The sequence below is a fragment of the Talpa occidentalis genome, unplaced genomic scaffold (genome assembly GCF_014898055.3).
Source record: "Talpa occidentalis isolate TD23 unplaced genomic scaffold, MPIMG_talOcc4v2.1 talOcc4.16, whole genome shotgun sequence".
Classification (NCBI taxonomy): domain Eukaryota; kingdom Metazoa; phylum Chordata; class Mammalia; order Eulipotyphla; family Talpidae; genus Talpa; species Talpa occidentalis.
The window spans coordinates 36,059,895-36,179,544 of NW_023601653.1; the positions used below are offsets into that span (position 1 = coordinate 36,059,895).

The 119,650-nt window shown below is 38.2% G+C and overlaps 3 protein-coding genes and 1 non-coding gene across 9 annotated transcripts; all 4 read right to left on the reverse strand.

Annotated features, from left to right (window-relative positions):
- Positions 1-4,685: 4,685 nt before the first annotated feature.
- Positions 4,686-27,378, reverse strand: MDM2 (MDM2 proto-oncogene). 3 transcript variants are annotated; one of them, XM_037514019.2, is made up of 12 exons: positions 27,050-27,378; positions 26,486-26,582; positions 26,267-26,351; positions 23,869-23,943; positions 21,859-21,992; positions 19,862-19,911; positions 19,016-19,083; positions 18,787-18,883; positions 16,586-16,746; positions 10,982-11,137; positions 10,391-10,465; positions 4,686-8,744 (listed from the first exon to the last, which is right to left on the reverse strand). In XM_037514019.2, exons 3-12 carry the CDS (start codon positions 26,345-26,347, stop codon positions 8,169-8,171), a joined length of 1,473 nt encoding a protein of 490 aa, XP_037369916.1. In that variant the 5' UTR covers positions 26,348-26,351; positions 26,486-26,582; positions 27,050-27,378; the 3' UTR covers positions 4,686-8,168. The 3 variants fall into 3 exon arrangements, with proteins under 3 accessions (XP_037369916.1, XP_037369915.1, XP_054552212.1); XM_037514018.2 differs by lacking the exon at positions 26,486-26,582; XM_054696237.1 differs by lacking the exon at positions 26,267-26,351 and having other exon boundaries at positions 27,050-27,096.
- Positions 27,379-36,265: 8,887 nt separating this feature from the next.
- Positions 36,266-36,366, reverse strand: LOC119248526 (small nucleolar RNA U13). Its single transcript, XR_005125956.1, has one exon. It is a non-coding gene; the product is annotated as a small nucleolar RNA U13 (small nucleolar RNA).
- Positions 36,367-55,085: 18,719 nt separating this feature from the next.
- SLC35E3 (solute carrier family 35 member E3) lies at positions 55,086-67,661 on the reverse strand. 2 transcript variants are annotated; one of them, XM_037514020.1, is made up of 5 exons: positions 67,013-67,661; positions 66,069-66,179; positions 62,331-62,489; positions 57,436-57,518; positions 55,086-55,336 (listed from the first exon to the last, which is right to left on the reverse strand). In XM_037514020.1, the coding sequence occupies exons 1-5, from the start codon at positions 67,412-67,414 to the stop codon at positions 55,150-55,152; spliced, it is 942 nt and encodes a 313-aa protein (XP_037369917.1). In that variant the 5' UTR covers positions 67,415-67,661; the 3' UTR covers positions 55,086-55,149. The 2 variants fall into 2 exon arrangements, with proteins under 2 accessions (XP_037369917.1, XP_054552213.1); XM_054696238.1 differs by lacking the exon at positions 55,086-55,336 and adding an exon at positions 55,343-56,630 and having other exon boundaries at positions 67,013-67,437.
- A 4,776-nt stretch (positions 67,662-72,437) lies between these two features.
- NUP107 (nucleoporin 107) lies at positions 72,438-105,489 on the reverse strand. 3 transcript variants are annotated; one of them, XM_037514022.2, is made up of 28 exons: positions 105,315-105,489; positions 103,442-103,533; positions 102,252-102,338; positions 101,202-101,317; positions 98,410-98,554; positions 96,804-96,907; positions 93,493-93,620; positions 92,067-92,115; positions 89,556-89,627; positions 89,067-89,155; positions 88,400-88,478; positions 86,099-86,212; positions 84,243-84,333; positions 84,026-84,102; positions 83,059-83,118; positions 82,296-82,441; positions 82,114-82,162; positions 80,362-80,431; positions 79,960-80,078; positions 79,273-79,311; positions 78,823-78,973; positions 78,400-78,512; positions 77,398-77,500; positions 76,766-76,926; positions 75,080-75,205; positions 74,664-74,777; positions 73,138-73,305; positions 72,438-72,777 (listed from the first exon to the last, which is right to left on the reverse strand). In XM_037514022.2, the coding sequence occupies exons 1-28, from the start codon at positions 105,320-105,322 to the stop codon at positions 72,670-72,672; spliced, it is 2,778 nt and encodes a 925-aa protein (XP_037369919.1). In that variant the 5' UTR covers positions 105,323-105,489; the 3' UTR covers positions 72,438-72,669. The 3 variants fall into 3 exon arrangements, with proteins under 3 accessions (XP_037369919.1, XP_037369920.1, XP_037369921.1); XM_037514023.2 differs by lacking the exon at positions 105,315-105,489 and adding an exon at positions 104,931-105,185; XM_037514024.2 differs by lacking the exons at positions 103,442-103,533; positions 105,315-105,489 and having other exon boundaries at positions 101,202-101,365; positions 102,245-102,323.
- Between the last annotated feature and the right edge of the window lie 14,161 nt (positions 105,490-119,650).

The following is a 119,650-nucleotide window of genomic DNA, read 5'->3' on the forward strand; positions in this document are numbered from 1 at the left end:
CTTTTCCTAGAGAACACACATACACACACACGCACATAGCATTCTGTCTCACTGCATTAGGGTAAGCTGCTTATTGAAAAAATTTGGGTTATTTTATACAGTGACAATATAGGTGATGGTTATTTTAAGAGATTCCTTATAACTTCCTCACAAAGGATTGTTGAAAACAAAAGAGCTCCCTAATAGAAATTGGGGAAGGATCTAACTTCATTGTGGACTTTGCATCTTATGACCAATAAGCAGATACTATATTGTATTGCTCACAAACCACCTTATGTCGTAGGATGTGTACTCCAAAGCCTTTTCATAGGGGTTTCATAGCTGACTTAACAAGTTTCCTCAATTTTCTTTTGTGCTATAATTAAGAGCTTAAAATGCACAAGTTTCTAAGACTGTAAAGTTAATTGGGTAGGGGCCATGACTACCTCTGATTTGAGTAAATTAAGAATATTTCTCATCCTCAATAAAGAATATTCATATAAACAATGAATGCTTTTTTTCTTTCCATTACATTACATCCTGAAAACTAACACTTCTGCAAGTGTAACAAAGGCCACATATTAGAATTGATTACCACCAAATAAAAGCTGGAAAGAAATAAATTTATGACCTTTCATGAGTCACTAATATTGCAACAACTCCTCAAAACTCAAAGTCCTTCCGGAAAAGTTTATTATCTGATATTTAGCCTTCTTAATATATTTCCAATTAATTTGTTCATCAAACAGATGGATGAACATGTGCCTGCTAGTTTGAAAGAACTTTGCATATTCACAATGCACATTGATTTTGTAAAGGGTCTGAGAAATCATATAGGAATGAAATGGATTTCCCAAACATACTTAGCCATGGAACCATTTTCTTAAATAATTGATCATTGGTACCATCCCTTTGAAAGTACATTTCTAGATTTTCAAACACATTTTGGAAAATAGAGGAAGTCTTTTGTCCTATTATTAATTTCAAACTGGTTTTGAAATAGCCTTTATCAGTGCAATCTCTAGTATCAAATTTCAAGTCAGAGAAGAGGCTGGGCTCCAATTCATGTGTGCCTTCTAAAACATGCTAACCAAATAGTACATAAGACATACAGACAAGGAAATGGATAATTTACAGACACCAATTTCTAAAAAGTGGTAAATATCAATTTAGAAAATAAATTTCCAACAATTTTTCTATTTTCAAAAGAATTCATTCTATTATGGAACCAGTTTGGCAAAATTACCTGATAAATTTCAGCTAGACTTCAATGTTGAAATGTGCACCTCCTTAGACACCCATTACTACCAACCCCTTATTATTCAATGAACATTTCCAGCATTTATACTAAAATAGCAATTAACTTATGTCAATTTTTCTTTTCCAGTTGACAGCAGTATTTGTCCTTCAACACAAGTGAATAGTTTTTATGGAATTTATCTTCATGCTTGAAAGATTGTGTAGGATTTCAAGATCAAAGTGAAAATAGAATGCCTATCATTTCTTTGCTTTCTAGTCCAGCAATCCATTTTTGGGAGTATTCTGTCCATACTGTTAAGAGATCTACCTTAAGTGGATACCTTCAGAGAACTCCCAATGTGATGCTTCTGCCTGGGGGATAAAAAAGTGCTTAGCTAAAAATATTGATCTCACATGTCTCAAACAAAATGAAATGTGAGAAGAGGTAAAAGAGTTTAATGCAGAGGAATTTTTTTAAAAAACTTTCCCGGGCCTCCCCGGTGGCGCAGCGGTTGAGCGCTGGGTTGCAAAGCTGCCCGCGGCCTCTGCAGCGCTGGTTCAATCCCCGGCTGCTCCCCGGCCACCGGAGGAGGGTCCCACATGGTGTGCAGACCTCTCCTGCCGCCCGCTGCTCCCCTCAGCAGTGTACTTCGGTCCTTCTGCCTGCTCTGCTCCCCGCTCTGGCTCTGGTGAATTCTCTCACCCTCCCGCGCTTCTAACTGTGCCCAGTGCATGTATAAACAAAACAAACAAACAAATAAATAAAAACATGCCTCTATTAAAAAAAAAAAAAATTAAAAAAAAAAAATAAAAAAATAAAAAACTTTCCCAATTCTGACACTGTAATTTTTAAAGACCACGATTTCCTTGTAGTTTCTACTTTGTCATTTAGGTAATTCATGGAACACAGAATACTTTTGAGGACTTTCTAAAAACTCCTTGTAAATTAGAGAAAATTGCATGGCTGCTTTTGTTAATCAACATCCTGTACTGAACCCCACTGTGCACAGAACAGGCACATGGAAGGATACCAAAGGATGCTACAGTCTGTTGTGGAGACAAGATACAAAGGAACATACAAGTATAAATGTGACAGAACACCTGAGTTGAGATAATGTAGGGGGAAAAAGATTAATTCAAGACTACCTCAGCTGAATTTTGGAAGTTATGGTGAATGTCTACAAGAATATTACTAAACTGTCACTTACTAGAAGCTCTCAATAAGTGACAAACCTCATCTGAGGCGCTATATATACATTTGTGTCTAATTCTAGGTGACTAGGCAAGTACCAGATTCAGTATTTGAATTTAGCCCTTCCTACTCCACTATGATGAAAACTAAGTCAAGGCAGTGTAAGGACGCAAATATAACTTTGTTACTGTCAACAGACATTGAAAAGAAAAGCACCTGTTTCACACAGAGTTCTGCAAGTCTAAAATGATCAGGCAGAACATTTGAGATAATATTCAACAAACATAATAAAGTTTAAAAAATATATTCAAATAAGGGAAGGAACATAATCTGTAAATAATCTATAATGAATCAAAAATGGGGAAAACCAGTCAGTGAAGCTGATTCAGGCAGATGTTACTATCATCTTGAAGGAAGTCCTAGTAATACAGGATGAGGTCTGAGAAGGTATAAACCAAAAGCAAACACACAAAAGTACTAAAATTTAACCAAGAAATAAACTGTAACAGGAAAAAGACGAAGTTGAAAATGTGGAAACGTGAAAAAAAATATTTTGATAAATTGACTTTAAGTTGTTGAGAGAATAGTCATTCTTCAGAAGGCAGACGAATGGAAGTGAAACAAGGATGAAGGGAGTATGTCTATAAATTTTTAAAATGTGAATTTTTAAAAGGGAGACCTTTAAAAGGGGGCAGTAAGAATTCAAGTATGGATACACAATGGAATGTTATTCAGCAATCAAAAAAGATAAACTCATGCCATTTGCAGCAATGTGAATGGAGCTAGAGGGAATTATACTCAGTGAAATAAGCCGGAAGGAAAAGAAAAATATCGGATGGTTTCACTTATAGCAAGAATATAGGGGAACCAAGTAAGACATCGGGTAAAAAATTAATAATGGTACAAAACACAAGCAAAAACAGACAATTATGAATCAGAGACATCCTGCAGGGGAGGAGGAGGAAGAAGAGCACAGGGGACTGAGGTGATGGTGCACTGGTGCATTGGTGAAGGAAACTCTAAGGGGACTACACCTGAGGGGGTGGGAGAAACCAAATATTGTTTAAAAATGAACAATGAAATAAAAAATTTTAAAATTAAAAAAAAAAAAAAACTCAAGTATGGGGCCTCCCTGGTGGTAACAGGGTTAAAGACACAGCACTATCAAGCTATCGCCAGCCACTGCCTCATGAGTTTGATCCCCGGCCAGGGAGCTGACCTACATGGCGCAGCAGACCTCTCCTGTCATGCCCGCTTCTCCCCTCAGCAGTGTATTTCAGTCTGCCTGTTCTATTCCCCACTGTCTCTGGTGAATCCTCTCACCCCCAGCAGTGGTCTGGCCTACACCCCAATTCTTGTATACATAAATAAATCTTTAAAAAAAAAATAAATCTTTAAAAAAGAAAAAGAATTCAAGTATGTTTTACAAGTATGGTTCCTAACTCAAAATGTTATTCTAACAATATTTATATACACCATTACAAATCCATTACTTATAATAAATTATTGAACACATGGGGACTCTCTCATATGCTTATCATTTCACACTGCTTTCTATTTTCTGTTGCTTTTCATTAGCTCCTGTTAGTAGTCCATTCTACAATTTGTAAAACTTCTGAGCATCTTCTACTAATGTGCTTTCAATCACTTACTTTTTCACAGCATTATTTGTAAATGTAAAAAATTCCCTATAAACAAATGAAGCAGACTATATGGTAGTTACACACACAGCCACAAACTTTATTATTTTTTTATTTATTTTTATTTTTTTAATAATAAATTTTATTTTTATATTCCCCATACAATTGCAGCCCCCCCCATTCTGACCCCAATCCCTCCCCTCCCGCCCCTGCCCCCCTAAAAGTGTCTCTGGTTCATAGTATTTTGTTGATTTTGATTTTCACTTTCTTATAGTTATTCATTTTCCTGGTCCCTTATTTAAGTTTTCTAGATTCCTGCTATGAGTGAGACCATCCGGTATTTTTCTTTTTCTTTTTGGCTTATTTCGCTGAGCATGATCCCTTCCAGCGCCATCCATGTTGCTGCAAATTGCATGTGTTTATCTTTTTTGAATGCTGAGTAATATTCCATGGTATATATGTACCACATCTTCTTGATCCAGTCATCTATTTTTGGGCATTTGGGTTGTTTCCAAAGCTTAGCTATTGTAAACAGTGCTGCTATAAACATAGGGGTGCAGGTGTTCTTTGGAATTGATGTTTCTGTGTCCTTTGGGTAAATACCTAGGAGTGGAATTGCTGGATCATATGGAAGCTCTATGTTTAGTAGGTCCAGAAATCTCCACACAGCTCTCCACAGTGGTTGGACCAGTTTGCACTCCCACCAACAGTGCAGAAGAGTTCCTTTTTCTCCACACCCTCGCCAACATTTGGTGTTGCTAGTTTTTTTAATATGTGCCATTCTCACTGGTGTAAGATGGTATCTCATGGTAGTTTTGATTTGCATTTCCCTGATTACAAGTGATGTTGCACATTTTTTCATATGCCTGTTGGCCATTTGCATTTCCTCTTCAGAGAAGTTTCTTTTTAGCTCTTCTGCCCATTTTTTGACTGGATTATTTTCTTTGTTGTTGTTGAGTCTCATCAGCTCTTTGCAGATTTTTGACAGCCACAAACTTTAAACAATTTTTCTTTTTTAAGCTGAGTTAAGTACTCTTTTGTAAGAACTAAATCAAAACCCAGCTCCGAGTCCAATGTGGGTTCCACATGCATAGATTCAACCATGAATCAAAAAACGCAATCCATGCCAGAAAGTGCAACTACAAATGCTTCACAACACAGTGCCATGACAACTTGCAGTTATCACCAGCCTTCAAACCTAAACACAAATCAATACCTTTAAAATGCCTGTTAAGGGCCTCCCCGGTGGCGCAGCGGTTGAGCACTGGGTTGCGAAGCTGCCCACGGCCTCTGTGGCGCCGGTTCGATCCCCGGCTGCTCCCCGGCCATCTGAGGGGGGTCCCACATGGCGCGCAGACCTCTCCTGCCGCCCGCTGCTCCCCTCAGCAGTGTACTTTGGTCCTTCTGCCTGCTCTGCTCCCCGCTCTGGCTCTGGTGAATCCTCTCACCCTCCCGCACTTCTGACTGTACCCAGTGCATGTATAAACAAAAACAAACAAATAAATAAATAAAAAAACATGCCTCTACATTAAAAAAAATAAAATAAATAAAATAAAATGCCTGTTAAAATAAAATCTAAGCGAAACCAGTGAATCCTTATCTGGCTTGGGGCACAGAGGTCTTTGCTTTAAAGAGAGCTTCAAGATTCAGTCCCAATGCTTTGATTCGTTCTATTGAGCTCCTATTTATGTGTATTACAATTAAGAGGTCCTCATAGAATTTAGCTTCACAGATAACAAAGAGAAATAAATAGGCAATTACAATAGGGTTCTTCATGCTGACAAGTGCCCTGGCTACATTCCTTCCAGACTTTTCACTATCACTTGCTGAGAACTACTCAAGTCATTCTGCTATATCCTAAACATAAATGAACAAGGTTAAGGAGAAACTAGCATTTCCCACCCCTACTAAAATGTAAAATTACTCTCTCAAGGCGGTGTTATTCAATGCTTTGAAGGCTCCCAATTGCATCAAGTTGCCCACTGATATGCGTACAGTCAAGCCGACAAGTCTGTGGGTTCCACAGGCATTGATTCAACCATGAATCAAAAAACCACTATATAGTTAGGCCTACTAATGTTGCAGGTATAGACTCTTTTGTGATTATTCCCTAAACAATACCACATGATAACTATTTACACAGCATTTACATTGCATCAAGTAGTATAAGCAATCTAGAGACGATTTAAAGTATATGAGAATGTATAAAGGCTTATATGAAAATATGATGTCATTTTTATATACAGGACTTGAACATCAAAGAATTTTGCTATGGGGTTGGGGGAGGTTTTCTGAAACCAAGCCCACCCCACCCCCATAGATAACTAGGGATGACTGGATAGGCATGGCCTTTCCAATAAAACACATTCAGACTTGCACCTTTGATTACCCAAAAAAGATGACATTCAAACATAATTTCTATTTAAAAAAAAAAAACAGAAACAAAAAAACCAAATACAATTTCTATTTTAACAAAACTCATTACATTATGGAAGAAGTGTAAGAGCTAATAACCACATTCTTAAAACAATTAGTCGCCCATTTAATAAATTGTTTATTTATCAATAAATAACATATATACTAATCCTAAAAATTCAGACAATAAGACTATATTAGTAATATATAGAGAGCACAGGGATGCTACATGTTATCTATTTGCATACATTTAACCTTTCCTTCTCACAAAGGACCAATTCTATTTAGTCCTAGTATTATAAATCCCAAATTAATAAAGCTTTAATGTTTTTGAGGATCATTTTGTAGCTAAGGTACTGATTCCTTCAGCCATTTGGGTAAATCAAGTATGTCTATGGTATTTGTTTTTTTAAAGTTTAACACAATGCACTGTTTGTAACCAGCACACACAAGTTTGTGCAAAATTATTCCAGTTTTACTACAAACTTAATAGATGAGCTTACTGTCCGCATCTCAATTTTAGTACATGTGCTGCCGAAGCGAGCAGTGTCTGCATCTCAGTATGTACATCTGTCATATAGGAGAAAAACACCAGGACCTCTAATCAAAGTGGTTCTTCTTAAGATTCATATTTATGTAATAAATCAAGATGTGAATCTATGCAGTCTGAGATATTTCAAAATCCTATGTCCTGATCTCTTCATTCTTGAAATGACATATAATTTCTGCCCAATTTAGAGAAGTTACAAATTTCCTGCTAGTTTAAAAATGAACAGTCCCTATTATTAAATTTCTGAATTAGTTTTTGTGAATTAAAGGATTTTTAAAACTGGCCTTAAACAAAGGTCTGATACTCATGTAAGTACCAAGAACCAGGTAACCAACCCAGTCCAAGAAGGTATGTCAAAGTGTCTGAGAATTGTTTTTTTACCTCTGCATTATGTATACTGAGGTAAACCAATATTACCTAAAAAAATAAAAATCGCTTTCCAAAAGAGGGAAAACAATAGATTTCACTAAATTAAGTGTGGAAAGCGCCTAATATACAGACTAGACCTCTAGAATAATTCCATATTCTTCTAGTGAGGCTCTTAAAAAGTATTGTCTTGCTGATAAATGAAGGTTATTCTCAAGACTTCTCATCTGACATCATGACCACCTAGCTCTTACTATACTGAGAAGAAATGGAGAATGAGAAGTGCATTTTTATTTACATGGTACCAAATTTAACAATTTCTTTTTAAGTGGAAATATTTTAAGAGGTTCTGAAAAAGATAAACTAGGAATTGGAAGTTAAAAGTATCTAAAATGTAAGTATTACATCTTCCATACAAATTTCTTCTCCTTTCACAAAAAGATACTAAGTTATGTTTCAATGCACCACTTTATTTTTTAAAAAGATCAGATACTCCCCATTTAAGAGGAAGTGGAAATGATTTAAAATGAGGGATGGAGTAAAGGATGAGATATATATCCAATTCTAATTAAATTAATTATAAAATATAAAGAAGAAATGTAGTTTTCCTAAACGTAACTAACTATTCCATTGTCCTCCCAAACTAGGTAAATTTTAATACAGAAAAGATATCTACATGGAGATACTGTCTCACTCAAATAGATGAAAAAATAAAAAATTTCATGTCTAAATTTTTAGGTTATATAGTTAGAAATATATAATTCAACTTTTATGGACAGCTCAACTACTAAGGAAAATAAGTTAGCACAATCATTTGAATTGGTTGTCTACATACAGGGCAGGGCTTATTTCTTTTCTTTAGCTTCTTGGCACATGTAAAGCACGCCATAAGATGTCCTGTTTTGCCATGGACAATGCAACCATTTTTAGGTCGACCCTGGCATATCACACAAGGTTCAATGGCATTAAGGGGAAAACTAGATTCCATACTTTCTTCTTTGTCTTGTGTTTCTTCCCTCTCTAATTCTTTGACCTCTTCTTGGCTGCTAAAAATAACGCTATTAGAAGTTGATGGCTGAGAATAGTCTTCACTTTCTTGCGATTGAGAGGCTTGTGTGATTTTATCATCATTTTCCTCAACACAGGATTCTTTGGAATCATTCACTGTAGGTTTTTTACAGTCAGGAACATCAAAGCCCTCTTCTAGTTGTGTTGAGTTTTCTAGTTTGGCTTTCTCAGGCATGCTCCCTTTTTCTTTTCCTTTATCTTCAGGAAGCCAATTCTCACGAAGGGCCCAACATCTATTGCAATGTGGTGGAAGGGGAGGATTCATTTCATTGCACGAAGTACACTTCCAGTAGTCCTTCAATGAAATAAGACAGTTTCCATAAATCTTTATTAACTAATTAGAGTAATGCTAGCCTAAGGTAAATGTATGTAAAATGTAAAGGTATGTAAAAAGTAAATTTATCATCACACAGCTCAATTTTCAGAATTTCATGCTTTACATAAAATATTCAACATGTCAGTCTTTCCTCAAATATGAGATTGTTAGTACTTTTTTTTTTTCCAGTCAAATCATATACAAACATGTATTCACAGATACAGTTTGTTCATTTAGCGGAAGCAAGTGCTATGGGATCTTTTATTCTGTACTTTACTTCCTTTTAAGGTTCACCCTTGTATATTGTAGCCAATGTCCACCCAATCAAGCTAGACAATACTGCTCAATCTACCACTAAGACTCCCTCGTCAGTACTCTAAAACCAGGGATGGATTCAGTGTTCCCTAAGCTCATCCACAAAGGAATGACAAAAACATTCTTAGCCATCAATGCCAATTAAAAATTACTGTCCCTGGGCCTCCCCGGTGGCGCAGCGGTTGAGCACTGGGTTGCGAAGCTGCCTGCAGCCTCTGCAGCCGGTTCGATCCCCGGCTGCTCCCCAGCCACCGGAGGAGGGTCCCACATGGTGCGCAGACCTCTCCTGCCGCCCGCTGCTCCCCTCAGCAGTGTCCTTCGGTCCTTCTGCCTGCTCTGCTCCCCGCTCTGACTCTGGTGAATTCTCTCACCCTCCCGCGCTTCTGACTGTACCCAGTGCGTGTATAAACCAAACAAACAAATAAATAATAAATAAATAAATAAGACATGCCTCTAGAAATTTAAAAAAAAAAAAAAAATTACTGTCCCTTTCACTATCTAAAACATATGTTCCTTAGTTGTTTATCCTTTCTTCTGCTCCCAAGATAAAGATCTTGTGATAGTGAGGACGGGTGGGGGGGGGGCGGTGTTTCAAAGAGTTCAATAAAGTGCAAGAGCTATGTCTGAAACATTTCTCGTAACCAAATGAGTCAACAGGATTATTTTCTAACAGAGCAAAAAAAAATTTTGACAATGTTACAATTTCACCTTCGGATTTGCGTTTAAATAACAGTTTCTAATTCAGACCAAAAAATGAGATTTCCTATTCAAATATAATAAAAGACAACATTCAGAACAAAAGTTAAAGCAACAATTAAAAAAAAAAAACCTAATACCTTGGAAACCCAGTAAAGCATGAAATGTAAAAGTTTAAGTACTTCTTTAATGGCAAATCTTACCACATTATCTAAAGATACCACAGATATATACACAGACTATTCTGTACTGTACATACTTCGAAGTTTTCCATAATAAAGTTCTTTTAAAGCTGAAATTCTAGGGGCCTCTCTGGTGGCACAGGAATTAAAGTCTCAGTGCTATCAAGCTATCGGCAGCTACTGCAGCATGAGTTCGATCACGGGCTAGCAGTGTATCAGTGGATCTGCCTGTTTTGTTCCCCACTCTGTCTCTGGTGAATCCTCTCACCCTCCCACACTCTGGTCTGTACCCCAGTTTTTGTATGCATAAATAAATAAATCTTAAAAAAAATTTAAAAATTATTTTAGCTTTATAAAATTACCTCATCTCATTTTTCTAATCTTGACCTCAAAGACATTTTCAATTTCTTAAAAATGTAAACGTATACTTACAGCTAATGAAATTTCAGGATCTTCAAATGAATCTGTATCACTCTCCCCTGTCTGATACACAGTAACACGATATACCTAATAAAATAAATCCATTAGCATCAATTCATGGAATGAATGTAAAGGGGAAGGAAAAAATGAAAACCTTATTCACTGTAACAATTCAACAGAAAAGTATTTAAAATGAATAAAGCCAAAAATTTAGCCCAAACATTTTTATTTTATAAATATGGAAATATCAAATAAAACTGAAACAAAGTGCTGAAGGTAGTAACCTCCAGGTAACACATTCGAGATATTATGTGTTAATTTCAAGTATATCTGACTTTTATGAAAAGTTAGTTAATATTAAAAGATGAAAATTTAATTAAGTATTTGTTGAGTAGACTAAGAATTCTCATTAAGGTCTACTGACTTCTTGGCATAAGCAGTTTTAAGATAAATAAGGAAAAGCCTCAAGTCCACAAAACATTATTCTAGTTTAAACAAATGAAGAAGCAAAGATTTCAAGTAAAGTCTGAATGCATTTCTATCTCACCAATCAATAATTTAGAAGGTATTTACCAACTTCAGAATTAAGGAAAAAAACACTACCTCATCATCTTCATCGGAGAGTTCTTGTCCTTCTTCATTAAGGCTATAATCTTCTGAATCCAAGGACTCAACTTCAAATTCTACACTGAATTGATCTGAGCCAGAATCTTGATCCAACCAATCGCCTGAATGTTCACTTACACCAGCATCAAGATCCTAAAATCAGAAGAAACAAAAATGCCACTTTAGGGCCTCCCTGGCGGCATAGGCAGTTGAACGCTGCACTGTGAAGCTGTCCGCAGCCTGCAGCGCAGGTTAGATCCTGGCTGGCCAGAGAGAAACCCACATGGCGCAGCAGACCTCTCCCTGTCGCACCCGCTGCTCCCCTCAGCTGTGTATTTCATCAGTCTGCCCATTCTGTTCCACGCTCTGTCTCTGGGGAATCCTCGCACCCTTCTGTACATCTGGCCTGTACCCCGGTTCTTGTATAAATAAATAAATCTTAAAAAAAAAAAAAAAAAAGCTACTTTGTATTGCCTGTTGGCCTCCATAATAGCTTCCTGACTCTCATCTGTGCTTGTACTTCCCTCCTCAGATCCACCCTGCACACAGATACTGGATTAAGATTCTTTTTTATTACATTATTTTCCCTGTTCAAAACTGTATTACATAAAGGAAAAATGCTGAAATGACCTTGGCATTCAAGTACATACAACTGAATTAACATTTTCATCTTATCTCCAACTAAATACTCACTCCCCTCCACTAAACATGAACAACCAGCCAAATCTAGACTGTTTCCTACACCAAACTTCACAGGTCAATTTCTACACCTTTCCACTCTACCTGGAATAACTTGACAGTTTTAAGTCCTGTGCAGCCCTTTTTTTTTTTTTTTTTTTTTTAAATATTAAATTTTATTTTTATATTCCCCCATACAATTGCAAACGCCCCATTCTGACCCCAATCCTTCCCCTCCCGCCCCCCACCCCCCAAAAAGTGTCTCTGGTTCATAGTTTTTTGTTGATTTTGATTTTCACTTTCTTATATTCATTTTCCTGGTCCCTTATTTAAGTTTTCTAGATTCCTGCTATGAGTGAGACCTGTGCAGCCCTTTTTGACAAGGCTTTTGCCCATATGGTAACTAAAAGAGCTTTTCCAACTTTAATTATCTTTCTGACACCACTGAGTATATATTTTCAACATAAATAATGCAAAACATAATTTTGAATGTACACTTTTTATCTGAATATACACAATTTAAGCATCAAGACCATATCATCTTTGTATCTTGAGACTGGTGGACTAATAGTAGCCACAATGAATACAATAATTATAAGATTTATGTTTTTCGAAGAACACTGAGAATAATTTCTTTGGACAACCTTTCAATTTTTTTTTCCTTTTACAATTCTGTGTCTGCTCATATAATTTCTCATTTTAGGGGCCTCCCTGGTGGCGCAAGTGGTTAAGACGCAGAACTATGAAGCTATCCCCAGCCCGGGAGGTGACCCACATGGTGCAGCAGACCTCTCCTGCCTCGCCCGCTGCTCCCCTCAGCAGTGTATTTCAGTACATCTGTCTGTTGTGCTCCCCACTCAGTCTCTAGTGAATCCTCTCATTCCCCACATCTCTGGCCTGTACCCCAGCTCTTATATGCATAAATAAATCCTTAAAAAAATTTTCTCATTTTAGGACTTCATTTGCTGTCGGTGGCTAAGGGTAGGGACATGTACAAAATTAGAAGTCTAGAACTAGAAAAAGCACTCTAGTTTAGAAGTCAACATACACATTCTTATTCTTGATTTGCCACTAAATGACTTTTTAACCTTGAATATTTAACTGGTGAAGGCCACAATGCTTCATAACTATGAAAGAAGTATAGATTAAATAATATCTAAAACTTCCATCATATGTAATAGTTTATATATAAAGATCGAAGCAGTAAACGTAACATTTATCAAATTAAAGCAATTCTAATTCCTACCAAGGACTCAATTTCTCAGGTTGAAATCACCAGTCAAACTAGAATAACATCTCTAAAAAAGTAAATAAAATGGATATCTCAATGAACTAACTCCTCATGCACAAATTTTGAATGAGGTAAATCACTAGAAAAATGAAGTCGCAGAAAAGCATCTTCTATGGTGCATTACACACTTATTTCGGTTCCACTGAACACATCCATGCCCAATTGTTAACCTGTCATGTATAGCTGCTTCTGCCTTACAGCAGTAGAGTTCAGTAATTACAACAGGAACCTTATGGCATGCATCGCCAAAATAGTTACTATCCAATCCTTCTCAGATACAGCTTGCCCACTAAGGGGACTATGAAGAAAGTTATTAAATTGTTTTTAAAAAATTAGTTAAAGTTCAAAAGAGAATGATGCAGAAACGTTTAAACGTATATATTTTAAAAGCACTTGACAGGTTTGGTCTGGAAAGATCTTAAATTCTGATGTTAAAAAAAAATAAAACCTTTTTTCCCCTGAATTCCCATTGTGACAATCATCAGTTTACCGGATCTTAAACTTACTTCAAACCCAAATCCTTGTTTTCCCATTTAGAAATCAAGTTCCCTCCTGCAAACACGTTTCCCACCTGAGATAAACTTCCTAGCATCAAGCCTAGAACTTAGTTCTCCAATTTATTAAAACTCAAAAGGAAGATGGACAGCAAGTACACTTCCCTTTAAATTATCTTCACAAACATTTGATGTGGACATCAAATGATAACCACAGCATTCTTATATGAGGCAAGCTAAAATGAAGGGGGAAAAAAATTGGCCCGACAGAAAGTTTTCACAACTAGGGACTTAGCCTGAAGAACAAAAGATTTTTTTTTAATTTATATACTTTTTACATCATCATTCATTCTCTTTTCAAGTGTGTAATCCTCATAAAATTACTACCACCGAGACACCCGTGAATCATCATCAGTCTCTTGAGCTCTCCCTTCCCAGGTTTTGATCCCTCGCCATCTCCTTCCCCCTCCCCAGCTGAATGGCTCCGATTTATAGTTTGCCTGCTATTTTCGTCTTTTGATCCCTTGTTTGAAGAACAACAGACTTTAATAGACAGGATTTTTAGAAGTATAGGACAAACAATAAGAAAAAAATGCCCTTAATGTTGCTTCCAAAAAGGTAGTGTCCCAGGTAGAAACCAAGAATGAAGAGTTTAAATATCTTTTAATATCTTGTTTCAGCTAGAATTCTGAAATAACTTTAACAAAAGACTAAGTTTAATGGGAAATTTTACTTAAACCATCTGTAAGCAATAAAATTATCCAAACATAAAATCTGAGTACACATCAAGTTTTAATTGGATTCAAATTTCAGATCATTTATATATTTTTATAGCATTAATTAAAATTTTAATTAATTGTTGATGATCTATCTCTCCATGAGGACTGGACTGTGCCTATCTTTATTACCACTATATCTCCAGTGCCAAATGGAACCTGGCAGACAATTGTCTACTGACTGAAGAATCTGCTCTAAGAGGAACTCACCAAGCCATCTAGTGGCTTACACAGGTAACAGCTGTATTAAATACTAACCCTAGTGGTAACATCTGTATCCATGAAATCACTGCTTTGCAAGAGAAAAATGTACTATCACAATCAGTTCAGCCCCACACACCTATATATATAAAGTGATCCCTAACATTCAGAATGACCCTGAGACACTGCTGTCATCACAAATAAGATTCCAAATTTAATAACATTTTATTTTTTTTTTTTTTTTTTTTTTTTTTTTAAAGAATAGCGGGTAGATTTCTCTCTCTCTCTCTTTTGATTTATTTTATTTATTTATACAAGCACTGGGTACAGTCAGAAGCGCAGGAGGGTGACAGGATTCACCAGAGCCAGAGCGGGGAGCAGAGCAGGCAGAAGGACCGAAGGACACTGCTGAGGGGAGCAGCGGGCGGCAGGAGAGGTCTGCGCGCCATGCGGGACCCTCCTCCGGTGGCCGGGGAGCAGCCGGGAATCGAACCGGTGCTGCAGAGGCTGCGGGAAGCTTCCCAGCCCAGCGCTCAACCGCTGCGCCACCGGGGAGGCCCCAAATTTTATAACATTTTAAAGAAAAGTGTTTAGTGACAAGAAAATACTCCATCTGTCAAGCATTCTTGTTAACAAAAAGTTTTACCAAACTTCTTTCAGTGACATCCCAACAATTTTACTTCTGGCTAACACTTTGGAATTTTGTATCAATAATCAAAAAATACTGACACTCTCTCATCATCTGTGCAATCAGTAAGCAGATCTTCCCTCATATCTACACCTATATTCAGTAAATCTGAAGCTGAGATTATGCTCACTTACTGATACCTATAATGAAAAAATGGTTTTTTCACTTTAAATATTCAAGATAAATTTGCCTTAGAAATCTAAGATACCTAACTTAACCAATTTTCATTTCTGTCCCTGCATTTTCTATTTATTTATTTATTTATTCATTCATTCATTCATTCATTCATTCATTCATTCATTCATTCATACAAACACTGGGTACAGTCAGAAGCGCAGGAGGGCGAGAGAACCCACCAGAGCCAGAGCAGGGAACAGAACAGGCAGACTGACGAAATACACTGCTGAGGGGAGCAGTGGGCGTGGCAGGAGAGGCCTGCGTGCCAGGTGGGACCCTCCCCAGCAGCCAGGGATTGAACTGGCGTGGCACACGCTGAGGGCAGCCTCACAGCCCAGCGCTCAAGTGCTGCACTACCAGGGGAGGCCCTGTTCCTGTATTTTCTTAAAAGTAAACTTTTATTTTATTTTTTAAAGATTTATTTATTTATGCATATAAGAGCTGGGGTATAGGCCAGAGATGCAGAGGGTGAGCGGATTCACCAGAGACAGAGTGGGGAACAGAACAGGCGGAATGACCAAGTACACTGCTGAGGGGAGAAGCAGGCGAGACAGGAGAGGTCTGCTGTGCCATGTGGGTTTCTCTCTGGCTGGCTGGGGATCGAACTCGTGCTGCAGAGGCTGCAGATTGCTTCACAGTGCAGATCTTAACCCCTTGCAACACCAGGGAGGCCCTTAAAAGTAAACTTTTAAATTTGAATTCTCAGACTACTGTAAACTCCAGTTTATTTTAATTTACTATTGGTGCAATGGCCCAAAGATTCTCCAATATGTAGTAGGGTGACATTACTATTAATAGTTAAAAATTTTTTCCAGGGCCTCCCTGGTGGCCCTAAGTCTCAGCGCTATCAAGCTATCACTAGCCACTGCAGCACGAGTTCTATGCCACACATGGTGCAGCAGACCTCTCTTCTCTTGCCTGCTGCTCCCCTAAACAGTATATTTCAGTAGATCAGTCTGCTCTGCTCCTCACTCTGTCTCTGGTGAATCCTCTCAACCCCCGCACCTCTGGCCTACACCCCAGTTCTTGTATGCATAAATAAATCTTTAAAAAAAAAAAAAACAACTTTTTTTCAATATACACCCCCCCCCAATTCCACTATTTTTTTTACCCTTCTCAAGCCTGAGATGGAGAGTAGGGAAGATCTATATAGTTTTATTTGAAAGAAAAATGGACCACTTGTGTATATTAGCAATCACGTATCTCATATGTGCATTCTACTTGAATGTTTATTAGAACTGCCAAAACCAGATCTTTAAAATAAGAGCACTGTTTCATTTAAAACAAGAAAATTACCGGATTTGATGGAGTCCCTGTCGATTCACTGCTGCTGCTTCTTTCACAACATATCTCCCTTATCACACACAAAGCAAGGCTTTCATCAAAAGAAAGGGAAATACTATCAGATTTGTGGCGTTTTCGTTGTCGTTCACCAGTTAATTCATCTGAATTTTCTTCTGGACATGTAAGGGAAAACAGAATAATTACATTGATTGCTATTTTGTGATTTATTTTAAAATTTAACTGTCGAGTTTCTATTTGTACTAAAATTTAATTTCAATGAAATTAAACAGAAAAATACTGAATTACTCATTTCAAAAGTTAGCAGTTTAAATAGATTTGTCCAACTGAATGGTAGAGCAGATCACTGTATTTCTTTAAGGTTTTTAAGCTTGTAGAACTTCATCTCCATTAAGTCACAATTTCCTCAGTACCCTGTATTTTCAACAGAAATCCAAACTGTTGAAAACAATCCACTTCATTTTACATTAAGTTATCTCTGACTTAAAGTTAGATTACCACATCTCTCAGGAAGATGAGAGTCCTATCTTGTATCAGACATCAAAATATATTCTAAATGGATTACAGAACACACACACAAAAAAGAACCATTCAAGCACTTTTAAAAGAATATTCTTATAATACCGGGTGATTAAGTATGATATGACACTGTGAAATCTTCAAGAAAAAAGACAATCACAATTAGACTATGTTAATTAAATTTACAAGAAAACAAAATACCATAAAACTTAAAAGGTAGGGCCTCCCCGGTGGCGCAGCGGTTGAGCGCTGGGTTGCGAGGCTGCCCGCGGCCTCTGCGGCGCCGGTTCGATCCCCGGCTGCTCCCCAGCCACCAGAGGAGGGTCCCACATGGCGCGCAGACCTCTCCTGCTGCCCGCTGCTCCCCTCAGCAGTGTACTTTGGTCCTTCTGCCTGCTCTGTTCCCCGCTCTGGCTCTGGTGAATTCTCTCACCCTCCCACGTTTCTGACTATACCCAGTGCATGTACAAACAAACAAACAAATAAATAAATAAAAAAAAATACATGCCTCTTAAAAAAAAAAAAAAACTTAAAAGGTAAATGTCAGACTAGGAGAAAATAACATATGTAGTAGAAGACGGTTAATATCTATTTTATACAAAGCCCTACCACAATCAAGTAAAAGACACACTTGAGTGGGAAAAAAGTCAAAGAATAAAAAGGTAATTCATATAATACAAATGATTAGAAGCATATGAAAAAAGTTTCATACCTCCTAGTGATTAAGTAATCCTATACATAATATCGATACATATCATCTTTGAGTTTCTGCTTAATATCCCTAGGACAGCTTCCTAGAAGTGGTGTTACTAGGATAATGGTAGAAATTCCAACTCTTTTATAATCCACAAAGATTTAACCATGTATCCCAATTAATATATTAAGTGCCAACAAACAGGTTAGCAAGAATGAGTAAAAAAATTTATCTTTGTTAATATGATAGACCAGAAAAAAATAACTTTTGGCCTATTTTAGTATCTGTAAAATCACTTCATATATGTTAGTTTGCACTTCCTATGAAAAACTTCTGAACTTTTTGTTCTATGTTATTTGGATTTTTAATATTCTGACTTACTGTCCAAGTATTTTTCAAATGTATTGAAATTACTTCATTACTTCCTTTGCAATTCATTTGGGCATAAGGTACAAATATAATGATCTTTTCCCCCAAATACCCATTTATACCAGTACCAGGTATTTAATAAGAGAACCCCTGCTCTTGCTGCCCTTATGTTCAAGTTCTAGTCTGGGTTTATCCATTCTACATCACTAATCTGATGAAGTCTCTCCTGAATCAGTTTAAAGTTATGACTTTTTCTCATCAGGCAACAGTATCGTCCTCCGTTATCTTTTGTCTGTAAAAGATGACTGCCAAGGTGACTAAAAATAATGATTAAAACAGTTTATATCCTTGTCCTCTATTGTCTTGAATAAAAAGAGAGCTCACTAATGATCAACTCCAACGAGGCACAGTAAACTGTGTCTATTGTAATCAACCACAAAAATGTTGCTAAAGAAAACAATTTTTAAGCCAAGTGTATTTTATAAAATAATGAAACTGAAATCCATTTAAACTAAAAAAAGCACAATTTTACTGATCCTCAATGAATTCATTTCATTAGAGAATGAACACTAAAAAAGTTATTTTAAAGTGCAAATTAAATATTCACATATACCTGTCTCGCTAATTGTTCTCCTTCTAGATGAGGTAGATGGTCTAGAAACCAAATCTGAAGACGAAGGTTTCTCTTCCTGTAGCTCTTGCACAAAGTCCTAAGCATTAAGGGGGAAAAACCCACAAACTTAACATCAGGGAAATTAAAAAAAAGAATCTTTGTTTGAAATACCCTTTCCAATTTTCAAGAAATCTAACAGAATGGGTTTGAGTTTATTTCAAAGTGATACCTTTTGATCACTTCCACCTTCAAGATGACACCGGTTTTCACTCACAGGTGTGCCTGAATCTGATGGTTCTAATAGGAAACAAAAAAGTGAAAATTCAGTAGGCTAATATGTGTAAAGTGCTTTAAAAAGTCTAGCATATTGGAGCCAACATCTAACAGTATTCACAAGCAGACTGTATATATCTCTTCCCAACTCCATGCTTGTAGCTTGGAAATGGCCATAGTAGGAGCTATTTATACAACTGACATTAACAACCACTACAAATAAGGGCTTTTCCCTGAGAGTGGCTGTTAAATATTTACCAGCTTATCACTGCATATTTATGTGTTTCTTTTTGGAAGAACTCAGTGCTTTTATCAGATTATCAAAGGGATATGCAACCCCAAAATACCCAGCTGAGAACCACACGTCTAGAGGTAGGGAAGTAAAATGTCACTTACTCACATATTATTAAACAAAGTTTTGTCCATTATCCATCCTTTCAAACAGTCCTACCTAACTCAAATGGAATTCACCTTAGTTCCTAAAGCCTTTCAGTACATATTTCAAGGTGTAATATGCAACACCTTTTAAATATCAACCTTTCAAAACAAATTCTAATTCTGATATACCAAGGCTTAAATTGATGGGTAACACAATATTTAATTACATTATCACAAATCTATATTACAACTTTAGTATCATGTTATTTTAGGTGATGCGTATTTCTTCCTCTTAAATTCGTCATTCTCGTTCACTAAAATTAAAGCAACTTTTAAAGAGACAATTTCAGAATGACAGCATATACACAAAATAGCTTTAAAATATTTTTACAGTATATATTTATGGTATTCAAAATTATCTTACCCTGCTGATTGACAACTACCAAGTTTCTGTAGATCATTGTATATATTTTCCTGGTAGGAAGGGGGAAAAAAACAAATGTACATTTTAAAAACATATTGAACTGGACTTTTAAACGCATATGATCTACTACACGTAAACTGAATTTTAAATTATTGCATTTAATTTACGTCACTGGCAAGTGTCTAGGACCTAAAAAGCACCAATCACAACAATTACATACAACAGTTTTTAATAAACACCAAGGGCTCTCTTAGCTGAAAAGATTTCACATCTCTATTTCCCAGAATGTGCCTTGTTTGTACTTTACAAAAACACTCCAGAGAGTGTGAGTGCAGGACACAGATTACTGTCAAGCAGAAATTTTCTAGCTCTGTGCTAGAAATCACTCATGTAGTGGATTCTCTTTCTTAATCTTAAACATTAGAAAGCTGTTTTCATCCATTAAATAAATACAGACTGAACAGTGCCAGGCACTGTTCTAGAACCTGGAGAAAAGAAAAAAATGAAGTAAATCTCTGCCCTCCTGGAGCTTATAACCTAACGGAAAGCCAATTCATTTATTGCAACAGTTATTGATATCATGGTACATTTTTCCTTCTTTTTAACAATTTCAGGAAATATTTACTGGTCACAAGACATCATTTTTAATGTTCCCACCAAAATATTAGAATTAAAGTTTTCAATATCAGGAACTACACATCTAAACATTACCAGAAAAGTCAATACTCAAATGCTACGAGATGACTAATATAGTTATTTCTTAAATTTACAAATGTAGAGCTTATATCTCAACGTCAGGTATAAAATCACATAAATACCAGATAGAAGTGGGGCCTATTTGGTGGCGCAGGGGTTAAAGTCTCATTATCAAGCTATCACCAGCCACTGCGGCATGAGTTTGCTCCCAGGCCAAGGAGCTGACTCACATCGTGCAGCAGACCTCTCCTGTCTCACCTGCTGCTCCCCTCAGCAGTGTATTTCAGTAGATCTACCCATTCTGCGCCCTACTCTGTCCCTGGTGAATGCTCTCACTCCCCAAACCTCTGGCCTACACCCCCAGTTTTTGCATGCATAAGTAAATCTTTAAAAAAATATAGATTAAAAAAAAATTAGACAAAAGTGGTTTGTCCATGGAAATATGCTTATAATATTAAATTAAGCAAGACAAAAATCAAATGTGGTATTTTCACACCTTGGTTAAAACAGGCACATGAAAAGGACTGGTAAACTACCTTTTGATGACAAATTAGTCATTTTTTTCCCTATTTTCCAAGCTTTCTGTCTTTTCCCAATATTCAGTAATGAATGTATAAAATAACGAAGCTGTTTTCAAGTTGTAAACATACCATTTTATTACCATCTTTTTTATAATCTTCTTGATCAATTACATACTAGTAGAACCTAGTTAACTGTTTCAAGTATAAGGTATTCACTCCATTTATTAAGATATACATGCATGATTCCACACTGTGCTAAACCAAATGGGACAAAGAATTCCAAATATAAGAATGACTGGAAAAAACATTCTTCAGTTACCAGTAGAAGAATTCTACAAATGTTATCTGGGTTAAATTCAACTGATTAAGCGCCATCATGGTATTTGAGAGCGGAAATTATCACTAACGTACCTAAGGCTCAAATTAAGCCTTTACCACATGGTGGTATAAAGACTGCTTTGAAAGTGGATGCAATAATATTATTTTTTAATACGCAGTAACTGTAGCTAACACATGAATGCTTTCTCAATGCCAAACACATGTTCTTCATACACTGTATCATCATAACCTCCAACCACATATTTATATTATTCCTAGTTTACAAACTGGGGAAACTAAGGTTTAGAGTGGGTAAATTAACTTATCTAGGTCACGCAACTAGTAAATGACTTAGGTAGGTCTCAAACTCAGGTTTGTAAGATTCCAGAGCTCAAATTCCCAAGCAATATGCTATACTGCTACCCAATGGCTTTTTACAATGGCCAAAACTGAAGAACTTACCTGTGTTCCTTCACAGAGAAGCTTGGTACTCCAAACAAATCTCCTAGAAGATCATTTGAACAATACACAATATGCTGTTGTTTCTCATCATATAATCTTTTAGCCATAATATACTGGCCAAGATAAAATAGAACCTGAAATAGAAATATGATTTCTGATGATTAATTAAAATTTATTGTTAGTTTCAAATACATTCAATGATGTCATTTATCTAAAGAGCACCTACATCCATGACCATCTAGGATAACCATTCAACACTCTTAAAAAAAGTTGCTTTTAAATATTTTCCTTTTAATTTGATTGAAGAAAAGACACTGCTTCTCCAACTTACTTGAATAAATTTTAAAATGTCTTTTTTCCTGAAGATTTAATGCTGCTAATATCGAGGTATTAGAGAGAAAAAGCAGCAAAATGCAAAACCAATGATAGCAATAAAAAGCAGCAGAATCAAAAACATAAATATCACAGTGACCTGAAGCCATTTAGTAAATAGTACAAACACCACACTACCTCAATAGCCTCAGAAGTCATTACAGATAAGACAGACAGGAAATTGACCAATTATATCCTTACAACAGTTTGGGAGATTTCAGTAAATGTGAAGTCAGTCCTCCAAGATATCAAAATAAAATCTGTGCAACAGTAACAAAAATAATGACCCTGAATATATAAACTATATTCTGTGTCCTCTATTAAGATAAAATAGGCAGCAATACATTTTAAGATATTGACATAGAAACCTATTGGCTACCACCTAAATATGTATGGTGTTTTACAGTTCATAATATACTTTTGCAAGTATTGTTTCATTCCTCTTTCATAGATTACAAACAAGGAAACTGACCCATTTTTTTCTTACTCCTAACGCCAGGTTCTTTTTACTGTCCCATATTAGCTTCCATTTCTCTCCTATAAACCCCAGAACAAAGATTCTACAACTGGATAATACAACATATACATTACTGTTATGATCTAGCATAAGCATTCTTATTCTTCATGATGGTCTTTTCTTATTGCTTATACCAAATACATATTTAGTTTCCTTACATCATTATATATTAAATATCAAACTCAAGTTAAGAATCCCAAAAACATCATTTAACTTAACACATTTCTGCAAGCAACTTTCTGTAGACTTCAACTGGCTATGCAGGCTTCAGATATAAAGAAATACTCCTACATAACTTCAGACTGGAAAGATGGTTGACAGGTAATGGGAAAGGGGAAAGAGAACCTAAACTTCTACCAAACATCCCTCAAGGAAGTTTATAAAAGTGTGGCTGAAAAGGAAAAGGGTCCGGAATCTCTTCTCACTATACTGATACAGGTAACATTTGTTGGTACTTCAAGCAATAGGAACTCCATAAACTCAGTGGGAGAGATGGGGAACAGGCACATTTCATTCATATTGAAATTTTGCCTAAGATGGCCCAATCTCTCACTGAAAATCATAGTTCTGTGCCCAAATTTAAAGCTAGAGAATTATACATTGAAATGTATTCATTAAACAGATCATATGTTCATGAATCAGCTCACCTCTATCCCAGAAAGATCAGTATACTGTACTCATGTACCTCTAATGCAGAAGCTCTTAACCTGGGATCCATGGATGCCCAAGAAGTCCTTGGATAGAATTTAGGGGGTCCATTAACTTGTATGGGAAAAGATTTTCTATCTTTATTTTCACTAACTTTTAACTGAAATTTAGCTTGTCCTCCAATTACAATTGTAGGCAGCAAATCACATTTTACCAGCAAGACCTGTTTTTGTCACCAAATATCACAAGTGTTTTCATATCATACTATGTTCAGTGTAAATATCTCAAATTTCTCCTAGCTGAGAAATGAAATTCAAGTATAATTAGAATTTCCAGCTTCAAATTATACTCTAAGTGATCATAATACTTAACACTGCTACTTACTGAAAATTCCTCTATATGGCCATTTTCTCCCACAACTATATATAACTCGTAAGACATCAGGTATCTCTTTAACCTCTAGTTCAGCTTACCTCCTTCATAGTGTAAGTGTCTTTTTGTGCACCAACAGACTTTAACAACTTCAGAAGCAATGGCTTTGGTCTAACCTAGAAAGAACAAAGAATTGGTATTACACATTAAAAATTATTCCAGAACTATAAGCCCAACAGCAAACATGCCCATAAAAAATTTCAATAAGGTAGAGACACAAAATTTAAAACCCCACAAGGTTAGACCTCAAGAAATAAGTCATAAAGGTTTTACTAAATGTAATACACTATATAAAATGATTATCACGAACTGTGAAGGAGGTCTGGGGGGAAATACTAAATCTAATTATCAAGCAAATAATAAGAATCCTCACATATCATCTGTTGCAATGAGAAACAGCACCCATACGAAGGCAGTGGGAATTTTTTCTCCAGCTATTTCCATCATCTGCCCACAACCTGCTAAACTCAAGCAGCCATAAATGGAATACTTCAATAAACTTACAGTTAGCTAAATTACAGACTCTAAGAGAAAAGAATAAATCTTTAGGTGGGTCCTTTTACCAGTCTTTTCTCTCTACAAGTTATTTTCCTGAAAGCTAGAAAACCTACCTAGCCCAAACTGACAAGATTAATTAAGGGACTTGAAACTTCAACTCCTTTCCCTCAACTATAATCCAGCATTTTCTTCCTACAATATCATGCTGCTTCTTGGCTGGTGTATTTCAGTATCTACCTAACATTTACCAAGCTTCTACCATGCACCAGACAGTGCTATATGTTGCGGAAAAAAAATTATCGACGCTCAAGTACATTTACAGTCCGACACCCCTAAATGGATTGGGACCTCTGCACCTCTTTTAATATACTCCAGTCCTTTGTTTCACTTTGAATTTGACAGCATCCAGTTTGGGATCTATCTCTCAAAACTAGATTTAAGAAAACTGCCTATTTCCAGCTAATCAACAGTTAATTTAATAACTGAAATTTTTTAAAATATACAATAAATGTAGCACTTAGTTATTGTTCTGATCATACTTTTCAACGTGGTTATTTTCAGGTTATTCAAAGTAGAAACCCTCAGAAAACATAAAAAATTACCTTTCTCCTAAAATTTTATATATGCTCTATTAATTTCAAACTACATAAAACAATTCAAATTAAAAACTTATAATGGAAAGCCATCAGCTTAGTAAAACTTAAAAGACATGCATTAGTAAGAAAACTTATAAAAGACAATACCATTCTTAACCTTACATCTAAAGTGAAAAAATCCTAGAGAAAATCTAGATGTAATAATAAAAAATACTAGAACACAGGATTATTTGAATAATCTTGGAATAGGAGATTTCTTTCAAAGTAAGATATAAAATTCAAAATCCAACAAGTGAACACATCTGACTTCATAAAAACTTTCTCATGGGGGAAAAGACGACATAAAGTTAAATATAACATTTGTAAATGACAAATTCACATCAAACAAAGGGAACTACTATAAATTAACAAACTACAATAAATGTAAGAGAAAAGTCAACAGGTAAGGAAAGGCGAATCCCAGAAGAAATAAACAATTTACAGTAGCTTTTACCCTCTTCCCACAAATGGCAAAAAAATAACAAAGACCAGCAATATTCAGTGCTGGCAGAGGTTACAATCTTCTGGTGAGCAAGTTATGAGTAATAATGAAATAAGCGTGTACAGTTGAACAGCTAGGAATTCTACTTCTGTAAAATTTTTCTTACATGAATATCCACATAACATTTGTGTAAGGATCATGTAAAAAGCAGCACTATATTTAATACCCAAAAACTAAAGGCATTTAAGAAATCAGTTAAAGGCACAAATTTTTTAAAACGTGTACTAATGCTATGGAACACTATGTAGCCATCAAAAAGAATTCTGGAAAAATAATAAAAAGAATTCTGTAGATTTATTGTCAAGGATGCTATTTACAGTATCTTAGTTTAACACTGCTTTTGTATAATAACATGCATGACAATAACACAGATTTAAATTCATATGTGCAAATATACATGGGGAGTGGCATGCACATAGAAAAAAGATTTAAAAGGAGACATGTCTGAAAGATATTTTCAGTTTTTACTTTGTACATTTCTAATATCTTTATAACAAGCATGAATTATTTCCGACTTTCAGAAACTCCTTAAAAAATTAAATACCAACAGGTCAAAATAGGGGGGACAAATATCAATCATATACTAAACAAAGCTTTATTATCCATGTTTAAGAACGCAATGAAACTCACTTTTATATTCAGTGTGTGAAAGGACTAAGAAAACACTGATTCTTACAGCTAACCTTTACCCCATGCCTGAATGGCAGAACTGAAACTTGACACATAAAATTTCATTTCAAGAACCATTTCGTTCCAATGGGAATACTTTATTTTCAAACAGTATTTTCAGACAAAAATACCAACCAGGGTCTCTTGTTCCGAAGCTGGAATCTGTGAGGTGCTTACAGCACCATCGGTAGAAACAGACATGTTGGTATTGCACATTTGCCTACAAGGAGAGGGGGGGGAAAAAAAACACATGACAACAACTTGAAACATCTGTGAAAAAGGCAAACTCGGGTAGAAAGGACATCAATAATGCCTCTACTGAAAAGCAAAACCAATAAACAAGGGGCTCCTTACCTGGATCGGGAGGGAGAGCTGCACGTCTGTGCTCGAGGCACGAATCTCCAAGGCCAGTGTGTACAGCCAGCAAGAGGCGCCGTTTAAATAGCCCCAGCTGGAGACAAGTCGGGGCTTAGCTCCTTCTACGGCGGATTCGGAACGTGTCCGAACTTGACCAGCGCAACAAAGCTGAGTCAACCTTCCCACCGAACCAGCCCACTCACGCCCGGGCTCGGCGCGGAGCTCCGCCTGGCTACACCCCACGCACCTGTCTCGGTTGGGACCCCAGCCTGAGGCGGCCGGCGCCCCGCGGCGCCACCGCCCCCGTGACCTTTACCCCGAGCGGAGCCCCCCCCCGACCCCCAGCTCCGGAACGCCGGCCCCCAAACCCCGCCCTCCTCCCGGGCGGCGACGGGCTCGCCGCTCACAACAAAGCCTCCGCGAGCCCGCGCGCCCGGGCCCCCCACCACGACCCGCACAAAGGCTGCGCGCGGGCCGGAGGCGGGGGGGCCAGCGCGAGCTGGAACACCCACGTCGCACGGCAGCCCCAGAGCCACCACGCGCCCCCTGGCCGATACTTACTTCTCACCAAGCGGAGTTTTCCGCGTCAGGAGTTGGGGGGGGTCTCCGAGGCTCCCCAGTTCCTTTCACGGGGCGCGCGGAAGCCCGACGCCGTGAACCCTGGCGACCATTTCACTCGCGGGGCCCAGGCCAACAGGGCGCTCGAACGCACTAGGTCCTGAGAAGGAGGTTCCTGCAGCGAAAGCGGCAGGACCTCGGTCAGAGGGGTTAGGGGTACCCCTCAGACTCGGCTTCTAGCCCCATCTTCCTTCTAGCCACCCGGGCCACACAGGCCCCGGAAAGAGCCGACTTCGCCGACCCGCGCCCCCTATCGCCCGCGAGGAGCGCGCCGGAAGCCGCGGCCCATCCAGGCCTTTGTGCGCGCGCGCCAGGCCCCGTCGCCGCGGCCAATTGGGGTGGGAGCTTGGCCCCGCCCCTCCGCTAAGGGGTAGGTCGGGAGCTGCGCGCGCGCGTCACGGCTCCGCGGCCTGCGCCGCTGGGAGGAGGCGCATGCGCGCGCCGCTGGCCCCGGCTGCGGCGAGCGCCTGGTGTGGGGCTCGGCCCTGCCCACCGCCTTCTTGAGCGCGGGACGCTTGGGGCTTCCTTTCGTGGAAGTCCCATAAGTTCTCTTGTGATTTTTTAAAATTTTATGTGTTTACGCCTCCCGACCGCGATGGAAACGTCGGGCAAATGCTAAGACCCGCTACCAAAAAAGAAACCAAAATGAGCAGCGGTGTGATAGATGAAGCCCACACCGCCAGCCGCTGGCGTTTCATATAAATGAGTTAACTCAAAACACGTTGCATTAAAGTGAGATTAAAATAGCGAAACGTTGGCTTGTGTATGGTGGCAAACAAATGTTGCAGTTGGAGAAATTAAGCGTTTGATGGTTACAGTTGGGGATTTAAGGAAACGGTTACTTTTCCACTCTATGCTTTTTTGAATATTTGGGTTTGTATAATGTATCCCTGTTCGTATATATTTTCTGTATTAGTCACTCAAAACTGAAAAAACTCGTCTACGGGCCCCTGTCAACACAAAGACAAAAGGGAAGGGGTGTGAAGAGAGGTAAATGTGGTAAAAGGGATCAATCGTATATTGATGATAGACTTTACAGGTAAACTTACGCAGCGTATGCAGGTGTGGATGTTTAACTATGCGCACCTGAACCATGTTATAATGCAATGTTAAAATTTTGAGTTACAAATTTTTCCATTTATTCAACTTTTGTAGGTAAATTTGTTATCAGGCTAGGCTAGTCTAATTAAAGTTTTTTAAAATAAAATGCTTACCAAAATTTCTTTAATTAAATTATACAAGTTGGCATTTGTTAATGCCAAATGAACACGATATATGTTGTAAGCGTTGGAAGACAGGATTACTCAGTGACTATCCTGGCAGTTCACAAAAGCCTCAAAGAGAATCAGACATATTTTGTGCCTTGAAGTGTTATAGAGCAACCCCGATATTAAACGGGTTCCTGGCTGTGGGTCCTCACCCGTGCGCTTTAAAGGGACTTATGAAAACTCTACTACAGACACACGCAAAGGGGTTAATAAAAGGTTTATTGACAAGAGAAAAAGAAATAAGGAAAATACACAACTCAGGGAGAAAATAGGGAAATAAAGTCTTTAATGCGTCCTACCCGATCCGACGACCTGGAAACCCAAAGTCACTCGCAGAGCTGGCCGGACTCTGCTAGCTGGCGGAGAGCCAAAAATGGAGAGCCCCCCCAAAGCCCACGTGTCTGCCTTTTGTATCCACCTGGCTGCTTAACCCCACCCTCAGGTCCCAGTCACCTTCCCTTGGGTGGTGATGGGATTTGGAGTTCCCAGTGTCTTTGGCTTTGACCTGGGGTGGGGGTGGAGTCCACAAAGCCTATATGGAATTTGCTTTAGGACATCCTTTTCCCCCTAACAGAAGGATGATAACAATTAACTCTTCCCTGATAGAGCCCTAAAAGAAAGGCAGATGACAAGAAAAAAAAAAAAAAGATAGGATTTAGAGTGTTAGGGAAAGAGGTGGACCAAAGAAGTGTTAGGGGGAAAAGGATGTCCCAAAGCAAATTCCATACAGGCTTTGTGGACTCCACCCCCACCCCAGGTCAAAGCCAAAGACACTGGGAACTCCAAATCCCATCACCACCCAAGGGAAGGTGGCTGGGACCTGAGGGTGGGGTTAAGCAGCCAGGTGGATACAAAAGGCAGACACGTGGGCTTTGGGGAGCCCCCATTTTGGCTCTCCATCAGCTCGCAGCGTCTGGCCAGCTCTGCGAGTGACTTTGGGTTTCCAGGTCATCGGATCGGGTAGGACGCATTAAAAACTTTATTTCCCTATTTTCTCCCTGAGTTGTACATTTTCCTTATTTCCTTTTCTCTTGTAAATAAACCTTTTATTAACCCTTTTGTGTGTGTCGGTAGTAGAGTATTCATAAGTCCCTTTAAAGCACGCGGGTGAGGACCCACAGCCAGGAACCGAGTTAATATCGGGGTTGCTCTATAACAGAAGGATTCTGTCTTTAATGACTTGGAAGGAAAAACTTAACCATGTGTAACTACTACCTGAGGCTCCAAGAGGTACAAAAGATGGTTATGAATCTGCTGTCATAGGACCCTAGCAGGAGGACTCTAATTTCCATTCAGGGGCCTCGCTTGTGGTGCAGGGGTTAAAGACAGTGGTGTCAAGTTGGCGCCAGCCGTGGCAGCACAAGTTGTGTTACAGGACAGGGAGGGGGCAGCCCAAGCCCCGCAAACCTGCCTATCCTCAATGGGTTCTGCCATCCGCCGCATCAACACAAAACATATGAGACTTTAATGGGAAGGATCTTTAATAAAACTAGGAAACAATACAGGTAAGGCAAAGAGTCTAGTTTCTAAAGGAAGCACCCAAAGTTACCCGTCCCCTCGTGGGTAAAAGTCCATCCATATGGGATTGGCCCAGAGCAAGGCCCCAAAGCCTGCCAAAAGTCTAAAGCATCTTCCAGTGGGGACCCACAGAAAAGGGCCAGAAACAACCGGACAAGCCCGGAAGGAAAAGAGCAAAATCAACATCAAGATAAAAGCTGCCATTGTCACCTCCCCACGGGTCTCACCCACATCTGTGTCACCCAGTCCACGACCAAAAGACAAGCGCAGTTTCTTCACGTGTCTCTAGGCTCCATGCGCCTCCTCCAGGTCTCCTGGCTCCATCCTGCTTCCTTCCTTAGTCTCTTCTGCAGCCTCTCCTCCTGCTCAGCTCCACCCTTCCTTGGGTGGGGCAGGGAACGTGGAACCTCCCCCTTTCCTGGGGACCACCCTGTTACAGTTGGATCCCTCAGCCTGCCAGGGCAGTGACCCATGTGGTGCAGCAGACCTCTCCTATATCACCTGCTGCTCCCCTCAGCAGTATATTGCAGTAGTGCTGCCTGTTCTGCTCCCCACTGTGTTCCTGGTGAACCCTCTCACCCCCTTACCACCCCCTACCTCTGGCCTATACCCCAGCTCTTGTATGCATAAATAGATAAATCTTTTAAAATAAATAAATAAATTTCCATTCAAAGAGAATGATGATCCTGTTAACAAAAATTCTGGAGGAAAATGAAAAGTTGGGTGGCTATTGAATTTTGGAAGATACACCATGAAAGGTCCATGCAGGAAGCCAGAATGCAGGAGCCAACCAGGAAGCCCACCTGGGGGGCAGGAATGCGGATACCTGCCTGGAGGATTCAGGCAATGAGCCTCCCCCCTCCCCCTACGAGTCTCGTCTCAGACAAAGAACCTCTACCTGCCCTACAAACTTTTCCCACCATACGAGCCCAACTACCCACCTGACCTCTCCTCACCCTATAAAACCCTGCTTCCCCCCAACAACGTGCGCGACTCCACTGACCCCCGCCTTGGGTCTGTGAGGTCCGCCAGGGGCGCAATAAACTTTCCCTCCCTTTGAGAAATGTAGCCTGGCTCTCCTTTTCTTTACCGCGCCGAACCTTTCACACCAGGGAACAAAAAGTTCTGTGATGGAAAATGTGGAACTGAATCCAGGCTGGAGACTTTTTTTTTTTTTTTAAGATTTATTTATTTATGCATACAAGAACTGGGGTGTAAGCCAGAGGTTGGGGGTGGGTGTGAGAGGATTCCCCAGAGAGAGTGGGGAGAAGAACAGGTATATCTGCTGAAATACATTGCTGAGAGGAGCAGCAGGAGAGGCAGGAGCAGTCTGCCGCATGGTGTGGGTTGCTTCCTAGCAAGCCTGGGACCCTGGAATCAGAATCGAACTCATGCTGCAGTGGCTGGCAACAGGTTGACAGCGCTGTCTTTAAAACCCCTGCGCCACGAGGGAGGCCCTGGAGACTGATCTTTTGAGGTGATGATTGGCTAAACATTTTAAAAAACTAGTGAGTTCTTCAAAGGAGAGGCGTGTGATCTGGGATATGGTAGCAGGGTTAGTTTAGACACAGCAAAAAAAGAAGAGAAATGACCAAAAGGCCAACACAGGGCCACATAAAAACTGAAGGTAGGGCCTCCCCAGTGGCGCATCGGTTGAGCACTGGGTTGCGAAGCTGCCCGCAGCCTCTGCAGTGCTGGTTCAATCCCCGGCTGCTCCCCGGCCACCAGAGGAGGGTCCCACATGGCGTGCAGACCTCTCCTGCCGCCCGCTGCTCCCCTCAGCAGTGTACTTCGGTCCTTCTGCCTGCTCTGCTCCCCGCTCTGGCTCTGGTGAATTCTCTCACTCTCCCGCACTTCTGACTGTACCCAGTGCTTGTATAAATAAATAAAAATAAATCTTTAAAAAAAAACAAAACTGAAGGTGTCAGGAAATACTGCAAACGTCAAACAAAATGAGAAAATATACTGTATTGATCTGCACATTCTAAAAGCATCTCCTGTATTTTGTGACTTTTACATTAAGTAAAAACTGCTGCTGTTGTTCTTCTGCAGTCCATAGTTAGCCCATGACACTCTGCCCTTGTTCTTCTGGGGACAAACTTCTGCTAAATTGTTGATACCCTCCTTTTGTTCCAAGAGATGTAGATACCTTTATAATCTTTGGGACTTAAACTCTGCAAACCCATCCACAATAGGCTTTTATTCTGGTTCAAAACCTACTTGTATTTATTAATGACAACAGGCTAATCTATAAAGAAAATCGTAAAAAATAAGATGTATCTCAACTTTTCAGTGTTCTGGAAGTTTCATAATGTTTCTGAGTCTGTCTAACATTACAGAAGTAGTTCAAATTCCGAGTATCATTCCAAATGTTTGGAAATGAATAGTGTTATTTAAAAAGACACAATTTCAGCAAATGCTAAATATACATACAGGCTTTTTCTTTCAATTTTAATATCCAACAGGGAAAGCTCTCCTATCTTGTTCAATATTGTTTGGGTTCTTCTTGGATGTCACTTCTAAAATCAGTTTAGTTCATAAAAATGAATTATGTTATGGTTTTGATTCCAGTTGCATCGGGTTAACAGGTTACCCTGACATCTTTTCAGTATGAATTCTTCCCAGGCACAAACATGACGGGTAGCTCCATTTTTTTTCATATCTCCCTTTACATCTTCTAGTTATGTTTTATCATTTTCTCCTTAGAATCTCTGTATCTATGGATAGCTTTTTTAAAAGTAATTTATAGTTTTATTGCTGTTATAAATTACATCTTTTTCCTACTTTATTTCTATTTCATTATTCCTTACATAGACAATTATCAATTTTTGTATTTTGATCTAACAGCCAGCAATGCCGCTGCATTTTGTTTTATGAGTGTTTTAGTGGATGTTCTTGAATTTTCTATATAAATGGTGTTATCTATTAAAAAATCATCAATTTGTCTCTCTTGTATCATTTTATTTTCTTATAACCATTAGAAAAGTTAATATATTATAGAATAACAGCAATAATAGTGGTCATCCTTGTCTTATTCTGGACTTCAATAAAAATGCTTCTGAGATTTGATGTTTACTGTAAGGTTTAGGTAGATTTCCCCTCCCCTTTTTTTCTACTTTCATGAGCACAGTGTTTATTGAGCATCTACTATGTGTTCTACATGTAGATTGGTCTCAATCTACATGTGCAGGGTGCTGAGAACCTCACATAGATTATGTGAGTTAATCCTCATAATAGCTAAGAGTTGGGTGCCTGGTGTTCCATTTTATAATTATGAGGATGTAAATATTGTACCTGTATGTGTGACTTCTTCAGTTTCCCTTTTATTGATTTTTAAAATGTTTGTACACAATAGGGGATACATATTAATGGATGGGGGGATACAGAAAGAATGGATAAAAGTTCAGAGCATATTCATCATTATTTTTGCTAGTAGATGCCCTTCCTTACATTATAAGTTTCCTGCTGTTCATGGTTTAAGTTTTTTATTTGAATATGAAAAAGTGTTCAACTTTATCTAATGCTTCTTCATGCATCTGGAGAAAATTAAGTGAATTTTCTCCTTAATCTATTAAGATGTTAAGATTATTGTGATAGATTTTCTAATATTGAACCATCTTGTTTTTACTCTGTTTAACTCTACTTCATTATAATGGGTCTTTTTTTTTTTTAAGACTGATGAATTTGTAATAAGAATAGTATAACAGGATAATTATTAAGCGTAATTGATATCCTTAGGAGTTATCAATATTTCAGGGATTTCTTTTTTTTTTAAAGATTTATTTATTTATGCATACAAGAGCTGGGGTAAAGACCAGAAATGCAGTGGGTGAGAGGATTCACCCAAGACAGAGTGGGAAACAGAAGAGGCAGATTGACTGAAGTACACTGCTGACGGGAGAAGCAGGCGAGACAGGAGAGGTCTGCTGCGCCACGTGGGTTGCTCCCTGGATGGCCAGGGATGGAACTCTTGCTGCAGAGGATGCAGACTGCTTCACAGTGTGGTGCCCAACCTCTTGTGCCACCAGGGAGGCCCAGTATTTCAGGGATTTCAACGGAGACATTGCTCTGATGAGAACAATTACTCGGTTCACATATGAGTTCAAATAAGGTCGAAGTCTTGACCTGAGACTTCAGTTCCCTCAGGGACTGCACAGGCTCAACTGGTTTGATAACTTTTTTCATTGAATTTTAAGGGAGGACCAAGAGCAAAATAGGTCACCTTTTAGAAGAGTGAAAAGGAGTTTCTTATCCTCCAACAAAATCTAAGACTTGTGATTATAGCCTGTCTAAAAGTTGTTGAGCCACTCAGTTGGCAAAAGAGACATAGTGAGGTCGAGTAACATTTCCCCGCTTTGGTGTGGGAAGGTTGCTGAAATTTCCCAAAGGTCAGTGGCCTCTGAAGAAGATGGCAGGGAGTAAGAAATTTTGCTTCAGGCCATAAGATGGTCACTGCCTTGGAAATAGAACCTTGGCGCCTAGACTACAGAAAGTGTATTTGTGTTAAGTTGGGGCAAAAGAAGTTGAGCTTCATTTAGATTCCCATGTCCAACTTCCTGCCAGGAACATGTCATAGAACCTTTTAGAGAATTAGCTTCTGGACATTAGGCCAAAGGAGGGAACTAATGTCCAATTGGTAAGAAACAGAAAAGCCATGGCAACCAACAGAAAACGGTCAGAAATGTGTCCACCTCCTAGCTGGAGTTATTTATACTAAAGGAACCGTGATTGTGTCCAAGTAATGAGAGGGCAAGCTTCAAGGGCAATCATGTAGGGAAAGGTTCTTTTCTTTTCTTTCTTTTTTTTTTAAGATTTATTTATTTATTTATACAAGAACCGGGGTACAGGCCAGGTGCGCAGGAGGGTGAGAGGATTCACCAGAGACAGAGCAGGGAACAGAACAGGCAGACTGATGAAATACACTGCTGAGAGGAGCAGCAGGTGCGGCCGGAGATGTCTGCTGCACCATATGGGCTCCTCTCCGGTGTCCAGGATCCAACCCATGCTGCAGAGGCTGCGGACAGCTCCACAGGGCGGCGCTCAACTGCTGCGCCACCAGGGAGGCCCGGGAAAGGTTCTTTGTCTCTTCTCTCTTCCTTCCACCCCAAAGTAGTAACAGTCATTTGTTTTGTCTTATTATTTACTGTTGTGTAACGAATTACTACAAATACAGTAGCTTAAAGGAATACAAGTATGTTATCTCAGAGTCCTATAAGCTCAACTTGGTTTCTCTACACAGATGTCACAAAGCCTTACAGATCACTGGCCATTGGGGTTTCTTCTCTGGCAACTCTATCCAAGAAGCTGCTTTCCAGCTTGTTGGCTAAATGCAGGTCCTTGTAACTGTGCAACTGCGGTCCCTTTTTCCTTGTTGTCTGTCGATGGGGGCCACTATCGGCTCCTAGAGACTGCCTGCTTTTCTTAGCATGTGGCCTCCTTTATTAAGGCAGCAACAGTGCATTGAGTCCCTGTTATACTTTAAATTTCTGACTTACTCCTCTGCTACCAGTTAGGAAAACGCTGAGTTTAAAGGCTCTTGTGATTAGGATTGACCAGCCCAGATAATTTCTTTTTTGCCATGTAATATAACTTAACCTTCAGCATAAGATCTCATCATATTTCCAGTTTCTACACATATTCAAAAGGGAGAGTATTGTGCAAGCACAGGGGTCATTGAGGGTCACACTTGGAATTTTACATACCACAGTAAGAACAGGGAAGAGAGAATGGGATGCAATAAGCACATCCCACATCCCCAATTCCACCCCCAATTCCACTTTACCAGAGCTGCAAGTTCAGCTTGTCTTGGTGGGAGAAGGAGGAATGTTTTGCATCAGATATGAATTGAGGTTTCAAAATGAATCAATCTTAATAACTGAAATGAGGCTATTTTTTCTTTTTTTTCCTTTTGAAAGCAGACTGTTTTAATAACTAAAAGACCTGAAAAATTATGTATTTGGATTGAGAGGTCATTGAGGGAGCCTACTTCCAGTGAAAAGGGGGATTTCACGGTGCATTCAAGAAAACATATTTGATTACAGAATAATTTTAAAAAGAAACTTTTTATACTGATACTTTTTTAAAATCATTTAAGACAGGGCCTCCCTGGTGGCACAAGGTGTTAAGCGTCAGCACGACGAAGCACTCCGAAGCTACTACAGCATGAGTTTGATCCCCGGCCAGGGAGGCGACCCACATGGCGCAGCAGACCTTTCCTGTCTCTCCCGCTGCTCCCCTCAGCAGTGTATTTCAGTCAGTCCACCTGTTCTGCTCCCCACTCTGTCTCTGGTGAATCCTCTTACCCCCCTGCACCTCTGGCCTACACCCCAGCTCTTGTATGCATAAATAAATCTTAAAAAAATAAATAATATCATTTAAGACAAAAATGTGCTGACATAGTAACAAGATCGGAGGGAGACACTTTTACACATGACTTGAGTACCCAGTCATCACACTTTTGAAATGAAGAAGGATCTATACAGATATTTCTAATTAGCACTATTTTTAGGTGCTGTTATTACATTGATTTTCCTTTTTTGGCACTTTTTTCACTGAAATGACATTACTTTACAAATTAGGGATTTTTGGTCTAGGTATTGATCTAAGTGTTTTTTTCCCTTATATATGCTTGTCATCTTTTTTACATGTAAGTTTTTTAATGGTCTTACAAAGTGAATTGAGAATTTTTTTCTATTTTTTTAAATAGCTTTTATAAAACTGGAATTACCTGTTCATTAAAGTCTTGATAAAACTGGTCTATTAAATGATCTAGGCTTAGAGATAACTTTTGATGTTGGAGTCTCTAATGATTGTTTAGATTTCTTGTTTCTCCTGAATTCAATTTTTTATTTATATTTTTTTCTAGAAAATTATCCATTTCATCAGTTTTTCATTTTGGGGTTACCAATGATTATATTACAATCTATAAAAGTCTCTGCTATTGGGCCTCCCCGGTGGCGCAGCGGTTGAGCACTGTGTTGCGAAGCTGCCCGCAGCCTCTGAAGCGCCGGTTCAATCCCCAGCCTCCGGCAAGGGTCCCACATGGCACACAGACCTCTCCTGCCTTGCCCAGTGCTCCCCTCAGCATTGTACTTCGTCAGTCTGCCTGTTCTGCTCCCTGCTCTGGCTCTGGTGAATTCTCTAATCCTCCCGTGCTTCTGACTGTACCCAGTGCTTATATAAATAAATAAATAAATCTTTTTAAAAATAAATAAAAGTCTCTGCTACTTACCTGTAATTATGTTGCCCTAGTTAATCCTAATATGTAATATGTTATATAATATTGGGGATGTGGAGCCTCCCTGATGGCACAAGGGGTCAAGTACAGCACTATGAAGCTATCTGCAGCCTCTGCAGCACGAGTTTGATCCCCAGCCGGCCAGGGAGGTGACCCACATGGTGCAGCAGACTTCTTCTGCCTCGCCCGCTGCTCCCCTCAGCAGTGTATTTCAGTAGATCTGCCTGTTCTGCTCCCCACTCTGTCTCTGATGAATCTTCTCACCCTCCACACTTCTGGCCTGTACCCCAGTTCTTGTATGCATAAATAAATAAATCATTTTAAAAATATATTGTGGATGTGTCCTAAGAAACTGGAGGGAGAAGTTAATGGTTAGAACCCATGGTCCTAATGAGGCCTAGTTCTAACAATGTGAGGGATTGCTTATGGTGCAAATGTTAGGATTCCAGTGACTACCTGCCTGGACAACAACAGAGATAATAAACATATTTTGGAATGGACATTTGTTATTTCTTTTGACTGCTTAGCCTCTGAACCGCCTCTCACATTTGAGGAATTCTCCACTTTATGGATATTGGTTGAAAGACAACTTCCATCTCCTTATACTTTTAAAGCAAAACTGAGACACTTGCTTTCCCAGCCTCCCTTGCAGCTAGGACATAGGCTTACAGCCTGGTCTTAGAATTGAGAAATAGTGATATAAAAACCAACATCTTGAAAAATTCATTCTTGGGTTGGGTGACTGAAGGTATTTGGAAGTTACAGTATAGCAATTTTGAAATTCTGGGGCAGGGTAAGCTATGGTTACAGGGTCCTATAAAAATGTCCTCACCGGACTTTGGAACGAGATTTTGGGACAAAATTTTGACAGCTGTTTTGGCTGCTGCCCAGCTTCCCCTGTACCTGCCCACTTTCCAAGCTGGTTCTTCAGCCTTTCCAATGATTCTGTAAGCCAATATCCTTTTACATAGATTTGCCCCCTGAATAACACAAGATAGGTAGGTGCTATGGGTTGAAATATGTTCCCTAAAAATTCATATGTTGAAGTCCAAACTCCCAGTATCTCTCAGAAAGTGACCTTATTTGGATTTTTAAAGCTATAAATAGTAAAGATGAGATCACAATAGAGTAGGGGAAACCTCAAATCCAGTGTGACTGGTGTTCTATAAAGGGGAAATTTGGACACACAGACACACAAGGAGACTGTCATGTTAAAGTTATGCTGCCACAAGCAAGGAACTACCAAAAGCTAGGAGAGGAACTGGGAACAAACCCTTCCCTAGAGCTTTTAGAGGAACACAGCCCAACTGACATCTTCACTTCAAACTCTGACCTCCAGAACTGCGAGACAACAAATTTCTGCTGTTCTGAGCCACCTAGTTTGTGGCACTTTATTAAGTCACTCTAACAAAATAATATCATTTCTGTACTTATACTGAGAATCATTATTTATATTATCAAGTAAATAATTATGGTACAACCCAGAACTGGCAGACTTGATAGTTTAGGCAGAGATGGAGTCTTTGCACTGTAGTTTGGCATGGGCTTCAAATCAAAATCTCACCAAAGTAGAACTGGTGTGCAGGACTCTAGAGCAGTATCTGGGAGGCATTAAAGTCTTCCTCCCAAGGCTGTTGGGGTGGTTGTTGCTATTGTTATAGGACAGGGAGAGGGGTAGCCCAAGCCCCACAAACCTGCCTATTCTAAATGGGTTCTGCCATCCGCCGCATCAACACAAAACATAGGAGACTTTAATGGGAAGGAACTTTAATAAAACTAGGAAACAATACAGGTAAGGCAAAGAGTCTAGTTTCTAAATGAAGCACCCAAAGTTACCCGTCCCCTCATGGGTAAAACTCCATCCATGTGGGATCGGCCCTGAATAAGGCCCCAAAGCCTGCCACAAGTCTAAAGCATCTTCCAGCGTGGACCCACAGAAAAGGGTCAAAAACAACCAGACAAGCCCGGAAGGAAAAGAGCAAAATCAACATCAAGATAAAAGCTGCCATTGTCACCTCCCCATGGGTCTCACCCACATCTGTGTCACCCAGTCCATGACCAAAAGACAAGCACAGTTTCTTCACGTGTCTCTAGGCTCCATGCGCCTTCTCCAGGTCTCCTGGCTCCATCCTGCTTCCTTACTCAGTCTCTTCTGCAGCTTCTCCTCTCCCTGCTCAGCTCCACCCTCCCTTGGGTGCGGCAGGGAACCTCCCCCTTTCCTGGGGACCACCCTGTTACACTATGTTCAGTGGATACCTTGATGAATCAGAGAAATCCTGCCTGGGAGGTCAGCAGTCTGTTCAACCACTCTGTTTTCTGCTATTGCTGGTGGCTGAGGTGTTGAAACAAACCACAACAACGGCTCAGAAATTTCTAGTGCTTTCCTTCAAAGTGGTTTAAAAGGCACTGCGCCTTCTCCATGATGAGGAGTTGCCTCATAGGAATGTGGATCTAAAGCTTCACATTTTTTCTAACATGACTGGACTTAGAAGAGGAGGGGCATCTTCTTTGTGTCAGTCCCCTACTTCACGTCACTCTAACACTTAAAAAAAAAAAAGCTTGGAATTCTTTGTTGCTTTATTGTGAGCCAACACCATCACTTACACAGAGTATGTCTGCCATGTGGGTCAAAATGCTTCCTACAACCCAAAATAAACAGCAGAAAGTTAAGCTAAAGAAACACAAATGACAAAATACAAATGACCTAATACAAACATAAGCTCAACAAAGGATTGTTCAGGAGAGCACTCAGCAGCTGAGTCTCAGCAGCATGGTACACTTACTTTCATTGGTTGGACCGAAAGGACAGCTGCCTTACCGGCTCTAATTGGCTGTGACCATAGACAATGTGGGGGAAATATACCAATATACACTATCATAATGGATTGTTATATAAATAGTGGGGTTGCACAATTAACTCACTGCCACTCAGACAAATAAAAACAGACACATTAATTTTGCCGACATTTATTCCTGAGACTGTACCTGGAGCAGGAAAACTATTTAAATGTTCAATATTGTATAAATCTGATCATTTAAACAATTTAACAGTGTCCAGTGTCATTAGCAATGTTCATAGTTGCTTGTGATATTTAACAGTTCATCTTAGGATTTCAAAAATTAGTAGTACACTAAATATTCTGGTTTAAAAAAATAAATAGAAGATAGACAGACAGGTAGATAGATAGATAAAAAGAAATGTTCAGTCTTTCTTTTAGATTGCCCTTGTCCCTGCTAATTTCCCCTCACCCTCTGTTAAACATAACACTATAATATGGGGGCCAGAGAGGTACTCCTGACCATGGGTTATTATATGTCAATTGTGCTCACATCCACTGCTTTCCAGCATGATGTCCCTTTTGACCTGGGTTATTCTACACTCTGTTAGCTTCTGATGCTGCAACTTATAGGTTAAAGTCTTGCCTCCAGTAACAAAGTTTAATCCCATTTTGCTTGCTTGTTGAGATCCTTGCTTTAGCTATCACTGCTTAGATTTGGGGACTCCTTTTTAATTTCTGGTACAAAAATATTTCTTTCTTGCATTTAAGTTATGCTATATATGTGTGTCTATTTTTTTTTAAGATTTATTTATTTATGCATACAAGAACTGGGGTACAGGCCAGAGGTGGGGGGGGTGAGAGGATTCACCAGAGACAGAGTGGGGAACAGAACAGGAAGATCTACTGAAATACACTGCTGAGGGGAGCAGCGGGCGAGACAGGAGAGGTCTGCTGCGCCATGTGGGTAGCTCCCTGGCTGGGGTCTCAAACTAGTGCTGCAGTGGCTGCGGACAGCTTCATAGGTTGTGTCTCAACCCCTTGCACTACCAGGGAGGCCCTATGTGTGTCTTTTCAAATTTATATTTATACATTTGTATGTAATTGAATTTTTATTTGATGTAGCACTTCTATATATTTAAAAGGAATATACACATTTCATCTACATCAGTTGTTGACCAGAAGACTGACTTACTTTTTAAAAATAAAATTTAAAAAAGTAACACAGAAATTCTGCTTGTGAGAAAGAGGGCAACATTATAGAAAAGGACAAGTTCCCTTCAAAGCCCACCCACATCGCTGAGCCTCTTTATCCCAGAGGCAGCCAGGGTTATCAGTTAGGTTAGATTCCTCTCATTTCTTTCATACACTTACACACATTTACATGTATCCATTTGGAAATAGGTCATTTCATTCTGTGGTGTCATTCATATTTTTTTTGCATAAAAAAGTATCATAGTGATATATCTGTAACTAACCTTTTTAACCAGTAGAATGCTGTGGAGCTCTACCCAGGTGGACTTAGCCCTTATGCTTGTGACTGCCTCCTACCACTGCTTATGTCCTTGGAGTATACACCCTCTCAGCAGCCTTCTATCTGTAGTTCATGGTTTCCAGTTACCCCCATGAGGAACTTTGCACGGGACATGCTTGTACATGTTTTCTTATGCACAAAGATCATTCATTGTTTTTCTAACGTAGACACTAATGCCTGGGGTTGCTGGCTGATAGCACATGTGAATTTTTCTTTCTCAGTATGGCCAAATTGCCCTTCGATGTGGACCTACCTATTTTATATTCCTGCTATCAGTGTGTGTATGTTTTCCAGACATTTTATTAATGTTTCATTTTTGCCAATATAATAGCTGAAATTGCTCTCTCAATGTTCTAAAAATAATTAGTTTTTCTTGGTAATTGGTGATGTTCAGCTTCTATTCATATGTTCATCGGCCATGATATAATGGATTTATTTTCTAATAAATAATTCAAATATAAATAATTTATTCTATTATTTTTCCTTGTACCTATTGGTTTATTTGAGTTTTCCTTTTTTGGAAATGCTTTATAAATATAAATGCCAATCCTTTCTGTGCTGTATATATGGCAAATATTATCCCACATTTAAAAATTTTGCTTAAACCTGTTGTACAAGTATTCACATTTACAATCCTGTAACTTATGATTCCTTTTCTCATACTAAACTTTTATGCGCTGCTCAAATTTTTCAGTCTTGATGAAGTCAACTTGTCAATCTATTTCTTCCCATCTTTTGATTTTAGGGTCTTGTTTAGAATAATTTCTAGTTTCCTCAAGACACAAAGCATTTTGTTTTTCATGTTTGGGTCTTTAACACCTTCAGAATTAATTTTTATTTATTTATTTATTTTATTATTATTATTTTTTACTTAAATATTTTATTTTATATAATTTCTTACATCTTTTTTCATCTTTGCACAATGTATGCATTTTCATTTTGGTTATATTCCCCATACAATTGCACCCCCTCCTTATTTTGACTCTAGTCCTTCCTTTCCCCGCCCCTCTCTCCCCCCACCCCCACTAGTGTGTCTCTGGTTTATAGTTGCTTGTTGATTTTGATTTTTACTTTGTATTGATTAGTCTTTTTCCTGGTCTCTTATTTAGTTTTTCTAAATTCCTGCTATGAGTGAGACCATCCAGTATTTTTCTTTTTCTTTTTGACTTATTTTGCTGAGCATGATCCCTTCTAGCTCCATCCATGTTGCTGCAAACTACACATGTTTATCTTTTTTACAGGTGAAACACTACATGACATGCACCTCAAAGACATCTTTACAGACACATCACCCAAAGCAGTGATAGTGAAGGCAAAGGTAAACAGCTGGGACTACATCAAATTAAAGAGCTTCTGCACAGCAAAAGAGACAATAACAAAAACAAAGAGAAACCCCACCGACTGGGAGAACATTTTTGCACACAACACTAATGATAAAGGACTGATTACAAAAATCTGCAAAGAGCTGATGAGACTCAACAACAAAGAAAATAATCCAGTCAAAAAATGGGCAGAAGAGCTAAAAAGAAACTTCTCTGAAGAGGAAATGCAAATGGCCAACAGGCATATGAAAAAATGTTCAACATCACTTGTCATCAGGGAAATGCAAATCAAAACTACAATGAGATACCATCTCACACCAGTGAGAATGGTATATATTAAAAAAACTAGCAACAACAAATGTTGGCGAGGATGTGGAGAAAAAGGAACTCTCCTGCACTGCTGGTGGGAGTGCAAACTGGTCCAACCACTATGGAGAGCTGTGTGGAGATTTCTTGACCTACTAAACATAGAGCTTCCATATGATCCAGCAATTCCACTCCTAGGTATTTACCCAAATGACACAGAAACAGTAATTCCAAAGGGCACCTGCATCCCTATGTTTATAGCAGCACTATTTACAATAGCTAAACTACGGAAACAACCCAAATGCCCAAAAATAGATGACTGGATCAAGAAGATATGGTACATATACACAATGGAATATTACTCAGAATTAATTTTTATGAATAATGTTAGGTAGAGAATCTACCTTTACTTTTAAGAAAACAAATGATCAGTTTTCCCAATGCCTCTTACTGAATTGGTAGTACTTCCCCACTGAACTAACCATCTGTGGGAATAACACACACTAAAAGACTCACACGTATGCTACTAAGATTGTGCAAATACCTCTGATTTATCTCAGTGAACAGTACATGTCCTTAAAACGAAAATCATCTGTTAGTTATTTTAGAGTCTGTCTATACTAATATATAGTAAAGGAGGGCTGCTACTATATGCATGAAATATATAAAAAGGAGAATTAAATAGTAAGAATTTGATGATGGTCTGGCACCGGAAAAATTTATTTATTTATTAAGATTTATTTTATTTATATAAGAGCTGGGGTATAGGCCAGAGGTGTAGGAGAGTGAGAGTATTCATCAGAGACAGAGCAGGGAGCAGGACAAGCAGACGGACTGAAAGCACTGCTGAGGGGAGCAGTGGGCGAGACAGGAGAGGTCTGCTGTGCCATGTGGGTATTTCCCTGGCCGGCCAGTAATCGAACCCTCGCTGTAGAGGCTGCAGACAGCTTCACTGCACTGCGCTCAACCCGCTGCACCGCTGGGGAAGCCCCAACAGGAAAAATTTAACTACTAGAAAAACACATAAAATTTTTCAGATCCTTCCATGGCTTCAAAGAAATAACTTTCTACATTAGTCTGTTCTCCTGTCTCTGATTACATATCCATTAAAAAACTTACTGCTAGTCTATCCACGTTCACACACACCTTGATATAAAGGAGGGGATGCTGTTAGAGGAAATGAGTATTTCATGTATATCCTCTTTTCTGAATGAGAAACTGATATTCTGATGTAAAAAATCAGTCCCTTAAGAGACTGTGTAGTTTAAACAGCTCAAGTCATACAGTTTTCTGAATCCTGTGGTTTTACCTCCAGAGCTTATAAAGCACCTGATACACAGAAGGTATGAAATACCTTTGTTGAATGAATGAATGACCAAAAATCATTGTTGTTTTGTTAGGTAATATTTTATTTTATTTTTTAAAGATTTCTTTATTTATGCATACAAGAGCTGGGGTACAGGCCAGAGGTATGGGGGGTAAGAGGATTCATCAGAGGCAGAATGGGGAGCAGAAAAGGCAGACTGACTGAAATACACTGCTGAGGGGAGCAGCAGGCAAGTCAGGAGAGGTCTGCTGCACCATGTGGGTAGCTCCTGGCCGGGGATCAAACTCGGTGCTGCAGTGGCTGGGACAGCTTCATGGTTGCATCTTAACCCCTTGCGCCACCAGGGAGGCCCTGTTAGGTAATATTTTAAATGCTATGAATCACAATCATTCTCCCCTCCTCTTCCCCTCCCCACTTCCCCATAGTATTCCTGGGAAAATGAGTTCTTTCTGCAAAGGGATACAATTCTATAGGTTGAAGTAGCATTGATCACACTTACAATAGATAGCAAATACCTCGTTCACTTACTCATTCAATAAACATTTGCTAAGTACTTATTAACCATGAAAATACAACAATAATGAATTTTTGTTAAAAAAGACTACAGTTTTCTTATACTTAACTATGGTAGAAGCAGTGGTTGCAACTGAAAATATTTGGCAGTTCTAAGCAGCAGGTTGAAAAGGGTAGGGAAAGCAAGCTTAACTCAAAATTAAGAGTGTTGTGGGGCCTCTCTGGTAGCACAAGGGGTTAAGCACAGCACCATGAGGCTATCCATAACCACTGCAGCAATGATTTGATCCCAGGTCAGACAGGTGAAGCACGTGACATAGCAGACCTCTCCTGTCTCACCTGCTGCTCCCCTCAGCAGTGTATTTTAGTCAGTCTGCCTGTTTTGCTCCCCATTCTGCCTCTGATGAATCCTCTCACCCCCCGCACCTCTGGCCTGTACTCCAGTTTTTGTATGCATAAATAAATACAATCTTTTTTTAAAAAAAGAAGAGTGTTGTGGGGAAGAATCAGGGTGTAGGCCAGAGGCAAGGGGGCGGAGGGAGAAGGGGGTGAAAGAATTCGCCAGAGACCGAGTGGAAAGCAGACAAGGTGGACTTATCGAGGTACACAGTTAAGAGAAGCAGTGGGCAAGACAGGAGAGGTTTGCTATCCAGAGAGAGAGGGCACCAGGGCTCTATTTATACTGCAGGCATCATTGATTGGTTAGGTGATTGTTTTGGGTGTGTCCTGACTGATGATCTGAATTAGCATAACAGATCATCACTTTAAGGCCTGTTCCTATGGCAGTTCCTTTATCCATTCATATCTCCTAAACTTGCTTGCTGGGCAAGGAGTGGGGGCTTAGTTTTTAAATTCAGTAATGATACCAATACAAAGACTAACATTATATGGCACATTATATGGCACAAAGGAAACTTGGACACCAGGGCTAACAAGAAGCAGGTTTAATGCACCAGTGCTGACTCAGCAAATTTGTATACCAAGGCTGAGCCCTGTCCGTAGGAAGTCAGGGCCTTATACACACTTTTAGTTTCTACAAGGTGGGTTTGCACTGGCAGCTGTACATGGTCAGATATGACGTGGCTACATACCAAGAGGTGAGTCATATGACTGCATACCAAGGAGTAAAGGGTCAGTAGTCATGGGACACCCCCCCCCCCCCGACGTCCATTCTGCCTCATGGCGGTACATGGTCTAACATGAAGCAAGATTCATACCAGGAACTAAATTGCATACCAGGAACTGAGCAAAAGGTTGTTACTAAGATCCCCAGGCTGCTTATGTCTGGTCACCATGCTTCAGGACCTCCAGGTGTTGGGGGGAAGGATGTCCTGAACAAACTGCACAAATAGGTTTTATGGACCCCACCCCAGACCAAAGAGATCCAAGACACCAAGGACTACAAACCCCATAATGTCATCATCACCAAAGGGAGGATTGTTGGGAACTGAGGGTGGAGTTAAGAAGCCAGGTTTAGTATGTAACCAGACATGTGGGCCTTGGTTTTTGCCGGCGTTCAGTGTGCTATTGGGGTTCCAGATCAGCGGAACTGGTAGGACACATTCACCAATTTATCCCTCTTTCTTTCTCCCTGAGTTATTCATTTCATTTCCCCTTTTTGTAAATAAACCCTTTATTACTCTTTTTGTGTGTGCCTATGGTTGAGTCTCATTATAAGTCCTTTTTTATTTGTTTACTTATTTATTTTTTTTATACAATAGCTGCGGTACAGTCCAGAGGCACGGGAGGGTGATTCACCAGAGACAGAATGGGGAGCAGAACAGGCAGACGATAGAAATACACTGCTGAGGGGAGCAGCGGGCGGGAAAGGAGAGGTCTACTGTGCCATATGGGATTCTCGCCTGCCGGCCGGGATCAAACCCACACTATCGAGACTGCAGACAGCATCACAGCACAGCGCTCAAGCCGCTGCACCAACAGGGAGGCCCTCATTATGTCCCTTTTAAGCACACAAGTGAGGACCCACTGTCAGGCCAACCCATTTCACATTGGGGTTGCCCTATGTGACAAAGGGTCCCATCTATTCATCTGAAGTTCAGGTATCACATAGAGAATAAAGGCCCAGGCATTTCCAGGATACTGGGGAATCACACAGATTAGTGAAGCAAGAACTACTGGGCAATTTAGGTACTTTCCAATTTTTGCTATTCTCAATAACACTGTGAGGAAACACCTGCCTGGACAAAAGTGTTGTATCCATTTTAACTTAAGATCAGCTCCTGCAAGTGGATTGATTATCTGGCTGGGAGAACAGTTATGTCAATTTCCAATCTTATAATCAATATGAAAGCATATGTTTACCTTTAGCTATACTAAATTTGGAAAGAGATGGATTTATAGGTCTCAATGAAAAGTAAAGTGTCTGCCAATTATATATTTAAATGTTCACTTTAGAACAATTTTAATCAGTTAAAACAAACTTGTATGCTATGCCTCTAGAAAAAGGAATTTGCTTCACATTCTATTGTATTGGCCACTGTGGTCTCGTTGTATTAATATTCTTTAGTAGAAATAGAAGTGTTGCCTAGTGCTTCAGGTGATGGGTTTAAGGTAGGTGTGATTAAAAGAAAAGGAAATGGTGGGAAAAGATAAAGAAAACATGTATTAAGATAGGAAATGAAGACAAAAAGAACAGAAGTGAGAAAAGAAAATGATGGAGGAGCAGGAGGTCTCAGAATCTTGCCACTACATAGTCGGCCTGTGCTTGTCCATGTTCTGGTGTAGATGCCTGTCTGATGGTTTCTGTTCAAACATTTAGCAACTGCAGCTTCCTTTTACATTAGAGGAAATGAAAGAGCAAGCCCTATTATAGGCTGACATGTAATTATTGGGACTGAAATGAGAAATCAGCACAGAATTTTGTTAAAGGGAACATCCTGGTTTTGCAATGTGCTAAATCACCACAATTTAGGAGCTCTGACTCTCAGATATTAGTCATTCCTTCTTTGTAGACAGTTCCCTCCTTCTTCTAACTTGTCTTTGTTGTGTTGTTAATAAACACAGCAGCACCCTAGAAACCACTGTAAAAAATCTAGAAATGAATTCAAATTCTAATGAGCAGTACTTCTGAATGTTAAAATGTAAATCAATTGACTACAAGTTTTGTATTTTCCACTTCTTGGAATTTTTCTTATTTAAGGGAATTCACTGAGCTAAAACTTACAGACTTCCAAGGGGCTTTGGTTTTAAGATGACAAAAGAGGAAGTTTCTCTAGAAAAAAGTTTAAAAATTAGAAAACCAGTAGTTAACTCTGGCTCCCTCTAACGAGCAGAAAATGCCACAAATTAATTATGGTTTGGTTTTCTTTTTCTTTTTAAATTTATTTTAGTTGCAATTTAATTATGCTTCAGTGACTATTACTGCACCTGTGTCTTAGAGAGTTCTTAAAGCTGCATTTTTTGTTGTGGTGGTGGTGGTAGCATTGGTCTACAACATTGTATATAATTTAGAGTCTAGGTTGACATCTCTTCAGCTATACCTCACCACACCACACCCAACATGTAACACCAAAGTTTCCAGACTCCTCCACCACAGACGAAAACTCCTCCCCCTTTGCTGACCCCTACCCTCTCCTTCCCGCTGGCTTAATTCTATAGTGAGATTTCTGGGATTTATTTTGGCTTAGTTTTGTCTGTTCTTTTGTTTCTTTATAATTCACATATGGGTGAAATCATCTGGAATATACCTTCCTCTTTTCTCCCCTGACGTGTTTGTTTTCAAGCTTAGAAGTTGACTTCTGCTTTAATAGTGAGGCTAAATGTTTCATATCTCTAACTACCAAACTCCAAACTTTCATTACTTTTAAGTTATTTAAAGACATGAACACATAAAAATAGGAACAAAAATCAATACAGTAAGTTTTAAAAGTAAATTTTCTCTTTCTAAAAGTATGGCTGGGGGCTGGGGGAATTGGAGATGTTGGCCAAAGGATACAAACTTGCAATTAGAAGATGAGTAATTTCTGGAGCGCTAATGTATAGCACTGTGGTTACAGTTTTGCATGTGCATGTGTTTGTGTGCATGCGTGTGCAATTATAGTTAACACTGTATTATATACTTCACAGTTGCTGTAAGTCCAGATCTGAAATGTCCTCACTACAGAAAAGAAATTATAGTTATGTAAGGTAATGGAGGAGTTATATAATGAAAAATATGTTGCAAAATATTAATGCATCAAATCAACATATGTGTATACCTTAAAGTCATACAACTTTATATGTCAGTTATATCACAATGAAAACAAAAAAGTGAACAAGTTAAAAAAATCAAAATACAAGAGAGACCAGTCTATTTATTTTTATTTAATTAATTTTATTTTATTTATGTGCTGCACCTCCCCCTGCAGTGACCTTTAGGGTTAACCGTCCCTAGGTCCTGCTGGGCAACCAGCGCGCAGGGGGAGAACAGCAAAACCCTACATACCTGCTGCACCTCCCCCCGCAGTGATCTTTAGGAATGGCTTTCGCCACGGTCCCTAGGTCCGGCTGGGCAACCAGCGAGCACGGGGAGAACAGCATAACACCCCGAAGCAGAGGAAGTACAGCGGAAGTTCCCTGAAAAGGCAAAAGCTTATCAAAAGATAAGGACCACCAAGAACCACTACAAGAATGCTAAAAATCTTATCCCGTCTTTCTAGAACTACAAACTTTAATCCCTTATTTGTCTTTCTAAACTTCCTTCTTCTATAAAAGTCATTGCTTGTTATGTAGATCACCTCCCTGATGGTAATAGACTGAGCCCATGAGCAAGCTGATTTCATTGATATTCATTGTCCCTGTGCTTTTGGAAAACATATATATTGGTCACAAACTCAAAGAAAATTACACTCAGATTTTCACTCTTGAAGTGTGTCTGTCATTTCTTTCACCGACGCCCTGACCACCCTGCCCGCTTCTCTCAACCCTGAGGTGGCCTCATCATCTACTGCTGTGCTGGTCCGCGGCATTTATGCATATAAGAACTAGGGTACAGGCCAGAGGTGTAGGGGATGAGAGGATTCACCAGAAACAGAGCAGGGAGCAGAACAGGCAGATTGACTGAAATCCACTGCTGAGAGGAGCAGCAGGCGAGACAGGAGAGGTCTGCTGTGCCATGTGGGTCAGCTCTCTGGCTAGGGATCAAACTTGTGCAGCATTGGCTGTGGGTAGCTTCATAGTGCTGAGACTTCGCCCCTTGCACCACCAGGGAGACCCAGTGTGAAAGTTTTTTTTTTGTTTTTTTGTTTTTAAAGATTCATCCATTTATGCATACAAGAGCTGGGGTGTAGGCCAGAAATGCAGGGGGTGAGAGTATTCACCAGAGTGGGAAGCAGAACAGGCAAATATACTGAAATACACTGCTGAGGGGAGTAGCAGGTGAGACAGGAGAGTTCTGCTGTGCAATGTGGGTCACCTCCCTGCCCTGGGATAGAACTCATGCTGTAGTAGCTGACGCTTAACCCCTTGTAGTGCTGACGCTTAACCCTTTGTGCCACCAGGGAGGCCCCTAAAAGGTTTGTAATAAAACTGATTTGGAGAAAGATAGGAGGAGGAGGAAGGAGGGAGGAGGAGAGAGATTTTAAATACCAGCAAACTCTGAAATTTACCCATCCTATAGTGGGCAAATGTCTACCCAGGCAGGTTCGGCCTGAAGTGGGGCCACCAGGGCCCAAAAGCTTGCCACAAACCTAAGGTACCTTCTGGCAGGAAACCACAAAAGAGGGGTTAGGCAGGTCCCAGAGAACTGGAACAGAAGGAGAGACTCAAAACTCAAAGTGTACCACATAATCCAACACGGTCAAGATAACAGCTGTCACATCTCTGTCAAGGACCAGAAGCAACCTCCCACTGTCTCTCACCTATGTGTCTCATCCAGGTATCTTCTCCTGTGTCTTTACATGTCTCTCCTCCATGTCTCTCCCTCCCGTGTCTCTTCCAGCAGAACCAGGGTGCAGGTCAAAGCCACAAAAACAGGAGAGTCCAAATACACATATTCAGTTATAATCCACACTGGGCCACTTAACTCCATCCCTACTTGGGGCTGGTGGGGGCATTCAGGAAGTCAGGTTCATGGCATGCTGGGAGTTGTAATTCTGGATGCCTGAAGTCTCTGGAGTGGAGGTGGGGGTGGAGTCTGTAAAAAATGTCAGGGTATGGATTGTTCCACTAACAATCCTAAATTCATACATTTAATATATTTACTGGCATGGTGCAAGGTATTTTGAAGATAGCCTGCTGAAAACATACACAGTTCTTGCCTTTTTGGAGTTCCCAAAGCAAGGAAGGAAAAAGATGGGAACAAATTAAATTGCAAACTGGATTGAAATGTTAAAAGGGAGTGAGAGACAAATAGGAGCATCTGGACATAGACACAGACACACCCTCCCTGAGATTTGCATGAGGGGGAGTTATCCATACAGAGAGTGGGGGGAACTTTGCAGGCTGACAGGAAACTCTGACTCATGAGTAATGATCTTTTGATGACTCAGAGAGCTGCAGCATTTGGTAAAGTTGGTGGTATTGAAAGTGCAAAAACAAAGCATAACCATGGATAAAAAAACCTGTCTTTGCTTTGACTAGCCATTATCATAATCTGTAGAGTACCCTCAGATCATTAACGTATCAACTCTCCCACAAGGCCTTGAGCAAATCTCCAGCATTCCCCGGCTGAGTTTCTTTGCTGTCAGAAGAATCAACAAAATTGAGCAAAACTAGGGCCTCACTGACTGCACAGGACTTCAGCCCCAGCCTCTCAAGCTATTGCCATCCACTGCTATATGAGTTCAATCCCTGGCCAGGGAGCTAACCCACATGATGTTGTAGACCTCTCCTGTCTCGCCCACTGCTCCCCTTAGTCTATTTCAGTCCACTGCCTGTTCTGCTCCCCACTCTGTCTGGTGAATTCTCTCTCTTACACACACCCCCACACCTCTGGCCTGTACCCGAGTTCTTGTATGCATAAATAAATTTTAAAAAACAAAAACCAAAACAAATGTGCATGCCAAACTATACACGTTTCAAGGAGCTGTGACCTGGAGCAAACTGTTTCTTTCATGAGACACCATTTTTACTAGAAAGAATAATGATGGAAAGGTGCATAGAACAATGTGGTCTTGAGAAATGTCTGCTTAGAACAGATACTGAAAGTTACTGTCTAATATGAGCCCAATACAGGTTTATCCAGTGAGGGCAGGGAAATGTTCTGCTCTGATGGAGCTTCTAAAAATAAAAAAGGAATAGAAGTGAGAATGGAGGTTTGCTGAGATTCAAAACAGGGCTAGGAGGTCAAATGGAAACCACTTAGAAACCACAATCATTAGAGTAATATCTCTGGAGAGCAATATTGCTTATTACCAAGCAGAGTGATTATGAGCTATAAGCTATAAGCCAACATGTAGAAACAATCCTTTAATAACTTCAAGTGTATGTTTATAATTTTTTAGCAAAATGAGATTTTACTTCATGATTTATCATTTCTCCTTTTATAAGGAATCGTTACTTATCCACAGAATTTTCTGGATATAAGATATTCAGATAATTGGCAAGCGGCTCTATTAAAGATAATCTTTTTCCTTTTTATTTATGCATACAAAAACTGGGGTAAAGGGTAGAGGTGCAGGGCCGGGGGTCGCGTGGGGGTGGGATAAAAGGATTCACCAGAGTGGGGAACAAAACCAGCAGATTGACTGAAATACACTGCTGAAGGGAGCAGTGGGCGAGACAGGAGAGGTCTGCTGCGCCTGCCGAGTGGGTCACCTCCCTGGCTGGGGATGATACTCAAGCTGCAGTGGCTGTGGATTGCTTCATAGTGCTGTCACTTAACCCCCTGCGCCACCAGGGAGGCCCCTGCCATTCTTTTAATCAGACTTTCCCCCTTTGGCCATTTTGCATATTCATTCACCTATTACTGATGGAGTCAATGTCGAGTGCTTGATTAATGCTCCTGTTTTTAAATAATTTTTTAAAAAAATGACTGACTTAAAAACAGCAAGATTAAAAAATATTTAAATATGAGATTGAAGTTTCACAAAGATTTCTCTTTTATGTTATTTTAAAAGGGAGATGAGGGTTTCGTTTCATTGGATTTTGCAGATTTGAGAGCTGAACAGGTCAGGGTTATCATGGCCTCTACACAGATGCACCCTCCCTCTGCCTCAAATATGCAATAAGAAAGTAAAAACACCAGGTTCTCTTTATTTGTAACAGGTAAAAACTGAAGCTCGGTCATTTAACATAGGATAAAAAATAAGTGCAGTTACATCTGTAACAGGACTGCAGGTTTCTTCCACAGCAATGTTCTGGACTGAACATGGATGGTCCCCAGCATCTTGTGCATTTTTTTCCAGGAAATTTTCTTTTCAATGTGATGATTGTCTTCAGGGCAAAACATATTTATTATGCTCTAGTTCTAGTAGTCCATATTTGATTCATTTCTGTACACAATTCCCCATCCTGTCTTGTGCCAACTTTCTGATTGAATTCCTAATGTCATTCTTTGCGGTCCCCTCCTCCACGTTTATTAAAAATGCCCTTAAGTCATATTTACAATTAAGAATTTATGCATGGCACAACAATTCAATTGTTAGCACACACAAGTCTTGTAATCCTCATTGTGATACTGTCAGCTTCTGAGAAACAATTATTGGCTAATTTAAACAGCGAGAACATTTTTTAAGCAAACATAAAACCCTGGGCTCATCTGATAAAGACAAACTGCTTTGTACCTCTTAGCACAATAAAATATATCTTTGGAAACTAAGAAGAAACAAATAATATTTAAACAAACAAACAAACCAGAAAACACATATACTAATCACATAACAGACTGACAAATTGAAATTGCAGCAAAACACATTTTCAGGGAGGGTTTTCTTTTCAAATAAGCAATCTTAAAAGGTGTATTTTATACACATGGCTATTTCTCCTCTTAAGATTTTTTTCATTTAAAGTTCATATATGTTTTGAAAAAGAATTATTTCTTACAAGAGGGATTATCTGTCCCATTCAATTTATTGTGAGAGGTTATTAACAACTGCCTTTAATACTCAAAAGTCAAGAAGTTAGAAGACAGAAATACTTTTTTGCAATGACATATGTGGCACTGCATTTCCTTAAGTGGGTATCATGTATTTCACTATACCCTAATTACAAAAATACTATCCCTTTAAAAATTCATGGAATTAGTTTTACTTCTCTTTCACATCTTACCTCTTATTTTCACCAAGTTTCTGCTCAGTGCTTGAATAGCATTTGCCCTGATTTGTTGCATAAGAATTCTTCTCAGCCCCTTAGAAAGACTGGACATGGTTCACTCTAAATTCTCTAAGCCAAAGAAAGCTCCATGGTCCATGGTTGCCCTCAAATGTGGGAAGTAGGAAGTGACAGCTGGAAGATGGTGGTGAGAAACCACTAACACAAATGCTCAAAGAGGCTGGGAGAACAGTTGTCAAAATGTAAGAACCTTGCTCAGTTCCATCTACACTATTTTCTTTAGGACATTAAATATGGAACTGTTTTTTTAATTCCACATTTAGTTTCTAGAGTGCACTGAAAATTCAAAAACAAGAGAATACCTATAGAAAGCGTAGGGTTTTGTTGTATTTTTGGAAATTGTATAACCTATCAAATTTCTACTAGAAAAAATAGTACTTTTAGAGTTGTACTTTACCTTAAGATCATCTTCTTTACACTTAGCTTTTTATAAATGACAGCTATTTCTGTAATGAAGTAAGCAGGAAGTTACATTAACCCAACTAAAATAGGAATCTTAGAGTTAAATTCTGACTTGAACACTAAGTCTGAAATAACAGAACTCACGCTGGGGATGACCTAAGATCAAGAAGAGTCATACAAGTCCTTCACAAAGAGGCGTATGAACATGGACAAGCCATGACACAGTTTTGTAGTATGTAATTTGAATTCTTTTGTCATTATTCTAGAACTTTAATTTCATGTACTTCATTTGGTATAACCAAACCCTCCTATATATTTCACACAATCATCTTGCAAAAGAGCACAAGTGATTGTTTTAGATAATTAAATTTTGGGGGACAAAAGGGTGTTCAGAAAAAAAAGGTGTTCAAAAAGAGAAAGTCATATTTATGAATAAAATTTCTTTTGTGTTACTTCTTGCAAACCACCATTAATTTTGCATTATCATTTGTTTTCCGTCTTTGAAAATAACTTGCACACAACATTGTTTTATCTTCTTGGAGCAACTCTCTTTTCTCACAAAAACTCAATTAAGGACGTTGTACCAGTTTACTCTTACTTCCTTCCTGTTCACTGAGCTTAAAATGGGTATAGGCAAGAATACCAAATAATGTACATAACATGCCAACCCCCTGATTAACTGACAGAGGATCTTTAAATAAAACATATCCTCCAAATAAAGTAATGCAGAACTTGAAGTGTCCAAACATGTTATAGCTGAGGTTTCTGGCTAAGGATAAAAAGAGCAGCTGTTATTGTCTTATATACATGTGCGCGCGCACACACACACATGCACAAACCTCCTGTGGCTAGAAAGAACAGCATGAAACACACAGTGAACAGCAGTACCCCACCATCCTTTGCCCCACAAAAATGAACTTCAGTGAAGTACTGGAACAACCCAAGTTTAGTAATTACGCAGTTACAGAAGACTGCCTCAATCATGCCTGTTGATCTCTCCAAAGTAAAAGGACTACAGTATTAGGTTGAGAAAGAAATTCTCACTTAGGTAAGGTCTGGACACATTTTCAGGTTGTCATAATTAGAGGGAGGTACCTCTGGTATCTAATGGGTAGATACCAGGAATGCTGCTAAACATCTTACTATGTACAGGACAAGCCTCTGCAACAAAAAAATTGTTCAATCTGAAAGGTAATTAGCACTGAGGATGAGAAGCCTTGTTTTAATCTACTGTCAACACAGTCGCTCAGAGTGTGGTTGAAACATAAGTAATATGATGTCATTTCTCTGCTCACAACTTGAATGGCTTCTCAACTCGTCCAAATAATAGTCCTTATATAAAATCTACACTCAGTTTGCTTCTGCTACCTCTGAGAGTCCTACTATATTCCACCCTCTGCTCATCCTACTCCACTCACATGTGCTTCCTGGTTGGTCCTAAGACCTCTCACCTGGTGTTCCCTCACCTGGAATGCTCTTCAGCTCCATCTGCATGGAATGAACTCATTTCCTGCCAGTCTTTACTCACAAGTCATCTTCTTGTTGAGTCCCTCCTGAATACCCTACCTAAAATTTCAACCCCAACGTATCATGCCTGCTTCTCTATTTTCTCCTTGGAGCTTAATATCTAACACTGTCTATGTATATTTTTTATTTTTCCTATTTATAGTCTGTCTTCCTCACCAGAATGTTAGGTTGTGAGAGCAAGGATTTTTGTCTTTTTGGTTCACTGCCATATCCCCACTGCGTGATATATAAGATATTCAGTACATGATATTTATTAGGTCAGTGAATGGCTTATAGTGGGTAGTCAATAAATATTTGTTGAGTGAAGGAGTGTTCTCAATCAGGGAATATATCTGGATGCTCTGATTTGGCAGCATGGTGCACATGTTCTGAGAAAAGACTACATGGGTTCAAATTTGGAAACCACACTTCTCAGCTCAGTGTGATCTCAGGTGAGCTACTTAACCTCTGCACCTTCATTTGCTTCTCTTCAAAATACAATGGTAGAATTTACCACTCGGAGTTGCTGCAAGAATTAAACAGTCTGATACACGCTAAGTATTTCAAACAGCGCCTGGCACAAAAGAAATATTTACTAAATGTTGGTTTTTAAAAAACAATTGTGATCACTTGTTACTATTAATAGCTGGCAAATATGCTGTTTATTTACTTTGTGGACATCTCAGGATACTCTAAACTATTTCTTTACTGAACTATCTCTTTGATTTAGGAAACCTCCAGTATTTCTTTGCATTTGCTTCAGAGTGAAATGCAAAAAGAAACAGAATGACAAGAAGAATGTTAAAAACTGGACAGTTAATTTTAATTCAGACCTTTAGGGTATGACTTCACTTCTAAATTTGTAGTAATACTTAGAAAAACAGGCACACCCATATCCAAGTAAGTACAAAAACATACTCTTAAGTCAGATGTCAGTGATCTGACATTATCTTTTGTTATCTGTTAACCACACCTCTACTTTATTACTACAGATAATGAGAACTGATTGAAAACCCAAGCATCCATCCCATTATTCACTAAATAAATATTTATTTAATACTACTGTGTGCAAGGAATGGTGCTGAATGCTAATTTTAATAAGGGAAGAGATCAGTGTTACTTAAGAAAATTCAAAACATTCACGACACAGAAAATTAACCCATTTCCTCATTTTATGTTTCTTCAGTCTCTATAGATGCTAGTAGTAGGATAGTAAAGATTAAAAATAACTCACTCTACTCAATTTAGTCATGCAAAAGAGTAAGTGCAAAACTCAAATAAGGAAATGACTGTGACAGTGTAGGCAAATAAAAAGCCTATGCATTTGTAAGTTGTTAGGAAAAGGATACGTGACTGGTGAAGTATTCCCAATGATCCAATAAATTGATAAGTTTACCATGAAAGCTATTATTCCAGACAGCAGCACCATAAGCTACAAATACACAAACACAAGAATAGCATTAATGCAAAGCAGTTGTAATCACTAAAATTATCAAGTAGAAATACATTTCACTGGCATTTCTAAAAACTCAAGTATCAACCATTAAGAATACAACTTTAGAAAAGAAAAAATCAGGGGCCTCCCTGGTGGCACAAGGGGTTAAGACGCAGCACTATGAGGCTATCCTCAGCCACTACAGCAAGAGTTTGATCCCCGGCCAGGAAGGTGACCCACATGGCGCAGCAGACCTCTCCTGTCTTGCCTGCTGCTCCCCTCAGCAGTGTATTTCAGTTAGCCTGCCTGTTCTGCTCCCTACTCTGTCCCTGGTGAATCCTCTCACCCCCTGCATCTCTGGCCTGCACCTCAGCTCTTGTATGCATAAATAAATAAATAAAAAGCTTAAAAAAGAGAAAGAAAATCAATTTGGGAGAGAATAAGAACCAAGGATAAAGAAAAGAATGACTAATACAGAAACAATGGGCTTACGGCTTGATAAACACTGCAAGTCAAAGAGACCATAAAGCCTCCCCTGGTGGTGTAGGCGGTTGAGCTCAGCGCTGCGAATCTGTTCCCAGCCTCTGCAGCACCAGTTTGATCCTGGCCGGCCAGCCTGCCGGCGAGGGTCCCACATGGCGGGGCGGACCTCTCCTGTCTCACCCGCTGCTACCCTCAGCAGTGTATTTCGTCAGTCTGCCTGTTGTGTTCCCCGCTCTGTCTCTGGAGAGTCTTCTCACCCTCCCACGCATCTGGCCTGTACCCCGGTTCTTGTATAAATAAATAAATAAATAAATCTTAAAAATATAATAAAGAGACTGTAACTTGAAAATGCATTTAACACACTAGACTACTGAGCACCATAGCTTAGCCTAGATCATCTTAAAATGAGCTCAGAAAACTTCTGTTAGCCTACAGCTATGCAAAATCATCTAACATGAAGCCTATTTTATAATAAAAAGCTTAATATCTCACACGATCTTTTGAACACTGTATGGAAAGTGAAAACACATCTATAGAGTATTGGTTGTTACCCTGAGAGAATATCCTACTACATATTACTAGCCTGGGAAAAGGTAAAATCAAAATTCAAAGTGTGGTTTCTATTGAACATACACTGCTTTTGCACCATCATAAAGTTGAACTGTCATAAATTAGGGGACTATCTACATTCAGAAATGTAATTTGGCTTATAGATCCCAACGAAAAATTATTTAATAATATTCTGCCCCTGAATGTAAATTTCCAGTTCATTTTTCTTATCCATCTGAAGAAAAATCATTTTGTAATAATTTCTTATTATAAAAGTAATATATAACCATTGTAGGAAAAAAAAGGAAATAAGGCATTCTTATAATTCCAAGCTTTCACCATTATTAATACCTTGGCATATATTCATCCAGATCTTTTTCCTATTGAACTGCTCATAGTTATCCTCATTTAAATAAAACAACAAACATTCATTAAGTATCTACAAAACTAGGCCAGATCTTGTGAGAAACACAATAGGTTCTTGCCCTTGGAGAGCTCAGAAACTATGTGATAATATAATAAAAATTATGATAATCCCAGCTTACACATACAGGGTATTTGTGGCAAGGATTGTTCTAAAAGTTTTACATATATTAACTCATTTAATCCTCAAAAACACCTATGAGGAAGTAAAATGTTTTCCCTTTTTGCAGATGAGAAAAGAGAGCACAGAGAAGTAGTCATTTGCAGAAGATCACATAGTAAGAGGCAGGACTGAGATTTAAACCCTGGGAATCTGGGTTCTGGAGTCCCTGCTATAACCCACTCTGCTATGCTTACCCATATGCGAGAGTATAATACAGGACTTACAACTTGGGCAATAAAAGACAACCTATCCTAAACGTTATCTAATGATCAGGCAAACAAAAATAGGTTGCATATCACTTCTAGGCAGAAGATATGATTTGGGGCTAGGAAAGCAAGAAATGTGTTTGGATCTCAAATGTATGTATAGATTAAAGAAAGAAGTCTGGGATAGGATTTCAAACAAACGTAATAGTATGAATCAAAGCACGGAGGCATGACGGCACTTGATGTCTGTAAATAGTAAATAAATCAACTTGCCTGTTCAAACATATCCCACAATTTTATTTAAAATGCTATAAAATCACTTTTTATTTCCCAGAACAAGTTAGATTAAATATTTGTTATGATTTAGATTAAGAAGCCTAAATTCCAAACAAAATATATGATATTTGAAGATTTTTTTCTGTCCCATGTGGGTATTTCAGTTTTTAGACCAGTGTGGTTACAAGAGGACTAAAGGAATTATACTTGTGTCCTACTTAGGTAAAATGAGTAATACCTCACTGATTTTATAACAGTGACATGTATTAAGAGTTAAATTATGAGACGCTTCAACCTCAAATATTTTAAAAACAATCCACTTTCACAGGATTCACAAAAAGTACATTCCGGAGCTCTTAATGACTTAAACATCATTAGAAACAATTACAAGCTCTACTTTGAGACAATGGTGCCCTCTAGGGACATTAAGACAGAAGGTAGCTGTCCCTTATTAAATGATCTCATGGCTATGCTTAGTTTCTTGACCTTTTTTAATGGACTTTCTGCTGCCTGCTTTTTTCAAATCTACCAGAAGACCTATACGGCAAAAAATCTCTCCCTTTCTAGCTTAAGGTGTGGAAGCTGTTATGGTTTGAAGACCAGGTAACTAAGATGGTCAGAACTTTTGTAATATTAAGAAGAGATATCTGAGAGAGAAGCCAGTGATTTCTACCTTGGAAAAAAAGTAGAAAAAAAAAAAGGGAAGTACATGAATTTGAAACAATTATCAACCTGCTTACAGGGAACATAGTGGAGTGGTTAAAAACAAGGACTTTGAAGCAGAATGGGTGAACTCAAATTTCAGCTCTGCTGATTAGCTGGGGGATCCCTAGTCAGTTATTAAACTCCCCCTCAGGTAATACAGGGACAAAAATAGTAATCACTAGTTGTTAGGAGAATTACACAAGCTAATATTTGCAAAGTGCTTAGGACAGTGTTGGAACAGAGTAAGGGCTATGTAAACTTGTCAGATAACACCACCAATGCATAAGACATTCCTATTAACTTCCAAAGATTAAAGTTTTTTTTCTTTTTTTCTTTTTTAAAGATTTATTTATTTATTTATACAAGCACTGGATATAGTCAGAAGTGCGGGAGGGTAAGGGAATTCACCAGAGCCAGAGCGGGGAGCAGAGCAGGCAGAAGGACCGAAGTACACTGCTCAGGGGAGCAGCGGGCAGCAGGAGAGGTCTGCGCTCCTTGCAGGACCCTCCTCCAGTGGCCAGGGAGCAGCTGGGGATCGAACCAGCGGTGCAGAGGCTGCCGGCAGCTTCGCAACCCAGCGCTCAACTGCTGCGCCACCAGGGAGGCCCCAAAGATTAAAGTTTTGAAAGCAGAAATTCCTTTCCTAAGCAAGAGGATTTTTTATATATATATTTATATATATTTATTTATATATTTTATATATAAATATATATAAAAACTCAATATATATAACTATATACATATATAAAAAACTCAATATGTCTCAAAGTACATCTCCCTTTGATTTGGCAACTTTACTCCTAGGATGCTATTCCTGAGGACACATATACAAGGGTGATGATCACAGTAATATTCATAATGGTTGAGAACTGGAACTATTACACAGATAATAAAAATAATAATTTGGAGAGATTTCATTAGATATTAACTAAGAAAAAGCAAGATACAGAAAATCATGTGTGATATGATTCCACTTTTATCAAATAAACAAAAGTTGAATTTATGTACATGTACATGCATGTATGTGTATTGTGTATTTATGTGGGCTTGGTAGTACAGAGAACTGATATATGGAAGAACGAACACATGCTAGGAGTGAGGATGGGGCCATGGGATGTTGAAGTGTGTATAGGTAGGAAGGGTGAGTAAAAGAAATCTATAACAAAAACAGCATATAAATGATAAATCCATGTATATAAAATCACACCACACATGTGCGGTCCATGTGTATATGAAAAAGAGATCCATGAAATGATATTCACCAAAACGGTAAAGTGAATACTATAGTGTTGCAGGATTCTAAGGGAACTTGCTTCTCTTTATATTTTCATATGTTTAAAATCTATACATTTAGTACATACTATTTATACCATTAAAACAAATAAAACAGGGCCTCCCCGGTGGCGCAGAGGTTGAGCGCTGGGTTGCGAAGCTGCCTGCAGCCTTGGCAGCACCGGTTCGATCCCCAGGCCACCGGGAGAGGGTCCCACATGGCGCACAGATCTCTCCTGCCGCCTGCTGCTCCCCTAGCAGTGTACTTCGTCAGTCTGCCTGTTCTGATCTCCGCTCTGGCTCTGGTGAATTCTCTCACCCTCCCACGCTTCTGACTGTACCCAGTGCTTGTATAAATAAATAAATAAATCTTTAAAAAAAAAAAAAAAAAAAAAAAAAGGAACAGAACTATATTTTCATTATAAAAAAAGAAAATGTCCAAATTATTTGTGGGCTATAACTTGGCATGGTGAGCACAGTAACCAGACACCAAAAGACCTGAATTCTAGTTCTGGTTTTGCCAGTACCTACATGCAATCTCTTAACATTTCTGTGCCTCGGTTTATTCATCTCAAAGTAATGCTTGCTTTGCCTGAAAGATGATTATAATGGATGGATCACTGATAATGTGAGAATGGATCACTGATAATGCTTCGAAAACTAAAAATTGTATCAACACCAGAGGGATGATTAACATGCTGTTTCTTAGACACCAAAACAATGAGACCTTACCAAAGCAGAAACTGACCAGGGACCAAATAATCCTCCTTCTCCAAACACTGGCTCAAAGAATGGTACAGCGACCAGCAACATGGCAGAAGACATGGGAGCCTGGTAGTATAGCAGCTGCATGGAGTTGACTTGCAATTCATGCTGTTTGGCTCCTACCCACTGAAAATCAGGAGTTAAAAACAAGTTAGGCAGCAAAAACATACAATCACTCAATAAAGGAAAGATGCAACTTTAACCCCAAAGATGGGAATGTGGGGCATGGAATAGTCTATTCTACAAGACTTCAAAGATCAGTACTATAGATGAATATCCTTTAAGCACCTTGGTTGAAAGGTGTTTTATAAATTTAACTTCTGATAATCTATTTTCTTTTCAATTATAAGGAGGGGGGGAAAAACCCTCTTTTCTCCCAATCTTAGTAAATGGGGAAAAGTCAGTGCCTACAAGGGCCGAGAAGCACCAGAATCTTGGGAGAGTAAGGCAGAAATGGAAATGTAGATAATAAGGAAGAATACATGAAGTGTATCAGGCATTTCTAGAAACGGCATCAGAATGAGAAGACTGAAGGGGCAGGGCAGGCTAGTTAGTGACTGACAGTATCTCTGCCCTCTTGGGTGCTTGTCAGTGTGTGCAACTGAAAGGTATGTGAAGTCTTTCCAATTGCTTTACAGAACCCAATCAATAGTACAAGGAATTTTCCTCTTTAAATGTAACTTTTCTGTGGGTGATCCCCCAACATACCTCAATAAATTAGATAATCACAAACCATAAAAGGCCCTATGATTCAGTAAAACCAACACCGCAAATCTCATTAGTCCTGAAAATATATCAAAAATATGACTGGAAAGGAAGCTGTAAAGAAAGTCTCAGAGGACTGTTAGACTATGTTCTGGAAAGAACAACCAGGCTTTTGAGTAACTGTTCCTACATAACTCTTTTTCCTGTAGGTCTGGGTATCCTGTTACATAAATTCTAAGTCTACAGAAATTCACCAAGACAAAAATAGAAGTGCAGGAAATCTGAAACATATTCCTGCCAGCCTTAACTAAGAATCTTCTGTGAATATGAAGAACAAAGAATTGATTCTTCTGCTGCCTGCTGCTAGGGACATGCAGGGTGTGCAGTGCATGCCTGCCATTCCATGCTTTAGCTGCCTGTTTGCACAGAACTGCCCGAAATGGCGGTGACTCCTTGGATCTTCACTTACCCTGACTGGGGTAAAGTGTGACTTTTGCCCCCCACCCCTCTACTGAAACTGCTTTTCCAAAGGGCGCCATCACTTCCAATGACCTTAGCCCTCTTCCTCCCACAGTTCTTGACAGGACCTTCATATTTCCCTTGGAAGAACTTGACTTCTGGTATGCTGTGCTTCCTCACCTCTTCCTTCACTTGCTGTTTTTAAGGTACATGTCTGGCCTTTTTTTTTTATCTCCCAGTAACAAATACTATTCAATGAAATCTACAGCTCGAGTTCCTTACAGTTACATCTTCAACAGCTTATGGTCTATCTTAACTTAGATAACCCACAGGAACTTGTTTAAAATCAGGATCAGTATTTCCTTCCCCAAATTAGCTCTCACTGTTTTACTCCAATAATTAAGGAAATCATCTCCTCCAAGGATCAGACTCTTTACTTTCTTCATGCATGTTCAATCAGGTCTCTGGAGTCCATTTTTGTCTTTCCATCTACTTCCACTGTCTTTGTATAGGCCCTTTTTGTCTTCCCTTTGAGCCATGGAGAGTTTCCTGTGATTCAGCCTGTCACTCTTCTCTCTCTGATTCAGGCTTCACTGCCACCAGACTTAAGTTTCTAGAACATGAGCACGCTTCCTTAGCATGACATTTAAGACTCTCTGCCATCTGGCTGCACCCACCCCTCAGTCTGTTTTTCCACAGCCTCACTAAACAAATCAAGTTCTCCAAAAATGCCCTGTACTTTCACACATCATTGGAAAGAAAGACCTTTGCTATATTTCCTTGCTAAGCAAATTCCTGTGTATGCTTAAATTTCAGCTAACTTTTCCATGAAGTCTCACCTCGCCAAACTCTTAGAGTACTGTCACTTTCTCCCTGGTATTCCTCAGAACTTTCCTCATACTCTGAGGGATGCTACTTATGATTAGCTGTCTACACATGTTGCTATAATGTAGCTGATTTTCATCCTTGTACCTTCATAGCAGAGCATAAAGCAGAAATCTACTGAAGGAATCAATCAATCATCTTTCTACAACTAGAGGTAACAGCTGATCACTCATCTTTTAACTTCTTTTAATGTCCCATCAGTACAAGAGAAATAATTTAGAAATTACACCAGGATATAGTGGAAAACATAACTTTCTTTAAATGTAATTTTCTGGGACTATACTGTCATAGTTTTATTATTTATTAATAATACAAACCTCTATCCATTACTTAGTTTATAATTATTCAGTGTCCAACTCATTTCATTTCAATTATTTACCTGATGGATATAGAATGCTTTGATTCAAATCTATAGCAACTTTGATTCAACTTTGATCTATAGCAAAAACAGTTGTATTGGCATGGGCAGTAAATACCATGGATTGAAATTAAAGGAATACAAGAAATTCTAATACTCAACAAATAACATTTCTTGTTATATTTAATCCATACTGGCTAAAAGATTCATTTAACAGAATTTAAATTCACCAAATCACAACCAAAAATGATTATTTTTTAAAGTACAAAGCTGAGTTTTTCTGTAGTCAAAGAATATTTTAGAGTTAAATGACAAGTTGATGTAAGGGGTGCTTCATTCTTTCATGCCACTGGTCCCCACTTTAAACTGTTTCCCTGCCACTAAAAAGTCTACTTAACCTTGGAATTTTTATATAACAATGTTTTACAAATGATCAGTACTGAAAAAGGTTAGGCTGTTAAGGTTGTATTACTGAATTCCTAACATTCATAACAAGAATGCCTTAGTTTTTAACTAGTGGATGTAGTTTTCAACTAGTGGATGTAGTTTTAGCTACACATTTTGGTACTGGTTCCCCATGCAGGCACATCCAGAATTTTCAGTCCAAGGTTTTCAGTATAGAGAAAATACTGTTTCACTGTACCTAACACCAAGTTATTTTTTCCCACTATATAAAAATGAAAAACATACTGATTAATATTTTATGATAATGAAGTAAATAAATCTATGAACAATTTTTTAATGAATGCCTTTTACAGGCAAAGCACTGTGCTAATACAAGTGAAATACCCATTGCTATAAGTCCTCCATTAATATAGACAAGTTATTAGAAGCCAATATTCAAGATGTAACAACAGCATATTTTATGAGGCAAAGATTTATAAATCAGAAATTTTCCTTTCTCATTCAAATTTTTGGATGTGTACTCACTCCTTCACAGTGACATTATAATTAAAGAGTAAATGATCAATATAACCAATGAACTCTGTTTCAAGAACCTTACTACACATTTTGTAAAGCTTTCCCAGAAAGTAATATAATGTCACCCCAAATTCAAACTGTTAAGCATGGGTATTATACACTTACAAACAGGTAGGTAGGTATTTGGTGAACAGCACACACCCAAGTTTCTCTTTTTCGCCTTTCTTTTCTTCACCTTGAGTCAGACAACTTATGCAATTATGCTTTCTTCCCAACAGTCTATTGTCTCTATACTGTATTTTCTAAACCTTGGGATACAGCTTCAAAATTTATGAAATCTGCTAAAAAGGAACATAAAGAATAAAAAAATTACCAACCACTTGATAAAGGGATGTAACTAAAACACCAAGAGCAGCAAACACCATTCCAAGGAAATTAAACTTCACATCGTAATAAGAATTTAGGATTACACCTAAAGTAATAGGAATCTGTAAAGAAAAAGAGGTAAATGTTGTTCAGGTTAAATTCATAAGACATAAATTTAATATTCCTTTCAGTGTCTTATAATATCACTGGGAATCAATGAACCTCCATTGTCTTTTTTTCCATTTGAAAACAGGGACTGTTAATCCCATTTTCTCAAAGTGAAATATGACAATTCCTTATTTGCATCCCCATTTAATTCTGTTTAAAACAATGAGTTCACTACTGCACTTTGCAAGAAAGGAGTTTCATATGCATGCAGATATTAGTAAATGGTCAGCAAACTAGTGGCTAACCATACCAACATAAACATGTACAAAACCATTAAGATTTTAAATACTGTAAATTACAAGTTCCAAAATTTAGTCGGAACCTCCATTCTCTTAAAAGACACAGACACCTCTGCAAAATATCGCTGCAAACATACACAGAGGACCTGTATTTTATGGTAAACCTTAAACGTTTGCATCCATGTTTTAATTCCCCCTTGGGAGGAGACCCGTTTTTCAACTTGAGCTTTTGCAAAAAATCTGATAACACTGAATTGCATCACCCGATACTGCTTTCTTTTCTTACGGATTTTCACCAAAACGTAGTGATTAAATTACACAAGGCACACTCTTCTAGGCTAAAAGCCCAGCAGAGTGACAAGATGGATTTTTTCCCACCTTCCCCAAATAAACCTGAAGTTCACGTGCTCACAGATGACTCATTTGTGGATTTCAAGATGATGGAAAATGAGCTTGGCGCAAGGTTAAATATTCAAATTTCCCGGGGAGAAAGTCGGTCCAGAAGTTGAGTTGTTAGAGGTGCGCCTAGCGAAGCTGGAGCTACTCACCAGCGTGAGTTGTATTTTGGTGGAGAAGGTTTTCTTGTAGCAGAGGGTCTGGATGACTATGATCACCGGCGTGGTCATGGCCTTGGCCAGCTGATAGGTGCCTATGGTGTTGTTCTGCAGGGAGAGGTTGGTGAAGACCACGAAGCCACAGAAGCTGAGGGCCAGGAGGAGGAGCCTGGAAGGCGGCAGACTTTTGGGGGCAAATATGTCCAGTTTCTGGCAGATAAACAAGCCTAGCCAGGTGACCACGAAGTGCACCAGCGTCAGGCTCATGTTGGGGAAGCCGTGGTGCACATAGATCCATTTGTTGAGGAACACGATGCAGATGGACACCAGCAGGTTGAGCAGGAGCCCGGCGGCGATGCGCCCGTGGCCCCGCACTCGGTCAGCCAGCGATACCATGGTCCTAGCGGCCGCCCCCCAAGCCTGGGGTCCCCCCAACTCTCGCAGGGCCCCCCCAGCCCGCCTCCGGCTGCTTTCCCCCTTCTCCGCCGCCGCTGCACCCTCTCAGCCGCCGGCCTCACCGCCCGGCCGGGGAGCGGCAGGAACCCTTCAGGTCCCAGTCAGGCGGCAACCCCGTGGCTCACTCATGCTCCGCCGCCGCCCGCTCACCACGCGACGACGCGACGGCACGTCCCGCACGCCCCGCCCCGCCTCCGCCCCGCCCCCGCTACGTCACTCGGGGCGCCGGCGCTTCCGTCCGCACCGCGCAGGCGCGGTAGGTTCTGGGCGAGGCGAGCCGCGTCTTTAGTTTCCGGGCTCCTTGAGGGGCTATGCCGGACCGTGGCTGGCCCAATGTGGGACCCCGCTCTTGAAATTTGAATTGTCCTGTTTGATCGCTGCTCTCATGCTTGTGCAGTGGGCTGTGCATACGTGGTTGGCACGTTTTGAATAGGAGACAAGTGCTGGGCATTTAGCACTGGCCAGAGGCGGAAAGATGTACTCTTGACAGCATATTTTTAAACATTTTGTTTTAAAAATCTAAATATACAGAAGACTAGACAGTGTGATGAGCCGCATTTATTCATCATGGTGACCAAACTGTTCAGATTCTCTTTTTTGAATCAATATTTCGCCTTAAATTGTTATAGAAAAGTGTGTGTTTTACTTACATGTTCTAACATAGCTGGGTAAGGTTGTATGTAATATTCTACCATACTTTATAGCTATTTCATCTGTTGTATCACCTTTGCTTATTCTAAGCAATATGCAGGTGGAGTTTTCTTTGTCCTTTGGTGAGATTTGCTTATAATTTGTTATTCTTTTCAAAAATTGCTTCTACTGGTTGTTTCGTTTTTTAACCTGTTACCGAATTTTTTGATTAGATAATGTTCAGCTCATTTATTTTTATTTAAAAATAGAAGGAGATAAGGCTGTGCGTTTCTCTTGAAAATAGCGTTGGTCATAGTCCTCCGGACACTATTCCTTGTCCTTACTTTCTAAGCAGTTTCATTGACAGTTTTCATTTTCTTTTTGATGTTAAGAATCATTAAATATTCATTGAGCTTCTGCTTTGTGCAGGCGCTTGGGAGATAAGGGCAAGTGAAATTTCTTTTATAGAGCTTAATAAAGGATAGTACTAAACAGTTACAAACCATGATTAGCGAATGTTCTGAAGTAACAAAACTTTGTTCTATGAATGTTTGTGAACCTGATCTAAACTTGGGCAAGGGAGGTTTTTAATACTATCCTCAAGGTATTGACTCAGTAAACTAAGATTTGAGGAGTAGAAGTTAATTAGGCAAAGTCCTTCCTAACATGGTCTTCCAGATAGCCTTTCTTCTTACCAGGACAGCAATTTATCAATTTTTACTGTGCTGGGTGCTTTTTTCCATTATGTGTATAGATATGTATTTCAGAGTCCAACAACAATGGGGCTGAACAAATAGGAGATTGGAGAATCCAATCTATATTTTATAATGCTGACCTCTTACACCTTGAATCTACAGAACCCCACCTGATCAATGATTTACATTTACCCTCACCTGCTCCCCAATTAAGAGCCTAGACTTTAGCCTGTTGTAATTTTGTCTACTCAGCTCATTGCCTTCTTGTAGTAATAGATTTGTACTGATAATCTTAGAATGGATGATGAATTATATTTTAATCATTTCTTTTATAATATTTGAAAAGTTAAAAATATTAACTCTGAAATTTGGGTTAAAAGATAAAAATCTCTTGATTTCCAAATGCCTGTTGGGTTGTTTACTAATCCTGTAATTCAAGGCCTTCCTGAGTCTAGCCTCATTGCCCATATTTATTCCATTTTCCATTGTCCAGAATCTCTACTTCACCAGGCTAATTTAATTGGTTAAACTGCTATCTGTATTCTCTTCATCAAAGTACAGGAGCCCTTATCCTTACTGATTGTGAAATTTAATTATTACCTTATTCTCATTTATATATGTTGAAAAAAGGAGATTTGTGGCTGATACCTTGCAACCAGAATGGAATTAAAATAAACTTCAAACCTAAGTCTCCCCGACTCCACAACCCATTTCCCGCTTTTTTTTTTTTTTTAAGATTTATTTATTTTTGTACAAGAGCTGGGGTACAGGCCAAAGGCGCAGGAGGGTGAGAGGATTCACCAGAGACAGAGCGGGGAGCAGAAGAGGCAGAAGGACCAAAGACACTGCTGAGGGGAGTAGCGGGTGAGACAGAAGAGGTCTGCCCAACCATGTGGGCATCTCCCTGGCCGGCCAGGAATTGAGCCCCCGCTGCAGAGGCTTCGGACAGCTTCACAGCAGGGTGCTCAACCCTCTGTGACACCAGGGAGGCCCTCCCGCTTTTTATTGTGGAAAATCTCAATGTGAATCCTCCTGAACCCATTAGTTGATTTCACAACTATTCTTGTTTCATGTACCCCCACCCCTCCTTTTGATTTCTAGAAGGTAAATTCACATGCACTCAAGTGCACCAATCTTGAACTGTACCATTTTTGAAAAATAGAACTTATGTAACACACCCGTCAAGATATATAGGACATTTTCATCACTGGAAGATTCCCCAGAAACTCCACCTGGTCCTCTAGAGGAAGCTACTGTTCTGATTTTTTTTCACCATAAATTAGTTTTGTCTGTTTTACATTTCTGCATTAATAGACTTGTGTTTAGTTTCTTTTGTTGAGATGAGTTCTTATCTTATATTGCTGAATAGTAGTTTGTATAAACATACCAAAATTTGTTTAGCCATTCTACTACTGATGGGTGTTTGGGTCATTTCCAGGTTTTGGCTATATAAATGATGCTATGAATACTTACATAAAAGTGTTGTGGCAGATTTTATTTTCAGATATTCTCTTGGGCAAATATATTGGAGTCAAATTTCTATGTTAGGATAGGTGACTGTTTATAAGAAAGTCAAAACTTTTCCGGAAGATTATACCATTGTATATTCCCCCTAGCAATGTATGAGCAACCGTTGTCCCGTGACCTTGAAAATACTGTTTGGTCATTTTGACTTTAGCCATTCTGATGGATGTGTAGTGATGATCATCATTATAGCTTTAATTTGTATTCCTCATTGACTTGAGCACTTTTTCATGGGCTTATTGGTTGTGTTTGTACCATCCTTTATGAACCATCTGTTTACTTTTCTATCATTTTGCCTATTACTGAGTTGTAAAGATTTTTTATATATTCTGGATTTGAGGGTTTTTGAGCAAATGTTTTTGAAAATATTTTTTTACCAATCTTTGACTTGCTTATTTATTTTCTTAATGGTGTCTTTGATGAGCAGCTTTATATTTTAATAAAGTCTAGTAACTTTTTTCCTTTATGATGATTGCTCTCTGTTTTGGGTTTAGGAAATCTTTGCCTATCTTCAGATCATAAAGATACCCATTTTTCTGGATCAGATAATCTCATGAAAAAAAAAAAAAAAAGATACCCATTTTTCTAAAATGTCTTATAGTTTTAGCTTTTATTTATTTATTTTTTATGTCTATTTTTTTTTTATAGAGGCATGTTATTTATTTATTTATTTTTTTGTTTGTTTGTTTATACATGCACTGGGCACAGTCAGAAGCACGGGAGGGTGAGAGAATTCACCAGAGCCAGAGCGGGGAGCAGAGCAGGCAGAAGGACCGAAGTACACTGCTGCGGGGAGCAGCGGGCGGCAGGAGAGGTCTGCGCGCCATGTGGAACCCTCTTCCGGTGGCTGGGGAGCAGCTGGGGATCGAACCAGCGTCGCAGAGACTGCGGGCAGCTTCGCAACCCAGCGCTCAACCGCTGCGCCACCAGGAGAGGCCCTAGTTTTAGCTTTTATATTCAGGTTTACAATCCAGTTCTAATTAATTTTTGTATATGGTATAAAGGGTATAAAGCATAAGTCAAGATTCATTTGTTTTCCATATGGATATTGCAGTGTTCCATCAAAACTTATTGAACCCTACCCAAAGCTTTTATTTTGAAACATACTAAATCTACAGAAAAGTTGGAAAACTACTTAATAAACGCTCCAGTGCCCTGCATAGACTCACTAGTTAACATTTTGCTCTATTTGCTATATCTATGTAGACTTCTAAAGTTAACTCATTTCAAAGTGCAAATTTTGTTACCTTTCATCCCTAAATATTTAAGCATGTATCTCCTAAGAATTAACACTCTCCTACTTAATCACAATGCTGGTATCACACCTAAGAAAAAATCAATTAATTCAATTTGGATCACTTTAGTTTACACAAATAAAAAAGACAAGAGTTCATTGCCTCTACACCTCTTCCCAACTGATGCCAAGGAGACAATTATGATCAACTACTGCTGTCTGCTTTGGATGCAGGAGTACCCATACAATCTCTTAATTTAAGCCACAAGTCCCAAACTTAGCTAATTTAGAATCAGTGATCTCTGGCTCGTTATACTAAAAAATACAAATTGCATGATTCCACTCCTGGTTTCCTGAGGTAGCATCTAGAAGTAGCATCTAGAATATATATTTAACAAATTCCTCAGGCCATTCAGATGATTAGCCACCTTTAGGAGTTACTAGTCTAGATCATGTTTTCTATTAGAGTCACATTAATTATTGTTCCCCTAAGGGTTGACTCAGCTGTTACTCATTTTGTACTCCCCAACTTACTCAATACTTACCGTATAACAGGTATTATGGTAAGTCTTTACATGCTCCAACTTATTTCAGCAGCTGGTTTGCTGCTAGAAATGTCTCCAATAATTTCTAATAAGCTAGAAATGTCTCCAAAATAAAGAAATAAAATGGCTATTACTTTGGAAAACATTTTTGCTATGTTCATCTTAATTGTGACATTTAAAAGTTACTAAATTTTGTGATATATAAGAAATGTAACTTTAAAAAGTTATCTAATTTCCATTCTCTATAATTTTAAGATATCAGAGAACTTATAATCACATGGAAAAAGCTGGATAATAAGAAATTTAATTTCTTATTGTGGGAGAGACAATCCTGTAATTTGTAAGAACAAAATTTTATTTTTTATGTAATTTTATTAATAAACACAAGGAAATACGGATATGATACATTAACTTTTCAAAGTGTTACAACATGTCAAAAGTACAAAATTCAATTGTCTGAATTTTAGCCCTCACAGCCCAAAAGAAAAACCCAGTAATTACAAATACAGATTTTATATAAAAACTCCACTGTCATGGAAATTAGTGCAATTTTACAGAATAAATGAATTATGACTGAATTTCATATCCTAATGGATCAAGTCCCTGGTCCAGGAGCATTAGAGAGGATTCTCTTAACTTCTGTAGCAATTTCTTGAGTTCTTCCTTAGAGAATACCTGATTTTTAAAAAAGTAAAAAAAAAAAGAATGAAAACAAAGAAGAATATGAACTTATTTATTAGATCAGTCACCTGTCTAGCTTAATACAAAATTCCTCTTTAAGATTTATGTAGCCAAAAGCTAGTATGTTAACATGGCTTAGGGACTTCAAAGCAACTTCTCTTAGTTGATATATATACTTATAACTGCTTAAAAATATATACATGTTTTGGGAGAAAAGCAAAACATTGAAACTGAACCATTACTATAAGAAAATATAAGAACTGCTAAAAATTGTAAACAAATATCACACAATTAAATATCACTACAGAGCTTATCAAATCATAATTTAAAACTCTACAATGCTCTAGAACTTACCAGATAAAGTTTGTGTCGCTCAGAGGATACCATGTCTGCTAACTGCAGGCATTCCTGATACTGACCAGTACTATGCAATATGGTGTGAAGCAGAAAACACAACATTGGCAGACAAAGCTTCCTCAGTAAGATCATTTGATGTGTTCTTTCATGATCTTCTTCAGCATCCTGCAGATAGAGATCAAGTCACTTTAACAACTTAAAACTTAATATCCTTATAAAAATGTTAAGTTCTGAATCAAAAGCAAAATGCAACAGATATAAGCTAAACCTTATAGCCACTGAAAATTTAAAAAAGCAGGACTTCAATTAAACCAATGACTACACACTACAGATCAACCAGTAGAAGATTTATGGACAATATAAAAATTTTTCCAGAGAATCAGTATCATCATATAGTTAAAAATGTTTAGGTCCAGGGCCCTCCCTGGTGGCATAAGGGGTTGTCTCAGCACTGTGAAGCGGCATGATTTCTATCCCCTGCCAGGGAGCTGACCCACATAGCATAGCAGACTCGCCTGTCTCGCCCACTGCTCCCCTCAGCAGTGTATTTCAGTCAGTCTGCCTGTTCTGCTCTCCACTGTGTCTCTGGTGAATCCTCTCATCCACACTGCACCTCTGGCCTACACCCCAGCTCTTGCATGCATAAAATTTTTTTTTTAAAAAAGATCAGGTCCAGAATTTAAAAAATTAGATTTTAGTGTCCTGATTAGATAAATTAAAAGGCATTTCCACCCTTTCATGAAAGCAGGATGTGATCTTTTTTTTTTTTTTTTTTTTAAGAGAGGCATGTATTTTTATTTATTTATTTATGTATTCATTTGTTTGTTTTGTACATGCATTGGGTACAGTCAGAAGCGCGGGAGGGTGAGAGAATTCACCAGAGCCAGAGCGGGGAGCAGAGCAGGCAGAAGGATCGAAGTACACTGCTGAGGGGAGCAGCGGGCGGCAGGAGAGGTCTGCGCGCCATGTGGGACCCTCCTCCAGTGGCCGGGGAGCAGCCGGGGATCGAACCGGCGCCAGAGAGGCCGCGGGCAGCTTCGCAACCCAGCGCTCAACCGCTGCGCCACCGGGGAGGCCCCTGATTAGATAAATTAAATAAGAATAATTTACCCAAGAGTTAGATAGTCCTATTCTCTATTAGTATTTTCATCTTAGGCTGAAATTATAAGTAAAAAGATTACACAAAACCTGTAAATACTCTTATTTAGAGACAGAACTTTTTAAGAAGTGATTGGGGCCTCCCTGGTGGCACAAGGGGTTAAGACGCAACCTATGAAGCTGTCCGCAGCCACTGCAGCATGAATGGATGCTCCGGCCGGCCAGGGAGCTATCCACATGGCGCAGCAGACCTCTCCTGACTCGCCTGCTGCTCCCCTCAGCAGTGTACTTCAGTCAATCTGCCTGTTCTGTTCCCCACTATGTCTCTGGTGAATCCTCTCACCCCCCCACACCTCTGACCTGTACCCCAGCTCTTGCATGCATAAATAATCTTAAAAAAAGGGGATTTCATTTTTTGCTTTTACCTCTCTAACATCAACCATCCACCCTCCATCAACAAACAACAAGACATTGTACATCTTCTCCTTCACATCAGCCGTTAGGGCATCCAAATGCCCTTTCCAAATATTGTAATCCATCTGCAAAACAAACATAAGGTGGAGATATAATAGACTAGAATCAACAAATGTATTTGTAAAGTAGGAATACATGCGGAACATCACTCTAACGAGTGGTAGGGTCAAGCAAGTATAAATAGACTGCAGTTAAATAAAACACATAAGTGAACACTAATTATCTTTTACGTTTGAAGAATAATCTACAGAAAGTATGCTCTTTCTCCCAAAGTAGAACAAGACAATCATCTGTTACAATAGTAATATAATTACTAAAGAAATGACCTCCTTAAACTTATAACCTGTCTCTTCTGTACTGAACTTACCTCGTATTTCTTTTCTTTGTGTTCATGAGCCACTTTCTCAGTAAAAGTTGCTTGAGGTATCAAAGTAGGTTTTTGTGGAGCTGAATTCATATGCTTAAACCATTCATTAAAGGTTTCATGGGCTTCCTATCGTGCAATGATATAGAAAGTACAAAAAAAATAAACATTTTCATGTATCTTCAACAAAGCTTTAAACATTTGGTTCTTAGAAATAATTTTGCTGCATCAAGAAATAAAACTGTTCAATGCTTTTGGTACAAAACTTCACTGTGAATATTTTAAATAATATACATCAATAATAATAAGGGATTCACATATTGTGTTTTCTATTTCTACATAGATATTCTGATTACATATGTGTCTTGCTTCACATTTATCACTCTGACATACACATAGTTATTACTTGTCTGTTTCCTTGACCAGCCTATGAGCTCCTCCAGGGCAAGAATGGACTATTGTCCACAGATTCAGCCCTAGAACCTAGTCCAATGTAATCATTTTATTTTATTTTTTATTTATTTATTTTTTTTAAAGATTTGTTTATTTATTTATACAAGCACTGGGTACAGTCAGAAGCGTGGGAGGGTGAGAGAATTCACCAGAGCCAGAGTGGGGAGCAGAGCAGGCAGAAAGACAGAGGTACACTGCAGAGGGGAGCAGCGGGCAGCAGGAGAGGCCTGCGCGCCATGTGGGACCCTCCTCTGGTGGCCGGGGAGCAGCCGGGGATCGAACCGGCGCCAGAGAGGCCGCGGGCAGCTTCGCAACCCAGCGCTCAACCGCTGCGCCACCGGGGAGGCCCTATTTTATTTTTTAAAAGATTTATTTTTACGTAGAAGAACTGTGGTAGAGGCCAGAGGTGCAGAGGGTGAGAGGATTTACCAGAGACAGAGTTGGGAGCAGAGGGTGAGACAGGAGGTCTGCTGCGCCATGTGGATTAGCTCCCTGGCTGGGGATCGAACTCGTGCTGCAGTGGCTGCCAATAGCTTCATAGTGCTGAGACTCAACCCCTTGCACCACCAGGGAGGCCCCTAATCATTTGATGTATTTTAGTGAATCTTGAATGAGTGTATTGCAACAAATTTAGAGTAACTTGTTTTTCTATTATTGCCAAAAGCAGAAATATTAAGAGTCAAGATTTCTAAGACTTAAGAAAACATATAGGGCCTCCCCTGGTGGCGCAGGTGGCTGAGCGCTGGGCTGCGAAGCTGCCCGCAGCCTCTTAAGCGCCAGTTCGATTCCCGGCCACCGGCAAGGGTCCCACAAGGTGCACAGACAGCTCCTGTGGCGTCTGCTATTCCCCTCAGCAATGTATTTCATCAGTCTGCCTGTTCTATTCCCCGCTCTGGCTCTGGTGAATTTTCTCACCCTCCCACGCTTCTGACTGTACCCAGTGCTTGCATAAATAAATAAATCTTAAAAAAGAAAAGAAAAGAAAAGAAAAGATATACACTCCATATACACTCTATGTGAGATGTTCTTGGTTAGTAAGCACTGATTAATTAGTTCATGTTAATGAGGATAAGGTCATGATTTCAGTGTCCCTGTGGATCAATCAGTTCCATGGTCACAAGGGAGAAAAAACTGTAAGTCAATTACCACTTCTGGAAAAACTGGTCAAAGTCTGAGAGTGAATCAGAAAAATCATCATGAAGACAGGCATATTTGTGGTTTTCTTTACAGTCTTACCAAGTAAGCTCTAATACACAAATGTTCTCGGATGGCATTATCATCTTCAGCCGGCAGTGGACTTTCCATTCCTTGTTCCTCCCATTGATTATAGATTTCCGCTATGGAATCCTGAGGAATTTTCACAAATACTTCTTTTGCAGCTTCGTGCTTTTTTGATGCTGTGAAAAAGACAGATTTTTCATATATATGTATGTGGATTTGAGGTGGTGTGTATATGTGTAATGTTTTTCTACAGAAGTCAACTTTGGCAACTTTTACAGTGAGCTGTAACAACAGGTTCCAAGGTACTTCTGTTAGAGGTGTGAGTGGTGATCTTTCTACTTGATGGCTGAACTTTTTCCTTATTTCAATATCCACATTAAATGCAGCTACTTTACGTACTTCTGTGTCTTGAAAAAAGCAATTACCTTTTTCTATAATTGACTAGGACATGAAAATTCACTGTCTGATATGTTTTAGTCTCTCAATATCAGGTTTGATATGTAAGAGTAGCTGTTTTGTTTCCCCTAGCATTGGGAAGGATTAGAAAAATGAACAAAAAAAAAAAAAAAAGAAAAAAAAAACAAGGTTCAAGAATATATGAATTTGAACAAAAAGTTAGAAGTAATAATAATAAAAATACAGCATACCCAAGAATTTCCTCATTATCGCATTGCCTTGCTTTAGTGCTTCTGCCCTCTGTGCTGGGTCAAACACCAACCAGTCAATTACATCAATCTTTAAGCGGTCCTCCTATCCAGTAAAAGGAAAAAAGAAACACTGATTTTGTTTTTTTTCAAAGATATTAAAATTGATAGAATTACATCTGCACTTCCATGAACATCATTTTCCTTCAAGTTTTACAAAATTATGAAGGAATATAGCTTTCTTTAGTTTATTTTCACTCGTACTAGTTCTCTAGTAAATTACAGAAAAAACTTACTGGACTGTGAATCTGGAATTATATATTTTATAATACACTAATTTAACATGTAATTCCTTACAATTTTTTTTCTTTCCTAGATAAAACTTTCTATTCCATTCTGAAAACAAAATTACATAAGAGAGAGTGGTTGATCAAGAATCACAAACAGTCTGATTAGCAGAAATCCAGTGCTCAGATTTTCTCTATTAAAGAAACTTCCTTAAATATAGTACTCCTATAAGTAAACCCTAATATAAGGCCTTACCTTGTTGTCAATTTTTAAATTTAAAAGGTTTTGGTTGACAAAGGAAAATTCCTAAAAATAGATGTCAGAGTATTTCAAGGTAGAAATTAAGCCAAAAAAAGGGAGGAGGGGGCCTTCCCGGTGGCGCAGCGGTTGAGTGCCGAGTTGTGAAGCTGCCTGCAGCCTCCACAGCGCCGGTTCGATCCCCAGCCACGGGGTGAGGGTCCCACATGGCGTGCAGACCTCTCTTGCCGCCCGCTGCTCCCCTCAGCAGTGTACTTTGGTCCTTCTGCCTGTTCTGCTCCCCGCTCTGGCTCTAGTGAATTCTCTCGCCCTCCTGCGCTTCTGACTGTACCCAATGCTTATATAAATAAATAAATCAATCTTTAAAAAATAAAAGCCAAAAAAAAAAAAAGAAAAAGTGAGGGGGGAGGAATTATTAGGAACTATATAACTATATAATCTGCCCATGCCCCTTATTACCTCAGTAGTGCCAGTATCTAGGGCCGGGGCCAGGTCATGATGACTGAATTCACCATTATCTTTCTTTCGAATATTCTCAACTACTGTTTTTGTTATAGTTGCAATATCCAAATCTAGAGAATATTTTTAAAGAGACAAAAGCAAAAATTAATTGTTCATACTAATATTCTCTAAATAATCACAATGATTTGGGATAATTCTTTTAAAATATAAAATATGAAAGACATTATAAAAGAAAATGCCAAAATCAAAAGATAATTTACATAAGTCAGATAATTTTATTTCTAAAACAGAATTTCACTGACAATTTCATTCCTTTTTTTCCTCAAGAGAAATAAGATTTCAAATCAGAACTAATATTACTAAAGCCAAAATGATAATTTGCTTATAAAACCCAACAGATGAAGTTTTCAATCATTTTACCTGCTTCTTTAGCCAGTTCCAGGCAATGGTGGCGCTGCTCAAGTTCTGTGACACCTTCCAAAAACAGTGCATACTGGGCAACAGCTAGGTCTTGTGGCAAATGACAGGTATAAAATGCTATCAGGTTTGTATGTTTCTCATTTATTAAAAGCTAAAAAAAAAAAAAAATCAAAGTATGTCAATCATAAGACAAGTTCTAGAATAAGCAATGCTTTTTAAAATGTCACTTAAGAATTTCTAAGGAGTTTTCATATTTAGGAGTCATACATACATGGTTTGTAGTGCTAAACAGAATAATTTTAAATTCCCTCCAATATGTATTGATGATAAAAAATCTGTTACAAATTCTGATGACTTCCTACCACTGGGTATTAAAATATTGCCATTCAGATTTTTCTTTTCATTAAAATAATAAAAAATAAAATCCGCTTGTAGATCCTCAAAATTTACCTGTATATATGTCTTTAAAACTTCAATGCAAACTTCTTCCTTCATAGGGAAAAAAAAAGATATAAAAATTCAAACACAATTGCTTATGTGCAGCAATATATCTAATAAAAATTCTATTAAATGATTTAAATATTTACTACAGAGCAATAACTATGTGCCAGGCTAGCAAAGTTCATCTTTTGGCTGATTTAACCTTACTACAATTCTTTGTGGGCAGTTAATGTTATTGTCATATTACTTCCAGAGGCAGGAACTAAGACCCAAATTATGTAACAAGAAGCTACTAAGATGTGAACCCAGGATTCTTGCTCCAGAGTTCAAGTTTTCAACTATTGTTACTATATTGTCTTCTATGTATACTACAACAAAATATCATCTAGGAAAAAAAGAAAAAAAAATTTCATATAGAATTTAGTCTGGTTCAGTTAGCTTAGCTGATTGACTGAAAGTTGGTTACTGATGAGTATTAAACTTCTGAATTTACCAAAAGCAAGTAACCACCAGCATTCTTCAACTATAACTTAGAACCCTGAAGGGTCACCAACAGTGAGTTATTGAGTGACCAAGTGAGACCAGGTAGAAGAGTTCTGCACCATTTCTAGAAACAACAAAAAGGTATAGAGGTGTATTTTCCTGATAGGTATACAGCATCAGCCTTCTGGAGAAGGGTAAATAATTCTTATTTACTTTGGTCTGTAGTCCAAGAGTGCGGAAAAACAAAATAAGGTGAGTCATGAAGCGGAGGAGGTGTCCAGGTAGATTATTTCTGCTTTTGGAAAGCCATCTGCTAAACTCATCCATCAAACCTACAAGTTACCAAAGCAAAGATTCAATAGGGATAAAAATCAAAAGAAATTTACCACATTTTTACAGAGCTATTAAATCACTAGTCTCATTGTTAATAACCATCAAATAAAATACTCTGGATTAAATTCAAAATTTATTTTTAAACAATTAAATAGTTACATTTAAATAGGCTGGTATTTGTAAACATTAAAAGATGTGGTAAGTCATGCATGTTTTGATAGCTTTTTACAAAATTACTACAAGAAAACAAAGAACTCAAAGTAAAATAAAACTGTATCTTACCATCAATGTCTCCCAGGATAAGGAATTTTTGAACTACATGATAATGTTCTTGATTTTCTTCCAGAACTCTCTGAAAAAAATGTTTACATTTCCCATACATTTTCTAGTGGTTTTCCTGTAATATGAACTTATTGGTAAACTAAAAATGTCAATTTTTGAAGGAACATATATAAAGAAAAAGTAGGAAATGAGGAATCTTAGGAGATCAAAACAAATTAAAATACGAGGGTACTGCCTTTGGAATATATTCAGTGTTTACAAATCCAGCACTGAACATTATCTTTAAAAGGAGAGAACTATGACAAAAAATTTATTCTCTGTGAATGTCATTAAACATGTGTTTTGTATGTTACTACTGTTTTCCTTGGCACTCTGGTGAACCAGAAAGAAAGGGGTCATGTGACTTGAGTAATATAACTACAGCATTTCCTTCAACATAAACAGCAGTTCTGGAAAGCATTCTTTGGGTAGTCTCTGTACATGGCACCAAGAATAACAAACACCACCAAAATAGTGATTAGGCACAGAGTAGAAAACCTTTTAAAAGTAACCCATTGGATTCTTTGAAGCAAAAAGTTCATTTATCTTTTTGCCAAATGTATCTTTATATTTAGCCTAAATTTTCTTTCAGGATTTATTTTTTAATATAAATCCTCGTTTCACCTGGAATTTATTTCAATGGCATGAGGTAGAGATCTAACTTTGTTATTTTCCAGGTGAGAATCAATTATGCCATATCATGTATGCAAATATATTTTGGATCTAATATGCCAATTTCATACTGTTTTGTTGCATCTTCACATTGTTTTATTATTAATGTAAGTACTCCATAACTATTTTCTTTTCCAAAATTTCTTGCCATTTTCACTTGTTATTCTAATTAGAAATTTTCTGTTAAATTTTTATGTTAATTTCAGAATGAGTGAGGTTTACATCAAATCTATGCCCACTCGCTTGGAGAAAGCACCATTAAATGAAGAACAAAACAGAAAAAAACAAGTTGTAATGTAATGGATGCAGACTAATATGAAAAACCCGAAACACTGTACCAGAATATCTACATTATTTATGCATAGTTGTAAGTATATGAAAAGGCATAAAAGGATACATATCAATATGTTTTATCATCTCAGGGGAATGAAAATAACCATAAAGTAAATGGGAAATTATAAAAGCTTATATTGACATCTTCGGGTAAGATGTCAAGTTCATATAATATTACTTTGGCTATTTGAAATTTTTAAAAGAATATTACTTGAAAAAGTATTCTGCAGAGTAAAAGAAATTTGGAAAAACAAAACAAAAACAAAAAGACACTCTATTGAGTGGGAGAAGCTAATTTCACATCACATGCCCCACAAGGAGTTAATATTCAAAACATATAAAGAACTCAGAAAATTTAACAACAAAAAACTAAACAACCCAATTTAAAAATGTCCATTTTATATATTTTTCCAAAAGTGATAAATTAGCTTAGATGCATATATTTAGATGAAACTAATTTTAAGCCAAAGAAACAGAAAAGATGAATACTTAAAATATGCAACTGTATTTCTTTCTTATAAACAATGTCTCTCATTTAGATAAGAGGTGAGGAAATGAAGGAAGAATACAACAAGGTTTCACTTTTTTTCCCTCTTTCAATTACAGAGGACAGCATTATATTTGCTGTTTTCTATAGTAGTTATCCTAAAATATTTGTATTCATCCTAAAATATTCATATCCTAAAGTATTCATAAATTACTATTTACCGTTTTATTAGTAGCTTGAAGTTCTTCAAAAACTTTTTCTAAGGTCCAGCTTAAAAAAGAAAGAACAGTAAAAGGATAACACAATATTAATATATGAACAAAGGCTATAACACTATACAGAGCAAAATAAAAACGTCACAGAGTATACTACACATTGATTAAAAACAAACCAACAAACTCACTTTGCTTCCAAATATTCTCTAGGGAGTTCTTCAGCTTCATCCAGAGTTACTACTGATGTCCGTATCTCCTGTTCTACCAAACTGTCCACCATGACCCGAAAGTAGGCCCACACCGTGTCTTCCCAGGTGTCACAGACAGGAAGCAGCTTTTCCCCCAATTCCAAAACAAAAACACAGTCAACAAAGACAGTAAAGAAAAATAGCTACATGCATAATATGGATGACAAAGTCACTAATCACAAAACATTGTAGATTGTAAAAAAAAAAAATGTATCAAATAAGCTCCCCCCTCCAAACTGTGTCTTCTAAATTGTTTGAGATATTTAGATATTTTCATATACTGAGTTCACATTACATCCATTTTCCAAGATGATATGAGGGTGTTTCAACTAATGATTCCTCACATAAGCTTAATATGGAGGGGATTGGAGAAGTATACGTATGCATGTAAGACAATCAAAATAGTCACTGTGTGTTTGTGGTACACCTCTGGAGAAGGCAATGGGTACTATAAGATACCAGTAAATGTATCTTGTGATTAAATTTACAATTCGAAGAAAATGATTTCATGTATTAAAAACATCACTTGGTATATGGGATACATCAAATTAAGCAGCTTAAGTCACTATTCTGTTTCATGATTTTAAGATTGCTACTTTTAGAAAGTATCAAAAGTTTATACAAGATTAACTATAATCAATTATTAGAATATTTAATGTATGATTTTATTCCACAGGTAAAAAAGATTAAAAAGATTGCATACCTGCTTAAGATTCCCACTTAAAGCTGCATAAATTGCTCTCTCATATCTATTAAACAGCTCCTGGAATACAATAATGTAGGTTTGCGACACTATTTTTCTTAGTATGTCAATGCTTTTCATCATCCAGAATTCTGCATTTTGAAATTAAAACTTATTTTTTAACTTGATAGTTTCTAAACTTGAAAGAAAGGTCAGGAAAAGGAGGAAGGACTCTTCAGTTTCAATCTTGAAATCTTCAGAAAAAGTTAAACATCTAAATTTCATAAGGTGGGCAAAAGCAGATCCAACTCTAATGGATGCTTTATTTTAAGTCCAATTTAATCCAGATAGAACCTGCTAAAATGTTTTCTTTCCTCTAATAAGTTTCTATATAGTTAATACTACCTAAACTGACCTAAAACAACATCAACTAAAGGCACCTGTCATGTGTAAGTGTGCATCAAACTCCTAAGCAGAATTAATTATATCCATTAAATAATCCATTTTACTTCCAGATTCTATTAGTGACATATTTTTTATCTTTTTCTGTATCACTAGTGATTTTTCAGTTTTTCATTCTTAACTCTATTTCCCCCAAAAGCCTTGTGGGTTTTGTGCACAATTTCTCATGCTGCAGTAATTTTTAGGAATGCATAGGTCATGTCATAACCTATGCATGCTATCTAGACTTTCTTTCTCTTCTTTTCATGCACAACAATCCAAATCCTAATTTTTAAAAGTCCATCAAATTTCTCACTTGGTAAGCTAACTATTAGCCCAATGCTTACTCGTGAAACTCATCTGGTACCTCCTTGATATTTGTCTTATTAGTATTTAATTCTGATTAAGCCTATCCACTCCTATTTCTCAATTTGAGTGGAAGTTTTCTGAAACAGGAATTTTAGTCTTACATTACTCTGAACATTTCATAGTACCTTCAACTAATGAGCAAAAATGAGTATTGATAAATATTTTTATCATATCTTACATCTTCTGCCATTCTCCAACAACTTATTTTCCAAATGCATCTATATGGATTCCCTTCAACAGGTTCTAATTCTGTTCCTATAAAACAGTAAAAGAAATAAAATTTGTAATTGAAAAGCAGATCTTATTTCAATGATTTCTAAACAGCTCTCCTTCACAGAGACTGATATTTTGAATGAAGTATTTCCCCACACTCAGAATAAAATCTAACAAAATACCTCCATTAACATTAGGGTCATGATACAGTTTCCAGCCTTCAAGTGTTGCAGCTCTCCATGCCTGACCACAACGCTTACAGAGTCTTTGTGCCTTTAAAAACAAGAAAGAGCAGTTACTCACATAACTAGCATGGCGCATGCACACCTCATTTTACTGTGCTTTCCCTGCGCGTTTTACAAACTGAAAGTGTGCAGTAGGACTATGTCAAGCAAGTCTACCAGCATGTGCTCAACTTCATGTCTGTCACATTGAAGAAGTTTTGTTTTCCTTTTTTTAAAAAAAGATTTATTTATTTATACATACAAAAACTGGGGTACAGGCCAGAGGTGTGGGGGGTGAGAGGATTCACCAGAGACAGAGTGGGGAACAGAACAGGCATATTGACTGAAATACAATGCTGGGGGGAGTAGCAGGCGAGTCAGGAGAGGTCTGCTGCGCCATGTGGGTAGCTAGAACTACCCATGCTGCGCCATGTGGGACTAGAACTCGTGCTGCAGTGGCTGCAGACAGCTTCACAGTGCTGACACTTAACCCCCTGCGCCACCAGGGAGGCCCCTGAACCTTTTTCTAAGCCAGACACAAAAGGAAAAATATTGTATGATTCCATTTAACATGGAATATCTAGAATTGATAAATTAGTAGAGGCAGAAAGTAGACTAGAGGTCGCCAGAGGCTAAGGGAGGGAGGAAATGGGGAGTTACTGCATTATAGTTACAGAGTTTCAATTTAGGGTGATGAAACAGTTTTGGCAACAGTTAGTGGTAAAGGAAATGCAATTAATACCACTGAAATGTACAGTTAAAATGGTTAAAATGACAATTTTTGTTATATGTATTTTACCACAATGAAAAAAAATTAATAATGTAGTTTATTCAAACTACTGAAGTATACACTTTACATGGGTAAATTGTATGGTATGTGAATCATAATTAAGACTTTAAAAAAATAAGAAAAACCCTGAATGAATATATGATTATGTTAAAAAGAGGTGTAAAAGAAAAAGGGTTGCAACTATATACATAAAAGCCACTAACTGTGGTTACATATAGGTAGTGGGAAACAGAGTTTTGTGTTTCAAGCCTTTGGTATTATGATCATACTTTTGTTTTCTGTTTTTAAAAACACATCCTTGTTTGCCATTGTGGTTCCTAATCACTGTCCATCACCTAAAACTGGCTGGGACTTGAACGATGCTTAAAAAGCCAAGACTTACTATTGCAAGACATTATCTAATATACGCTAAAGGTTTATAACACAGAAAAAACAACATTTTGTACTAACATATATCTAAAGATTATTACCAAGAGTACTGCAAAATGCAACCTAATACCTTAGTCCAAAGCTACTATGCATCATCACATTGCCTTGGTGAAAGTCAACAAAAGCATCTGGTAAATTGTCCAATTAGATTGTTAACATTCTACATACAAGATATTAACTATCACAAAGGAGATTACATTTTTAAAAGGTGAGGATAACAGGAAGTTCGAGTTCCATCATAGTCTTCAAATGCCTAACTAGTGTCATCTAGAAGAACAATTAGGGTAGATTTATTCTCAAGTCTTAAAAATCAGAACTAAAAATAATGAGCATATGCTTAGGATACACAGTACAATACAAAGAGGCAGTTTTTTATTTTTTTTTTTTTAAACATAAAGAGTTGTGCAAGTGAGTGCACTGTTTTCTGGCGCAATGCATTTCTTAATATTGGAAAAGTTCAAACAGGATTTAGATCCAGAAATACTATTGAAGAGATTACTGCACTGAGGAGGTATACTAGGTGATCACAAAGATCCATTCCAACTTAAAGAGTCTATGACTTTCTGAAAGTGGACGAGCAGGGTACATGCTTTACCTCTTCTGTCATTCCAGCTCGGATTAGAGTAAAAAGGTACTTGAGTAATCTGACTTCATCTTCTCTATCCAGATCATCAAGGGGCATTTTCTGTCTTATGGGAGCATCAGGGTCCTATTAAAATAAAATCACCAAGTGTAAATCCTTTGTAACCAAATACATTTCAACTTTAAATGATGGTAAATCTCAGAACTGAGTTTATATACTGAAATAAGTTCATTTACAATTTAGTTAAGTAACAAAGGAATGAAAATGTCACAAGCATTCCACACAGTCACACAACTACCTGCTTCCCAGTCAAAACAGATTCCACTGGCCACAAAGGAGCACACCTCTGGTAGGCAAGGTGGAACCACCATTAGCCCAGCCCAGTCAGATAACTCTTGCTATGGACTTTTCATAGTTAAAAATGACTTAAATTTTACCCTGTTGTAGCAATTACATGGTCAAGTTAATTTGAAACAGAACTAGGTCTGGGTAGAGAACAGCACAGAGGAGAAATTGCAGGAATCACGATGTATTCTGTTACAACAAAGTGCTTAGCTGGTACTTTTTATGAACATAAAAGCAGCTAGCCCATTATAGGATTAATGCTATATAAAACATACCCAAGTCCAATAAAAAAATTTTTTTAAACAGATTTTGAATAGATGAAACCTAGCGAGCTGTTCCTAACTACCTTTCATAGATAGAAACGTACTTTTAAACACTTACTATAATTTTTGCAGCAAATAGCAGAAGTGATCTGTATGATAAATCTCAAATGAAAAACTATTGTAATGTGACGTTAATTAAGGAAGTAAGCCTTATTCCAAATATTGCTGAATATATATGGTAATATGACTATCAGTCAGGAAACGGAACGCATAATAGGTCAATAGGCTATTTTCACAACTATTCTGCAGACAGATAAATCATTCAATTTGAACACAATCTCTCTCTGGCAAGAGGAAATCACCACTTTCCAAATGTTAAGAGTAAGTAATTTTCCAACTAACAACTATGAACCAGAGACACACTATGGGGGGTGGGGGGTTCGGGGAAAAGAGGGATTGGGGTTAAAAAAGGGGGTTGCAATTGTATGGGGAATATAAAAATAAAATTAAAAAAAAAAAGTGATTTTCAGTTGCATACTACAGTGTAATTTAGCTATAATTTATTTCAAGCTCTTCCAGTAGTTTCCAAACAATTTTCATCAAAAACCACTTCTGTTATTATCAAGTGGAATCTTAAAATTTTTTTTCATTATTGGGCCTCCCCGGTGGCACAGTGGTTGAGAGCTGGGCTGTCAAGCTGCCCACAGCCTCTGCAGCGCCTGTTTGATTCCCAGCCGCCGGTGAGGGTCCCACATGGCGTGCAGACCTCTCCTGTCACACCCGCTGCTCCCCTCAGCAGTGTGCTTCGGTCCTTCTGCCTGTTCTGCTCCCCACTCTGGCTCTGGTGAATTCTCTCACCCTCCCGTGCTTCTGACTATATATACCCAGTGCTTGCATAAATAAATAAATAAATCTTTAAAAAAAATTTTTTTTTCATTATTACTTAACCCACTCTTCATTATAAACATTTAAATCACATGTTCTCACCCGTCACAGAACTCTATTCCTTTATTTCTATAATAATTGGACTCCTATTCCTTTCAAATCCAGTTATTCCCATTATTCATTCTTAGAATGAGCTTTCTAACCCTTCTGCTAATTCACAAAGCTTTGTTTTTCCCCTGATTTCTACATAAAAGAGCTTTCACAGGTCACCACCTCACAGTTGAAGAGTCAAACCTGGCTTTATTCTAAATTAAGTTAAAAATTAATTTGCTTTTAAAAGATTTATTTATTTATGCATACAAGAGCTGGGGTACAGGCCAGAGATGTGGTGGGTGAGAGGATTCACCAGAGACAGAGTAGGGAACAGAACAGTCAGACTGAAATATACTGCTGAGGGGAGCAATGGGCGAGACAGGAGAGGTCTGCTGCGCCATGTAGGTAGCTCCCTGGCCAGCCAGGGATCAAACTTGTGTTGCAGTGGCTGCGGATAGCTTCATAGTGCCGTGCTTAACCCTTTGTGCCACCAGGGAAGCCCAGGAATACTTTCTAAACTTTTTACAATTTACAACTGTAAGGTCATGAATATGTTCAAATAATACATTCCATCATAAATTCACATGCAATTTAGTAAATTTAGAGTTAAATAGTATGAGCAAACTTCAGGAACCTAAAGCAAGGCTCAAACAGAAGAAAAGTTCTCAACCTTAAAAAGAGAAATCATTAAACTTTGAAGGCGACTTTTATTTCAAAGAATACTTACCAACTCAGTGACAAGAGGACGGACACTTCCTATATAAGAGGATAGCTGCCGCTGCTTCAAGCTATGCAGAGTATTTTCCCTGAAAGAAAAAACACAACTTTTTTTTTTAAAGGAGTACTTTTAATAAGTCTGTATACACATATATACACATACGCACACACACATATAAAAAAATCAAATCAAATAAAAGGAAAAAAGAGTATAAATTGAGGAAAAACCATGCAAAAATGCTAATTCTAGAAGCATATGTTAGCTCAGGGTGATGCTGAACACTTTTTTATGGCCATTTATCGATCTGCAAAGCATCTGTTCAAATCTTTGCCCTTTTTACTAGGTTATCCCTTTATTATAGAGTTGTAGCTCTTTATGCATCATGTTTCTTCATTTCAATACCTGTTACTTAGAGGCTTCCCCATCAACTCCTCTATTTAATGTAGTACCCACTATTATCCTCCACCCACCAACTGATTCTTTTTTCCCCAAAGTTCTTAATACTCAACAGGAAATATATTGGTTTATTTACTAACTCTCTTAATTATAAAATCCATAAAGGCAGAATTTCTGTTTTGCTCACACACTGAATATTTAGTAATAGCTGAATAAAAATTTGTTAAAAGATGAATAAACAAAACCAATGTTAACTAAGAATAAAAATTTAATGACTTACCAATAAACTGATTTTGCATAAAATTCAATATTATCAGAAAAATCTCCAATTTCATCTTTGGCAATGCTCTCTAACCAATCTACTACCAGCTAGGGGAAAAATAAAACAAGTATTAACTATAAAATCTGTGTTCATGTTCCATTTGAAATGGTATGCCTACCCTTAATTTAATAAAAGTTTCTAGGGCAAAAATACTAATTTTTGCTAGCAATTTTTCCAACCAATATTTTTACTTTTTGAAGGTATGTAAATATTATGGTAAAGGGATGACATTTTCTTTACGAGTAACAAGGCTTTTTAATAGGCTATCCCTGGAAATACTAGTGTTGGAACCCAAAGAACAAGCTTCTTAATTCCTTTTAATTATAAATAAAATGATCAAAAAGAAAAAATTAGGAAAGTATTAAATTAAAAAATTTCAGCTCTTTGTATGTCATTTACCTTTACTTCACAATCCAAAAAAAATTTTTTTAAAAATACCAGTCATACCTGACTTTGTCGGACAAGCGAATCCCTCTGAAACAAAGCTTCCACAACTGTTTTCTCACTGGCATTAAGAGTCTATTGAAAAATAATTTTTGAAGAAAGGAAAACAAAAGATATGTTCTAAGATTATTATTTTTTTTTAAAGATTTATTTATTTATGCGTACAAGAACTGGGGTACAGCCCAGAGGTACAGGGGGTGAGAGGATTCACCAGAGACATGGGGAACAGAACAGGCAGATCTACTGAAATACACTGCTGAGGGGAGCAGTGAGAGAGACTGGAGAGGTCTGCTGCACCATCAACCTCATGCTACAGTGGCTGCTGATAGCTTTATAGTGCTGTGACTTAACCCTTGCGCCACCAGGGAGGCCCTAAGATTATTTCAACAGAATGATGAGAGTGAATCTGAAATAAGTATATTTAATAAGCCATAAATATTTTACTACATATTAACTATAAACAAACACTCCTTTTAAAATCCAAAAAATTAAAAAAAAACTAATTTCTGCAATTATTCAACTTTATCTTGAACTTCTAGTTGATACAAAAACCAGAAAAAGAGCTTAGTAGTAAAAAATATGGTAAGAGTCAGATCATCACTGTTAGTGCATTACAGGATTGCCTACCTTGAAAGTCAAAACAATCAATGAGAAAATATTAAAGAGTACATTTAATAAATAGACACATAACTCTTCCTACATGGTTCAGAGTAACTTACAGAATTGGTTGGGATGAAATTTGTAGAATAAGCATAAATGTCTGAAAAAGTATCTGAAAATATTTTAGGTGAAAAAGCAGATTAAGAGAACTGTAAGGTTAAAATCATTTATCTTTAAAATGTATACACTTTCTTCCTTTTTGACCCTAGTTGTTTCAACTATGAATTACTTCTGCAAGAAAAAAAAAAATGTAATTAAGCCATAAAAGAATAGTTGGTCTTTATGGTTGTACAGGTATGTTTTTTACTAATCCTTTAAAGAAGAGGTGATGGTTCTATTCTTCAAACTGAGCATTAAAAAACAATGAAGACTTAGGAACTTGCTGCGGAGAACTAGCACAATTCTAGAGACACCAAAACTGGATGAGAATTAATTCCCCAAAAGAAAATACATTTTGGGAAATTCTACATAAAATATTACTTAATAAGATTTAGTAGGGTATTCAGAAATACATCATGACAGAGTTTATACTATTTAAGGATAATTCAACATTAGAAAAATTATTATTAATGGAAGCCATTACATTAATAAATCAAAGCAGGTATCTCAAGCAGCTAGAAAATATGGATTCCAACTTTTAGTCAGGTATGAAAAATTACTTAGCTTGTGGTAAAACAAAAGCATTCATATCAAGAGTCAGGAATAAGAAAAGAATGCCTGCTATATTACTGGTAATATTGTGGGTGCTCCTAGTTGATGGAACAGGCAAATGGAAGAAAGATTAGAAAGGATCAAGGGAAACTCACCATTTGTAGGTGATTATTACCAACACAGAAAATAAACAAACAAAAAAATTAAATAAAAAACTTACCAGAGCTAAAGAGAGAGCCAAAAAGATCTGGCATCCAAAAATAGAAAAATATGAGTTCTACATGTTGATCACTAATCTTCTGTTTGATAGTAATAACTAATTAGAAAATGAAGTATGAAAGAGGACCCATCAACAATAAAGTTCACATAGGTTTTTTGTAAAGAAGGGTACAGATCAATATAACTATAAAAGAGCTAAATAAATAGAGAGGTATGTCAAGAAAATTTGACATGAGAAGGAAGTTATTTCTCCCCCAAATAATTACAAATTCAGTATTATTTCCAATAAGTATTTTAATAGGACTTTTTGAAAAATGGAAATTGTAAAGTTCAACTGGGAAAAAAAGAGCACATCAATGTATTTTAAAATGAGGAGGGGAAGTTAATATCAGCAAATATTAAAACTTCTGAATAAGAGTGACTCAATTGTGTAGTACTAGCTTTCTAATGAGCCAATCAATGAAACAGAAAAGATCCATGTAGAACCATGATAAATATTTTTTACAAATGGTGTTGGGATAAATGGATATCCATTTGAAAAAAGTCAAATTTCTTGCTTCTTTACAAACTAGAAACAACCTAAATACATTCAGCAGAATGTCTGGAAAAACTATGGTGCACTTATTTGCAGGCATACCATGAGACACCTAGGTAAACCATATGCACTGACATGAGAAAAACTAAAAAAATATTGATGAATGAAAAAAGAAATATAACGTATGAACGGAGCCCTATGTTTTAAAAACGTGTAGGTATAGATATACAAAGACATATAGAAAAATATCTGGTAGAATATACACCAAATTGTTAGACTGAATAGTAAGGATAGAAGAGGACTTTCACCTTGTACTCTACAAAATAAACCAATATTTGATTATTTCATGAGATTGCATCAAGATAGAGGTCAAAAATCTAATTCTATTACTAAAAAACATTAAAAAAACGTTAACCACATATAAAGGGAAAAATTAACATAAAACTTACAGTAACTGCAAACATATTTTCATCTTCCAGTGCACACTGTATTCTGTCTCTGGGGAAAAATAACATAAAATCAAAGACTTATTTCACATGAATTTATGAAATCACCTTTACAGCTAGACACACATACAACTTGCATTCTACCCCATGTAATTATATGAAAATGAGTTCCCAATTATTCATCATACTTTAAAAACAAGATAAAAAAGTAGTAAATGTTTTGTGTTACTGATATATGAATAAAAGTGATTACTGAAAACACACACACACACACTCTTTCTCTCTTTCTCTCTCTCTCTCTCTCTCTCTGCAGGGCCTATCTGGTGGTGCAAGGGGTTAAGTATCAGCATTATGAAGCTATCTGCAGTAAGAATCGATCCCCAGCCAGAGAGCTAATCCACATGGCATTAACAGACCTCTTTCCTGCCCGCTGCTCCCCTCAGCAGTGTATTTCAGTCAATCTGCCTGTGCCACTCCCCACTCTGTCTCTGATGCATCCTCACCACCATTTGCATCTCTGGCCTACACCTCAGCTCTTGTATACATAATAAAACAAATCTTAAAAAAAAAAAAAAAAAAAGCCACACTGCAAAAAGCTTTTAATGGCTACCTGCTAATGCATACAACCTAACTTTTTCTTTTTTTTTTTTATAGAGGCATTTATTTTATTTTATTTTATTTTATTTATTTGTTTGTTCATTTTGTTTATACATGCACTGGGTACAGTCAGAAGCGCGGGAGGGTGAGAGAATTCACCAGAGCCAGAGCGGGGAGCAGAGCAGGCAGAAGGACCGAAGTACACTGCTGAGGGGAGCAGCGGGCAGCAGGAGAGGTCTGCGCGCCATGTGGGACCCTCCTTCGGTGGCCGGGGAGCAGCTGGGGATCGAACCGGCGCCGCAGAGGCTGCGGGCAGCTTCGCAACCCAGCGCTCAACCGCTGCGCCACCGGGGAGGCCCCCAACCTAACTTTTTAATAAACCATTTTCACTTGGGAAAAAAAAAAAAAAAAAAAAAAAAAAAAAAAAAAAAAAAAAAACAGAATATGACTTTTCCCCAAGATTTTCTCACTAGGATGAGAAAGCAACACAATGAGAGCCAAAACCTCAGAAAATATGAGAGAAGGAAAAGTTGGTTAGCTTCTTTTAAACTTCCACATTATATATTTCAGCTTTTCCCCTTAATCTACCCTCTCCTAAAGTACCACATTATTTTTAGCATCTTGAAAAAAACCTTTACTCATATCCAATATTTGGTAGCTAACAATTTATGACCAAAATTTCCCTCTCCCATGCTAATTCATTCCTGACATCTAAAGTAATAGAAATCAACAAAAATAGAATCTATTTCCAAACACATCCTACTGTAACTTTTAAATTTTCCCATTGATATTTACCTTATGTTTATTTCATTCATGAGCTTTACAATCTTACCTATACAAAGAACCCAGCAGCTTCCATGTGACCATCTCCTGTTGAAGAAGCCAGAGCATACTGGCTGTTTTTGAAAACTTTTGCAGTCCAGGTGTTGCTCGGCTCACTATTTTACTCAGTATATTCACCTGAGTTAAAGACACAGATATAAAGTTTAATTTTCTATAATTTTGAGTCAAAATCTTATATTCCTCATGTACAAAGTGCTAAAATTAATTATAAATATATATACACACATATATTAATTTTTCCTGCCAAATTCTTTTATAGTTGAAAATAATGTAACTGTCCTACTAGAAATGGCCTTAATTTGAGGTAAGATGTGTTTATGTGGTAAAATAATAAAAGCTTAACATACTCTAGATTTCACATTGAACACTAGCCACCAATAAACTTTTTTTCACTCTGTGCATTCACCCAGAAGATAAGCTAAATCTAATCTATACTGACAAAATCATAATGCCATGAACTCAATAGTAGTGAGGGAAATGAAAAAATCTCTTAATTATGCCTGAAAAATTTTAACAATATATGTAACAAACTAAAAATTTTCTTAAGATTGCTATCAAAACATTGTTACTTCTGGGCCTCCCCGGTGGCGCAGCGGTTGAGCGCTGGGTTGCGAAGCTGCGCGCGGCCTCTGCGGCGCCGGTTCGATCCCCGGCTGCTCCCCGGCCACCGGAGGAGGGTCCCACATGGCGCGCAGACCTCTCCTGCCGCCCGCTGCTCCCCTCAGCAGTGTACTTCGGTCCTTCTGCCTGCTCTGCTCCCCGCTCTGGCTCTGGTGAATTCTCTCGCCCTCCCGCGCTTCTGACTGTACCCAGTGCATGTATAAACAAAACAAACAAAGAAACCAGCAAACAAATAAATAAAGCATGCCTCTATAAAAAAAAAAAAAAAAAAAAAAAAAAAAAAAAAAAACATTGTTACTTCTAAATAATTTTTTTTTTTTAAGATTTATTCATTTATACAAGAGCTGGAGTACAGTTAGAGGCATGGGAGGGTGAGAGGATTCACCAGACAGCAGGGAGCAGAATAGGCAGAAGGACTGAAAACACTGCTGAGGGGAGCAGCGGGAGAGACAGGAGAGTCTGCTGCGCCATATGGGTATCTCCCTGGCCGGCCAGGAATTGAACCCGCGCTGCAGAGGCTGCGGACAGCTTCACAGTGCTGCGCTCAACCAGCTGTGCCACCGGGGAGGCCCTCTAAATAAAATTTAACCAAAGTAACCTTATTCTAAAATAGTGATAACATTTTGGGGATGAAGGCATATGTGGAAATCTGATGCACACTATGGATGTTCTCCTCAGAAACACACACAGAAATGTTTACCAGGAAGCTTAATCAGGCTTAAGGATTCAGAATAAAGGAAATTTTTCTCAAAGGTTAGGAAGAGTATCTTATCAAGGGGAATTAAGAAAGAGGACTGCCCTTATTCAGGACATGAAGATTCACTGTAAAAGGTTTTCCCAACCTTTAAAAGGTATTAACATTACATCTGCCTTGACGCCTGTGTTCAATAAAAGTGTTATCTATACCTCTCATTCCCTTATTAAATTCCCTATTTGGAATCCTAATTCCAGTAATTCACTTAGTGGTTATTATTGCTTTTGTTATTTAATGAAGTGACTACTCTTATAGTGGAATGATTTAGAGATTGACTACTGAATTCAGAGACTGATGACTGAAGCTATTAAAATGCTCAAAAAAATTGCCTATTATTACTACATCTTGTTTATAATTGAATGCAATAGTTTCTTGAAGACCCTTTTTGTGTTTTTTTAATGGACTTTATTTTTCATAACAGATCTGGTTCAATAGCAAAACTGAGTGGAGAGAATATTTCCTATCACTCTCTGCTCCCCATGCAAGCACAACCTCCTTGCCAATATCAATTACCTAGCACTACAGTAGTACATTTGTTACAATCAATGAAACCTACACTGACACATCATTATCCCTGGAAGTCCACAGTTAAGGAACTGCTCCTGGTATTGTATATTTGATGGGTTTTGACAAATGTATAATAACATGTATCAATCACAGTATCAGAGAATTTCATTCCCCTAAAAACCAGCTGTGCTCTAACCTATTCAGCATCCCACCTCCACCCTCTAGTCCCTGGCAACCACTCATCAGTTTTCTCCTTTTCCAGAGCATCATTGGAATCACAATATGTAGCCTTTTCAGATTGTATTTAAGGTTCATCCATGTCTCTTCATGGCTTGACAGCTCTTTTCTTTTCAGCACTGAATAATTTTTGATTGTATGGATGTGCCACAGTTTATCCATTCACTTACTGAAGGACATCTGGGTTGCTTCCCAGTTTTGGCAAATATGAATAAAGCAGTTATAAACATCGGTGTGCAGGTGTTTGTATGAACGTAAGTTTTCGTTTCACTGGGAAAATACCAAAGAATATGAGTCCTGAATCATATGTTAAGAGTATGTTTAATCTTGGGCCTCCCCGGTGGCGCAGTGGTTGAGCGCTGGGCTGCGAAGCTGCCCGCAGCCTCTGCAGTGCCGGTTTGATCCTGGCCACAGGCGAGGGTCCCACATGGCGTGCAGACCTCTCCTGACGCACCCGCTGCTCCCCTCAGCAGTGTATTTCATCGATCTGCCTGTTCTGCTCCCCACTCTGGCTCTGGTGAATTCTCTCACCCTCCTGCGCTTCTGACTGTACCCAGTGCTTGTATAAATAAATAAACAAATCTTTAAAAAAAAATAAAGAGTATGTTCAATCTTGTAAGAAACTGAGAAAATGTTTTCTAAAGTGCCTCCACCATTTTGCATTCCCACCAGCAATGGGCGAGTTTGTGTTGCTCTACATCCTTACCTGCATTTGATAGTGTCAGTGTTTTGAAGTTTCATCATTACACAAGACATAAGCATCTTCCTATTTTAATTTGCAATTCTCTAATGACATATAATGCTGCACATCTTTTCACGTGCTTATTTATCATCTGTATATGTCCTCTGATGAGATATCTATTAAATAGGTTTTGTTGTTTTTTTATTGGGTCATTCATTGTCTTACTAACGAGTTTTTTGAAAGTTCTTTGTATATTTTGGATTCCTCCTCTTAAGACAGGAGAGCCCTTCTGCTCCAAAAGAAATATTGTATGAACCCTAACATACACAAAAGAGAGTTGCTCTGGCCTGACCTCTGAACCACACCAGCTATGCTACTACACTCCTAAGCCCTCTTCCTTAAACACAGTATGGAAATTAACAAGCTGATGCTGTTAAAACAAACAACAAAAACAAAGCGTACTGAAGTTTGACCCAATAATGGAGTAAAATTAACTTACCTGACTACCACAAATGTTTTCATATTCTTCCACAAGGTCAAAAACTGTAATTGAAGAATGTTTTAAAAAAGAATGCAGGAAATCCGAAAACATACTCATGGATGCTAGAACACATTAAAAAGAAAAGGAACAAAGTGAAAATTTAAACCACAGTCATGAGTCTTTTCTTACTGTTTTATTAAAAAATAATTGTGGCAGGCCTCCCCGGTGGCACAGCGGTTGAGTGCTGGGTTGAGAAGCTGCCCGCAGCCTCTGCAGCTCCGGTTCGATCCCCGGCTGCTCCCCGGCCACCGGAGGAGGGTCCCGCATGGCGTGCAGACCTCTCCTGCTGCCCACTGCTCCCCTCAGCAGTATACTTCGGTCCTTCTGCCTGCTCTGTTCCCGACTCTGGCTCTGGTGAATTCTCTCACCCTCCTGCGCTTCTGACTGTACCCAGTGCTTGTATAAATAAATAAATAAATAAATCTTTAAAAAAAAAATAATTGTGGCAAAATACACATAAAATTTACTATCTCAACCATTTCTAAGTGTATAGTTAAGTGGAATTAGGTACATTTATACTTTTTTGATACCATCACCACCACCCATCCACAGAACTCTTCATTTTTCAAAACTAAAACTCAGGATAGCCAAAATAATCCTGAGAGAAGAACTGGAGGTTTCACATTTTTTGATTTCAAACTATATTAAAAAGTGATAGTAATGAAAACATATAAAAGACATACAGACTCTTGGAAAGAAGAACACAGAAAGAAACTCCTGCATATATGAACAACTAGTAATTGACAAGGGAGTCAAAAATATTCAATGAGTAATGGACAGTCTCTTTAATAAACAGAGTTGGAAAAACTGGACAATCACAAATGAAATTGAAGCCCTATCATAGACCACTCACAAAAATGAACTGGAAATAGATTAAAGATTTAAACATAAGATCTGAAACTGTAAAAATCCCAAAAAAAGAAATAGGGAAAAAATTCCTTGACACTGTTCTTCAAAATGATTTTTTTACATTGTAATTACAGCCAATAAATCTGCATTATATACTTCAAAGTTGCAAAAAAGATTAGATATTAAGTATTCTCATCAGAAAATAAAGTGACATGATGGTGTGATGGTGGAGTTAGCTAACATTATGCTAACAATCATACCACAAATAAAATTATCAAATCCAGTGTTGTGCACCTTAAATTTATACAATGTTATGTATTAGCTATATCTCAGAACTAAACTAAAACTCTGCACCTATTAAACAATAATCTTCCATTCCTTACCTATACCTACCCTCCTATCCCCTGGTCCCTGGAAACCATTTAGAAAGTGCTCAACGTTCACCTATGTTGTAGCTTGTGTCTCCATTTCCTCCTTCTTCTTTTTGAAGATTGAATAATATCCCTGTGTGTGTGTGTGTGTGTGTGTGTAGATATACACACAAATACACTAAACTTTATTTTCCATTCATGCATCAATGGACACTTAGGTTGCCTTCAATTTGGCTATTATGAATAATGCTGCTATAAGGATGGAGATACAAATCTCTGAGGAGGTAATTTTCTTGAATTTAGCAATTACAGCTACTTTGTCACAAAATTCAAGGCCATTTTACCAGCTTCTCCAGGATCATCCTCACGTAACATAACAGCACTGAGAGTTACATCCTCTGTTACACTGTGGGGCTCTGTATTTGGGAAGAACCCAGAACGCTGTGATGAGAATGCAGCAGCCCAATTACTGTCATCCAGATTAGTCACCTTAAAAAAAAAAAAAAAAAAAAAAAGGTGAAGATAGAGAAAAGTAATGGCAATATTTCCATTGCAGGCATAAAGACTAACAATTTTATTTTATACCTTTATATGTATTTTTCATTTTAAAAAGACAGTCATAGAGGTTATTAAGGAAATTGTATCTTTTTTGGATTTTCTTCTTTGTTCAATTCTGTGATTTAAAAAAGGCAAAAAAGATATATTTTGTAAAATTTAAGCTGATACTAAGGTAAAATACCAAAGTCCTACTGTTCCAAGGGAAACTGTAAGTGACAAATGACCCACTTTCTTCAACAAATAATGGGTAATTTAAAAAAGGATGAAGGAGGAATTTACAGATTGAGACTTAAATACATCAAGCAAAAGCAATGTGTTAACCTGTTTGAAACCTGATTTGAACACACCTACTCAAAAAAATTCGACACAAAAATATTTGACACTTAATGAAATATATATTATAGTGAGTATACACAGACATATAAATATAAATGGATATATAAATTAAATGGCAGTTTAAAATAATAAAGGAATTACTCTGTGTGGGGGGGGGTTAAACGTGTTAAATAGCATTGTGCAATGTTTTTGTGGGTTTTTTTTTTTTTTGATGAGTTAGAAATGAAGCTTTATTGTAGGTACACACTCAAGAGTGAATATGGGCAGATTCAGAGAAGAATCACACATTGTGCAATGTTAAAGCATCCTTAAGTATCATATGGTGGAGACTAAAGTATTTATGGATAAAATGGTATGAAATCTTGGAGCTGTAAAGTAATGTGGAGAAAGTGCGTGTGGGTACAGAGGAAACAAGATCAGTCCTCTGTTGATACCCATTGAAGCCAATCAATGAACACATAGAGGCTCATTTAATCTTGGTATTTCAGACATTTTAAAAACTATCCGCTACAGAAGTTTTAAAATTCACCTTTATGTAAAATCTACGCTTGAGCAACCATAAAAATGTACCTTTATAAATCAGTCCCTCAAAGCCAAAGACAGTGCTGGGACTCTCTACAGATTGATGAGGTAGAACTATAGCTTTAGGAGAGTTTTGCTTCAGCTACTGGAGAAAAAGTAAACAGCTCATTTCCTTCTGTTTATTTATCATTAGTATAAGGATCAAAGTGAAAATCTTATAAAGCTATGGCATTTTGCATTCAGAAAAATAGTTCACAACAAATCTTAATATGCAGATATAAACGCTGAATACATTAACATAGCAAATCACTTTATTTTTTTCAGGGCAACTTATATTCAAGACTGCCTCTCATAGATGATAGTAAATAGTAAAACTGGCAAAGCAAATCAAGAAAATGCCTTTCATTACAATGAATTCCCAAACATTTTATAATACATACTAGCTCTATCCTGACCTTTAAGAGAGTAACAATTTTATTATTAATCTTACAGTTCTTGAACTAATAAGGCATTTTCTTTTACTTAAACCCAGAAGCTAATTCATGTTTTTTTAAAAGAGGCATGCATTATTTATTTATTTATTTGTTTGTTTGTTTATACATGCACTGGGTACTGTCAGAAGCGCGGGAGAGTGAGAGAATTCACCAGAGTCAGAGCAGGGAGCAGAGCAGGCAGAAGGACCGAAGTACACTGCTGAGGGGAGCAGCGGGCGGCAGGAGAGGTCTGCACGCCATGCGGGACCCTCCTCCAGTGGCCCGGCCAGGGATCCAACCGGGGATCCAACCGGCGCCGCAGAGGCCGCGGGCAGCTTCGCAACTGGGTGCTCAACTGCTGCGCCACCGGGGAGTCCCTAATTCATGTTTTTAAGTCACACAAGATACGCTGCCAAAATGAGGCAGATTTACAGAGTAAAACTGTTTACTACCTAAATCACTGGTAGGTATTAACACACTAAAATCCACAAGACTATCATAAATATTTTAAAGATCTGTTTAACCGTCAAAAACACGGAGTGGGTTAACATGCGAAACCATTCTTCGGGAAACACCTTATTTCAAATGTGTAAAAATCTCTTTAATAAGCACAGAACCAATCGCAGGGGAGTTATTCTCATTCTGTTTTTAGAACTATGTGTACCATTATAACTACTCCTCCAAGAAAACTTGTTTACGGTCTCAGCTAGATGTAACTCTTTTTATGTTATTGTAACAAGTAGTTCAAGTCATTAATGGTGCATCACAATTTACATTATTTCTCATACTATTGTAAATACCGTTCGATGGTGATTCCTAAAGAGTGTCTATACACTTTCCCCCCAATTTTTCCTTTTCTTTCTTTTAATTCCTGATCTCTCTTCCTGAAGAGAGATCTTCATCAATTATTTTTGGCTTCCTACTCTTCTTTGCATCAAAAGAGAGCTCAGCTTTTATAATTACTAGCAAACAATCACAGAATTTATTTCTTCTGGGCAGTAAACTGACAGATTAAAACATTGTATCTGCATATAAATGTTGCTGGTGTTATAGCTACCACCTGTGATCTGTGACATGAAATGCTTAAGGGCTTCAGTTTTCTGGAAGTCTCACCAAAAAGTATTTCAAGACACACAATCTAGTTATATTCATGATGACTATGATTTCAATTTTCATTAAAAGGCTTTAAGCAAACATCAGACATTTATAAAAGGGAAAAAATATCTCTGCCCCATTTTTCTACATACCATAGATAGATTTCCCAAGAGCCCCGAAGACTGTGTAAGTCGTGGAGATCTCCCTCCTGTTCCAAGAAGGTAAGCAACATCTGGCTGCCTCAGTAAACTCCGGTTTGGTGGCGTAACTACAAATAAGAAGTGATTAAAAAGAATTCCAAACACGCAAGTACTTACTGTGGAAATGAAGCAAGTAAATAACTATCAATAACTTTGAATTTTCATTTTGATTCCAACTAAATGTTTTAATTATTAACATTTCCATGACATAAAAAGGGCCAGGAAAACAAAAAGGTGTGGAACTACTGACCCCTTGCAGCAACTGCCCTTTTATTTTTCTAATTTTTGAAAACTAGTCTATTAAGAAGAATTTTTACTGACATAGATATGCCATAGCATCTTAAAACATTAACAAGCAGTGAAAAAAAGGACACTAAGGGGTCAGTGGATTCTTCCTACACTAAAAGATTTATTTATTTATATAAGAACTGGGGTACAAGCCAGAGGTGTGAGAGGGTGAGAGATGCACCAGAGACAGATGGGGAAGCAGAACAGGCAGACGGACTAAAAACACTGCTGAGGGGAGCAGCAGGCGAGACAGGAGAGGTCTGCCCCACCATGTGGTTATCTCCCCCGGCCAGCCGGGAATCGAACTGGCGCTGCAGAGGCCGCAGACAGCTTCATAGCACTGCGCTCAAGCTACTGGCCACCAGGGAGGCCCAATACTAATTTTTAAAAACACACTGTGGAGGTAGTATAGTATAGTATAGTACACATGAGCTTTTGAGTAAGCAGACGATGTTTGAAATTTGGTTCCATTACTTACATGTTACCTGCACTAATTAACCTCTTTAAACCGCACTTTCAGTTCTAACAAAAAGAGATATTTACATCATAGTTACTGTGTATTTATGTAAAGTACAGTGCCTTACACCTGGTTAAGAGTTCAACAAATATAACTCAATCAGTTTGTTTTTAATTCTTGATACTGTAGCCAAATATGTTTACTGTTAGTTGCTATCATCATCATTGTTAAAAAGTTTAATAGTAAAAACATCTTACAAGGTGGTCGAAATGAACTAGGAGTTTGAGGTATAGCCTGGTTTCTTGGTGTGGTATTAGTAAAAATTTCATCTTGGGATGCTCGAACTGTAGGAAGAGTTAAGAAAAGTTGTCTGCATCAAAAAGATACCATTAAAGTTAGAATTAACTATATTCACACTATACAAACTATATGAATACATTTTTTAAGAACTAAGTATTTGATGATAATCTTTTTTTTTTAGATTTATTTATGCATACAAGAACTGGGGTACAGGTCAGAGGTGCAGGGGGTGAGAGGATTCACCAGAGACAGAGTGGGGAACAGAACAGGCAGATTTGACTGAAATATACTGCTGAGGGAAGCAACGGGAGAGTCAGGAGAGGTCTGCTGCGCCATGTGGGCGGCTCCCTGGCTGGGGAGTGAACTCGTGCTGCAGTGGCTGCAGATAGCTCCATAGGCTGCATCTTAACTGTGCCACCAGGGAGGCCCAATAATCATGTTTTGTTTTTTTTTTTAAATTTAATTTTTAAAAAAGATTTTATTTATTTATTTATTTATTTATTTATTTATTTATTTATTTATTTATTTATACAAGCACTGGGTACAGTCAAAAGCACGGGAGGGTGAGGGAATTCACCAGAACCAGAGCGGGGAGCAGAACAGGCAGACTGACGAAGCACACTGCTGAGGGGTGCAGTGGGTGCGGCAGGAGAGGTCTGCGCGCCATGTGGGACCCTTGCCAGCGTCTGGGGACCGAACTGGAGCTGCAGAGGCTGCGGGCAGCTTTGCAGCCCAGCGTTCAACCGCTGCGCCACCGGGGAGGCCCCCGATAATCTTTTTTTTTTATGCAAAGAGTAAATACTCCCCTCTATCATTTACATGGTCACATGTCAGAATTACTACTCATTGAACAAGAGCTCTTAGTCAGATTCAAATATAAAAAAGGACACCTAATCTGAGTAGAAGCTAACCACACTGATAATCACCAGCAAAATGGAACATCCTTATTTTAGGGAAGCAAATTTAAATCACTGAATTTTAGCAATATATTTATCAAATAACACACTGGTGGAGTTAAAAATAACTGATTTCTACAGCATTTTATTATTATAGCTAGTGTTTAAAGTGTCTCATAAGAAAATTTTATATTCCAGATTGCAAAATGTTGCAATTTTTATTATTATGACAGTTAAAATGCAAAGGATACTTAAAACTCTTTTTTGAGCACTCTGTTTCCGTGCAGTCCTTGTCACCTCTGGATCCCTGATGACAGGGGATGACATCTCTCCAAAACTGCTCCTACGATAGCATAATGAATCTCATGTAAATGAAACAATAATGTGGCAATCATAAAGAACTTTATCATCATGACTGGACCCTAAGTCAGTCAAGGCAGAGATCATTCCAGTAGCCAAGTCTTAGATTTGTTTGTTGACAATACCCTTCCAGATCAAAATCCTGCTTAAGTCCTGAGAAATCTTACCTGCACAAGGAGTTCTCTGACTTTGTAGCACTCACAATGTAATTTCCTCTTATGGAATGAATTTCAACACTTGGAATCTACACTGAAAACACTGTTTTAGAGCATTGGCTCATGAAGGTCTGTGGTATTCCTCACTGGATTGAGGAGTTCCCTAAAAGTGCAGGAAACTTCCCTTTAAAAAATTTGTAGTTTTCAAAAGATGTCAAACCATAGATACAACAAAAACAATGTTATTACCGGTGGGATGGGAGGTTAAATGAAAAAGAAATTCTAGTAAATTGGAGTAAAATGATCCTTCAAGTTACTTCTTTCCAGAACAAAGTAAGAGGCACTAAGGATATCTCCTGTCTCAGGACTACCATAGTCACAATGTTTGAGAATCTCTCTCAAGATTCCCAAAGGTTTAAACACTAAATTGTGTGACTTAACAGATTTGTATTTTATCACAAGAAACAGGTATGCTTTTTCTCCACTTAAAACCTTCAGATAGCTCTCTCTGGCCTACAGAACCAAGTCCAAATTTCCCGGTATAGTTTTTATAATCTGACCTCAACTTACAGGTTCAGCCTTATATTCAGCCACAAACCACCCCTAAAGAAATATATATTGCAGTTGACCATTCAGCTACACAAGGCATGCACTTTCATTCCTGACAGCCTATATACATGCTATTTCTTTCACAGAAGCTTCCTTGTGCTCCCTTTGCCTTCCTGGTGAACACTTACTTATCAAGCAGCCCACTGGGAGCTGGAGACCCACATATCAAATCAATAGATGGTAACTTGGTTTGTTCTTTATTTATTAGCTTCCTAACTTTTTGATCAAATTCCTTAAACTCTCTAGCCTGTGTTATCTGTGAAAAGAAGATGATAGTAACCGTCCTCCTAAGATTGTAATGACGACTAAATTAGCTAACAAAATATTTAATACGGTGCTTAGGCACTCAATGTTGGCTCTTACCATTTAAATGCCAACTCAAAAGTAACCTCTTTTGAGAGGTCTCTCTGAGACCCTGAGGTCTCGCTGAGGCAGGGAAATTTAATTGCTCCCTCGTCTTTCCCCACAGAGCAACACAAGGCATTTATCCCTTTGTACTGTCAGCTTTTCTCCTCTGGAAAGGATTTCGCGAAACCAAGAACCTTGAATAATTCATCTTGTCGCAGGCAACTAGCACAGTGCCAGGGTCACAGAAAGAACTCAATTCAATAACTACCTGATGCTGGAACTTGGGATCAGAAAGCCTGGACTGAGGTCAGTTGCGTCACTGACTGGCTTTATGATCTCGGGTCGGTGCGTCAACATCTCAAATCCCAGGCCACCTCCCCATCCGTCCACCCCAATGAAGAAAGTGCGAGAGCGCAGAATAGACAACAGAATCGCCGTGGGGACGCAAGGGATCGTTATTAACCGTGTCCTCCCCCCTCCCAGGGGCCTTTCTCCCGTCCACCGGCTGCAGCCTCCCAGCCGAGTAAAGGCATCCTAGGGTCAGCCCCTTGGCCCTCTTCGGTTCCCTCCGGGAGTCGAGTTTCACTTATTTCGTTGGGCCAACAAGGAGAGGGGATAAGTGTCCGGCTCAGCTGTCACCCACAGAACTGACCTGTCCATGGCCGTAGCCTTCTCCACCCAGAGCTCTGTAAACTCGACTCCAGCTTAGCCACCGCGTTTCAGCCTTCCCGCTCTCCGGAAGTAAACCCCTTCCACCCGGAAGCAAATTCTCGCTAAGTGCGCAGTAGAAACAACGAGGTGGGCGGGGAGAACCTGCTTTCCCATCCGGCGCATGCGTGATATCCGCCTACCGCCGCAGGTCCGGTCTGCGCAGGCGCAAAGTTAAGCCAAAGTGGGAAGGCGCCGGCTGAGTGGGGCGGGACCAGGGACTGTCAGGGGCGGGTCTGGCTGGGGTTGGTCAGGTCGCACTTTGCCTGACGGGCACTGGTGGGCGTGGTCTAAGTGCCGGGGTGTCCTGCAGGGAATCCTGCCTGGCGTGTAGTCGTGTAGTGATAGCTTAGGAAAATGTGGACTATTTCTCTGTCAGGAAGACCCTAGACTTGGCATTCAGACGGCAGGCTCTGCCCTACACCTTGAGGGTCCCTGTCTTTCATTGTATTCTCATTCTTATTTGAATTATGATAACCTTCCCTACGGTTTTTGATATTGTTTCCATGAAACAGCTTTCCATAAAACACTTTGTTATTTGCTCGGTTATTTTCTTCTCTTAAGGAGGGGAAAAAATAACCTGTTTAAAAAGTCGAGAAGCAGCATAGAAGATGATAGTATTGCCCTTTCAAATTACCACCTAAAAGGACTTCAAAATTTGTGTCAATCCTAGGAAAAGTCGTTTCTGGAAAGGCCTCTTAGTACTTTATTCCCCCCCCCCCCCCCCCCCCCGTGACAACGTGGCGCTTTGGGAAAAACACAGGGTTTTGGGCTCATCTAGGCTGGTATCCCTTGACGGGCCAGTTTCCTCAAAAACGCCTGGGAAAATGCCATTAAAACAGGATGTTAAAAGTACACAGCTCATAGTAAGTCACAAAATGTTAATTTTGTCCTGTAATAACCTAGGTAGTGAGTCCCACCCTCGTATTCTCCTGTTTTCTTAATTTTCTTTGCGTGCAAAAGTGTACTTGATCTCTTTAAAAAGTTAAATGTGGTCTCAATGATTGTTGTCAGAGCTGGAGCAAGTTTATTCAAAGTGTGAGCCAGTAGCTCAGGTCCTTGTCATGTATCTTCAGCAAATGAATTTCGATGTATACAAATGTATATATATGTTTAAAACACTGCCTTGCACCAAAACAATACTTTATAAATAAAATATACTTAATATACATAAATAAGCATATTGTATTTATATGTAAAATGGTGGACCAGGATCGCACCACTACACCATACTGCACTGCTTTACTGGAAAGTTGGACAAATAAGTATCCACAAAGCAATATTGTGTGTGTGTGTGTGTTATGCATGCTATTTATGTGTATATATAAATATAATACGGTATACGTATATAATATATAAATCTATATACACCAATATAGCCCCAAATGATTTTTTGTTTAATTCGACTTCCTGCTCAAAATGTATCAAATCTTAGTAATCAGAATGAAATTCTAACTTTTTATGCAAAAGTAGCAATGACATTGCAAAGCAAATGAACAGCAGTGATATGAAGGTATTTCAGGGGTAATGTGTGATGTAAGTTTGATCCACATGGATCAGACAGCAAAAAATAGAGAAAAAAAAGTCAAAATTGAAGAAGTTCATTAATGAGGGGAAGAAAAATATTTAATAGTGGGGGTGTAAACTATGTATACCCTCCAAGATTTGAATGTGTTATTTGAACTTCATGTACAGGAGCAAAGCTAATGGAAGGACACAAAAAGACACTGAGATGCTTCTAGTAAAGGATGTGGTTGTGTGACTACCAGGAAGCTACTGATCAAGTACATAATGTCTTCTCAGATATGACTTTGTTGGGGCAAAGGTGTTACCTGCTTTGAAAGAAAATAAATATAATATCACTGAGTTCAAATGGGGTTCAGAATTTAAATGTGGGACCTTGTTGACATTTATTTCTCTATCTTACAGTAAGGCAGTGTAGTGTGGTGTGGTGTAGTGTAATGGGATTTTGGCCAGTCCACTATTGATGAGTTATTTCACCTCTTCTGAAAATTGAGATAATAAGTACTGTCCTCAAAAGTCTGTATTGGTGATTAAATAATATTTATGCAGCAATTTGAGAGGTGGTACAGAACACAAAGACTCCTGGGGTTGAGTCCTGGCTCCCTCTCAGTGGGTCATTGGACAAATTAACTTTCTTTTTTTTAAAGATTTATTTATTTATTTATATAAGCACTGGGTACAGTCAGAAGTGCAGGAGGGTGAGAGAATTCACCAGAGCCAGAGCGGAGAGCAGAACAGGCAGACAGACAGAGGACACTGCTGAGGGGAGCAGCGGGCGTGCGTGGCAGGAGAGGTCTGCACGCCATGTGGGACCCTCACCGGTGGCAGGGAATCGAACCCTCACTGCTGAGGCTGCGGGCAGCTTCGCAGCCCAGCGCTCAACCGCTGCGCCACCGGGGAGGCCCTGGACAAATTAACTTTCTGTGCTTCTGTGTAATGAAAATAATAGTACCTACTTTTTTAGATTTATTGTGAAGATTAAATAAGTTGATATACTAAATCACATAGAACAGTGTTCGATATATAGTAACCACTCAGTAAACACTGATTTTTATAATGCACCCCATATTATAAATATTCAATATGTTTGCCCTTTTGCCTTTTTCAGTTTTAAGAAAGCAGGGGTGATGCTTGATTTATTCACATCCACTTACTATTGTCACTTACTATGTACTTAGAAAATTTTTCTTGAATGAGTGGATCATTTCCAATCAATACAATTGCATTCAATTTCTCAAAAAAATTCTAGTAATAATATCAACATGTGTATAATCAGATTGAATTTATTTTCAGTTTTTATTATATTCTATTTTTTATAGATACTTTTAGTACTCTACCGCTTCAAAAGATCTATCATCTTAATCTTGTGGCTCTTAAAAACAGGAAGAACTCTTGAATAATTTATGTTCTCTTCATTCTTTCAAACTGCTCAATTTGAAGAGGAAAGTAGAAGGGTGAAATGTAAAACTTTATAATTTTAAGTCACATTTTTAATGCTGAATTGTGATTTAAATATAGATGTTTGGGGCATGTTTAATATGAAATCATAACTATTATTGCTGCTTAGAATTCTAACAGTAAGCGTTAGTTCAACATAGGTTACATTGTGGCTTGTTCTTCTAGTGTCTGAAGCATAAAGTAGTCAGTGACATTTTCAAAGTAGTGGTGAAAATGCTGACCAAAAGTTTGCCAGGCAAATAAATCAATTGCAATGACTCTTCTTTACTGACATCTCAAGCCTCATCAATAGTGGAGATGATCTTGGGGGCAACTGAAAAACTAAAATCATTATTACCTGTTGATATAGGACATTCTTCAGCTAAAACACAAAACTATTATTGCAGCTTATGCATTTTACTTTGCTGTTTTCACATACTTCTTTGCTTGGCATAGAAATTCTGTAAATCAAACACACATTCACATTTCTGAAGAGTGATTATTAAGGCCCTGCGGAGAGCATTGCTTTGCTCTGTTTTCTCTAGTACAATTTGTACTTTGTTTAGATTTTATTATGAAAAAAAAAAAAAAAAAGCTAGCATGATGAAATTTACCCCCCAAATTCAACTCGGTTTGGTAAGGAAAGCCACATTACAAGCTTTTTTTCTGATATGGTTTTAGTTTTGACTGAATCTTTAAATCCTACATGGTTTGATGGGTTGAAGGCAGGAAATCCAACTTTGAGTATCATAGGAGTGAAGGGGTTTGCTAAACACACAGATAAAGGCATTTCTCCTTCAGGTCACTCTACCTAATGCAGGTTATTGTCTGGGCCTCAGTTGTAGATAGGAGACACATGGGCTCCGATAGGGAGTGAAGTGGATATAGGCAGGGAGGGGAAAAATGTACAGAGAAAACAAAGCCATATCATTATCTGAATAATCACCTTTTCAGAAGCAATGTAATGAAAATTCAAATAAATAATGAGTTACCATATAGGTATATTCATCTTTAAGTATTTTCTAATTAGAGGATCTATGAAAATATATCCTTCAGAGATTTTTATCATGCATCCATGGGCTATGAATTTTAAAGAAAATTTTAGTTGTTATTTTAATGACTGAAAATGTAGCATATTTAGTTCATAAGTCAGGAGCAGGAACTGACTTTTTAAACACTCTGAGTATATTTTGAGCTACAAGCATTGACATATAAGAGCAAACTATGCAGATTCTATAAATAGTGCATTTAAAAGCACAAAATGATAGAATGTAAGTATTGGCAAAGCTGTGTCTATCATGAACATTGCCCTTGAAACTTGTTTGGAAGCTTAGTCTAGTCTGCAAAAGGGCATTAGGTAAGTCTATTCTTCAAAATCCATCCTGGCTTCCGATTTGCAATTTTTAAATGATTGAGTTTATTTTTAGGAAACTGCTTGTTATCCTAGGGGAGTCCATCTTTGTCCTTCACAAGAGCAACTGAAGTTCTTCAGCTGTATGAAAAAGTTGAATTTCAGGTTATAGAAGGAAGCTAATGAGCTTTTTGAGTAATGATTTTTTTTTCTGATTAAGTATGAAGTTTTGATGATGACTTAATTACTTAAAAATTTATTTGCATTTAGAGGTAGTGTTTCAGGGCCTCCCCTGGTGGCGCAGCGGTTGAGCGCTGGGCTGCAAGGCTGCTTGCAGCCTCTGCAGCGCCGCTTTGATCCCTGGCCGCTGGTGAGGGTCCCACCAAAAAAAAAAAAAAAAATAGAGGTAGTATTTCAATATTAGGGAAAAAGAACACTGGCACGGTATGCACATTATATCCCCATGTTTATATTCATATTTTACATATAATGGCACTCATATAACTTTTATATGACTATATTCCAGAAACTGTTATTTACTTGCTATGGACAATGTAGATTCTCTATACCTTTGTGATTCTGCTTCTCCTGCCCCCTACTGTCTTTTTGCTTTTCTTCACCCCCCTTCACAGTAACACCTAATTTCCTCACCACCTCCATTAGAAGCAGGTATATATATTCTTCTGTACCTTTTCCAGGCGCATGTAATACATACAAACAGACACATACACATCCAGGACAACTCTGCTCTACATTTTGCCTTGTACATTTTCAGTGCCTTATAGAAATTCTCTAAAACAACAGTTAAACATCGAGTTCATTTTTGATGACTGCATAATATTCTGTTTGTTATTTGATCATTTTTTCTTAGTAGTCATTCACTATTTCTCTTTTTTTCTTCTACAGTGTGGCAATAAATAGTCTTGTGTACATGTTCTTTAATTTCTTTAATGTAGCTATCAGAAGTAGGATTTCTGGGTCAATTATGCTTATTTTGAATTTTAATAGGTATCAATGCAGATAAGAAAATTTTGATTGACCCGAAGGCTGTATAAGATACATTCTCATCAGCAATGTATCACTCATTTATTGCTCTCTAACCTTCCTTTGTGAATATAGTGTTAACTCATAATTTTTCCATATGTTGGGTTCTATCATATGTCAAATTTTCCCTCCCCATTTGGGTTCTTCTAAGGCTGGATAGATGAACATATTAGTATCAGACAGATTAGTAGGAGAAATGGCCAAAATGGAAGGTCATACACTTATAGCATTCACGTGGTTGTAAATTCTAAAGAATAGTGGAAGAGACTGGGGATATTTATCCTGTGTTTAGGCACCTGGGTAATGTATACTTTTACATGGCAGATAAGAAGAGGTTACCTCATCTTTACTCTCAGAATATAGATGAGATTCTTAGATAGTGGATAAAAGTGGATAAGACACTCCACTCCCTGCCCCAAACTACATTCTTCTAGGTCATAAAAGGAGGAGCAGTGATTACTTCTCTGACTAAGGCAAGGGCAGAAAGTTTAGGACATGACGATTAGGGAAGCATGCAGGTCTCCTTAATTTGAAGGGATTCCAGTGCTCCTAGCTCAATATACTCTGCATACAAGGGTGGGTGGGGTCTTGAGACCAGTTTTGAGACTCTTGGGGTGGTATGATTTGGACCCCTTTCATCATTTGCTTTGCCTCTTTTTGGCTAGTAGTTTGAACAACTTTTTTTGTTTGAGTCATTTGGATTTACTCTTTTCTGAACTGCCTAGTTATATCTTTCATACATTTTTCTTTTGGACTGTTTAATTTCTACGAAAGCTTTTATTTTATAGTTACTAACCCTGTATGTTTTATTTATATTTTCCCACAGATAAGTCAGCTTTGTAATATTTTGCCTAACAAGGTCTAAATTTATATGCATATATTTAATTTTATTATTTTGAACAAAATACATGAAACAATTTTAATAAAAACCCCTGTATTTAAAAAAATTGGTTAAGCAGGTCCAACTTATCTCTAAACTGCACCTCCAATTTTATTTATTTATTTATTTAAAGATTTTATTTATTTATGAATACAAGAACTGGGGTGTAGGACAGAGGTGTGGGGATGGTGGGGTGAGAGGATTCAGCAGAGACAGAGTGGGGAGCAGAAAGACAGATCTACTGAAATACACTGCTGAGGGGAGCAGCGGGCGAGTCAGGAGAGGTCTGCTGTGCCATGTGGGTAGGTCCCTGGCCAGCCGGGGATCGAACTTGTGTTGCAGAGGCTGTGGATAGCTTCACAGTGCTGTGAAGGGAGGCCACCAGGGAGGCCCTGTAACTAATTTTAAATACACCTGGAATTTGTTTTTTGTGTTACAGAGATTAAACTTATTTTTCCTTTAGATGGATAGTTGTGTCAACATCATTTGCTAAATAACATTTTCTTATTGAAATATATTTTTGTCATAACTTCTCTTATTATACTGGAATCTAATTCTGGACCAACTAGTGTCATTTCTTCTTTCACTAGAACTTCATTTAAGACTATTTCAATTTCAATACCATATCCAGTTGAAATTCAAGTTGGAATTGTTACATTAAAATGTTAATTTGGGGGAAGTGACATGTTGTGATGCTATCCAACAATATAGTATTTGTTCAGATCTTGATTAATATCCTTTAATCAGATTTGATAACAGCTCATTAGTTTTTTTTTTTAAGATTTATTTATTTATGCATACAAGAGCTGGGGTACATGCCAGAGGTGTTGTGGGTGAGAGGATTCACCAGAGACAGAGTAGGAAACGGGACAGGCAGACTGACTGAAACACACTGCTGAGGGGAGCAGCGGGCGCAACAGGATTGCTGCTGCCCCAGGTGGATTGCTCCCTGGCCCGCCGGAGATCAAACTCGTGCTGCAGAGGCTGCGGACTGCTCCATAGTGCTGTGCTTAACCCCCTGCACCACCAGGGAGGCCCAATAGCTTGTTAGTTTTATTCCTCGAGATGTTTATAGTTTTGTCTGTCATATTTTCTCCCATATCAACTTATTACTAATATAGAGAAAAGCTATTGATTTTGGCATATTTATCTTCCCAATTTCCTGAATAATTCTACTAGATTTTTAAAAATATTTTGAGGTATTCACTTCTATCAGCAAAAAATAACTTCATTTTTCAGTGTTTATAATGTAGATTCCATTTTATTGATTTAAGGCATTGATTAACATTGTGAGGGGCACACTAACAGTCCCAATTTCATAGCAATTTTTTTTAAACATTTATTTATTTATTTATAAAAGCACTGGGTACAGTCAGAAGCGCAGGAGGGTGAGAGAATTCACCAGAGCCAGAGCGGGGAACAGAACAGGCAGACTGACGAAGTACACTGCTGAGGGGAACAGCGGTAGCGGCAGGAGTGGCAGGAGAGGTCTGCACGCCATGTGGGACCCTCGCCAGTGGCTGGGGATCAAACTGGCGCTGCAGAGGCTGTGGGCAGCTTCACAGCCCAGCGCTCAACCACTACGCAACCAGGGGAGGTCCAGAGTGTGAGTTCTTTAATCTAGAAATGTTTCTTTCAAGGAACCATTAAGTCAAAAAAACAAGGATTAAGTAATCGTTTCTGTTTTTTTAATTCTGTTAACATTTCTCATTTTAATTGGGTAGTCTGGTGGCAACTTTCTTAAATTTTTGTGTTTCACCGTGACTAGGCTAAGAAAAGGAGGGCAGAAAACAGTGTATGTATGGGGATGATCCTCCAGGTTGTTATAACAGATTGATTATTATATAGTAACTGTCATAATTATTCCACAGATTACTTCCTTTGGAAAAAGAGGTTATAGTAGTAAAACATCTTTGATTATAGGTTTATGGCTAAAAATTGGATATATTTTGGTTTGACTCATGTAATTTCAGTTTATTTTTGTGCAGGTCAAGACTTGTCACAAAAATATTTTTGCTTTCTAGAATTTATTGCCTTTATCTCACTTTCCTTAAAGTTGAATCATGACCAGTCCTGCTACTGTGAGATTTAGGAATGACTGAGCTAAGGAGAAAGTCCTTTCTTATGATAGAATACCCTTTGGAAAATTGGGAATATGCAGGTCTTTTGATAGTGGAGGGGGGTACTGTTATTGTCTTTACTTTCCAGGGTTGACCTGGTTGGCATTTCATATCCATCCTACTTGGAAGATATCCTGAGGCCTGTCCTCTCTACCCTTCCTTGAACAAGAGCCTTGGCAGGAGGCCCAATAATGTTATTAATTCTATATCTATCTTTAGTTACATCCTGCCAAGAATATCCTGTACTGGTTTGCAGTGGATGAGAAGAGGGAAGCGAGCTCCACTTCCTTCTTTGGTGCCATCCGCTATGACAGCTTTGGTGAAATGAAATTAATGACATGGCAGTGGCTAGCATTTCTTTTTTGTTTATTTCTGAAAAATGAAGACCTAGCTGTTAGGTGCTTGCTTAATAGTGACTTCCAGCTGCTCCAGTTTTTGCAAGGAGCCTGACATGTGTTTCAGGAGTCACTGTCTCTTCACCTAATAGACTCTGCACATCTAAGTTAAAATCTCATGTGATTCAAGTCATGGTTTATTGGAGTCATGGTTATTTGAAGAAATGAAGTGAAAATGTTCCCCAATAAAGGCTCAGTAGAGAATGAATCAACTCCTGAGATCTTGAAGTTTGTTATGTTAAACTTCAAATAATTAAAGGATAACAGGAGGTTCAAATTGGTATTTGAGAAATGATTATAAGCTAGAAACCCCACCCCTGATGCTGAAGGTACTACCAAATACAAAAGCCCATAAAAGCTAATGGGTGAATTTGCTTATTTGCTTTAATAGTCAACAGCACTTCATTCCAACCCAATGACTTTTTAGCATTACATTCTTGTGCCTCTCCATTACTCCCATTTCCTTGGGAAAAGAAGGGGTGGAGGGAACAGTAAATAAAACGTTCAATTCAGTGCATAAATTGAATAAAACATTTTAAATAAGAAAATAAAGTTTGGTATTTATCATTCCTAAATCTATCGGTGGAAGGGGGAAGTTTCTATCATCACTAAAAAATACAAAATATGTAGAGAACACAGGATGTATGCTAGAACGAGTAGAAGGCAACTCAGAGGGATAAGGGTTAACAGTGACATTCCATGGGCTCCATATTGGTTCTGGAATTGTGAAACTAGCTCAGGTTAGGCCTCTCATTGACTCATGAGATTCTAACATCCCTTCAGAAGACTGCAGAATAGCTTAATTCTGGGGTTTTCCTAGGCAGAATCTCTAAGGGAAGCTTCTAGATGAGCTGATTTAATTCAGCATATTTTGGGTTATCTTAGACTAGACCAAGGCTGCTTTGTTACTGCAAAATTAGTAAAACACTATGTGATGATAATGGCTCTAAAAGATATAGCCACATCCTAACACCCAAACCTGAAAATCTTACAAAAATTAAAAACAAGGGCCTCCCCAGGTGGCGCAGGTGGTTGAGCACAGCGCTGTGAAGCTGTCCGCAGCCTCTGCAGCGCCGGTTCCTTTCCAGCCGGCCAGCGAGGGTCCCACAAGGCGTGGCAGACCTCTCCTGTCTTGCCCACTGCTCCCCTCAGCAGTGTATTTTGTCAGTCTGCCTGTTCTGTTCCCCGCTCTGTCTCTGGTGAATCCTCTCATCCTCCTGTGCATCTGGCCTGAACCTTGGTTCTTGTATAAATAAATAAATCTTAAAAAAAAAAATTAAAAACAAGATTTCAGCATGTGATTAAAGATGTTGAGATTAGATTAATAGTGGATTATCTAGGTGGGCCCCAAATGTCATCACAAATTTCCTTAAAAGGATGAGGTTAGAAACACACAGAATCTAAGAAGATGGCGGCAGAGTTTGGAAAGATTGTGGCCTAATGCCAAGGAATGCCAGCAGTAATGGATGGATTCTCGCGCGAATCACTAGAGGGAGCAAGGACTTGCTGACACGGGACTTTGGACTTTAGGTCTCTACGACTGTGAGAAAAAGTTTGTTAAATAGATCAACATAGGAGTACCAAGTCAATAGGAAATAATAACTTATCTCCCTAACACATTTTTGTGGGTAAAACACCAAAGTACCACTTGAGCAAAATGAGAGGAACAAAAATGTTTCTGTGGTCTTGGTGCAGCTGAATTTGAAAATAAATTTGTCAACATTGGGTCTGAAACACCTTATAGCCACTGCACATACAGAGACCTAGTGCTTACTAGAGAATGGTGTCTCCAAAATTATACTATCATTTTTCTAGATTAGAAGCCAAGTCCCCACCCAAAGCATATAGAGGCAGATATAAATTATGATGCTTATCGAGAAATTACTGCTGGTCAGTGCACATGTAGAAGGAAGCATGTTTTTTTGCCATCAAGCATGCTGTATTCTCATAGCTGTCTGCTATCTTTGTTTTTGGCTTTGTAATGACCACTTGTACTCCAACCTTTTCCCCATCCCCAGCCCACTTAGGTCAGGCTTTCCTAGTTTTTTCTCCATGCTTTATGAATGTAATTTCATTCACAGTCATGGTTTCAGTTACCTCCTGTATGTCAATGGTTCCAACATCCAACTCTTGAAATCTGCCTATCCTCAAGAGATACTCATTGAAAATACATACTACCCCTCCCCTGAACCTATCATGATTTCTTGTCAGTTTCTCTATTTTATCATCGTTGTTGTTCATTCCCTCTGCTTCTGTTAATACAATCAGAGAGTCAAGCTTTCCTTCAGCCCCCGTGTCTAAGTCACAAACCAATTCTCCACTTATTCTTTTTAAACTTCCTTGGCTCCCCTTCTTATGGCTCCAACCCACCTCACTTCATGATTACAGACCAAAGCAGCCTACAACTTGACTGGATTCACCCTTGCTTTCCTGTTGCTCCTTGCTATCCTTCACACAGCTGGTTCAGTCCTATTACTCCCAGTTAGAAAAGTAGTGTTTTCCTGGCAACTTTGTGTGTCATACCCTTCTGATTGCACTCCATTTCTAGTGTGGAAAGATACTTTTTTCCTGCTAGTCATGTAGCTCTCCAATATTTTTTGATTGCTTTAAAAATCTAACATTGACTTGAATAAAACTAAGTCACATGCATTAGTACAGATTAGCAGAGCATGAACTATATGGCCCCTGTTATTGGATTTTCATTGAGTTGATAGTTCTTGAGTGGTCTTCCCCATCATTGATGTGTTAAACATCTTGCCAGAGGAACTGGGCTTATTCTATCATTTACTTTTTGCTATTCTCTTCTGCCCCAGGCATAGCACAGACCATTCAAAAGTTTGACAGTAGTTGTTTCCTGTTCTGAACTTAGTGCTCACAGGAGACATAAACTACCACATTATACATATAAAATTTGAATGGGTAGTGGCAAATGACAAAAACATTAAGGGTTTTGATGTCTGCTTATTTTAAAATGGCTATAACCTTTCAAGTGAATGTATTAGTCACAGAAAAATTCTGTAAGAGGTTTAGTTTTTAGGAAAAACCCTGCATTTTTACCCAAGTGTTGAATGTGGACAATTATTTATGTCACGGTGTGAAGGAAGATTAAGTTAAATCAGGTTCAAAAAACAACAAATTTTCTCCACACTTTCAGACAAATTACAAGAAATGACCGTTTGCCTATAGATGATATAAATTGCCCCAAATGGAAAGCTCTAAGAAACATGATCATAGAGCTTTTCTGTCTTCCCCTAACAGAATGTGGCTCCATGTAGGGAGAACATCCCAGATGTATCCCTAGCATCACAAACTGTGGTAAACAGTATTAAATACATTTATTCTTAGATACAAAAATCAGGTAGATTTCCCTAATTTTGTATAAAATCTCTAATTTTTAAGGTCAGTAAAATATGGGCCAGTAGCCAGGATGTTTTAAGGGAGAAAGTTCAAAGCCTGCGCAACATGTGGAATATTTAAAAAATAGCAGTAGAAAACCAGACAGACCTACAAAGCAGTAAGTATTTTATTTCTATCTTTCAAAGATAAACTAAAGTCAAGCCTACAAGCTAATTTGCTCCATTTATAGATTTAGTAGCCAATTTTGATAGATATCAATATTCCAACACACACTCATGCATTTTCTCTCAATAAAGGACCATAAATTTAGTTCTTCTTTCAATGTATTTTACTTCTCTAACACATTCCTGAATACGAGATGTATTGATGCACTACAATATACCACAGAACAGATTAAATCACTGTTAAAGCTCACTGACAATTCAAGAATGACAAGTCTGCAAACACATAAGGTCATAGGAATATTGACTATAAGAGATACAAATCCTTTCTACATTTCCAAGATTCAAAGAAAGGACACAGAATATTGGAGATTAAATTCATGAAGACACAGATTAAGGTAAATTAAAAGAAAAAATGTTGCAGCAGTGAGTTGATTCTAAGCTCTGCCCTACATCTAAAGAGTTGAAAAGCAAAGCAAACTTAAATGGAGGTTTCAAAACTTTCTACTCATACTGGTCACACATCTCTAGTAGACTATGTAGTGATATAAAATGAAGTTGAAAATCAAAACTAGGATTATATACATTAAAAAAAAATAAGTGAAATTAACATTCCAGTTTCCTAAATTCAAGTGTCTCCAAGTATTCTTGGGGACATGAACAGGAATTCATGACTTTTCTGGATTATTTTCCATGCAAGCACTAGAAAAGTTCATACACATGATTTGACTTCCTAAGCTGCAATTTTTATTTTGTATAGGAGGCAATGATGCTTGTTGCCAAACCACAGCCATGTGTCTATTCGCATTTAAAAAAAAAACATTGGTGTATAGGATGACACTGGGATTTACTTTATCCTATTTAACTCCCATGAAGTACGCTATTACAATTGCGATTTTACAGATAAGGAAACTGAGGCACTTAAGCAGGATACCTCACTTACTAGGAAGTGGCAGAGCTGGGATTAGAAATTCAGGAAATCCAGTCCCAAAGCCCACAGACATTCACTATGTTTAACTGTCCATTTTGTTCTCTCAACACTCATGTGTAATTAATGTGTTGTTCCCCACATCAGTGGATCTCAACTGGGGCAATTTTGACCTTAACACAACTCCACCTCCTCCTTGCCCCCAAACAAACTGGAGAATATTTGGCAGTAGAGACAATTTTGGTGTCACAACTCGTGGTTTGGGGGTGGTACACTGGCATCTTTGGTAGGGACCAGGCAGGGATGCTGTAAAAATCAAAAATGCAAGAACAGCTCCCATAACTCATTATCCAGCACAAAACATCAAGGCTAAGTAAGCTGAGAAGCCCCATAGAGAAAAAATTCAAGCAGGAGAGGGTTATTAATCTCAATTGCTGCTATATTCTCAGACGTAGAACAATTCTTGACATGAAGTACTTAAAATTATCTTTTGAATAAATATTTATTGGTTCTTAAGAGTCTAGAACTGAGCCTGGCACATAGCTGGTAGGGGATCTGTAAGGTAAATGACTAACTGGTGCCCTCAAAAAGATTCAAATGGCTATAACAGGAAATACATTGAAGTGATTTTTGTGCCCTGTAATTCCCCTCCTTTTAACTTAATTTCCTCTCCTAATGACTATAAATAAAACTAATTCTGCCAAAACAAGCCTATTGCTTAGGTGGTGTTTTTCAGGGAGAACATTTCTTTTTCTTTAGATATGCAGAATCTTTTAAGTACATGGAACTATTGTGAGTTAAATATGTAAGGATTATGACTTTTTTTTTCCTTCTTGAGTCCTTAAATGTTCCATTCAAATAGCATGTGTTCAGAAAATTAGCAGACACCCCTAAATAAGAGGCATCACTAATTAATTGCAGATATGCTCCAGTGGTTGGCAAATACCTATAGCAAGCTTTAGTTAAAATTTGTTTATAAATTTCAAGGAAGAAAGGAATTATAGCACACATAAGACAAAGACAGATGTAGTATCCAAAAAGAAAGTAATACATGCGTTCACTTCAAAGATCTTTATAACCATA

What these genes read in the sequence shown, in the direction of transcription:
- MDM2 (XM_037514018.2), bottom strand. Translation starts at nt 26,347, where the DNA reads ATGTGCAATACCAACATGTCTGTTTCTACCGATGGTGCTGTAAGCACC. An exon ending in AAGGTGGAAGTGATCAAAAG is followed by an intron (nt 18,884 to 19,015) that starts GTATCACTTTGA and finishes CTTAATGCTTAG; the next exon opens with GACTTTGTGCAAGAGCTACA. An exon ending in ATCCTGAAATTTCATTAGCT is followed by an intron (nt 8,745 to 10,390) that starts GTAAGTATACGT and finishes ATTTCATTGAAG; the next exon opens with GACTACTGGAAGTGTACTTC.
- NUP107 (XM_037514023.2), bottom strand. Translation starts at nt 105,019, where the DNA reads ATGTTGACGCACCGACCCGAGATCATAAAGCCAGTCAGTGACGCAACT. An exon ending in TGACCCTAATGTTAATGGAG is followed by an intron (nt 84,103 to 84,242) that starts GTATTTTGTTAG and finishes ACTGTTTTATAG; the next exon opens with GAACAGAATTAGAACCTGTT. An exon ending in AGCGACACAAACTTTATCTG is followed by an intron (nt 72,778 to 73,137) that starts GTAAGTTCTAGA and finishes TTTAAAAATCAG; the next exon opens with GTATTCTCTAAGGAAGAACT.
- SLC35E3 (XM_037514020.1), bottom strand. Translation starts at nt 67,414, where the DNA reads ATGGTATCGCTGGCTGACCGAGTGCGGGGCCACGGGCGCATCGCCGCC. An exon ending in CCAAAATACAACTCACGCTG is followed by an intron (nt 66,180 to 67,012) that starts GTGAGTAGCTCC and finishes TTTTCTTTACAG; the next exon opens with ATTCCTATTACTTTAGGTGT. An exon ending in TTACATCCCTTTATCAAGTG is followed by an intron (nt 62,490 to 66,068) that starts GTTGGTAATTTT and finishes CCTGATTTTCAG; the next exon opens with TGGGTAGGAGCCAAACAGCA.